The sequence below is a fragment of the Bos indicus genome, chromosome 6 (assembly GCF_029378745.1).
Source record: "Bos indicus isolate NIAB-ARS_2022 breed Sahiwal x Tharparkar chromosome 6, NIAB-ARS_B.indTharparkar_mat_pri_1.0, whole genome shotgun sequence".
Taxonomy (NCBI): Eukaryota; Metazoa; Chordata; class Mammalia; order Artiodactyla; family Bovidae; genus Bos; species Bos indicus.
The window spans coordinates 68,547,481-68,691,659 of record NC_091765.1 but is presented as its reverse complement, the minus strand read 5'-3'; the positions used below and the strand labels follow the sequence as shown (position 1 = coordinate 68,691,659).

Below are 144,179 nucleotides of genomic sequence, written 5' to 3'. Positions count from 1 at the left end.
GCTTGGTGGCTATGAGCTCTATAGCTTGAAGACCTGGCTTCAAATCCTGCCTCTAGCACTTAAATTCTACGCACCCCAGCGGCTCAGAAGGTAAAGAATCTACCTGCAGTACAAGAGACCCAGGTTCAATCCCTGGATCGGGAAGATCCTCTGGTGAAGGGAATGGCACCCATTCCAGTATTCTTGCCTGAGGAATCCCATGGACAGAGGAGCCTGATGGGCTGCAGTCCATGGGGTTGCAAAGAGTTGGACATGACTGAGCAAACTTCCACTTTACTTTTACTACTACTTAAAAGAAAGTGAGATCTTGAGCAAGGTCTTCTTATACGTAAAACAAACACCTACTATGTGCCAAGTGTTGTGCTAGATTCTGGATACATAAAATATAGACGTATTGGGAAAAAAACAACAACATGGAGCCTGCTTTTAAGCCGCCTCTATCTAGAGTGATACTTCTGATAATACAATGATACTACTGATAATAGTAGAATACTACTATTGCACCCTTATACAATGAGTGTAGAAGACAGCGCTTTCCAGCATCACTCGATTTTCCACCTCTCTGAGGACCTGGTTATAACCTTACCAAGGGCCAATAGAATGATTTACACTAGGATATCCATTTCTGAGTCTTCACTTCCAACTACAGATAGAGTGCACTCTCCATTAGCATTTCTCAGGAAAGAAGACTCTGCTTCTTTCCAATATGCTCTGCAAAATATTGACTATAGCTCCATGATGCTGCAACTCAATGTACCTCTAATCTGGCTGTTATTGTGTCTGGGCTCCCTCTTCAGGGAGCAGCTCCGGCATCCTGAAGATGGGAAGGTGCATCCTTTATTGGCGAGAGTCACTTTCCACTGAGTCCAAGCTAAAGACAATGCTGCATTGTGAAAACACGCATCGCTCTTCATCAATGCCTAAAACATCCCCCCCATATATACACACTGTCCCTTAGCAACTGTATATTCTTGTTGTTGTTTAGTTACTAAGTCATGTCCAGCTCTTTTGCAACCCCATGGACTGTAACCCTCCATGGCTCCAGGGGATCTTCTCAACCCAGGGATTCAACTCATGTCTCCTGCATTGGCAGGAGTATTCTTTACCACTGAGCCAACTGGGAAGCCCAGCAATTGTATATATGATACCCAATATTAGGTAGATGCGTTCTCTCCAGAAATTTAAGATACAGCATGAACACATGAAATCTTGGAAAGACATCTCCCTGAAACATCTATTCACTCAAAGATCTGGGAGGGAAACATACATTTGGTATTTTTATATTCTTATGTATATGAATTTGAGTTATCAAAATCTGACATAAGGAGAGTAGAAAAATTAACAGATGTTGGACTTCCCTAGTAGCTCAGCTGGTAAAGAACCTACCTACAATGCAGGAGACACTGGTTTGATTCCTAGGTCAGGAAGATCCCCTGGAGATGGGATAGCTACTCACTCCAGTACTCTTGGGTTTCCCTGGTGGCTCTTATGATAAAGAATCCACCTGCAATGTGGGAGACCTGGGTTTGATTCCTGGGTTGGGAAGATCCCCTGGAGGAGGGAAAGTCTACCCACTCCAGTATTCTTGCCTGGAGAATCCTCATGAACAGAGGAGCCTGAGGAGCTACAGTCCATGAGGTCTCAAGAGTTGGACATGACTGACTGAGCAACCAAGCACAGCACAACCCAGCAACCTGATGGATGAGCTTCCCTGGTGGCTCAGCACCAGGAGAAGGAAATGGCAATTCACTTTAGTATTTTCGCCTGGGAAATCCCATGGATGGAAGAGACTGGCAGGCTACAGTCCACGGGGTCACAAAAGAGTCAGACACAACTTAACGACTAAACAACAACAACACCTTGATGAATAGTATTGGTTCTCCTCTGTTCAATCCAGTTTTCCAAATTTATAGACTTAATATAAGACATCATCCACTGACCATAAGGACAAGTAGGAATTGTTTCGTGGTCCCCAAGGTAAACCTGGAGCTCTCAAAATGTCATACTCTCAGCTACCTTTCCAGACTAGGCAAGCTTGATAGGGTAGGATCTCATGTTAATTATTTCTTATATTATTACATTTCCATGAAAAATGTGAGGAAAATGCTGCTCCAAGTTATCCTATGCACTTTGAGTATTACTGATTCTCATAATACCAAATAAGTTAAAAACTAAATTTTAATCTAAAGGAAACTCCAGGAGTCATCCTATCTTGGGGTCTTCAAGCTCTACTTAGGGGTCACAGCATAGGTTAAGGTGAGACCTTAACCTTGGCCTCCCCCCGTCAGGTCCTCTGCCAAAATCCTTTTCCCTCATCAGTAAGATCCCTTTTGATCCTATTTTTATTTGCCTAGGATTTCCAAATAGGCTGTCAGGGACTTTCCTGGCAGTCCAGTGCATGGGGTGTGGGTTTAAACCCTAGTTGGGAAACTAAGATCCCATATGCTGTGCATTGCAGCCAAAATATTTTTAAAAAATAAATAACTAAAATGTGAGACAGAGATTAAAAAAAAAAAAAAAGAATAATCAGCTCCCAGTAGGATTTCATTTGAATAAAATTTCCTAGAGAAAAAAGGAGCTGAAAGTAGTTATGTGATTCAATGTTCTTATTTTTTTAATACTATCAAATTCATATTATACCTCAACTCAGTCCCACCTACTCCTGCCTGAAGCCATGCATGCTAAGTCACTTCAGTCATGTCTGACTCTTTGTGACCCCATGTAGCCCACCAGGCTCCTCTGTCCATAAGATTCTCCAGGCAAGAATACTGGAGTGGGTTGACATTTCCTTCTTCAAGGAATCTTCCTGACCCAGGGATGGAACCCAAGTCTCTTATATCTCCTGCATTGGCAAGCAGATTCTTTATCATTAGTGCCACCTGGAAAGCCCCAACCTCAAGCCAGTGAGCCTCTAAGCACAGGAACCCAGAGCAAATCCTGATTCACAATGGTAGGCAAGAATTTCTAGTCTCATTTACAGAACTGTCACCAGGATTCTTCAACCAAGCATTATGGCTTACTAGCAAATTGAGTGAATTTAAGAAAATATTGATTCCTGTTCATTTGTTTCCATTCATGTATGATTTTCCAGCATTAGGAAACAGTAGATGTGGGTCTTTTTTCCTATAGGGAGCAGGAAACACCTTCTTACCCTTTCACTTCAGAGCCTAGACTCAGAGGAAATATGATAAATGAATGTTTCCTTAAACTCCAGTCATTCATATACCATTTTTATGATTTTCATTATATCTGCATATAAATTGCTTTTTAATTTACCTAATATTTTTCTTTACATCAGTTCACATATTAACGTTCAGTTCAGTTCAGTTCAGTCACTCAGTTGTATCCGACTCTTTGGGACCCCATGAATCACAGCACACCAGGCCTCCCTGTCCATCACCAACTCCCGGAGTTCACTGAGACTCATATCCATCGAGTCAGTGATGCCATCCAGCCATCTCATCCTCTGTCATCCCCTTCTCCTCCTGCCCCCAATCCCTCCCAGCATCAGAGTATTTTCCAATAAGTCAACTCTTCGCATGAGGTGGCCAAAGTACTGGAGTTTCAGCTTAAGCATCATCCCTTCCAAAGAAATCCCAGGGCTGATCAGAATGGACTCATGCCTTAATCAATGACATCCATTAAATCATGAAAAGTCTTTTTACTAATACACGTTGAAATAAACACAAAATCATTAAAATAAAAAAAATTTGCATCTGGGCCAAATCATCTCATGTTATGGGGGTTTTATTGTTGTTTGGAAAGCACTGATCTAATTCAGCCATTCAGCAGATAGTTACTGAATTCCCAACTCTCATCCATATCCTGTGCTAGGTGTTAGAAAACATACACCTTTGAAGGGAATATGGTTTGTGTCGTTTCTCAAAATTATCTAACCAGGGAACACTTTCTTGAGAATCGGTTCATCTAACTGTCCTATGGAATATGCTTTGGAAAACATTATTCTAGAAATACCCTGCAGTGTCATAGTAGTCAGGATTGAAACTCTTGGGGGTGGGGGAGAGGCAGCAACTTTGGCCCTTCACCTTGGCCTATGGCTGGCAGAAAACCTTCCTACAATTGGCTCCTGAGTACTGGAGAATCAAGACTGCATTGAGAGTTATCACCTCTCGGGCAGAATTTAAGAAGTGAGGTAAGATGAACAGAAAAGTGCAGGAGTATTCAACACAACCAGAGCACCCTGAGAGATGGAAGGAGCTTCTGCTCACTCCGAGGAGTCTCCCCCAATGGGGGTCAAGAAAGGACAGATGGCACAGGGTTGCCAGCTACACAGTGGGGCAGTGGGAGACCCAACACTTAGGCTCAGCAGCTCATGTTAGGCTTCTTCTCTTGGAGCATTTGAAATACTGAGTCCATGAAGATGATGCTAAATATTTTCTTAGGGCCAAGACTATAAATTCAACTGTAAAACTGGAACATTTTCAACCCTATTTCTCCATAATGTGCGTGTTTGGGTTTTTTTTAAGTACTTTTCCAGTAAATTGCACACTGCTTGTCCACAGAAGTAAACAGCAGCCCAAGGGCAGATGATGAACAATATAGCTTTCAGTGCCTAAGTCGTAAGAACATTTCTCCTGCAAATATCACTGAATTTCCACAGCCAAGTTGAGCACCACATGTGTGCCATATTTATTCCCTGGGCAGCTGTTACTCTTATTTCCCCCCACCCCCCGATCCCAACAAATGTTATGAGTCATGTATGGGTGACTCGGGGCTTCATAAATTGTGGTAAATGAAATCAAATTTTCTTTTTTCCTATGTGATTGAGCAACAAAAACCACTGCTCTTGATAACACAAAATGAGAGCTGTTAACATATGTTCACAGGGCCTGCGATAGGTTTATAGGTCCCTTTCAGAACATCTCTCATATTTTAAGGTCTGTGTTTCTCCAATGCAGACTTGGGTACCAGACTTGAGTGATTTTTATATTCCCTTGGTCTCTCTGCATTAAAATTTTAGGCTCTGGTCAAGTTTAACTTTCCAATCCAAACCTCCAGTTAGATAAAAGAAAATTTGACCAAGATATAGCCAACCAAATCTGGGGAAAGGGTCTTAGGAGCATGGGTGAAGGGTGATATCATTGAGATGAGTGAGAAGAAAATTTCCATGGTCATCAATTTGGTGGACTGAATGGAAACAAAATAGCTATGGTTATTCTTCTTCAGGCATCCAGGCCCTTGGCAATGCAATGCTGAAGCCCCTACCATCAAGAGATGCAGGCTGTTTCTCCATCCTTGGATGTAGGCTGGCTTTGTAACTCGCTTTGGCCAACAGAAGTGGAGGAAGTAACAGCGTGCAAGGACTTGCACTCTCCCCGTCTCCTTGACCTTGGCCCCACCATGTGAACAAACTTGGACAAGCCTGCTAGAGAATGAAAGACCACATGGTCCATGTCAGTTGACTGGACTGTATCAGCTGTGATCCCTGCTGGTACCTATAATACACATGGTAGCTGATCCAAGAGCCCCATGTTACAAAGTTTCACCAAGATTAGCTTTTAAAAAAAGAAAAAAATTATTATTTATTTATTTGGCTTCATTGGGTCTTAGTTGCATCACGTAGGATCTTCACTGCAGCACACAGGACCTTTTGTTGTGGCACAAGGACACTCTAGTTATGACACAAGAGCTCAGTTACCCCTCGGAATGTGGGATCTTAGTTCACCAATCAAAGATTGAACCTGCGTCCCTTGCACTGGAGAGCGAAATCTTAACCACTGGACCACCAGGGAAGTCCGGAGGAAGAGTTTGTTGATTTGCAGCTGACTGTAAGGGCATGAGCTACCCTGGTCCAAATCATCAGAACCACAAAGCTGCCCCATTAACTTGTGAGCAATAATATGTGGTTATTGTCTTAAACCATGAAATTTGGGGGTGGCTTGGTATACAGTAGCAACTACCTAGTATAAACATACAGACCATATTTATCTTCATCATCAATAATCATCATTCATTTTGACATTTTTTCCCATATATCTTCTCATCTCATCCCCAGTTTCCCCTTATTGTTAACATCTGACATTAGTGTGGTGCTTGTGTTACAACTGATGTGCTAATATTCAGTTCAGTTCAGTTCAGTCACCCAGTCATGTCCAACTCTTTGTGACCCCATGAACCACAGCACACCAGGCCTCCCTGTCCATCACCAACTCCCGGAGTTCACCCAAACCCATGTCCATTGAGTTGGTGATGCCATCCAACCATCTCATCCTCTGTCATCCCCTTCTCCTCCTGCCCTCAATCTTTCCCAGCATCAGGGTCTTTTCAAATGAGTCAGCTCTTCACATCAGGTAGCCAAAGTATTGGAGTTTCAGCTTCAGCATCAGTCCTTTCAATGAATATTCAGGACTGATTTCCTTTAAGAGCTAATATTAATACATTATTATTAATTAAAATCCATAGTTACATTAAGATTCACTGCATTATACCTTCTACTAGTTTTGACAAATGTATGATGACATGTATTTCCCATTATAGTATCAAACAGAATAGTTTCACTGCCCTAAAAAGTCCCTGTGCTCCAATTCATCCCTCCTTTCCTCCCCCTGGTCTCTGGCAACCACTGACCTTTTTACAGTCTCCATAGTTTTGTCTTTTCCAGAATGTCATGTAGTTAGAATCATACAGTATGTAGCCTTTTCAGAAGGACTCATTGTAGCATTTTCTATTTGTTTGCAATGTGCTACTTTTCCTAAATGATCTCATTTAACCCCATAGGGTGCTGTAATTATGCTTAGCTTACAGAGGAGAGAAGTGAATTCCTAAAAGACGTTAATTGGCCCAAGGACATGCAGCTAATGAGTGCTAAGTCTTGAGAAACTCTGGCCTTTCTAATTTTAGAGTCCAAACTCTTAATTATTACAGGAAAAGTTGCAAAGTGGTGATCCAAAGGTTGCATTCAGCCTGCAGTTTTGTTTCATTTGGCTCACCTGCTATTTTAAATACCAGAAAATTTCAGCTTTTCTTTTAAAAATTGTAGGATATGGCAGTTTAAGTTCTCACACTGCAGTTGTCTTAGTCAACTTGGCTGTTATAACAAAATAGCAGGGACTGGGTGGTTTAAACAATGTTTATTTCTCACTGTTCTGGAGGCTAGAAGTCTCAGATCAAGGTGCTAATAAACTAAGAAGCAAGAGTTTACCTCCTTGAAAGGAGGATGGACTGGCTGAAGGAGTGATACTCTTAATGAAAAACACCATGATGGATTCTGATCCTGAGAAAGTGGGTCTGGAGGCACATTGAGAATAGAGGGTAGAGAGAACAAAGCTAGAGGAGTGTGGAGTCCCTGTAGGCAGCTCAGGACTTATGGGAGTCAAGGAAAAGAGGGGAGATTATGAGAGAAGAGCTAGCAAAGCGGCATGAAGCCTGGACGTTATACAGTGTGGCAGGCTAGTGAGATATGCTGGTGGTGATAGGTGTCTTAAAACATCCAAGTGTTGGCAAGGATGGGGAGAAATTAAAACCTTTGCACACTTTAATGGGAACTCAGAATGTTGACGTTACTATAGAAAGCAATATGGAAGTTCTCAAAAATATATAGAGACAACCCTAATGGCCAGATGAATATATAAAGAAAATGAGAGATACATTTTTGTGTGTGTGTGTGTATATATATATATATATATATATATATATGTGGGGGAGGAGGGTGGTGGCTTCCCAGGCAGCACTAGTGGTAAAGAACCCACCTGCCAAGACAGGAGAATAAGAGATGTGGGTTCAATCCCTGAGTCAGAAAGATTCCCTGGAAGAGGGCATGGCAACCCACTCCAACATCCTTATCTGGAGAATCCCATGGACAGAGGAGCCTGGTGGGCTACATTTCATAGGGTCGCAAAGAGTTGAACATGACTAAAGAGAGAGAGAATACAAAATATCATTCAGTCTTTTAAAAAAGAGGAAATGCCATCATTTGTGACAACATGGATGAAACTAGAGGACATTACATTAAGTAAAACAAGGCAATCATAGGAAAACGTGCACACCACCTAAATGAAAAGTGTTAGTCGCTCAGTCGTGTCGGACTCTTTGTGACCCTGTGGACTGTAGCCCACCTGGCTCCTCCGTCCATAGGATTCTCCAGACAAGAATACTGGAGTGGGTAGCCTATCCCGTCTTCAGGGGATCTTTCCAAGCCAGGAATCGAACACGTCTCCTGCATTGCAGGCGGATTCTCACCAGCTGAGCTACCAGGGAAGTCCCACCTAAATGAGGTATTTAAGAATAGTCAAACTCATAAATCAACTGTACTCCAAGAAAAAAAAAAAAAATAAGAATATAAAATGGTAAAACTCATCGAAATCAAGAATAGGATGGTTGTTGCCAGGGGCTAGGGAAGAGGAAAATGGGGAGTTGTTTTTCAAAAGGTATAAAGTTTCTGTTACACAAGATGAATAAGTTCTAGAGATCTGCTGTATAATACAGTACCTATAGCTAACAACACGGTACCATGTACTTCAAAATATGTTAATAGGATAGATCTCATGAAATGTTCTTACTGGAAAAAGCAAAATGCAAAAAGAACACAGGAAATTTTGGGAGGTAAGGTATATGTTTAGTACCTTGGAATGATATTACAGGTGTATGCATGTGTCCAAAGTCATCAAGATATGGACTTTGCTGCTGCTGCTGCTAAGTCGCTTCAGTTGTGTCCGACTCTGTGCGACCCTAGAGACAGCAGGTAGCCCACCAGGCTCCCCTGTCCCTGGGATTCTCCAGGCAAGAACACAGGAGTGGGTTGCCATTTCCTTCTCCAATGCATGAAAGTGAAAAGTGAAAGTGAAGTCGCTCAGTCGTGTCCGACTGTTAGCGACCCCATGGACTGCAGCCCACCAGGCTCCTCTGTCCATGGATTTTCCAGGCAAGAGTAGTGGATTGAGGTGCCATTGCCTTCTCTGAGATATAGACGTTAAATATATACAATTTTTGTGTATCAATTTATCTCAGTAAAGTTAGAAAAGAATAAAACTATTTGATATGCAATTGTACACTGATTACTGTGTTGTGTGGTGTTGTGAAGCTCTCACATACTAATTCATAGACCTTTAGTAGAAGTTCTACTACAGGACTTCCCTGAAGGGACAATGGATAAGAATCTGCCTGCCAATTCAGGGGACATGGTTCAATCCCTGGTCCAGGAAGATTTCACATGCCTCAGGAAACTAAAGGTTGTGTGCCACAACTCCTGAGCCCCTATACCGCAATTACTGAAGCACGTGCCCCTAGAGCCTGTGTTCCGCCACGAGAGGAGATAGCAGCGAGAAGCCCATGCACTGCGACTAGAGAGTAGCCCCAGTTCACAACTAGAGAAAGCCCTTGCACAGCAATGAAGATTCAGTGCAACCAAAAATAAATTTTTAAAAATTAAAAAAAAAACTTTTACTATAGTTCACAGTTGTGTATTCACAAGTGTTTGGGAGAGCGCAATCAAGATGAAGATTCTAAGTTTGGAGTAGTATGGGGCAGAGAAAATTGAAACACCACCAAGATTCAGAATGTAAAACAAGACCTCAGAGGACACAGGAAATGGCAATGAATTTCAGAATCTTGAGTGGACACTGAACTTAACTTGAGGTCTTTATTTGTAGGTTAGGCCACTCCTGTCTAGATTATAAGGGCTCAGGGGACCTCAGATGATATCTGAGTTACACAACCATTGTGTTTAATCAAGAATTTCCCACTGAAATCTCCCAGCTGGTTCCATTTGCCCTGCCCCAAGCAAACGCAAACCACAGGTATTTGACGCTAGTTGGGGAACAGGGTGTCCAGACAGAATGAATGTGTGGGCCTTGAGAGTGTACTTTCCCAACAACCTCTGCAATTAAAGGAATTTGTCACTCAAGATTTGAGTAAGTAGTTGTATGAGAGAAGATGGAATCTGTTTGAGGTTTCTACATGAAGTATAAATAACATAAATCCTTAAATTGCACTAAACTTTTTACGTTTAAAAGTATGTCTTCAGAGAACAGGGTATTTTGCCATCGTGACCTGGTGGAAATTTTTATCTCAAGCTCTTGATATTAAGAACTATTTCTCTATGTGATTTAATCAGCATGATATAAATATTGATAAATTTCCATAAACCATGTTTCAGAAAACATAATTGAGCCAACATAACAGAAATTATATTCAGCTGTGAGTAAACAGATACCTGGGAAAAAAATAGTATATTAATCACACAAGAATGAATTCTACTGTGTAAAAGAAGTCTAGAGTCAGGCTCTCCAGGTGTCATACTGTGAGGCAGAGTTTATCACTTCCATATAAATACAGGAGCTTGCTTTGCATATCAGATTAGGAAGAGGCCATCTGTGAATTCACTGGAACTGCTGAACACTTGAATAATCTAAGGGTCCAAGTGTTCTGCTTCCTTCCATAGTTGCTGTCTCATGTGAGTCTCACTCGAGGTAGTTCTGGAGACATTACCACCTCCTTTGCACATATCTGGAGAGACGGAAGATGTGGGTCATAAACCAGGAAGTGGCAGTTCTCTTTCCACTGAGCAAATGAATATGAAAAGCTCCAGATTCGCCACCAAAGACTGAAAAAAAAAGCTTTTCTGGGACAATGGTCTCTCTTCATGGGCACTGCTTTCTAGACACACTTGAGGTTTCTCACTTCGACCGAAGAGTAAGTCTCTGGGCAGAGAACCCTACGGTCACCACCACCAAGCAAGATCTGGGACAAACAACCCAGCTGCCCTCTGTTTCAGGGTTCTGTTTCTCCCTAAGCCTCCACAACTCTATTAAAACTCCAGACCCCACTTCTCATTTCATTGTGTGCCAAGAACAATTTATTTGTAGCTTTCTCAACTCCCACAAGGTCTCACTGGAGCTCTGTTCGTCTGATTTAATTAAAAGTCTTGAAAAAACTCATATACAGGACTTAATCTGTAACAATATTCATTATTCTCTCACTAAGTTGCTGGAAAACCCTTCGTAAACCCGGTGAACTCAACAGACTGCAGATCTAACCATATGACCATCCAAAAATTCCTTCTCATTTCCTAAACTAGCTCTATAGCCAGGTTCAGGGTCAAAGGAAACCCCAAAATCTCACGCAACTTTTCCAGGGCCCAAAGATGTGAGCCGTGTCTCCTTTAAGAGGGACTGGAAACCTAGCCTGGAAATGATGTTTCTAAATCAGATTCTCTCAGTCTGTGGGATCCAGCTGCTCGGATTTCAAGAGGATGACTTCTTGGGGCCTTCAGATCTTATTTCACATCAAGCGAAGTCTGGTCTTGATTAACGTTGCAGCGAGGAAAGCATATGGCAGTCAGAGGGGCAGAGGCTGGGTAATCAGCCCCTGCAGGTTCACACTGCAGAGAGTAAGAGGCATAAACTGTCTGCCGCTCACTGAAGCTGGGCTCCAAATGAAACACGAGCTCGCACTTTTCCTGTGTTTATATATTTGAGTTAATTGAGTTTTTAATTAGAAGAGTGAGTCGAGCCAGGAGAGGGATTTAGTGAGCTCAGTATTAAAATAACACATTGCTGAGGCCCATTTTCTCCAACTCCGACAGAATAAGTGTGGGGACGCTTTGCTGTCGTATATCTTAATAGAAAAGATGAGGGGTGGCGGGGGGAGGTGCTGGAGCTGAGACCGTTCACAAGTTACTAAGCGTTTGCATCTGCAGAGTGGAAGGAATGATGCCTTCAGCTCTCAAATTCCGTTAGGACTAGACAAAACACTGCTTCTAGGGAACACTGCAAGAACTAGCCGTACCAAGAGGAAATGGAGCCTCTCTTCCTTTCATCACAGCTCCAGACCAGACCAGAAATTACACTGGTTACTTCTACAGACATGGTACGGGGAGAGCCTTTGCGCAGAGGTCTCATTACAGAAGGAATCAGTTCACAGGTCTTGTCCTAAATGCTCAGACTTCTTTATGCTGCAGGAGAAAACCTTGAGGGGTAAAGTTCCCCAGATTCATAAATTCTTTGCTTTGTATTATAATGGTGTAGAATATGTCTATATAGTACGATAGGATTGCAGTGGGGTGCTCCTGTTATTTAAGATGTCTGCTTTTTTTCCTGCCAAAACAATGTGCTCTTCAGTCCCCTCTCTTATGCGCAATACTGAACTGCTATTTCTCAAAAATATTAAATCTTTCTAAAGAAACAGCAGTGATGTGTTTCCACCAAAGCTGGTAGGAGAACCAGGTCTGACCTGACCATCTATACACCCTACAGTGGGTTTTCCTTGGCTCAGTGTCCTGTCTTCACTGACAGCTTCTCACAAGTAAAGTCCAAGGATTCCTAGGAGTGTCCCTGCCTGATACCTGAAAACTAGAAATTCAGAACCTGGCAATCAGGGGAAAGGGCCACAGCACTGAGGAAGAAGGGACGGGGCTGGAGCAGGGTATAAGGAGACAGGATGCTGAGCATTGTCAGCAAGAGACAGCTTAACTTTTCCAGCTGCTTCTTCAATGTTCTATTGAGACTGGGGTTCTCAACACATTTATCTAGTACCTGTTCTGCTTTGTTTCAAATTTAGTTCTTATAAACCTCCCATTTTATCCATCAAAGTGAGTCTCTGGGAAGTTAAATGAATTGCCCGAGTTCACAAAGGAAACCACAGGCAGAGTAGGAATTCCCAGCCCCAAAGAACTGAAGCCTGGGCAGTAGTTCCACAGATCAAAGAGCCTGCTCAGAGGGTCAAGGGTTGGTTCAGGGCTCAGGCAGTTCTGGGGGACAAGGGGAAGGGGAGGAGACAAGAAGGAATGGACACTTTGGCTGCCGCCTCAGAGGGACCAGCAAACGATGAGACTTCCAGACTCACCCAGTAATCTGCCACTCCTCTGAGCCGTGATTTTTATCCTACCAGTTTCACCCCTGTCCCGTGCCCCCCTTCACACACATCTCTTTTATCCACTCAAAGCGTTCTCTCCCTCGTCCTGGATCCCAAAGGGAACTCCCACCTGCTGGTTGGAAAGCCTTGTTGCAACAAAAGATTCTTCTTAGGCTGAAATCCCAGGAGAGAGAGAAGGGGGAAGATGGGAGAGGAGAGAAGATAAGGAACTCAGACCGATGCCATATTTCTTCAAGAGGGTGCCTCAACAGGGGCTACCATCTGGGGGTAACTCCTTGTCTTCCTTCTGTACCTTCTTGCTCCTGCTAGCTCTCCCTCCAAGGCCCTGCATTCCTCAACAGAAACCCAGCCCTGCAGAGTCCTAGCTAGTGTCTGTCCTGCAGCCCCAACATGAATGGAGGAGCAGCCACCTCGTGGATGAGACCATTCCTCTAACCCAGGGACATGCCCTGTGGGGCAATGGTGGAAGCTCTCACCCACCCAGTGTCTCCAGGGTGGAGACTCACAGCCTTGGGGGAAAGTCTCCCACTTCCCTGAGATATGGGGTTGAAAGCTAGAATACCCTCAAGCACTTCGCTTGACTTCAAGGGAGAAAACTCCTAAGATTTTTTTTTTTTTTCTGTTCCAGGCATCATTGTACCCCACTTTTGAAGTTCTGGACTGAGAATTATTTTAAAACTCGCATCAGCTCAATTCTCATGCTGTTCTACTTGAAGGCAAATATTTTACTTCATAAGGCATTAGTGATTGTTTTTTCAAAGATTCAGCCTGGAAAGAGTCTCCCTGGACCCTTCCTCTCTGAGGCAGGGTCCCAGCAGGCTGACTTTACATATTCAGAATAAAGCTGCCCAAGGCAAGGTCTCCAGCCTTCATCAGTATGTCTTTGCATGTGGTACAGAATGTGTGTCCGTGTGCTTGTGTGCAATACAGTCTCTCACTTGGGCTGGTTCTGGAATGCCCATCTGTTGGTCATATACTCGCAGAGAAAGGAGCCTAGTGCAAAAAAAATCAGTGTCTACATGTCAGTCGTACCTCCCAACCCCCTCGGTAAACTCTAGCCCTGCATTTTGCACAGAGCATCAGGAGTCTGCCTTGCTCAAAGCTGAGCCAGAGGGAAAGTGAGGGAGGAGATAACCCAGCTCTTTTCTCTCGGTAAAACCCAGAGAAGTGTTTTACTAACGGAAACAGTGCCACACGAGTCCCATTTAGTGTCCACATAGGTTGGCGCAGCTTCTTTACAGCTCAGAGACACCCTAAAGGAGCCACCTCTGTGGTTAAAATTCCCTCATTGGACACTGCTGTGGAGTTGGGGCGGGCACTGAAGTTAGGGCTCTGCCGGGAGTCCTGTTAAGCGCGTTTCCACTGGTGGAGGGAATCATCACACCCACAACAAGGAGCAGGAGCAAAGGGAATCCTCCAGACCTCTTTTCTAGTCAGAGTTTCTGGGAATAAAAGCAACCCCCTCATCAGGCGAGCTGGCTGACCGCCTTCTCTAAGAGCCTCAGTTGACAGACTGGCTTTGCATTTTGCACCTGTATGTGTGTGTTACTTTGCCTTCGAAGACCTTAAACTTGAAGAAATTATAATGCCACCCCCCCACCCTCATATAATTCAATATTTTTCACAGTCTAAAAACTTAAGGAACTTTAACAAAATTCTGATTTGTTTTCCCTAAAGCAAGTTATAGTATTTTTTGAAAATGACAGACACTAAATTGTTTTATTTGGGGGGTGACCTTGCTTTGCTGATATACCCTAGTTCATGTTCAGTGTGACTGACAGCAGCCCAGGGTTTGTCCTGGGCCTCTGCTTCAAGTTTAAAAATCATAACAGACTTTTATCTGTTATAAAAGGCCTCAGGGTTATAAGCATACATAGTTCTGCAGGTTCTTGGGAAGAAGGAAAAAATCAGCTTTATTTTGTTTTCAATAACTCTATTATCACAATTAAGAATATTTAGGAATTAACGAGTTCAGTTAAACATATTTCTGGCTCTTAGGAACGAGGTTTCCAAGAGAGAGGCTTAGTGGGGCATCAGTATTATCTGCGAAGTGGATGACTTTCCAGTTTGTTTCTATAGTTCTCATTGTTCTTCAAGGCAGAGATCACTCAAGTGCTGGTGTATACTGAAACATCCTGCAATTGCTGGAGGGCCATCTCTTCTCAAGGCAACTCTCCAGTACACAGAGACTAAAGTCAAATGAAATACATATTTCAGAATGTCCCATCAAAGAGCCGACAATGGAATTGCATCCAGTAACTAACTACACCCCCATCTGTGACTTTCAAAGAAATGTCTCTCTTCTTGACACAAGATGGTGAATATCAGAGATTCTGTTTTGCTCAAATAAAACTGTTCCTGTGTTACTAAATCTCTTTGCATTTTTATTCACAGTGCCCTTGATTAGAAATGCCTTTCAGGTCCACCCGTACAGGAGTCCACACATCAGACTGGTGCTTCCATCTTATTGTCCATGTTGGTCTGAAACAGTCCTAGAAATCAAAAGGAAGTTTATTGATTAGACCTGTGTAACACAGGTCACATGATCAGAAACCGAAGGTGGGCAAATCCTCATTATTTCTTAGATTTAGCATTTTTTTGTTTTTGTGGCTACAGAGGAAAGTTGCTGATAAATGCAGCTTCATGTGATACAAGAAACTTGCTACTTTTGGTCTTGTTTTGTTTCCAATCTGATTCATTGAAAAGAAACAGATTACAATGAGATTTAATCATCAAAGCCCAGAGATACTAGCCATATTGAATTAATTTGCAGACACTTCAGACAATTCAAATCATGGATTCAGAACCCATAAGAATGTATTATCAATATCATCCTGTCTTTATTTAAAAGGCAAACACTTTGCTCATCGTGGATTTTTCCCCTTAACTTTGACTTTTTTTTAATATTGCATTAAAATATTTTATTACTGAGTTTTTGGTACCTATTAATAGTACAACTGCTATCACTTGCCTCTCCCTAGTCCAGACCCTAGTGCATACTTTTCCTAAGAATCTCAGAAGGAAGACAGAAGCCCTGTTTGAAGAATATGGTTATATAAGGTTTATATCCTCCTCAATAGGGAAACAGCAAAAATGGTTCTGAAAATCTCTTAAATGAGACCTTCCAAGACTTTGAAGATGCCACTAAACCAATACTAAAGCCACCTTCTCTTGTGCAAGTTTACTGTAAGTTTCACTTTTGAGCAATGCACAGTTCTAGGGGACACCGTTCTGTTTTTTGTTTTTGTTTTGTCTACACTGGGTCTTCGTTGCTACATTCAGGTTTCTCTAGTTGTGGTGAGCAGGGGCTTCTCATTGCGGTGGCTTCTCTTGCTGCAAAGAACAGCAGCTCTGCAGCAGGTGGGATCTTTCTGGACCAGAAATCAAACCCATGTGCCCTGCACTGGCAGATGGATTCCTAACCACTGGACCACCAAGGAAGACCAGGTGCCACAGCTCTCATCATAGTCTAATCAGTGCTGCTCAGGACTGCTGCCAGTTCACAAGCTACTGATTTCAGGTCCATCATTAAATAACGAGCTTGCATCAAAATTTAAATCCACTGTGTCCCTAAGCATGCTGTTTAGTGCAGCTTTTTGGTTTGTTTTTTCCCTCAGCAGTACTTTCTCAGTGAAGGAAAGTGCATTGATTTATATTCTGATCCCAGCTCCTTGTCAACTTGCACTTTGAATAGCAGTTATCCAAATGAGAGGGGCTCCCTGTGGATGTGAAAAGCCAAATCTGCGCAACTGAACATGGACGCTGTGTTTTCACCTCTCCTTGCCTTTTTATAGTTCTGGTAGCAAAACTAGGAACAAAGAGATGTCTTTGAAAACAGCCCCCTTTCAACCCTTCTTTAATCCTCACCCCTTTTCCCTACATCTTTAACATTCAAAACTTTCCCTTTCCCTTTCTAGGGCAAAGGTTCTATTACACTATTTTGGTTTAAGAGTGATAGGTACCTTTCCCACAAGGACTTCTGTCCTCCTGGGAGCAAGCACAATGTCTATTTATTAAAAATTAAATACGGAGTAGACAGATGCTCTATTGTTAAAACTAAATACAGATAAGCTCTAGGCTCGCTGATGGCTTACAACATTAATTAACAGCATCCTTGTTATTGATAATAAACCCACAGCAAGGAAGAGTTTCTTTTCCCAGCCATCAGTGACAATATCCTAAAACCGCTATATCTCTGAGGATACTGGAAAATAGGGGATTGACCACTTTCCCCAAAAGTCTGACTGAGGTGATACAGAGCCGAAAGAATTGGATTGAAGTCTCGTAAAGGAAGAGGAAGTAGAAAGTCTGTCATCAAATTTTGCTTGGAGACTAGAATTTTAACCTAAACTTAGATGTGTGGCCATTGACAGAAGGGATAGTTCCCATAGTGAGACTTTCACTGACTGTAAAGATGTAAATTTTAAGATCAATGTTCTCTGAAAAATTGTTAAAAAATAAAGTAGAAAAAAAAAAAAAACACAGTAGGTCTAGAGAGGCCAAAATGGAAGTTTACATTTGTTAAATTGAAATATAGTTAATTTACAATGTTGTAGTAGTTTCAAGCATATAGCATAGTGATTCAGTTATACATACATATATATATACACACATATTTTCATATTCTTTTCCATTATAAATTATTACAAAATAATGAGTACAGTTCCCTGTGCTGTACAGTAGGTCTTTGTTGTTTATCTATTTTATATATTAGATCAGATCAGATCAGTTGCTCAGTCATGTCCGACTCTTTGCGACCCCATGAATCACAGCACGCCAGGCCTCCCTGTCCATCACCAACTCCCAGAGTTCACTCAAACTCACGTCCATCGAGTCAGTAATGCCATCCAGCCATCTCATCCTCTGTCGTCCCCTTCTCCTCTTGCCCCCAATCCCTCCCAGCATCAGAGTCTTTTCCAATGAGTCAACTCTTCACATGACGTGGCCAAAGTACTGGAGTTTCAGCTTTAGCATCATTCCTTCCAAAGAAATCCCAGGGCTGATCTCCTTCAGAATGGACTGGTTGGATCTCCTTGCAGTCCAAGGGACTCTCAAGAGTCTTCTCCAAAACCACAGTTCAAAAGCATCAATTCTTCGGCACTCAGCCTTCTTCACAGTCCAACTCTCACATCCATACATGACCACAGGAAAAACCATAGCCTTGACTAGACGGACCTTTGTTGGCAAAGTAATGTCTCTGCTTTTGAACATGCTATCTAGGTTGGTCATAACTTTCCTTCCAAGGAGTAAGCGACTTTTAATTTCATGGCTGCAGTCACCATCTGTAGTGATTTTGGAGCCCAGAAAAATAAAGTCTGACACTGTTTGCACTGTTTCCCCATCTATTTCCCATGAAGTGATGGGACCAGATGCCATGATCTTCGTTTTCTGAATGTTGAGCTTTAAGCCAACTTTTTCACTCTCCACTTTCACTTTCATCAAGAGGCTTTTGAGTTCCTCTTCACTTTCTGCCATAAGGGTGGTGTCATCTGCATATCTGAGGTTATTGATATTTCTCCCAGCAATCTTGATTCCAGCTTGTGTTTCTTCCAGTCCAGCGTTTCTCATGATGTACTCTGCATAAAAGTTAAACAAACAGGGTGACAATATACAGCCTTGATGTACTCCTTTTCCTATTTGGAACCAGTCTGTTGTTCCATGTCCAGTTCTAACTGTTGCTTCCTGACCTGCATACAAATTTCTCAAGAGGCAGATCAGGTGGTCTGGTATTCCCTTCTCTTTCAGAATTTTCCACAGTTTATTGTGATCCACACAGTCAAAGGCTTTGGCATAGTCAATAAAGCAGAAATAGATGTTTTTCTGGAACTCTCTTGCTTTTTCCATGATCCAGCGGATGTTGGCAATTTGATCTCTGGTTCCTCTGCCTTTTCTTTTCTTTCTTTCTTTTTTTTTTTTTTGAATGTTAATTTTTTTTTAATTTTATTTTATTTTTAAACTTTACATATTGTATTAGTTTTGCCAAATATCAAAATGAATCTGCCACAGGTATACATGTGTTCCCCATCCTGAACCCTCTGCCTTTTCTAAAACCAGCTTGAACATCTGGAAGTTCACAGTTCACGTATTGCTAAAGCCTGGCTTGGAGAATTTTGAGCATTACTTTACTAGCGTGTGAGATGAGTGCATTTGTGTGGTAGTTTGAGCATTCTTTGGCATTGCCTTTCTTTGGGATTGCAATGAAAACCGACCTTTTCCAGTCCTGTGGCCACTGCTGAGTTTTCCAAATTTGCTGGCATATTGAGTGCAGCACTTTCACAGCATCATCTTTTACAATTTGAAATAGCTCAACTGGAATTCCATCACCTCCACTAGCTTTGTTCGTAGTGATGCTTTCTAAGGCCCACTTGATTTCACATTCCAGGATGTCTGGTTCTAGGTCAGTGATCACATCATCGTGATTATCTGGGTCGTGAAGATCTTCTTTGTACAGTTCTTCTGTGTATTCTTGCCATCTCTTCTTAATATCTTCTGTTTCTGTTAGGTCCATACCATTTCTGTCCTTTATCGAGCCCATCTTTGCATGAAATGTTCCTTTGGTATCTCTGATTTTCTTGAAGAGATCCCTAGTCTTTCCCATTCTGTTGTTTTCCTCTATTTCTTTGCATTGATCGCTGAAGAAGGCTTATATTTTAATCCCAAACTCCTAATTTATCTCCTTGCCCCTCACTCTGGAACTCTACATTTTTGACAGGAAACATTTCTGCTTCTGCAAAGATTTATTTTTTAATAAAGTTTTAATTAATGCTATAAAATTTTCTTCCTTTCATTGGGGAATTTTTCAAATGCTCACAATATTATTCTGGTGAGTTCCTGTAATTTTGTAGACAGTTTCTCAGCAATATTATTCTATCTTCCAGGTGAAAACTGAATTATTTGTTTGGAATAATCCTAAGGGTTTCTGAAACTGACCTCCCTGCTCAGGATGGACCTGGGGAGTTTGGACCATGGGAAAAGCTAACAGTTTGAGAAACCTTGGAGATCTTAAAGGATCATTAAACCTTCAGTTTCTCCTACTCCATGTTTAAGAGCAAAGAGCTATATGCTATATATAGTATAGCAAAGAGCTGTATTATATAAATATAATAAAAATATTTATTAAGGAATTGAATTGTTTTAGTAAGAACTCCAAATTAACAAGATGATGGTGTTAGGTTGCATAAAGAAATTTTAAAGTCAACACAGAGAAAGCTTTGTTCTAGCACAGGAATTGCTTCTTGAGCCTTGGGGATCAAACGCATAAATCCTTCATTAGGTATAATGATAGCTATATAACACTTCACGTTTTCTATCACACTCTGTATTTTATGCCTGGCCATTCTCCATCAATTTAAGTTGTTCTCCAAATTTATGTACAGCAGTAAAACTAGTAACTAAATTACAGATTTTACCAAAGGAAAAGATTTTACTATTCTCTAGCGAGTCTTAGTACCGAGGACCAATAGCCTCTTATTTCTTAAGCAATGTTGCCATCTGGTGGCTACCTCTATACATATCCCAAACCTAACTGAACTAAGGAGATCTTGAGATTGGAATTGATTTATAGTGCAGAATTTCTTTTAATTGTGAATCAAATTGGTTAAAGAGGAGGCGATTATCTCTCCTCCCCAATTTTACATTGATTATTGTTTTTTTGTCTTTTGGCCACATTTGGCTATTCACTGAACAAAAGCTAAACCAAACAAGGAAAACATTAAGAAGAAAATTAATCATTATTTCCACCAAAGCACCATGTATTTCAAATATTGGCATGTTCAATTTGGCTCCGCTATATCAATTTTTTTCCTGGAGATTTTCAGAACTTTCTTTTCAACACTAAGACACCGAAGTGATGAGAGATGATATTGGGGCCTGAAAACAGAAAAAGTGCTTTAGTCTTTACAAATATAAACTGCTGCTGCTGCTGCTAAGTCGCTTCAGTCGTGTCCGATTCTGTGCGACCCCATAGAGGGCAGCCCACCAGGCTCCCCCGTCCCTGGGATTCTCTAGACAAGAACACTGGAGTGGGTTGCCATTTCCTTCTCCAGAATATAAACTGAGACAGGTTCATTTCTGATTTTCTCTTTGGGACATTTGGTGAGTAAACAGAAAAGGCCAAATTTGCCTCCTCTATTTAACATTTGGGAAAATTCCAGTTGAGGTGGGCCACCTGTGAGGTCTAAATGCTTGGATGTCAGTTTCACTCTCTTTTAGATTTTCTCTAGAGACTCATATGAATAATAATAAAGCTGTTCCTAAGTCTGACTCATCCAGGTGACTAGCTCCATTTGGCAGACAACGATGACTAGGTGAACTGTGGCCAACGGGGACCCGTTATTCTGTGACTCTTTCATAATACGCAGTGAACACGGGGTGGAAGGGAACGACTTATGAAATACACATTCTGACAGCTCAACAAAGAAGCCATCCAAATAAGAAGTGCAAGAGAGGACATTTTTAACCTCTAGGGAAGAAAAGTAAAATTTCTCTTCTCTTTTGTTCTCTTTTATTGAAAATCTAATTATATAGCAACATTTTTATATGTATGTATACAGATGAAGTGGAGAAGGCAATGGCACCCCACTCCAGTACTCTTGCCTGGAAAATCCCATGGACGGAGGAGCCTGGTAGGCTGCAGTCCATGGGGTCCATAAGAGTCGGACACGACTGAGTGGCTTCACTTTCACGTTTCACTTTCATGCATTGGAGAAGGAAATGGCAACCCACTCCAGTGTTCTTACCTGGAGAATCCCAGGGACGGGGAAGCCTGGTGGGCTGTCATCTCTGGGGTCGCGCAGAGTCGGACATGACTGAAGCGACTTAGCAGCAGCAGCATACAGATGAAGAGTGCATATACTAAATTGTCAGTAGGGCTTCCCTGGTGGCTCAGAGGTTAAAGCGTCTGCCTGCATTGTAGGAGACCTGGGTTCGATCCCTGGGTTGGGAAGATCCCCTGGAGAAGGAAATGGCAACCCACTCCAGTATTCTTACCTGGAGAATCCCATGGATGGAGGAGCCTGGTGGGCTACAGTCCACGGGGTCGCAAAGAGTTGGACACAACTGAGCAACCACTCACTCACTCACTACCTATTATTGGAGTACAGTAAATAATTTAATATTCTCAGAGGCTTTTAAATTAATTTATTATTTTCCATTTAGAAAGTAAAGGACAGCATAATACATGCAATAAATTATTTCTGTAATATTCTGCTTGTAAGTCATTAAGCCAGACCTAGACCAGTGTTTTTCAAACTTGTCTGCTGATGTTAAAATACAGATGCCCCTGGAGATTCTGATTCAGTGTGCATGGAGTGGCATCCAAGAATCTCTCCTTGACTAGTTTGCCAAGTGATTTTCATCATCAAACAAATTTGGAAAGTATTAGTCAACATTTTTACTGAAGTGACTAAAGATGTAAGCATAATCACTACTCAGACTTACTGGAAGTTGAGTATAATTTAAGAATTGTCATTTTTAATAACCCAAATATTCAAAACTTTAGAAAATAATTATTTAAAAGTTTTTACAAAATTCATGCTTTATATGAATAAGGATGCAAATTCATCTTTATAAGGAATGCAATTTGGTGTGTTCTAATTTTGAATAATATCCATTTGTCTCTTTCATCGATTCATAATTACATTAAAGTTTAGGTACCTGTTTGTAAGAAGTGTAAATGGATTTTCACTAGAGAGATTAACTTGGAAAACAAAAGCCTGAAAAAGAAAACAGAAGAGAACAAGAGAGAGAAAATAGAAGTGAAGGTTAAGGTATAACATGTAAGGGATTAAAGGAGAAACATGGAATGCTGGAAAAGCAACACTGACATAAACACTGAGTTCAAGGGAATCTTACTTTATGATACAATTTATAGAAGGGTGAAAAAAACAAGAGGAAAGGCTAAGCAAAAGTATAAAGATATAGACATAAATAAATAAGAGATTTCCATTCTGAGCCTTTTATTCCATAGTAAATTTATTGGGTGAAAAGTCTGTTTATCTGTGACAAGAGTCAGAATTCTTCCCTCCCTTGTAAAAGCTGATAAAACCTAACTCCTAGTGGTCACAGCATCTGTGATTCTAGAAAACAGTAGGTCTTAGGAAGCATTTCCTGAAATAGGTCTTTCAGAACAGCACCTCTTCAAGAACTCCATGAAGAAAAAGGCTTCCATGGAAAAATAAATTTGGAGAACCTACACGACATTCTCCTTGAAGTTCCCCACAAACAGTAGAAGAGTCAAGGCTCTGAAGAATCCCAGAGAGACGATTTGTGTGAAGACCAGGGAACACATTGCAGGGCTGGGTTCCCTGGTCTAAGACGATGGAAGCAGCCCCAGCATTCATTGCAGAAGGGTCCACTTCATCCAGTGGCACTCAAGATCTTCTGACAACTACAACCTTTTCAAAAATATACTTCACATCACATTGCAAGACATTATTTTGGTTGTTTCACTAAAATTATAGCTTAAACTATACTGAAATGAAGCTTTAACATACTCATTTATCATATTTTTTGTTGCTCACCTAATAGGAGATGGAGTTAGCTGCCTGGCTGACATACTAATTGCCAGTGATATTATGGAAAGTATGATGTTCATTCTGGCAACATTAAGAGAAAATTTTTGAGGATGAAATTACCCAATCACATTGCATTTGAAAGAAGAAAATTCATTCCTGCCTCATTTTCAAGGCCCCTATTCACTCACTGCGTTAAGGCTTCACCGCTTTGGTATTTAAATGGCATATATTGAATGTCACTTATCCATATGGCCCCTGGACTCATATTTCAATGATCTAATGCAGTTTGGAATACTAGTTTCTTAGAATCTCTATAACACATTACCCTTAATTGTAGGTATGATATTATTTAAAGTCACACTACTAAGAAGTCTTTCATTTGACTCAAAATGTATAGAATGCTATTGGCAGCAATCTGCCTCATGAAGGATCCACAGGGTGCCTAAAAGTGAATTATAATGGTCCGCAACTTGCCTCGTTTTTTAGGAATATAGTAGGTGGAACACAAAGTAGGGGAACAAGAAGTGTTAGACGGATCTCTGAGCCCCTCTCCCCACACTCATTTTATTGTTCATGATGATCTTAGGATTATAGTTTCAGTGTATACCTGTTAAAAGACTAATTCACCTGTGGATGACATAAACTGAGTTACATTCTCTCATGAAGTTCACCATGCTTCTCCTATTGTGGTAGGAGAAGTTCTTGCATAACTTTCTTGTATATAGATATTTGTCCTCAAATTAATTCAATTGATATGTAGCTCTCTTTTAAATTTACTCTACTGACTTATTTTTCTCTTTCTTCCATCATATATGCTATGACAGGAAAAACAAAGGAATGTAATTGAACATGACATTAAGCTCAGAAGAGCCAGAACCTTGTCTATCAGTGTATCCCTAGCAGTGTATACTGTATCTATCACCCAGGAGAAGCTCATTGAACTTGCGAGTGTATGAATGAAAGAACAAACAAACAAAGCAATAAACAAAAGAAATGATGCAGTAGACCATCGAGGAACAAAAGAAAACATGAACTATTATTTTGAAATAAAAAGCCTTGAAGGAAGACTGTATGGTGAACTTGATGAATGGTTTCCTTACCTTTTTTACAGTGTGGATCACAACAAACTGTGCAAAATTCTTAAAGAGATGGGAATACCAGACCACTCGACCTGTCTCCTGAGAAATCTGTATGCAGGTAAAGAAGCAACAGTTAGGACTGGACATGGAACAACAGACTGGTTCCAAATCGGGAAAGGAGTACATCAAGGCTGTATATTGTCACCCTGCTTATTTAACTTATATGCAGAATACATCATGAGAAATGCAGGGCTGGATGAAGCACAAGCTGGAATCAAGATTGCTGGGAGAATTATCAATAACCTCAGATATGCAGATGACAGAAAGTGAAGAGGAACTAAAGAGCCTCTTGATGAAAGTGAAAGAGGAGAGTGAAAAAGTTGGCTTAAAACTCAACTTTCAGAAAACTAAGATCATGGCACCCAGTCTCATCATTTCATGGCAAATAGATGGGGAAACAATGGAAGCAGTGACAGACTTAATTTTTGGGGGCTCCAAAATCACTGCAGATGGTGACTGCGGCCATGAAATTAAAAGATGCTTGCTCCTTGGAAGAAAAGCTATGACCAACCTAGACAGCAAATTAAAAAACAGAACAAAGATCCATCTAGTCAAAGCTATGGTTTTTCCAGTGGTCATGTATGGATGTGAGTTGGACTATAAAGAAAGCTGAGCGCAGAAGAACTGATGCTTTTGAACTATAGTGTTGGAGAAGACTCTTGAGTCCCTTGGGCTGTAAGGAGATCCAACCAGTCAATCCTAAAGGAAATCAGTCCTGAATATTCATTGGAAGGACTGATGCTGAAGCTGAAACTCCAATACTTTGGCCACCTGATGTGAAGAACTGACTGATTGGAAAAGACCCTGATGCTGGGGAAGATTGAAGGTGGGAAGAGAATGGGACGACAGAGGATGAGATAGTTGGATGGCATCACTGACTCGATGGACATGAGTTTAAGTAAGCCCCAGGAGTTGGTGATGGACAGGGAAGCCTGGCGTGCTGCAGTCCATGGGGTTGCAAAGAGACAGACACCACTGAGAGACTGAACTGAACTGACACCTGGATTCCTTGTGGGGAGCAACTGAAATCATGTGCGTGAAAACTATAAAAACAGTATAGAACTACTCAGGAAGTGTGTCTCGAATATGAAGACAATGAATTGTGAATAAACTAAAGCTGACAATTAAGCTATAGCAAGAACTGCAGCATCACAGAGTCAACCCCAGAGCAGAGGTGCTGCTGATATTTTTTGAGGGCATTTGCAGCCATGGTTCAGGCCTCAGAGAAGGGAGGTAGATGAAGGGAATCTGCAAGGGGAGCATATCATTGCAAAGAACTTATAGGTACAGAAGAATTTTTTTCTTGATTTTATTATTAGAGGTTAAACTGATAATACAATAACTAACATTTACCCAGGTTACAATAAAAGTTTATCATTTTTCAAAGTCACCAAGGTTAAGGTGCATGCCTTGATGAAATGAGTATAGGTCAGCCGCCTTCTGTTTTTGGACCCTTTCCACAAATTATTCTAGACTAACTGTCAGGCCCCATGCAGTTACAGTTCAAATCAAAGACTTGGGAAATGGCAAGCGGCCTGACATGATACAGAGCAAATAAACTGAGTACATACAACATTTTTCCCAACCAGGTGCATTCCCACATTTCAGTCCTAAAAAAATTCTGATATGTAGGCATTCTCATTACTTAGTGAGATTTTAGAAAAGACCTTTTAGCCCATAACACAAAGTAATTGATTTATGGTTTTAATATACACCAGCTTTGCCAGGCATGTATTTACTATGCAAATCAAGGCACTGCCGTAAGTTATTATTCAAGACTTCACCAAGAGTTGTTCACCATTTCAGAAAACCCCTGGCATCAGTGTTTCTGACGTCACCAATACAACACACACTGATCTGCATTTGTAGCTGGTAATTCTACATACAGGTGCAAGTGTCTGATGACTTCACTGTATCTTCTAGGATCATTATACCCAAGCCTTTTCGTTGAAATACATTCTTTTATTAAAATACATTATTAAAATACATTTATTGAAATACATTGTTTTATTAAAAATTTCCCTTTTTTCTGTTTATATTACAGCTTGAGTACTGTATCCACTGTTTAAAAGCATATATGCCTATAATCATACTAATTTTGAACTTCATTTCAAAATAGCCAGAATACATATTATGAAAGGAGGCACTGAGTCTGGGAGGGCTGACAGAACTACCGATCCCATCCACCTGCTTCAGTGAAACTGAGGCTCAGAGAGGTGCAGTAACTTGCTTCAGGCCACCAAGCAAGCTGAGGACCAAGTCAAAACTGGATCTGCCTGGACACTGAGCTCTTCTATCAGCACTGGGCCCTGCCTCAAAATGATGACTACACAAATGCAGAGGGGAGAACAATTAAGCTTGCACTTCAGAATAAATTGGTGGCTCAGACTGTAAAGAATCTGCCTGCAACGTGGGAGACCCAGGTTTGATCCCTGGGTCAGGAAGATCCCCTGGAGGAGGGCATGGCAACCCACTCCAGTATTCTTGCCTGGAGAATCCACGGACAGAGGAGCCTGGTGAGCTCCAGTCCATGGGGTCACAAAGAGTCGGACACGACTGAGTGACTAACACTTCCACTTTCACTTTCAGAATAAATTGGTGACCATTAGACCAAGGGGTGGAGGCTAGAGAGGTCTCTCCCTTGCCTGTGTCCCAACACAAGAGACAGATGCTTTAGAGAAGTTTTCCTTTTTGTTATCTGAGGGGGTTTTCATTTTGTTTTTTATTTGTTTTCACCTAAATAGCCCCAGCTGCTGGTTCTGGCTGAACTTATGCGAACTGAGCTGTGACCAATTTGGCGCTTCTCTCTAAAAGGCACAAGGCAAAAGTTGCTGTTTTCGAAGCTTGCATTTAAAGACGGCATTAAAATGGACAAAAAAAAAAGCAAAAACAACATTACTTATCATTCCATCAAGAGCTTGAACTTCTTCAACAGTACTTCACAGTGAAGAAATCAAGGGACAGACGTTCTATTTAAAAGCTACAAATGGTTCCCTTAGCTTTTAGCCTTGAGTTTCAGTTTCAGTCAGATGGAGTTCTTTTTTTCTTTTTAAGATTTAAAAAAAACTTTTTCTTCTTTAGTACATTTTTCTAAATTGAATTTTTCACACAGCAAAAATCAAAAATAGTGCTATTTTATTTTTTAATTGTTTAGCATAGCTAAATGTCATGTATTAATCAGCTATTCAATGAGAACTCTTCTGCATTTCAGGCATGTCCCTTTCTTTATTTTTTTAATGGAAACACATTTCATTTTAGATACAGCAGTGTGTACAAGTCAATCCCAAACTCCTAATCTATCCCTCCCCCTCCCCACCCTTCTCCCAGTGTAACCATAAATCTGTTCTGTAAGTCTGGTGAGTCTGTTTCTGCTTTGTAAATAAGTTCATTTGTATCATTTTTTAGGTTCCATGTGTAAGCAATATCACACAATGTTTATCTTTCTGTCTGACTTACCTCACTTAGCATATGGTAATCTGCAAGTCCACCCGTGTTACTACAAATGGCATTCGTTCATTCTTTTAATGCCTGGGTAGTATTCCATTGAATGTATGTACCAGTCTCCTTTACCCATTCATCTGTTGATGTATACTAAGGTTGCTTCCATGTCTTGGCTGTTGTAAATAGTGCTGCTATGAACACTGGGGTGCATGTGTCCTTTCGAATACATGTTTTTCACTGGTTGGATGCCTAAGAGTGGGATTGCTGGGTTATATCGGTAGCTCTATTTTTACTTTCTTAAGGAACCTCCATACTGTTCTCCATAGTGACTGCATCAGTCTACATTCCCACCATCGGTGTCAGATGGAGTTCTTAGGAGATCTGAGTTTATAACCAACTAAGCAGAATAGGTAAAAGATGTCAGAATGTCAGGTAGCTTTTATATTTAACATGTACATTAAAACTGCATTCAGAAACATTCCCAGGAGATAAACACAAGGTAACTAACATAATCTCCAAGTTAGCTCCTACCCAAATCACCACTCCACATTTATGAAACAAGGGAACTCTCTCAAGTAGGTAGCTTCAACCAACAGTGCTGAACTAAACCAAACGGGGCACTTCACTCCACAGTAGGAAAATAGAAGACAACCAATGAACTATACTTTCCTAAGTCATCATCGTGTACATGTAGCCTGACGTCCCTGTTATGCTATAAGTTCCCCAACTTGAGACTGGGGCTCTCTTCCAAGTCCCCAAAGAAAATAAAAACACCCCAGATTGTTTCCCAGCTAAATCTAAAACCAGCAATTATAATATTTATGATCACTCTGCAAATTGAAACGACTCTTCTTGTCTTTTGGACATAGCACAGTAAAAGTTTTTCACTTAAGTTGTTATAAAAGAGCCTTGTGTTTCAGATTGAGAATCCTGAACCTGTATAATGGACTTTGCTTCAAATGAATATGATCCTAAACACCTAGGCAATAGTTTTTATCAAATTAATGGAATCTGTATCTATAAAAATAAAATAAAATGCAATGTATCTGCAGTTACAAATGCACTAAGCCAAAACATTTAACTCTCTGTGTGAAGTGATACACAGAAGTGCCTTGTCACATTAGCTTAAGTGAGGTCTGAGGCAACACAGCAGACAGGTGGAAGAGCTGGGTAAGCTGGCCATTGGAGTATCCTGGGCAGAGGAAAATGGCTGGTGGTTTTAAAACCCTAGGGAGAAAAAGAAAGGACTCATTATTATGGTTGATTTTTTAGACTTTCTTTTGAGAAGACCTAAACAAAAGATGGGTGGTTAATCCAAGTTTGAAAGTGAAAATGTTAGTCGCTCAGTCGTGTCCAACTCTTTGGGACCCTATGGACCTTATGGACTGTAGCCTGCCAGTCTCCAGGAAGCAAAACATTCATATTGCTGCTCCATGCTGAGTACTAAGAGAAGCATTAAAAAACAGAAACCTTGCTCCACCTAGACAATCCCACTTACTTGGCAATCCACATCTTATTGGAGAAGGACTCCGGCTTCGAGATATCTGGAAAATATAAAAGTGTAATGAGAATTACACAGTAGATGAAGCTCAAACAATGAATCGTTTTGATGTTTTTTCCGTAAATCCAGCTAAACAGTTGCTCTGAAGCAGTTTAGAGCTATGGTGGCTTTGCCCTGAAGTTTTTGCCCTATGATTCCTTTAGCATGTATACTCAACTTAGCTTAAATTATTTATTATTAATTAAAAGCTGGGCTCAATGGCCTGGGTTTTGTTGGCTTTTGTGGTGGTGGTTGTTAACAGTTGCTAAACATTTTTTGAGATTGGATGCTCACTGGCCATACTGAATTCCATGACTTCCAGAAGGTATTATTATAATTATGAAGATTAATTAAGGCTAAAATTATCAAACAGTCTCTGGCACATCCTTTATATGAATTATCTCATGTGTCCAAAATGCTGCCTATTAAAGGGAGTCCCTGGGAAGCCAGAAAATACTCACATGTCAAATCTCACCTTTGCTTTCAATGAGCAAAAGCCAGCTATCCCAGTTACCTACAAGCCTGACACGGCTCAGAAATAATTGACTGCAGGCATCATTCTTACTCTGAGCTTTCACTTTAAATAGACACTAGCAAAGATAGAGGCTGCTCTGCCTATGAAATCTCAAACAAGTCAATCAGATTAACCAAAAATATTTGTACCAGTCTTATTGTAAGGAGATGATGGCAGAAAGGGACAGAATTTTGGCAATAGTTTCACCTTTGAGAATGCATTTATTCTTATAAAAAGTTTTAAGTTTGTTTACCCGGGGGACAAAAGAAAGAGAGAGGAAGGGCTCAAACATGTATAGGTAGTTGTCACAGAGGGACGCTGCCCATTGATAAATCTTCCAGTCAGTGTCCAGAGTTAAAATGTGTCGTGACTATAAGGACAAGTGGCTAATATTGCTCTTGCTTCTGATATAACACTTCCTCTTAGGATGAGGAGAATTTTTATTCTTCCAGTACAAAACTCATAAGATGTCTCTTTATCAGCCCATTAAGTGTACAATCCTTTTGCTTTTACCTATGGTAAATATTTATTCAGCAATAAGGATAATTAAGTTATATTAAAATCTGCAAGCGCAGAAGAACCATATCTGACACGCCTTTGCATTCTCAGGCCATTTTATTCCTATGGATAGTCTTCCCCAACCCATAAAAACTCTGTAAGATCATATACCACCTCCCCCATGAACCAAATCCAGAGGGAATCACTGCCTCCTCTAACAGCTTTAGTACATGGTGCCTCTTTCATGGACTCTATCATATACCACTTTCAGTTACTTTGTTTAAATCATACTGATCTTCCCATACTGATCTTCCTATTGAAACCCATTCAGGAAAGAGAACATGTTTTAATTATTTTTGTGTTGCCCCTCTCCTCCTAGTCTAGCATCCACACGGTACAGAAGAAATGTTTGATAAGAACTTTATTAAACATAATGTTTTGCTGAGAAGGGTTTAGAAGTGTAGGGGGCTAGAGTTGCATCACTAGAGATAATTTCAGAGAAATGGAGCCTTGACAAATGCGATCCTCCTTCTTCACCACTCTCCCCAAAACTAGGTTGAACAAATATTCAAAGAATTTTTATTTGAAGGAAAAGCAAATTGTTAGCCTATCTGGTATCCACATGTCTTAGTCCAGACACGTATTAAAAAGGCATTAACTAAATATTATGACTGAATGAGTGAACAGTGGTGATTCATAATAATGTTAGGTTTGGGGGATGTTATCACCACAGTCTTCAGAAGTGTTTTTGCTTTTTTTTTTTTTCTTTGACAGACTTATTAGTAATCCTAAGAACAAATATGCAAGACTAATCTTAATTCTTCCTACTTTGAAATTTGGAGGAAAATCAATACCTGCAATTCCCTTTATACAGTATTGAAATCCAGATCATTTGAGCAACTTCTCCAAGCTCATACAAGAAGTTCTAGAGGAACCAGGGACTGGTGTGTGCAGAGATCAGTTGACTAAGATGTCCCATTCTCTGTTCAGAAAACTGATAGATAACTAATAGCCCATTTTCATTTAAAGATAAAAATAAAGCAATAAAACGCCTAATAAATAAAAAAAAATAACTACCTCTATTTCCTTCTTTCTAGAATGATAAATTCCTTAGCCCAAGATCAGATAGAAATTAACCTAAGGTGACTACAGCAGGTTCTCTTTCTACCTCCAGACTTACCATCACCTCTTTTATAGGTAACTGTGGATGAAAAAATACATACGATGATTTTGTGTAAAAACAATGAGACAGATACATACCATGCCTAAACCAATACGGGTACGAGGGCAGATAGGGCTTAAACTCCTGCTTCGACATCGACTTACAGATCGCACTGAATTCCACTGGGAAAAAAAAGAAAGAAAGAAAAATAGTCAGTGGTTTGTAAGAGCCCATGTGGCTTAAAACAATACTTATATCCCATAGAATGTACAAGAAATTTTCTGACATGATTACACTTGCCTGGTACTGGTCATCAGCATGAGGTGCACTAATTTCTTATAGCTGCACAATATTTGACAATAATTCTAGGATATTTCTCAATAAAATCTCCTTACAATGAACTTTGGGATATCCAAATTCTTGGTGCTAATGGAACTGTTGCAAGAAGGGAGACCCCTTCCAGGGCCTGAAACTGGGCTCTTGTCTAACACTCGGAAATGAATTGTCCGAGGAGACACATGAGTTGACAAAGCAAGAGATTTTATTGGGAAAGGGCACCCGGGTGGAGGGCAGTAGGGTAAGGGAACCCAGGAGAACAGCTCTGCCATGTGGCTCACAGTCTTGGGTTTTATGGTGATGGGATTAGTTTCCAGGTTGTCTTTAGCCAATCATTCTGACTCAAGAGTCTTTCCTGGTGGTGCAAGCCTTGTTCAGCCAAGATGGATGCCAGAGAGGAGGATTCTGGGAGGTGGTCGGACATGTGGTGTCTCCTTTTGACCTTTCCCGAACTCTTCCATTTGGTGGTGGCTTATTAGTTCCATGTTCCTTACCAGGACCTCCTGTCATAAAACAACGCATGCAAATGGTTACTATGGTGCCTGGTCAGGGTGGGCGGTTTCAGTCAGTGTGCTTCCCCTAACAACTCTCCCCTGAGAGACTTCATACTCAAGGTACTTCTTGGGAATTGGGGCGGAGGTCTTTCTTCTGTAACTTCTTCCTGCTGTGCATGGGCGTAGGCCTGCCTAGCAGAGCAGAAGTCTCTCTCTACCTGATCTAAGTCAAGGTATTTTTTGCCTAAAACCAGCATTCACCCTTGTAATAGCAGCAATTTAGTTCAAAACTGTTGGCTCCTCTCAGAGATGAAATAGAAAGGGGCCAAACAGGAGACCTAACAGGATGGTCATCTCTGGTCCCTAGAAACATTTGGGGTGAGGTCTGCAGGGTTTGTGACTTTTTTATTTTTTATTTTTTAGATTGATTGGTTTTTTAGATTGATTGCATGAGTTGTTTTATGACAGGAGGTCCTGGTAAGGAACATGGAGCTAATAAGCCACCACCAAATGGAAGAGTTTGGGAAAGGTTAAAAGGAGACACCACATGTCTGACCACCTCCCAGAATCCTCCTCTCTGGCATCCATCCTTGTTCTTGGCTGAACAAGGCTTGCACCTCCAGGAAAGACTCTTGAGTCAGAATGATTGGCTAAAGACAACCTGGAAACTAATCCCATCACCATAAAACCCAAGACTGTGAGCCACATGGCAGAGCTGTTCTCCTGGGTTCCCTTACCCTACTGCCCTCCACCCGGGTGCCCTTTCCCAATAAAATCTCTTGCTTTGTCAACTCATGTGTCTCCTCGGACAATTCATTTCCGAGTGTTAGACAAGAGCCCAGTTTCAGGCCCTGGAAGGGGTCCCCCTTCCTACAACAGAACTCTGTTTTGATGCAGAAGCTGTTAGAAATTACGTTCAAGTTTCCAAGTGTTGGAGACTGTAAGCTCCATGTGGGCAGGAATTTGCGGCTGTTTTGTTCATTGCTGGATCCCAAGCACCTAAACAGAGTGCTTGGGTCATAAACAACTACCAAATAAAATGAATTAATGAGTGAGTGCATGAGTGAATCACCACTGTGGACCTTCTACTCTCTAACTAAATCAAGGCTCAAAAAAGAAAACTCTATTTTCTACAATGAGATTTTACTAGTCAAAGTCTTCTTATCAGATCCTTTCATTCAACCCTTTCCTTTTCTGCTTTTGATTTTAGGGTATTTTCTTTAAGTTTGGGAGTTTCAACTTGGGTAAATACTGATGGTGCACTTAAGGAGAGAGACAAAGGAAGTTAAAAGGCAATTGCTATTTGATGTAGAACATAGAAATAGTGGCTCCTCCCCTTCCAAACTATACTGCAGACAGTCTACATTAAGAGTTTCTTAACAAAGGGTGATTGTTTTAAGGGCAAGAAGCAGTTTTATGAGCTTACTTCATGTGAGCATGTGCAATTCTCAAGTCAACACAACCAATTTCTACAGCCTCAGTTTCCATAGCACAGAATAGTTCACTGAGATACTATTTGCTCTAGTGAGATGTTTAAGCTGCAAAAACCCTTTTCTTAAGTTCTTTTAAAATATACTACTCTGCTTCTCACGCTCTGCATGTGAAAAGCTGCCATGAAACACTTCCTGTCTTCTCCAAGTCAAAGAGAACAGGAACTGAGACCACTCAGATGGTGGCTTTGCTCTGGACCCAGGAGCTTCTCTCCAGAATTCACTTACCTCCTTCTAGGAAGGGCAGGGTAAAACTCCATAATGGGAAACGTGCTGAATATCCAAGCATCCACAGCAACCAGTTCCAACACCCATTCCCCACCTTAGCACACACATGTTCACACACTTGCATACCTAATATTCCACTTTGAAGGCTTTCCAATTATTTGACATGTTCAAAGCATTCTACAGCTGATGTATATAGGAAACTGATTGACTACTCTCTCCCCACCTCCTCTGCCCTCTTTTTCTCCATCCCTCCCCTCCTTACACATCATACCAAGGAGAGAAAAACAGGACACGTTCCACACAGGACATATTTCCAAACAGAGAACTGTCGATAAAATTTGACCGTGTTCTGAAAGTTAATCAATCACTTTTAAATGCTTAGAATTATAGAATGCCTCCAACAGGTGAGCTCGAAGGCTTTGCCTTTATAATAGCATACTATTTATAAGATGAAGAAGGCAACTAGAACCAGTTCTATCTTATAAAGAGGCTTTCCAGGTGGCTCAGTGGTAAAGAATGACCTGCCAAGGAAGGAAATGTGGGTTCAATCCCTGGGTCGGGAAGATCCCCTGGAGGAGGAAATGGCAAGCACTCCAGTATTCTTGCCTGGGATGTCCCAGAAGAGCCTGGTGGGCCATGGGGTGGTAAAGAGTCAGACATGACTTAGCAACTAAACCACCTCCATCTTACAAATAAAGCAATAGACAAAGAAAAGACTGCCAGGAAATTCTGAAGACTCATGAGTCAAAGAAAAGAATCTGTTTTTTCACAACCAGTCCCATTCCTCTCCTTTGTATGAAATCTTATCAAACAACCCTTATGAACTTCTCTTATACAATCTTTGGGTTTTTAAACATTCTCGAACTTGTGAATCAAACACTTGGGATGAATTGTCACTACACAAGGCCACCGTACAAAAGCCCCTCTCCTGGTGACAGCTTCTCCCTTCATGATGACACAGTCATTCTCCATGAGAGCGGGCCACACATGATAGAAGACCAAGGGAGCCGTGAAATCAGAGTCATAGCTTCGACGGTACCTGTTATGAACACACAAAAGAACAAGAAAGAGAGGTTAAGCAGTTATGTAACCTAACCGGGAGGGGAGGGTCATCAGTGTAAAATTCTCATCTTTTATTCTGCTCAAACCTGGATAAATATGGATTCCGATTCTATTATTAAAGAGACAGTTGTGGGCTCCTAGAATAGGAACCAGTTATAACAAGGACCCAACATGAGCTCACTAAGAAAAAGTCATGTCATAGAGAACAGACTGGGGTTGCCAAGAGGGAGGAGGTTGGGGGAGGAGTGGAGCGGGAGGCTGCTGTTAGCAGATGCAAAATAGTATATTTAGATGGATAAACAACAGTGTCCTACTGTATAGCACAGGGAACTATATTCAACACCCTATGATAACCATCTGGAAAAGAATATTTTTAAAAAATGTAAATACATATGTATAATTGAATCACTGTGCTGTACAGCAGAAATTAATACAACATTGTGGAAGTCCAATGTGCCATCCATTGCATAATGGAGCAACCCTAACACAACGCTGCAAATCAACTATATTTCAATTAAAAAATTAACATCATGTTGATATGTGGCAAAACCAATACAATATTGTAAAGTTAAAAAAATTTTTTAAAAGTGGGGAAAAAATTAACAATAACAACAACAAAAACTCAAATCATGTCAGACTAATCTTGTTCCTACTCAGGATTACAAGAATTGTAATTCAGGGAAATGCTAGAGATGGAGAGCATCTGAAGTCCCATAAGCCACCTACAAGATTTCTTGTGTTATCTTTGTGGACAAAATAAGAAAAATATAGGTGGATTATTAACTTAAGTAGGTGGATTAGACACTGGTTCAATAATCATGTGCAAAATGGGTAGTTAATGAGTCAACGAGAATGAAGGTGCCCAGGGCTCACTTGCTCGCGCTCTCTCTCTCCCTCTCTCTCAATCCTGGGGTAAGTCAACATGTTCATCAATGACTCCCATGAAATACAGGAAAAATGTTCAAAGGTGGGGAGTGGGTAGGGAAAAAGAAACAGATGAGTGTATCAAGAAAATAGTTCAAGAGGTTGGAACTATAAGCTAAATCTACTAAGATAACAACATAATGTGGACATATATGAGGTCCTACAGTTGAGTCTAAAAAGCATGTAACTGGGTTCAGGAGGGAGGGGACATATGTATACCTATGACTGATTCATGTTGATATATGGCAGAAACCAACACAATATCATAAAGCAATTGTCCTCCAATTAAAAATAAATAAATTTTTAACAAATAAAAAGCATGTGACTGCACAGATGATTGGCTCAATCGCAGTAAAAATAAAAAATTTTTTAAAAACAGGTTTTAGTTGAACTCAAAATGAGCCAACAGTGTTCTATGGCTGGAAAAAAAAGAAAAGAAAAGCTACTATAAATTAGAAGACTTAATGGAGGATAAAAATGGTGATAGCCCCTCTATTCTGGTTAGTTCAAACTTGGGGTTTACGTTCAATGTGGACACTTTTTAAAATTTGTATTTACTTTTAATTGAAGGATAATTGCTTTACTATATTGGTTTGATTTCTTCCATACATCAACATGAACTAGCCATGGGTATACATATGTCCCCTCCCTCTTGAGTCTCCCTCCCACCTCCCACCCTTTCCCACCCCTCTAGGTTGTTACAGAGCCCCAGTTTGAGCCTCATTTACCTTGAGTCATATAGCAAATTTCCACTGGCTCTCTATCTTACATATGGTAGTGTATATGCTTCTATGCTACTCTCTCCATTCATCTCATCCTCTCCTTCCCCCCCCACCCCACCCTTGTCCGTAAGTCTGTTCTTTATGTCTGCATCTCCACTGCTGCCCTGCAAACAGGTTCATCAGTGGCATCTTTCTAGATTCCATATACATGCATTAGTGTATGGTATTTGCTTTTCTTTTTCTGACTTACTTCACTGTATAACATGCTCTAGATTCGTCCACCTCTTTAGAACTGACTCAAATGTGTTCCTTTTTATGACTGAGCAATATTCCATTGTATATATGTAAGTGTGGACACTCTTTTTTTTTAAGGAATACTCAGACAAACATGGAGCACAGACCAAGAGAACCAGTCTAAATGTGAGGTCTCAAAAATCCCTGCAAATGAAAAAAATCTAAAACCATGAGGCTGGAGAAGGATGAGTATTTGATTTCAAATGTGTGAAAGGCTATCAGGGTAAGAATAAAAACAAACAAACAAAAAAAGGTTTAGTCTTGTTCTGTGAAACCCTAGGGTAGAACCAAATAAATTCAGTCATTATTAGGAACTCCAGTCTGAGCTCACAGCCATCCAGGAGGACAGGCCACAGTGCCCCAAGAGACAGCATGTTACAGCAGGTATGTAGACTAAAATGGGTGAATACTTCTCAGTAGTTAGGCAGAAGATCTGAATGGACATTTTTCCGAAGAAGATATACAGATGGCCAACAGATACATGGAAAGATGTTCAACATCATTAATCACAGAGAAATCAAAATCACAATGAGCTATCACCTCACACCTGTTAGAAGAGTTGTTATCAAAAAGATAAGAAGTGCTGGCAAGGATGTGGAGAAAAGGGAACCCTTGTGCCCTATTGATGGGAATGTAAATTGGTATAGCCATTATGAAAAACTGTATGGAGGTTTCTCAAAAAACTAAAAACAGAATTACCATATGATCCAGGAATTCCACTTCTAGATATTTATCCAAAGAAAACTAAACTCTAACTTGAAAAGATACATGCATCCCCATGTTCACTGCAGCATTATTTACAATAGCCAAGATGGACACTTAACTGTTCATTGATGGATTAATGGTTAAAGAAGTTGTAGTATATATACAATGGTATACTATTTAGCTATAAAAAAGAAAACAAAATCTTGCCAATTGAGACAACATGGATGAACCCAAAAGGCATTATGAAATAAGTCAGACAGAGAAAGACAAATATCATACAATCTTACTTATACGTGGAATCTAAAACAAACAAAACCAAGCTCACAGATACAAAGAACAGATTAGTGGTTGTCAGAGGTGCGGGGTGTGCGAAATGGGTTAGAGAGGTCAAAAGGTACAAACTTTCAGTTACAAAATAAGTCATGCAGATGTATAACTGTTAACAATATAGTTAATCATACTGTACTGCAAATTTGAAAGTTGCTTAGAGAATAGATCTTAAAAGTTCTCATTGCAAGAAACAAATTTTTGTAACTATGTATGGTGACAGATGTTAAGTAGACTTTTCACGGTAATCATTTCACAATATATACAAATATAGAATCATGTTGTAGAAGTGAAACTAATATAACACTAAATGTCAATTATACCTCTATAAAAAATTTTAGACAATAAAAAGTAATGCATATTTGTATTTACATAGCACTTTTCTTTTAAAGTGTTCCAGAGTCCAGGTGCTCCTTAGTTCTCCCCAAAACCAATATACTCAATGGAAATCATAAGGTCTCCTCTGAATCACATTTGGCCGAGAAGGAAAATGACCCCAGGAGAGGGCCCCACTCTGTAGTGCAGAGAAGTATATGGCAGGGCTTGGAAATCAGGTAATATCTGTTGACTTCCCCACCCAGAGTTCTTTTCCCTGAATTGTTCCCAGGAAATAAAGACAATATCATTTATTTATAAAGAATCCCTTAGCTTCTGCTTCTATGTCTCTTACTTGCAATCATTAAAAATTTCTCCATCAGCCCCAAATGCAATATCCAGGGGTGGTTCTAAAGTCTGCATTGCAAAGGCAATGCAACATATCTCCTGGATGAAGTTACTGAGGAGGCAAAAGTCAACTTCAGGAGGGAATGAAATCTTGGGATTGACATTCATGGCTCGGATCACATCCTGAAAAACAAAAAGATGGCATCATCTTGTTACGAACCTGTGAAAGATACACTGACAATCCCTAAGGTTGTTATGACTGATGGGACGTGGGAAAAGGGCACATGAGTGAAAATAAGCTAAACTAGAAAAGGAGTGTATGTGCTGAAAGGAGGAAGACTCCTTAACAAAGAGGAGGAGAGATGACAGAGGACAAATGGCATACTAAAGGCCAAGAAAGTCTTCCCAGAAAACTAAAGTAAAAACTCTTAATAGCTTTTATTTATTATTTCCTACTATTTTTCTATTCTGGGCAAGTTATACAACTACCAGCACAAAACTCTGCCTCGTTCATAATCTGTAATAATACCAATTATAATCGTTCAGCCTCAGTCACTCAGTCGTGTCTGACTCTTTGAGACCCATGGACTGTAGCCTGCCATGGGATTTTCAAGCCAAGAGTACTGGAGTAGGTTCCCATTTCCTCCTCCAGGAGAACTTCCTGACCCAGGGATAAAACCCACAACTCCTGCATTGGCAGGCAGAGTCTGCCGCTGAGCCACCTGGGAAGCCCAACAATTATAATCTTGCTCTTACCGAGAGTTTTTTTTTTTTGCTAAGAAAATTACTTGCTTCCTTTCATTTAATCCTCTCACAAACTCTGTGGGCTCATGACCATTTTGCTCCCACTTAAGGATTAGAAAATCTAAGTACAGAAAAGTAAACGAGCAAGGTCACACAGCTAGTAAGTGTCTGCGCAGAGCCAGGATGCAAATCCATAGCTATCTTTCCCAAAATCATTGCTCTTAAGCACTACGATATTCTGTCTTCCAACCTTAAGGGCCTGTCTGAAGAATAGAACTACAAAGCTCAAAATAGTTTCCCCATAAAATGTCTAAGGAAGAAAACAGCCAATAATGACTGGTTCTATAAAGCACATTGGATGCTGCTCATTCCTGCTCTTTCATTATGTAGAAGTGAGAGAGTCAATCCCTAGGCAGGTTGATAAGAAGTCTGGGGCTCCCGAGGAGGGAACAAAGGGTCTGAGGCTCTCAAGGAGGAGAAAAGGACAAACATTTTTTTCTACATTGCTTTGTCTTAGTCAATATAACAATGTATCTTACTCAAGGATATGTTTCTCCTTAACAAGAACCCGCTGACTAATCTTGTTACCTTAAAACCTGTATACTGTGGGAGTGGGTCTAGTTCAATTCATTTCAGTTCAGTCGCTCAGTCGTGTCCGACTCCTGGCAACCCCATCGACTGCAGCACGCCAGGCTTCCCTGTCCATCAACAACTCCAGGAGCTTACTCAAACTCATGTCCATTGAGCCAGTGATGCCATCCAACCATCTCATCCTCTGTCATCCCCTTCTCCTCCTGCCCTCCATCTTTCCCAGCATCAGGGTCTTTTCAAATGGGTCAGTTTTTCTCATCAAGTGGCCAAAGTATTGGAGTTTCAGCTTCAGAATTGGTCCTTCCAATGAATATTCAGGACTGATTTTCTTTACGATGGACTGGTTGGATCTCTTTGCAGTCCAAGGGACTCTCAAGAGTCTTCTCCAACACCACAGTTCAAAAGCGTCAATTCTTCAGCACTCAGTTTTCTTTATAGTCCAACTCTCACATCCATACATGACAATTGGAAAACCCAATTTAAGATGTATGTTGTGGGAGTGGGTCTGATAAAAGTATATAAGGCCTCGCTAAGACTAGTGAGGAGGGCACTCTCCATCCCCCTTCTGACGTCTATGTCAGAAGCTTTCTCTGTCCATTTTCATACTTTAATAAAACTCTGCTACATCAAAGTTCTTGAGTGATCAAGCCTGCTCCCTGGTCCCAAAGTTAAATCTTCTTCAGAGATCACAAATCCGACATCGTTCACCATAAACTATCAGAAGTGATAGTAAGCACTGGATGGACTTCTGAGTTATTAGTATTCAATGCAGCAGCTGTGGCAAACCAGTCCCAATAAAAGACCCAACACTTACATTAACACTGCTTTGGGAATCATATAGATCAAGATGACAGATGATATAATCCAAGACAGCATCCTCAAAGTCATTTGACCCCGCACAAGATGGCGTCAGTGATTTCCTCACACGGATCTTGAAGTGTCTGAACGCCATTTTGGCCACATGGAATGCCTCCTGCACATAAAATACAGCCCGTGTATTTGGTGGGAGGAGGGAGTAAAGAGGTCCAAAGGAACAAAGAAAGAATACCAAAAAAATTCAGCATCATATTGGACTTCTGAAAACTAAACCCTGCAGTCAAAACTATTTTTAATCTGGGGGAAAATACACAACTAAATTTTGGAAAGTGCATAAATACATTTCTATCCATCATCTATTAGATTATCTATATTCACTAATTTTGAGACCATTGACCATTGTTCTGATAACCCTGATTTCAAGAAGCAGGACAATGCAGGCATTCAAGGAAATAAAATCACCTGTGGTTACATAAATACTTGAAGTATGCCAGTTGATGCTTTGTCCCCACAGCATGATCGTATTACTAGTCAAGAAATAAGAGAAAGTGATCAATCTAGTGGTCATGTCATACAAAGATACATATTGAGCATCTGGCATGTTTCCTGGCAGATATTGATTCAAAACATATTTATTTAATATCTGTTATGTAGCGGGCATAGGAAAACCTCAATTATGCATGAAAGATATGGCCTCTACAATTACAGAACGTTTAACAAATCAGTATGTGATTTTTAACTATATAACCCAGGGCTTGGCAAACTTTTTTCTGTAAGAAGCCAAATGGTAAGCATTTTAGGCTTTGTGGGTCCAAATGCTTTTGTCACTATTTTTTTTTTTAAACAGTCCTTTAAAATGTAAGAGTATCCTTGTATAATAGCTCCTGGGTGGTATTTCTCTTAGAATTACAGGCCAGAACCAGATACGGCCCAGGGGTCATAGTTTGCTGACTCCTAATATATAATAAACATAGGATAAAATTCAAAAGATTCTGATAATTCTTCTCTTACATCAATATTTTGTTTTGTTTTGTAATATTTAATTGTCGGGAGCTGCATTAGGCATTACTGACAAAATGGAGGCATGGCCCTAGACCCCCTCTTCATTCCACAGGCACAGACCCGGGATGAAGGAGTTAGGCCTTGTAATTCTGACTTGTCTTTTCCTCTCCTCGGCTGAGTTGACTGAAAAGGAATATTAAGGTGCTTATTGTTCTTGAGAGGAGCATGAGAAGGCACAAAGCTTTCTGCAGCTGTGCTCAGAAAATAATTCATAAAGTTAATCATTGACATTTGTTCAAAGACTTTTACAAAAGAGGGTTCCAGGATGAGCACATAGGCTGTAGCTTGAGGCCATGGGAGGGATTGCTATCTGAAGCCTATTTGTGAGGAAAATGTTTATGGCAAAGGAGTTTACTGAATTTAGGGCTTAGAAATAATTAAAACAGTTAGAAGTTAAAGATTTAAGGAATGTTGTAAAGTTAGCATATTTTACTATAGTTTATAGAAGTTAGGAATTTTTAGAAACACTATAGCTAGAAGCCTTTCTAAGAGATAGTGAGCTCAAGGATGTTAGGGGCAAACAGGATTTAGGAAGATAAGTAGTAAACTGAGGAATGTAGCATGAGTTACAATGTAATCACAAGTTAACTATAGGACACATTAGAGGAGGCAGATAATAGATGATAAGGCTGATTCCAAGGGAATCACTGAAGCAGGAACTCTGTTTGAAGAGCAACAATAATTTATGGAGATAATAAATCTGGAAGAGGGGGAACTGAAAATGTCAAACCTCTGGCCTAATGTTTTTGTAAAAGTATAAAAGAGAATCTTAAACTTGAAATAAACAGGCAGTCCAGAAGAAAACTGAGAGGCTGCCTCATCGCCAACACCGTTCATCTCTTCAGGTTGACTCCCTGGCTGCTGGAGCTGGACTCCAGCATTTAATTGTTCTCATAACAGGCTCTTAGTATCTCAATATGGTACCCATAGAACTGAAGATTATATATAAGCACTCCTTAATTTTCCATATTCAAATAGCTGTTATATTAGCAATTTCAGTAACTGCTCTTCATTAAATAAAAGAATTAACATATTCAGAGCCTTTTGATTTATCTAAGAATGGAAGATAACCAATCAAATGTTTGTTCTTGATTAGCTGCTAAGTTGTGTCCAACTCTTTTGCAACCCCATGGGCTGTAGCCCTCCAGATTCCTCTGTCCATGGGATTTCCCAGGCAAGAATATTGGAGTGGGTTGCCATTTCCTTCTCCAGGGGATCCTCCCCTACCCAGAGATCAAACCTCCATTGGCAGATGGGCTCTTTACCACTGAACCACCAGGTAAGCCCATAAGAAAAGGTTACTTAGTGTGAAAAATAATTCATTGCAAATATTTGTAATAAGTGGATGGAAGGAAAGTAAGAAGGAAGGAGAGAAAAAGAAAAAACAGAAGAAGAGAGCAAAGAGGAAAGAAGGGAGGGAAGAAACGGAAGCCCACCCTCCTTCGGTGATCTCAGGCTCTACGAGTCTTCTTGAGTGTCCTGTTGAGGTTATCCAGGTTTTCCCGCCCGCTTTGCCCAGGAACCACGGAGGCGCAGCGACCTATCGCGAGGCTCACTTACCACAGTCGCGATGTAGATGATCCGCTGCACCGTCTCGGCTTTGTCGATGCAGCGCCGCAGCAGGCACTGTGCATCCAGGCGGCCCTGGGAATAGGCATCGCTGAACCGGGACAGCAGGGCGGCTTTGCGCGCCACGCTGGACAGTTTGGCGCGATTCGGGGACGGGGTCCTGGCCTTGGCAGAGGAGGGGCTGGTGGATCTGCTTCGGCTGTGACTGTGGCTGCGGCTGTGGCTGCGGCTGTGGCTCCGGCTGTGGCTGCGGCTGTGGCTGTGGCTGCGGCTGCAAGGAGCAGGACTAGGAGACCTGCTCCTGGCGGACCTGTTGGTGAGCAGGAATCAGGCAAGGAAGTGCTCCGATTCCCTCCTCCCTTCTGTTCCTACACTCCAGCTGCTTCTCTCCCCATAAACCAGAAGCCACCGGAGGCAGAGGCAAGGAGAGCAGCTCCCGGTGAGAGGCACTGTGTCTCCTCAAAGGAAAAACAGTACTCTATATTTGCCTGATGCATTAGAATTTATAACTCACTTTCACTCACTCAGCACATCAGTTTACCCTTCAAACAGCCAGGTAAGGTCACCATTGATTGCTGGTCATTTTACAGATGAGGAGGTTGAGGCTCATAAACGCTAGGAGGGCTGCCCTAGAGTAACATAGCTAGCAAGAGCCAGAGTTAAAGAAGTCAGATTTCGCACCCTGACCTTGGGCGACTGACACATCACTGAGCTTTCTGGTATAAAATGAGATAAACAGATTGAACAATGAGAAAGAAAATGTGTTTTCCTTCTATAACAATGAAACCATTTGCAGTCATGTCTCCTCTCCAGATCCTCCATTTTCACCTACATAATTTGTGCCCTATTTTAGGATGGTGGTGGGGGTTGGAAGAATATGGGGAGGTACTTGGGGAATCGAAAAGCATTGTGTCAGTGAAAGGTATTATATATTGCTATCAAGTACATAATAAATGATCAGACTAGCTAGTCCTAAGGGAAAGTTTTGTGGAAGGAACTATGGGGCAAAAGGTGGGGCAAAAGGTAGTGCAAAGCAGCCTCTCTGAAGGTGGAAGGTGGAGGTGGGGGGGGGGGGGGCTTCATTTATAGTGTTTGCCAATTTCCACAGTGCAACACTCTCACCGTAGGCAATTTCAAACTATTCATGTGATGTCACTGAACCTGGAGTTAAGTAAAAATGCACAGAATCGGTCCCCAGGAGCTAGTACCAGCTGGCACCTGCACCACACTGATGGAGCGATTCCCCAAAATGAAAGATTAAGGTGACATTTAAGGAAATGGAGAGCTGGGGTAGGCGTGGCTTTGATGTTAGCCTGAATCTGGGCACACTGTGGGGCTGGCCGGGAAGAGGGAAGTGTTAAAGAGCACAAGAAAAGGCAGAGAAACATACTTAACACTGAATGACCTTTCTTAACATATTGTCCATCAGTAGAGGCAATTTCACATTCCCTTACCTACCCACCACACCTGACAAAGTGAGATGTAAAAAGGAAATGCCTGGCAGTAAAGTGATGGTGGGTTATCTCTGGAGAGAGGACTCCTAGGACTCAGAGAACAGGATCCTCCTATCATGAACAGTGTTTCAACACAGCCATCAAGTGTTTCAACAGGAATACTGCCTTTTGCATTATAGGCACTCAAATCTGGTTTCAAGCCACAAACTTTCCTTTGCACATCTCAGTTCCATTCCATAAGCTTCGATGTCAGTCCAAAATTAATTAGTGCCCAAGTATTGTAAATCCAGGAGGTATTTTCTCTGGAAGGGAGCAGTTAGAGAAACCAGCCCTCTACAGTTCAAAATTTTCCATACTGTTGGGGTTTGGGTTCAGGATATCATTTTACTTTTGTTTTTTTCCTTTACTGAGCCAGGCTTTGATCACTAACTTGGCAAAAAGGGGCTTAAGTGAAAAGATCTGTGAAAGTTTGTCAGACCTTCCTTGGAGTACAGATTTTTCAGCAGACAGAACCGCTATCTCGTCCTTCAGTGTTCGGAGCTGTTTCTCATAATCGCACACAGCTTCTGCGTTCCGCTGGTTTGCGCTCCTCCTGTCCAGGTCAGAGACCCGCTGCTCTGAGCCCCGCAGCTCCACTCTCCTACGCTCGGAGCCCCGCTTCTCTGATCTCCTACGATCTGAGTTTCTGTGGCGAGATTCTTCCTGGGCTTGAAGAGATTTAAGCCTAAACAGAAACAAAGGTTTGAAAGAAGAGAGAGGTAGAGATGGAGGAAAGGTGATAAACTGCAATTGGCGTACTTAATGAGGCTACTCTATTTAGTGTGCCGTTACTGCCTTGGAAAACTCATGGAAATAGGAACAAGAACAAATTAACAGAATTGCCAGGGTCAGGGAACCACACCGTGTCTGCAGCTTGCATGGGAAGGCTCCCGAAGAAAAGATAGATGTGCAAATCTTCTAGCCAAAGCTGTGGGCAGAGTCATGAAATCCTTGCAGAGGCAAAGCAGAGTCATCCTACTCTATATTGGATGGCTTCACTGCACTAAACTCTGGAAGCAAGTAACCTCCAAAACCTACTCCTGAAGCTGGTCAAGACATGATCTATTCTTACTAGTGCTTCAGAATGTGGGGGGCTAGGTGTGGGAGAAACTTCACTGGAAATTGAATAACATCCACAGCACTAAGCAGATGTGTGGACCTATAAAAATAATGTACTACAGAAAGGAGCAAAGCTTTAGAAATAAAATGGGCATCCTCATTACATACAAAGAGTGACCATCATACCCAGGGAGAAAAAGTCATAAGAAGAGAACATGGTGTGATGAAAATGACAATGGTGTTAGAAGAAAAGGGAAGGGGCAAGATTAAAGAGGATACAGAAGAATGAAAATGCAGTAGCAGAATTAAACGCTGCCCTAGAAACAGTGAAGAACAGAGTAGGTGCTATAGGAATTGCTGAGTAATAGGACATAAAGAATTTGAGAAGCTTTATCAGCTAGAAAAATAAGAGATTGAAACGATGATGAGAGGGGAGTTAGAAGTGGAAAACAAAGACGTGCTCCAAGCTAAAATTTATGGATGTTCCTTAAGAAATCAGAACAACTGGAACATGTATGAAGACAGTAGAAATGTGTATATATGTATTTTACTACAACTGCTCTTTTGGGGGAAAAAAATCAAAGTTAAGATTTTAAAAAGTATAACTTTAAAGGATCACTGTTTATTTTCCCCTTCTAGAAATTTATCTTTAGAGACTAACAATCTGAAATTTAAACTAAGATTTGCCACAAAAATTATTTCTAATGTTGAAAATTGGCATCAAAGTAAATATTTAATATTAGGGAAATAAATAAGGAAATATGATGGATCTATTTAAAACTAAGCTCTGCTTTATTTTTTCTTGGTAATAGAAAAAAATATTAAATGAAAAAATGGGTCCACAACTGTATACTTATATTTTGTTGTCTTTATTTTTAATGAACTAATTGGAAGAAATAGCCAATGGTGACAGTGAACTGGCTCTGGAATTATGAGAGGTTTTTGGTTCCTTTCTGCTATGCTTTGAAGATTTTCTATAGTAGATAGGCAAGTAGATGGGGAAACAATGGAAAACAGTGACAGATTTTATTTTCCTGGGCTCCAAAATCACTGCAGATGGTGACTACAGCCATGAAATTAAAAGACACTTGCTCCTTGGAAGAAAAGCTATGACCAACCTAGACAGCATATTAAAAAGCAGAGACACTGCCAACAAAGGTCCATCTAGTCAAAGCTACGGTTTTTCCACTGGTCATGTATGGATGTGAGAGTTGGACTATAAAGAAAGCTGACCACCAAAGAACTGATGCTTCTGAACTGTGGTCTTGGAGAAAACTCTTGAGAGTCCCTTGGACTGCAAAGAGATCAAACCAGTCAATCCTAAAGGAAATCAGTCCTGAATAGTCATTGGAAGGACTGATGCTGAAGCTGAAGCTCCAATACTTTGGCCATGTGATGCAAAGAACTAACTCATTTGAAAAGACACTGATGCTGGGAAAGATTTAAGGCGGGAGGAAAAGGGGACAACAGAGGATGAGATAGTTGGATAGCATCACCGACTCAATGGACATGAGTTTGAGTAAGCTCCAGGAGTTGGTGATGGACAGAGAAGCCTGGCATGCTGCAGTCCATGAGGTCACAAAGAGTTGGACATGACTGAGAGACTGAACTGAACTGAACTGACTGCTTTTGTAATAAGAAAAGTATATAAAATATTAATAAAAATATTGCTGCCTCTCCTCTTTGTGGACAGATTCTTTTGTATTGTCATGGAGCACCAAAAAAGCTAAATTCAAAGATTAATTAGCAGCCTGCAATAATCCTGTCATTTTTTTTTTTTTCTTACTGCTTTTTTAGCTGATTTATTTCCTCCTCTGCAGCCAAAAGGGATATGGCAGATCTGTTCTTGGGTTCTTCAAGAGTCTTTTCAGTCTCAGCCATACTGTAAGAGAAATCAGTAACTAAAGACAGACTTTCCAAAACTGGCAGACTTTTTAAATCAAAGCATAGTTTCTCTTGGGAACTTTTGCCATATGCTATAAATTCAACATAAACAAGAACAAATTATAATACATCTGCATTCAATCAGATGATATTAAAAATAATATGTCACACTGGTATGCAAAAACGTGCTAGCATCTTTCCTCAATGTCAAACACAAAGAAATTTCAGTGCTACTACCCCTACAAGACTACATAATAATTACTGATATTAGAATATAAAGTTCAAAGAAACTTGTTCAATCTCTTCATCTCATCCTCCTAATTCATCTTCTCTAATTACAGTAAATCCCCAGGTTGCTTCTCTCTATAAAATCCCCATTTTTCTGTAATACATTAATACCTATTCTTATTATTTTGCACTGTAGCATTGTATTTGACTTAATTTTCCCAGAGTTACTAAATATAAAAATTTATTTGCCTACCTATAAAGAAAGTATTCTACAATTACACTCAACTACCAAGTATCTCATGTGTTCCTCCCTCCTGCCTCTGACTTCCACCACTAATCAAGGACAATTTTCCTGCAGAGGGAAGACTGGATGAGGGGAGCCTGGCATGAGATGAGGGTGGAGCGAGAGGTAGGGTCAGATCACACAGGGCTGGGAGAGCTCCAAGAAGGAATTTAGAATTTTTTTTCTAAGTACAAAAAGGGGTGGCTAAGAGGCTTTAAGCTGGATGTGGGGGAGTTACTTGCTATAATAAAAATATATTTCTATTTCCTGTGTGGAAAATGGATGGTAGTAGAGCAAGAACAGACCCAGGGGAGCCAGTTGGAAGGCAACTGAGGTGAGAGCTTACAGAGGTTTGACTGAGAGCAGCAGTAGTAATATAGAAAGGACCATGTGCAGGACATGTTTAGGAGGTAGATTCCACTGGATCCTCCAACAGATTGGACACAGGAAATGAGAACAGGTGAGGTTTCTAACCAGAGTCCCAGCATAAAATATAGTGGTCTTCTCTTGTCTGCTGCTGCTGCTGCTAAGTTGCTTCAGTTGTGTCCGACTCTGTGCGACCCCATAGACAGCAGCCCACCAGGCTCCCTTGTCCCTGGGATTCTCAAGGCAAGAACACTGGAGTGGATTGCCATTTCCTTCCCTTGTCTACGGCTCATCAAACCTGGACAGACCTGTCCCCATTCTATTGGAATTGGCTCCTTTGGAACTGAGTCACACACAAACTGGACTCCGCAAGGTTAGACCTGGGAACCTCCTTAGATGCGCCCTTCATTCCACAGTAGATAGCATCCTGGATTTAGAGACAATGAAACAGAGTAGTGGAGGAGAGAGCTGGCTACCATTAAACCTGGGTGAACAGCCTCCATCATTTCTGATGCCTTAAGAAATAGAATATGAACCACAAACGGGTTAAACCAAAACAAAAGTAGGAAATTTAGGGGAAAAAACAAGCACTTTACTGTGTGCAACTTTCAAATGGGGGAGGGGAGTGTACACACAGGTAGAGTATAAGTACAAATGATAAAGTAAACAGGGCAAAGGGCCTATGAAAGGGTACATAGGTGTTTTTACTACTATTCTTGTAAATTTTCTGTATTTGACATTATTTCCAGATAAACGCTTTAAAAAAAAAATCCAAGCAGTCATAGCTTTTGGTCCATAATACCTCTTATGGGTAACTACACAGCTATGGTGACAAGAGAAGGAGGTAGGAATTCCTGGTTCCTATGGGTGCTGCCTGAAGTCAAGAACCAGAAAGGTCACAAAGATTTGCCTCATAACCAGAGGCAGCAGCAGAAGCCATCGAATGCCCCAGGAAACCTAACAACAGCATCCATCAGCACAAGACTCTAGCACCCAGGCAGAACCAAGGCAGCAAGAAGCCAGAGGGAAGTACAACACCCAAAGCCCCTCTCCTCCAGCACCAGGAGAATGCAAAAGCATCCCTCCACCCCTAGACAGCCATCTAAGGAAGGAGGAGGACAGTGAGACCCCTTGAAAGGGCAAACACAGCCCCTAACAGAAGTCCGAACTTGGAATTAACTGAAGATTTACACAAAAAGAACTATGATAAACCAGAAAAGAAGTGGCAGGGTTAAGGCTCCTCTTTGCTGCTGCTACTGCTGCTAAGTCGCTTCAGTTGTGTCTGACTCTGTGTGACCCCATAGACGGCAGCCCACCAGGCTCCCCCGTCCCTGGGATTCTCCAGGCAAGAACACTGGAGTGGGTTGCCATTTCCTTCTCCGGTGCATGAAAGTGAAAAGTGAAAGTGAAGTCGCTCAGTCGTACCTGACTCTTAGCAACCCCATGAAATGCAGTCTACCAGGCTCCTCCATCCATGGGACTTTCCAGGCAAGAGTACTGGAGTGGGGCCATTTCCTTCTCGGAAAAATGTTAATAGGCATAAACTAATAGGTGATTTTCACCTTTGTACTTTTATTATATGCATCTTGAGAAGGAAATGTGTATAACTTTTATAATTGGGCAAAACTAAATCAATCGATCAATAGAGATGTTTTCTTAGAAGGAAATCTCAGCAGAGAACAAGGCAGAATACCATATGGTATTCACTGTAAGCGCCCTGTAGTATGGTAGTCGCTCAGTCGGTCAGACTCTTTGCAACCCCATGAACTGTAGCCCGCCCACTCCTCTGTCCATGGGATTCTCCAGGCAAGAATACTGGAGTGGGTTGCCATTTCCTTCTCCAATGCATTAAAGTGAAACGTGAAAGTGAAGTCGCTTAGTCGTGTCCAACTCTTAGCGACCCCACGGACTGCACTCTACCAGGCTCCTGCGTCCAGCCCTAACTAGTGACAAAAGAATCCTTTGCTGCCCTCTGCTGGTCAGCCATGGAGCAATGCTGCCGTGGGAGAAACACCTTATGATGGATTTTTGTTAGACAAGTTGAAGCAGTTGCATCACATTTGTCTGTCTCCCTCAAGTACAAACCCAAAGTCTGCAATTTTCATTGCAGTGATTACTTGAGCTTGCTGCCCTGGCTTTGCACATAGCATACATCTGAGGTCCATTATTGCCTGACAGTACTTAACTTTTTCAAATTACACTTTTGTATCTCAAAAGTATTCCAAAATTTTGAATGCTTCTTAGTCAGGAATACATAGACCTTAAATGACAGACAGATGCAGACTGCTTCATTTTACTTTTTCTCTCTTTCTCTTATTTTTTCTCTTTACCTGATCTTTCACTCTTTTCCTATCTGCATCTTTTCTTATTTTCCTTCCCAAAGGTAGAATTGCATGTTACAATCTTTCTTTTTTATAAATATGGACTGATAGTGGGCCTATGAAGAAGGAGGAACCTCAGGAATGGAGCCAAGGGAACCAGAGTCTTAGGGATCATAACATAGAAATCCCATCCCCAAATTCAAAGACACTGACTCCCAACTCATACACACACACATCATGTTACGTATTTGCAAATATCTACATTTTACATGAGCCAATATTTTCCTTTTAAACTTAAATATTAAGAATAAGCAATTCTTTTTGAAAGAAGATAACTTGCATTCCTCTTACTCGTCTTGAACCTGGTTGAGTTGATTACGAGTTGCACTCAAATCAGCATCTAATTGTTGTATGTCTCGAGTACCAGACTCCTTATGTCTGTCCTTATCGAATGTGTCCTGGAATGATAAAAAAATAAAAAATAAAAACAGAGTCTGAAAACATGAAGCCACATGGACAGCAAAAACATTACGCTGGACAAAAGAAGTCAAGCCAAAAGGGCATGTAATGTATTGTTTCATTTTTGTGAATTTTCCGTGCAGGCATAATGAACCTAGAGTGATAAAAATCCAAAGGGTGATTGCCCTAAGGGCGGAGGGAGGGAACTGGGAAGTGGCACAAGGGAATGAGCTGAAGGAATGGAAATGTTTTGTATCTCAATAGGGATGTGAGTTACAAGGATATATCCATTTGTCAAAATTCATCAACCTATGGTTTTCACTGCAGGTAAGTGATACCTCAGATTTTTTAAAAAGACATCAAAATATCATTCTACATCTTTATGTAGAATAACATCTACAGGGGGTAAAAATCTAAGAGACTTTTTTTTCCCCATATAAAAACTTTCTTTAATGAAAACTGACATCTACAGAGCACTTCCTACATGGAGGTTTTTTCCCATGCTTATCACGTTTAACTAACAATGACCCTATTAGGTAAGCAAAAGCATTGTTCCCATTTAGCAACTGAGGAAACTGAGACCTAATAGGCTGGACAATCTACCTAGGACCTAAGAAGGTGGACAAGGATTCTGTCAAGTGATCTCTAAGCAGGAATCCTTCACCCACTACCTCATAAGGCCCTCTTGCTTAGAACACAGCTATGGTGGTCTTAGAACGCAGCCTGGTCTTAGAACAGGTCATAGAACACAGCTATGGTCTTAGAACACAGCCTGATCTAAGTTGTTCATCTTTTGAAAGAAATTTATACGAATCCAAAAAACATTGAAAATCAAGGTTACCAATGTTTTGCTTATCCAGACATAGTGATACCCGTGCCTTACCAGTGGTCCCCAACCTTTTTGGCTCCAGTGACCAGTTTCATGGAAGACAATTTTCCCACGGACCCTGGGGTGGGGGATGGTTTCAGGATGATTCAAGTGCATTACATTTATCGTGCACTTTATTTCTATTATTATTACATCAATTCCACCTCAGATCATCAGGCATTAGATCCTGGAGGTTGGGGGCCTCTGCTCTGAGCAAAGTATGTGTTCTCTTTTCAGTCTGGTCCTCAACTATTAAAACACTACCACTGCTGCGTGGAAACCACCGATATATCAACCACAATGATGACACTCTCTTGATCAGTCTACCAGGATTGAGTTTTCTTATCTGGGAAGTTTCCAATTAGGTAATTCATTTAATTTTACTTTTTCAGAATACTGAGCTGCCCCCCCCTTTTAATGATCCCTTTCTCTTATGACTCCCCTCCCCTCCCCCATGATACCCTGTCAGGGTGACTAACTTGTCTTTTTTTTTTTTTTTTAATTTATTTATTTTAATTGGAGGCTACTTACTTTACAATATTGTAGTGGTTTTGCCATACATTGACATGAATCAGCCATGGGTGTACATGTGTTCCTCATCCCTCCCCATCCCATCCCTCTGGGTTGTCCCAGTGCACCAGCCCTGAGCACCCTGTCTCATGCAACGAACCTGGACTGGCGGTCTGTTTCACATATGATAATATCCATGTTTCAATGCTATTCTCTCAAATCATCCCACTCTCGCCTTCTCCCACAGAGTCCAAAGGACTGTTCTATACATCTGTGTCTCTTTTGCTGTCTTGCATATAGGGTTATCGTTACCATCTTTCTAAATTCCATATATATGTATTAGTATACCATATTGGTGTTTTTCTTTCTGGCTTACTTCACTCTGTATAATAGGCTCCAGTTTCATCCACCTCATTAGAACTGATTCAAATGTATTCTTTTTAATGGCTGAGTAATATTCCATTGTGTATATGTACCACAGCTTTCTTATCCATTCGTCTGCTGATGGACATCTGGGTTGCTTCCATGTCCTGGCTATTGTAAATAGTGCTGCAATAAACATTGGGGTACATGTGTCTCTTTCAATTCTGGTTTCCTCAATGTGTATGCCCAGCAGTGGGATTGCTGGGTCGTATGGCAGTTCTATTTCCAGTTTTTTAAGGAACCTCCACACTGCTCTCCATAGTGGCTGTACTAGTTTGCATTCCCACCAACAGTGTAAGAGGGTTCCCTTTTCTCCACAACCTCTCCAGCATTTATTGCTTGTAGACTTTTGGATCACAGCCATTCTGATTGGCGTGAAATGGTACCTCATTGTGGTTTTGATTTGCATTTCTCTGATAATGAGTGATGTTGAGCATCTTTTCATGTGTTTGTTAGCCATCTGTATGTCTTCTTTGGAGAAATGTCTGTTTATTTCTTTGGCCCATTTTTTGATTGGGTCGTTTATTTTTCTGGAATTGAGCTGCAGGAGTTGCTTGAATATTTTTGAGATAACTTGTCATTTTAAAGTTACTATTTAATGCCTACAGTGGGTGCATCAATGTCCCAAATACAGACTATCACCAGACCCTTTTCATAGCTGAGGAAGCAGAGGCTCCTTGAGTTGACTGAAGCCATACCACCAGGAAGTAGGCAAGGCTGAGATTTTAATGCTGATCTGTCTTAAGAGAAAACTCAATCCATTATGCTACATACTACGATAATAGAAACTCACCTTTCCAACCCATGTCTCAGTTCCCTAACTAGAACTGAGACCCTCACTAGGTAAAAAGCCTTATCTTATGTATGTTTGAGTTCCCAGAGCCTGATCAGGTGCTGAATACTGAGGATGATCCTTTAGTATCCCTACCTGTAAAGAAGGGACCTTGCTGTCCACAGGTTTTCCCAGGGAAGCAGCTGTAAAGGAGGCCTCCAGCCAAGGCAAAAGGCGTGATTTGATTGTTTCCACACCATCATAATGTCCTCCTGGAAGAATCCACAGACCAGGTGAGCGAGAGAAAGCCAACCACATCCACCCAGGCACAGAGCAAAGGGAAGGGAAAAGGAAAAGAAGGCAAAGAGGGGAGAACCAGAGGGAGACGCACGGGCTGTTCTCACCTTCTTGGGCTGCTATAGTGAGGATCCCAAAGAGTTGTCCCTGTACTTTGGCAACTTGTTCAATGAGTTCAAGGCAGTGATTTAGATTTTGATCACATGAGTTCGCCTGCAAAGCCAGAATGGCAGACATCAGTTCAATTTCATCCTTCTGGGACCCACTGCACGGTGGACATACGTGTCACTTTATGGACATATGTATCCCTTTACACAAGGGCCAGCTGACACTGGTATGCTCCCAGGGCAGAGACTGCTGTGTGCTCACAAAACACACTTGCACCCCACTCCAGTACTCTCCCCTGGAAAATCCCAGGGACGGAGGAGCCTGGTAGGCTGCAGTCCATGGGGTTGCTAAGAGCCGGACACAACTGACTGACTTCACTTTCACTTTTCACTTTCATGCATTGGAGAAGGAAATGGCAACCTGCTCCAGTGTTCTTGCCTGGAGAATCCCAGGGACGGTGGAGCCTGATGGGCTGCCGTCTATGGGGCCGCACAGAGTCGGACACAACTGAAGCGACTTAGCAGCAGCAGCAGCTAAGTGCCAGGCACTGTCCATGCTTTATGTAGGTAAACTCAGAAAATCCACACCATAGGTACTGTAGAAGATTAGGAGGACTATTGTCATCATTGCCATTTTTAGATGAGAAAACTGAGACCCAGAGAGGTTAAGTAATATGCCCAGGGGTACTTAGCTAGTATGATGTCAGAACTGAGACCTGCTTCCAGACTTCATGCTCTTGACTACTAAACTATACTGACATTTGGATCATGATTAGTGCCAGAAGGAGGAGGGGGAGGATTGGATTATGTGACAAAAAGTGAGTTAGGAGGGCAGCCAGGGAAGCCTCTCTGAGGAGGAGTCACTGGAGCTAAGTCTCAGATTCAGAGCACCAGAGAAAGAGCAGGCCAGGCTGTGGGAACGCCAAGGCAGAGGCCCAATGGCAGGAAGGAATCTGGCGACCTTGAACCAGAGGTAAGTGCATGTGGCAGAGGATAAGTGGTCAGAGAGGTTGGCAGGACAGATTCTGCGGGCACTCTGCAGGCCGGGTAAGCAGTCGGGATGGAAGGGACTCGTAACTGAGAGGGAGATGCTGGTTAACTTTCCATGCCTGGTTAACGGTATCTGGGACTAGCTCTATTGTAACACTTATAAGAAGAAATGGACACAATCAAAATATCTCATTCTTCTATCCCCTTCTCCTAAAAAGTCTATGAACTGTTTTGGTTCGATTTTGACTATGAGTTTTCTTTTTTAAAGACTTTGTCTTTCTCATCAATCACTAGTATCCATGGCAAATCAAAGGCCCCAAAGATTTGATGAATGAGTGACTGAGTGACTGTCATAATATGGGCATGATCAGGACATACGGGACCCACAGTCTGATCAGCTTTCTCCATTCCTTCCTTGTTGAACCAGCAACTCCTTGCCCTTGCTATTTCATTCCTGCACTTACCACAGTGAACTTCATTTCCCCAGTTACAGCCTTTTGCCCTCTGACTGGATCATGCCATGTGCTAAGTGGACAGAGAATAGGCTTGGGAGTCAAGCAGACCTGAGTATCTCAGCTCTGCTACCTGCCACTGTTCTGTGTAATTCTGCACAGGTTGCTTAGCCTCTATGAGCCCATATCCCAACCTGGAAAATGAAGATTATGGCTTGCAGAGTGTTAAGAGAATCAAATCAAAATAATGCACTTTCTGCACCTTCAAGATGTAGCCCCTGTAAGATGTAGCACCTGTAAGATGCTGCACAGAACTGAAGGGAGCAACGGACTGAGTAATAGGGCAGACCCTAGTTCAGATCCAGTTCTCCACTTATTAGCTTATTCCCTTAGAGAAGACATTTTTAAAATGCTCTTCCGTTCACTGGAATTTAGAAGGTGGATGATCTCACCAGCTAGCATAGGTGCAGAGTAGAGAAGGTATATAATAATTAGTATTATTATAGTATTATTACTATAGGTTTCTGTGCCTTGACCAGTGCCCGGCACACTGTAGGGGTCCAATGTTTATCGAATGAGTTTGCACACACCACTAACATAGAGAATATACCGTGTCAGACTGCTTCTGATCCCAAGACGTGTCACAACACGTTGCCCGTTTCTAACACAATGCATTGCACAAGACACTCAACCTGCCATTGTCACAGTACTCTACCAAACAGTTACTCCCCACAAGATAAACAGAGCAAAGATATGAACTAATTACGTGCTTGCGTGCGTGCTCAGTCACTTCAGTCGTGTTTGACTCTTTGCGACCCTATGGACTATAGCCCATCGGCTCCTCTGTCCATGAGATTCTTAAGGCAAGAACACTGGAGTGGGTTGCCAAGCCCTCCTCCAGGGCATCTTCCCAACCCAGGGATCAAACTCTAGTCTCTTTCATCTCCTGCATTAGTAGGTAGATTCTTTACTACTAGTGCCATCTGAGAAGTCCATGAACTAAATTGTACTGTCTCCTAATTCCAAATCTCATTCACTTATAAATCCTTGAATTCTTTTAATTCCTAAGCCTTGGGCTGGCAGCTCAGGGAACAAAACTACATTAAAAAATAAAAAGTTGCCTGCTGTCAATGAACTCAACAGCTGGGGAAGCAGGATAGAGAGTAGGAAACACACAGGGGATAAATAATTCCCTTAGAGTTTACTAAGTGCTCTAAGAAGATAGTGAGGTGTAAAAGAAGTAAAATATACTCTGGTACCGGGTGATGGGTGGGAGGTTAAGACACTTTGAGCAGAGGAAGAGCAAATATTATTATCAAGGCAAGAAGCCACAAGGCATATTGTATGGGAGAGGAGAATACAAGGTCCAGAGACTAAGTAAAACAGGACTTTGTCACATGAAGAGCTCTGGGCTCTATCCAATCACTGAAAAGTTTAATGAGGCAAGTGGAGGGTTCACTTTGATTTCACAAAAATGACTGGCAGAAGCAGACCAGATAATTGGATTAGAGAGTGCATCTGGGAAGGAAGTAGGCAGTTGTAAGCATCTAGCTGAGAGATTCTGAGAGCTGTGGAGGTGACAATACTCCTTCCCAGCTCTGGAATCACATCTGTGTTGGCCACGGTCCCACTGATCCTAGCATTACCTGAGGAGGAAGTCAGGTGGTTTGGGAAGAGGTAAGAGGTATGTGAGGGAGAATGCTCTTTCCAGACGGTTTAAGGAGTCTGGGCTTTCCTGGTGGCTCAGATGGTCAAGAAACTGCCTGCAATGCAAGAGACCCGGGTTCAATCCCTGGATCAGGAAGATCTACTGGGGAACGGAATGGCTACCCACTCCAGTATTCTTGCCTGGAGAATTCTATGGACAGAGGAGTCTGGCGTGCTGCAGTCCATGCAAAGAGTTGGACATGACTTAGTGACTGAACAACAACAATAGCTCCTTCTAAAAAAATTTAATGAAAGAGAAAACAGTTACATCACAATTATAAATAAGAATTATTTATGAAAACTTTACTTCATTTATATAAAGTATAAGGGGGTATATGGTGTTGAGGGTATGGTGTTGGAGAAGACTTGAGAGTCCGCGGACTACAAGGAGATCAAACCAGTCCATCCTAAAGGAAATCAACCCTGAATATTCATTGGAAGGACTGATGCTGAAGCTGAAGCTCCAATACTTTCGCCACCTGACTCAAAGAGCCAACTCATTGGAAAAGATCCTGATGCTGGGGAAGATTGAAGGCAGGAGGAGAAGAGGATGACAGAGAATGAGATGGCTGGGTGGCATCACTGACTCAATGGACAAGAGTTAAGCAAGTTCAGGAGATGGTGAAGGACAGGGAAGCCCAGCATGCTGCAGTCTATGGGGATGCAAAGAGTCAGACACAAATGAGTGACTGAACAACAACAAAGGGGGTACGTGTGCTATGTTGTAAAGTAAAATGCATTAACTTTGTGCGTAAGTTTTAACAATACTATCCCAGGGAATAGGGTTTTGGCTGTGTTGAAAATCACTGATTTGGGCAATGAGGAGCCCCAAAACAATCCCATGAAGAGTTGTATAAAAATTGGATTGGAGGGAGGCATGGAGAAAGGTAGGAAATCAATAAGAATATGCCATGCTGCTGGTGTGGAACTTTGCTGGGGGCCAGCGTGAGGCACTCCACCCATGGCAAAGGTCATGAGGAAGGAGGCTCAACATACGCAAAGGCGGGATTGAGCCTCAGGAGTCCCCCTGGAAATCCTCGAGCATCTACCCCCATAACCAAAGTCTGCCTACTTTACTACTTTGTGCTCTCACCTACACCTCTGACTTTACGGGGGGCTGTCCCCCACCACCTCTTTCGGAGAAGGAGCTAACTTAGAGCTCCAGTTAATAATAATTCCTGGGCATGACAAGAGTGTTTTAACCTACAAACTCCTCTGAAGGTTCTCTAGCCTGCCTGACAGGCTTGTCCAGCCACATGTGATTGCTCACAGCCTCCCAACTGTGAGAGGCACAAGATGCTTTAAACCTTCTAAAAACAGGTTCCTTAGAAAAATTAGAAAACCATTAGTATAAATATAATGGGCTGATTAGAAATTGTATTGGTGAAGGGTTTTTCATTTGTTGAGCCAATGTTTGTTGCTAAGTCTCCACATCTCCTGCCCTTACACACATTAATGAATATATAGAAGAAATAAGTATTAACCTTTGATATAAATCACGTTAGACCTTAGGCTAAGTAAATTCTTTCCTTAATTAAAACCCACTACACCCTCACCCTATAGGAATGTAACTTTATCTGGTACCTTCGGAAGGTGGAGTCTTTTTTAAGAATAATCACCCCTGGAGAAATAAGTGTCCTGGTTGACTGACCGCTGTCACAAGGAGAGGGTCATAAATTGTCAGCAGGCCCCCTGGCCAGAAGATGATGTAACACCCCTAAGACCTCTGTATACATTTGTATGAAGCACCTGACTTTGATAAAAGTCAGGACTGCTGAACCCACGTGACTTTTGCATAACATCTCAGTGTATAAAAGTAGACCATGGAAAATAAAGAATTGGGATCAGATCCTCGAAAGACTGGTCTTCCCATGTCTCTCTCTCTCTCAAACTCTGGCTGAGTCTCCATCTGGAGCGCGGAACCCGCCATGCTTACTAATTATGCCTGGGCTTCTAAGATCCGACCGGGGAGGCCTCAGTGTCTCCTCTCCTTCGGGAGAACGGAAGGACGCCTGCGGCCTACATAAGTGGTGCAAGCTTCTTGTCTTGAAGTTTTATTGGTTTCTCGCGTAAACCAAGCTACTCAGCCTCTTTTCTCCACTGAATTTTCCTGCTGAGCTATCCTCATTCTATTACTCTTTATATCTCTAATTAATATCTAATTGAAGCTATTGTATCCTGATCCTTGCCGATGCTGTCCCCGCTTCGAACTCCCTGGATCAGCCGGGGCTGGGCCCCAGCAGAACTTACACAAGGAAACTTCAGATTTATTCTAGTGGCTTTGTGAAGATAGGAAAGCTAGAAGTAACAGAAAGGAGTGTCATATTCCAGAATATAACCACCAGCATTACTAACATTTTTTTTTAAATGTTCTTTTGAAGGGAAAAAAAACCCTGTGTATTGGAGATAGGCTACTAGCCTCCTTTTGTAAGCATGATGGCTGCAAAAATACTGTGAGTTGTGAGGGAAAGAATTCTCTGCACAGCAAGCAGCTGCTTTGTCAGTATGTCTCCTCCCTTACTCTCCTGCAGCTGTAGGCATTATTGCTACAAAGCTCATGTGAGATCTGCCTTAACCATAGGCCAGAAGTTAGTTTCCCCACATATGTAAGATATGATTGGAGTTTGAATAAGAGCAACTGCAGCTAAAGGGGAAAGGTGGGAGATATTTGAGACTTTTAAAAGGTGAACTCCTCAGGGCTTGATGAACCCATTTACAAGGTGTGATGGAGACAGAGGAGATCGGGTTTCTGACTTGGGCCACAGGGGAGATTGTGATGCTGTTGCCTAATCAGAGGCCACAAGTAGAGAAGCAACAAGACCGGAGGGAGGGAAACTCATCCTGTTTGCTTCATGTTGACTCAGAGGATCTGGCCATCCACATGGAGCTGTCTGGAAGGCAGGTGGCCAGCCATTCAGGTCGGGAGCTCTGGAGAAAGGTCAAGGCTGGAGATAAATCTTGGAGTCATCAACATCTGGGAAGTAGCTAAAGCCATAAAATTGGATGAAAGTGTCAGTATGTTTGACTCTTTGCGACCCCATGTACTATAACCCACCAGGCTCCTCGTCCATGAAATTCTCCAGGCAAGAATACTGCTGGAGTGGGTTGCCTTTCCCTTCTCCAGGGAATCTTCCTGACCCAGGGGTCAAATCCAGGTCTCCTGCATTGCAGGCAGATTCTTTACTATCTGAGCTACAGGAGAAGTCCAATAAAAGTGGATAAGATGTGTCAACTGCTGCAGAGAAATCAAGGAGATAAGGACTATGGAAAAAAAAAAAGAGAGAGAGATTAGACTTGACCTGACCATTAGGTGGAGCAGTTACAGCAGAATGTTTTGGGGAAAGGATACTTGATGTTGTTCCAGATCATTCCAGGTTGAGGAACAAATGGGAGTTAAAGAAGCAAAGACAGTGAAGACAGATTAGTCTTTCAAGAAGTTTTGCAGTGTGGGGAAGGAGAGATACAGAACAGAGGCTTTGTTCCCACCCCTTTAGTGTTATCACTCTCTAGCCCAGACCAAACCTTCTGACCAACTGAGCTTAAATGTTGCCTTATTTCCAAGGTTCTTCATAAGGTGCCTCTGCATGACTTCTGCTGCCTCACTTCCTCCAGCAGCTCTCTCCACTCCCACACAAACCTATTTCGCTAGTGTACGTGTGCCGTGGGCACAAGATCAACAATCCTTTGATCCCTTTCAATTCCTATACTTCTGAACAGCCTTGACCTTATTAACATTTCTCACGAGACCCCAGTCATCGCAGCCTGTGTTGAAATGGCTCTCTCATCATACTATTCTATTCTTAACTTGAATCACCTACACAATATTGGAAAGAGAGAAAATTTTCACCCCAGTTCAGTTCAGTTCACTCGCTCAGTCGTGTCCGACTCTTTTCGACCCCATGAACCACAGCACGCCAGGCCTCCCTGTCCATCACCAACTCCTGGAGTCTACCCAAACCCATGTCCATTGAATCGGTGATGCCATCTAACCATCTCATTCTCCACAAATATTAATAATAAAACATACCATTAAATATTTTTAATCAACTTGCAAATTTCAATTTGAAAAGCTATTCAAATCTATCAATTTTAGTACAAAATATAGTTATTTCCACTTAGAGAAACTTTACATTCATATACACAAAATATGCTTCATCTGTATTAGATAAGAAACTGTGCAAAAGGATTTATCATAGTATCCTTTAAAATATGAAAGTTACAATCATTTAATAATGATCTGCCTGATATTTTTGGAGAAGGCGATGGCACCCCACTCCAGTACTCTCGCCTGGAAAATCCCATGGACGGAGGACCTTGGTAGCCTGCAGTCCATGGGGTCGCAAAGAGTCGGACACGACTGAGTGACTTCACTTTCACTTTTCACTTTCATGCACTGGAGAAGGAAATTGCAACTCACTCCAGTGTTCTTGCAGCCTGATATTTTTATTTTTTAATACTCTTCTTTTTTTTTAATTTTATTTTATTTTTAAACTTTACATAATTGTATTAGTTTCGCCAAATATCAAAATGAATCCGCCACAGGTATACATGTGTTCCCCATCCTGAACCCTCCTCCCTCCTCCCTCCCCATACCATCCCTCTGGGTTGTCCCAATGCACTAGCCCCAAGCATCCAGTATCGTGCATCGAACCTGGACTGGCATCTCGTTTCATACATGATATTTTACATGTTTCAATGCCATTCTCCCAAATCTTCCCACCCTCTCCCTCTCCCACAGAGTCCATAAGACTGTTCTATACATCAGTGTCTCTTTTGCTGTCTCGTACACAGGGTTATTGTTACCATCTTTCTAAATTCCATATATATGCATTATAGAAAAAGAATGCCATTTCCAAACACGCCAATTAGCGAATATGTACAGGAGCAAAGAAAAAAGATGATCATATTAGGAAGGATGTGGAGTCTAGTCTGAGGGGTGGCATTTCTCAGGTCTTTGCAGCTGACCCTGGAAATTCACATATGGAAAGCAAAGCCCTAATTTCTATCTTCCTTCCCCATTCCAATCTCCCCACTGCCACCACTGACTGGGGTATGTATTTTTAGAGGGTGGATGGGGGAAGGATGGCAGGAAACAGACACTGCAAGTCAGTGGAATGTCCTTCCCTCCTTCTGTAGGAGATAACAGAATGGACTTGACAAGCAAAAGAGCTAGGTTCAAAACCAAGTTCTAAAGTGGAGTGGCCTTGGGCAAGCAAGCTGCCCTCTTGGGATTTGGAGGGCAAATCCACGGATTAGACTCCACATCCTTCCTAATGATTATCTCTTTTCCTTGTTCCTGTACGTATTCGCTAATTGGCGTGTTTGGAAATGGCATTCTTGTTCTATGTAAAATGACTTTTTTTTAAAGAAGAGTATTAAAAAATAAAAATATCAGGCAAATCATTATTAAATGATTGTAACTTTCATATTTTAAAGGATACTGTGATAAATCCTTTTGCACAGTTTCTTATCTAATACAGATGAATAAAATACAGATGTGTAAAATACAGAAAATAAAGCCTGCTATTTCATAGGTTCTTATAAAGCTTAAAGGCAATAATGCACAAAGAGTGGTTTAAGGGCTTTCAATAACTGTTTAAACACTCGTTTTAAGGGATTAAGAGGTACTACTATGAGTAAACTACTATGAATAAAATAGACATTGTACTGCAACAAGCATTGGGGTACATGCATCTGTTTCAATTATGGTTTTCTCAGGGTATATGCCCAGTGGTGGGATTGTTGGGTCATATGGCAGTTCTATTCCTAGTTTTTAAAGGAATCTCCATATTGTTCTCCATGGTGCCTGTATCAATTTACATTCCCACCAACAGTGCCAGATGGGGACAGAGATGGGAAAGGGGACATATGTATACCTGTGACTGACTCATGTTGATGTATGGCAGAAACCAACACAATATTGTAAAGCAATTATCCTCCAATTAAAAAAAATCAAAAATAAATAAATAAGCTACAAAGATATTATGTACAGCATGGGGAATATAGCCAATATTCAATAATTATAAATAGAGCATAGCCTTCAAAAATTGTGAATCACTATATTATATACCTGAAACTTATGTAACACTATACATCAACTATACCTTAAAAAAGTCTTTTAAATGAAGTCCTCTGCAAAGTAAAAGTAAAAATGCTGGTTATAACAGGCTATAACTGCTTCTAGAAAGGTGCCCATTTGTGGGCAGCCTTTCAAGCAGCTCTATTTTGAAATCAACCCTCTGTTCTACATCATTGAGGCTGACCCTGCCACACACTCACTGCCTCCACAACAAAGTTTTTAAACTGCGATCCTGAATTTTATTTTTTCCTTAATATATATATTTTATTGAAGTACAGTTGACTTACAGTGTTTCAGGTGCACAGCAAGGTAACTCAGTTATACATATACATTGTTTATATTATTTTTCAGATTACTTTCCATTATAGGTTATTACAAAATATTGACTATAGTTTCCCGTGCTATACAGTTAACCTTTGTTGCTTGTGTTGAATATCTATTTTTTCCTGAATTTTAGATATAAGAAAGAGGAGGATTATATCTCAACGATTTAGGAACAGCTTCTATTTAGGCTTTCCCAATGGATTTTGGAGGCAAGCATGGCAACCCATTCCAGTATTCTTGCCAGGAAAATACTATGGACAGAGGAGTCTGGCAGGCTATAGTCCATGGGGTCTCAAAGAGTCAGACATGACTGAAGCAACTGAGCATGCACACACTGGATTTTAGTGTCTTGATCCATAATTAATATTCCTACTGGACTTATTTTGTTACTTCTTCTCCTTTAATATTAAACAATGGTGATGTTTACATTAACCAGTTTGTCCAAGATGAAAAATAAGGAGAATCAAATTTAAAAGTTGGTAGACTCTTTGTTAAAAAGAAAATAGTCTTCCTTAACTATTTGTCAATTATTTTGTAGCCATGAATTTATCATTAGTAACTGTGGCAGAAGGAGTGGTACCCATTAAGTATTCCACGTGCTTTTCCACATTTCTCAGGCTCCCTTATAGTTAGACAGCAGCCACACAACTAAGTCTGCCCAAGGGACAATGAGTGCAAGGGCTGTGTATGATGTAGGAGCAGGGCAAGTTCTCCATTCCCTCTATTCCCCTTACAGAACCTTCAGGGTCCGGTAATGAGGCAGCTGCTCCATCTGATGGAGGGCACCTGAAACTGAGCCAGTGACAGACAAGAGCTACCATCAGACTTTGCATGAATGGGAAAGAAATCTCTATTCTGTCAAGACACTAAGGTTTGGCATTTATTCATTACTGGCCAGTAATGCACCCGTCCCCTGGCCCCCACCACCCCATCTCCTTGGCCTTATCTCATGTCCACTCCCTGCCTGGAAGTATTCCCAGTCCCCCGAGATATGCTAGCTTTTTCATGCTTCCCAGCTTCTTGCACACATCCTTTCCTCTCTCCCTTGTCCTCTTCTCCAGCTAGAATTTCATTACCAAGATGCAGCTGACATTTCTATTCCCAGAACCTAGCATAGACAAGACATATTGTAAAAAAAAATTGTCTGAGGAATAAACGTACACTGCAGAAAAAGTGTGAATATAGAGTATCTCACCCAAACCTTTATACATACCAGGAGCTAAGTAACCATTTGTTCAATTAATTCTTAAACTCTTAATACTTGGCTCAGTTATTGGTTGAACAAGAAGGAATTCTCTTTGGCTGTTCCACTAACATTCTCAATAACCACAAAGGAGGAAAACTAACTCTGCAATTCATGTGTTTACCACAACCCGTCCCTGAGTCTCCAATGGAGTCCAGGTTTTAAAGACCAAGTAATGCACCATCACTGCAGATGGTGGCTGCAGCCATGAAATTAAGAGACACTTGCTCCTTGGAAGAAAAGCTATGATCAACCTAGACAGCATACTAAAAAACAGAGACATCACTTTGCCAACAAAGGTCTGTCTAGTCAGAGCTATCGTTTTTCCAGTAGTCATGCACAGATGTGAGAGTTGGACTATAAAGCTGAGCACCAAAGAATTAATGCTTTTGAACTGTGGTGTTGGAGAAAACTCTTGAGAGTCCCCTGGACTGCAAGATCAAACCAGTCCGTCCTAAAGGAAATCAGTCCTGAATATTCATTGGAAGGACCGATGTTGAAGCTGAAACTCCAATACTTTGGCCACCTGATGCGAAGATATGACTCATTTGAAAAGACCCTGATGCTGGGAAAGACTAAAGGCGGGCGGAGAAGGGGACAACAGAAGATGAGATGGTTGGATGACATCACCGACTCAATGAGTTTGAGCAAGCTCTGGGAGTTGGTGATGGACAGGGAAGCCTGACGTGCTGTGGTCCATGGGGTCGCAAAAAGTCAGACACAACTGAGCGACTGAACTGAAGGAGATAAAGGTCCTGAAGGGAAGAAAAGTGTTCTCTATAAATTTAATAACTAGTTGAACCCTCAAGAATGTAGAAGGGGAGGAGTGAAGGGGGGTCAGGGAATCTGTTTGAAGACACCATAGCAATGACAACCACCTTTTGAGAGGGTAACAGGTAGGGAGGGTAGAGGTGCCCCCAGGCGGCAGGAGGAAGTAAACTGCAAGTGGCAGACTTTTGTTTCCTTCTGTGTTGAGGAAACAGGTTCTGCCTAAGACCAACCTTTTTTATCTTTTCTCAAACCTTGGGCTGATAATGGCTCAGCAAACCAGTACTCATACTAATTGTTTTATGGCTGGGGATGACACACCTTGGCCATCCTATCTCAAAAATGCTTATTGTGGGAGAGGGGCCTGATGAAACTCCCTCAGCCTTGAGGTGTTTCTTTATCTGATTAGAAGCTAGCTAACAGACATAAAATGCCTTGGCACTCTTTCTGTTCCCTTCTGATGTCTATGTTAGAAGCTTTCCCTATCTCTGCTATACTTCATTAAAACTGCTACACAAAAGGCTCCAAGTAATCAAGTCTCGTCTCTGACCCTGGATCAAAATCCTCTCTTCCAGAGGTCACGAATCCTGGCGTAACACACAGCTCGCAGTAGCAACCTTTCACTTTTGTATTTAGAATCAGGCATGTTTTGGCATAAAAACAGGCTCTATTTCAATCACAGAGATTATTCTAAAACAAACAGAGGACACTTCTTTAAGAGCTCGTTTTTATGTGCTGATATTTAATATGTTGTTTACACTTGTTAGTACAGAATTCTATAGCACAAGGGAAGGGTAATGCAAGAGAAGCATTACCTCCCTATATAATACTTTTAGTTTCTCCCCACTGCCCTCAGGATAAAGTCCGAACTCCATAACACACCACCAAGGCACCCGTCCCCTGGCCCCCACCACCCCATCTCCTTGGCCTTATCTCATGTCCACTCCCTGCCTGGAAGTATTCCCAGTCCCCCGAAATATGCTAGCTTTTTCATGCTTCCCAGCTTCTTGCACACATCCTTTCCTCTCTCCCTTGTCCTCTTCTCCAGCTAGAATTTCATTACCAAGATGCAGCTGACATTTCTATTCCCAGAACCTAGCATAGACAAGACATATTGTAAAAAAAAATTGTCTGAGGAATAAACGTACACTGCAGAAAAAGTGTGAATATAGAGTATCTCACCCAAACCTTTATACATACCAGGAGCTAAGTAACCATTTGTTCAATTAATTCTTAAACTCTTAATACTTGGCTCAGTTATTGGTTGAACAAGAAGGAATTCTCTTTGGCTGTTCCACTAACATTCTCAATAACCACAAAGGAGGAAAACTAACTCTGCAATTCATGTGTTTACCACAACCCGTCCCTGAGTCTCCAATGGAGTCCAGGTTTTAAAGACCAAGTAATGCAATAATTCAGCATCTCTTTAATAACGAAAAGAAAATGAGGTGGTGCTGTTTGCTGTTGTTTTTAGGATTTGCTTCTCTGGGAGGGGAGTGGGTTGGAAAATATTTCTTCCTGAAGTTAGGATAAATATAACTTAAAAAAATAAAATCAAGCAAGAAACAGTTTTGCCAAAGGCCCAGAAGATTGGTAGATGTTGTAAGGTTAAAAACAAGCCAAAAGATAAAAAACAAAGGCTTCAGGGCAGAAAATTATATTTTAAAAGAACTTACTGTTTCTGACAACGTAGGAATCAAGGAAACAGACTGTGTATGAGACGGTGGTGATGGCCGGATAAAGGCAGAGGGGATAGGAATGGATAAAGAAGGAAATTATATTAGAGAAATTAAGAAGAAAAACTAAATAGCATCTAATTGTTAATCCAAATGATGGCTAGTTTGGAAAACAATCAAAATTCTGCATTGTGTTTTAGAATTAATCTGTTCAAGTTATTTATCTATTTCACTTGAAAATAACTTTTCCCAAAGGAATAACTTTAACCATGTTCCTAATTCTAGAGGAATATACACGGTCTTTTCTTTTGCTTGAGTTTATCAGAAATCAACTAATGTGGTCACAGTCAGAAAAGTCAACCTTCCATAGCACACATAATTTGAAGCTTTTAAGGAAAAAACATAGTTCTCTACAACCAATATTTTAATAAATATAATTTGCTACAATGAGTACTCTTCATCTTAAGGATTCAAGGCCAAAGTCTTTGGAACTAATAAAATAACATTGCAGTATCACAGGAAAACCCTTAGCAATTGACTGAAACTCAAACTGTAGATGACAAGATGTTGAATAAGTCTCAATGTAACCTAAATGTTGGTAGGTGCTGTAAAGAGATTTTCTCATCATCTTTCTTTAAGCGCCACACCCCCACCACCCACCACACACACACACTGTTCAGAACGCTTGCACCCTCTCACTTGTGCTCCTGATCGTTAATCCTGGCTTCTGGTTTCAATTTTAAGAAAAGTTGAATTAAAGATGTTTGGGGATCATTTCTGGGCTTCCCTGCTGGCTCAGGGGTAAAGAATCTGTCAGCAATGCAGGAGATGCAGGAGATTCCCGTTTGGTCCCTGCGTCAGGAAGATCCCCTGGAGGAGGGCATGGCAATCCACTTCAATAGTCTTGCCTGGAGAACCCCATGGACAGAGGAGCCTAGTGGGCTATGGTCCATAGGGTCACAAAGAGTTGAACACGACTGAAGCATCTGAACACACAAGGCACACACAGGGATCATTTCTAATTTTACACTGAATATGAGGTTTGTCAGAAATGAGTCCAAGGAACTGGGTGTCTGGGAGAAAGGTGGTGGCATTCAGCCAGTCATGATTTATTGAGCAACTACTAGGGGCCAAACGGAGAAGGCAATGGCACCCCACTCCAGTACTCTTGCCTGGAAAATCCCATGGACCGAGGAGCCTGGAAGGCCGCAGTCCATGGGGTCGCTAAGAGTCAGACACAACTGAGCGACTTCCCTTTCACTTTTCACTTTCATGCATTGGAGAGGAAATGGCAAGCCACTCCAGTGTTCTTGCCTGGAGAATCCCAGGGACTCGGGAGCCTGATGAGCTTCTGTCTATGGGGTCACACAGAGTTGGACACAACTGAAGTGACTTAGCAGGGGCCAAAAGTGGAATGAAACAGAAATCTCTGCCGTCTGAAGCTTACCTTTTAGGGTGTGTTGGGGGAGGGGAGGGAAGGAAGACTAATCAACAAAATAAAAGAGTAAATCAGTAAAAATTAGAAGGGGTAGATATTATGGAAGAAATAAAGCAGAGAAGGGGCACAGTGGTTCCAGGGGTGAGGGTGGCTGCTCAGTCCAATACAGTCGCCACTGGTCATATGTAACTAGTTGAATTCAAACTAGATTTCAATGAAGTTAAAACTTCAGTTCCTCAGTTTGCACTCATTGAATTTCAAATGCTTATTGGCCACCATGTTGGACAGTGATGATATAAAGATATATATAGAATGCATCCATCATCATGGAAAGTTCTTTCAGACAGTTCTACTCTACAAAGAGCAAGGAGTCTAGTATTGCTGGAGTGGTTGAGCAAGGGACAGGGTAAGAGATAACATCACAGAGTTTAAAGGAGCACAGTTGTACAGGAGTTTGATGGCCATTGCAGGAACTTTTTTTCTGAAATATGAAGTTTGGAGAGTTTTGCCATAGGAGTAACTTAATCTGACTTGGTATTTAGAAGAATTACTTTGGGTTATTTTTTTTTAAGTCACCCAAATAAAAGATGACCAAAGGTGTACAAGTGTGGCAGCAGAGGCAGGGACGGTGTGGAACATGCTCAGGTTCTGCACAAGCTTAGAAGCTAGTACCAACAGATTCTGCTGGTGAGAAAGTAGTGGAGTATGTCATGATAAAGACTGTAACTAAAGGAAAGAAGTCAGTGTTTGTGGCATGGGAGAAGCTATGGTCAGTCACACACTGATTTGACTTTGCAATGACAAAAGCACAACTGAAAATGTCCAATGGACATTTGGAGAAGTGAGAGCTCAGATGAGAAAAGGACCTGAGTATAGATATGATATTCATCAGCATAGGGGTAAGAGATGAAACAGGAATGGAGGTGGAAGAGAAGGTTTCTAAAGTCTGCCCTTGAAGAACAACTATAAGAGAGGTGTGGGTAAGACAAGGAGACAAATAGAGTCTTAGAAAAATGCAGGTGTCGACAGCCAAATGCAAGAGAGATGCCAGAAAGTTGAAGAGAAATGATGATGCCCAAGGAATGGCCACAAAATGTGGAAAGGCACTGATCTCTAAGAGTGCAGTCTCTACTAATTATATGTGTGTATTGGAGATGGGGAGAGCCACAATCTAAATATAAATGGTTTCGGTGAGAACAGAAGAATGGGGTGCACCACTGTTAGTGAGAAGAGAAAGTACAATAAACTGTGGCATTTCTCAGAACTTACAGGTCGTTTCTAAAACAATCATTTGATTTGGTCCAGCCACTACCAGTGTCATTTGTGTTCAACATTGTCTAGTGACAAACTGAATACACTTTTTAATGGTTCAAGTTAATTTAGGCCACAGGGCAAGAAAAATTGTATAAGAAGTAGCTTTAAGAAGGGAAAATGCATGTATTAGGATTTGTTATTCTCATCCTTCTGAGATTAAGTAACAAGTAGCCACTTTTAAAGGTAGGTGGTGGGGGGAACCCAAGGCTTTGTGCTAATGGTGAATTTCAATTTTCCTGCAATTCTGATGGAGAAGGAATAATCAATATTGGTACTTTAAATGTGGGCAAATGGGGTAAACACTAGAAAAGAAGGCTAAGGAGAAAGCCATAGTTCTTTGAGCTCCCCTCCTCCCAGGAGCCTGGTTACAAGGTGGATAGGAAAGTCCAGGGACTCATGATGGCAGGCAGTTGCATTTTCCTGGTAGGATTTCAGAAACAAGCTAATCTAGACTCAAAAAATTGAGATCCAAAAAGCACCTTCACCCATGATCAATTCCAGTCTCCCAGTTAGCTGAGGAGGTACTGAGACCTAGAGGTTAAATAATTTGCCCCAAATGATTCAGTTTTTGTTGTTGTTGGTTGTTGTTGTTTAGTCACTAAGCCACCAGGCTTCTCTGTCCATGGGATTTTCCGGGCAAGAAAGAATACTGGTGTGGGTTGCCATTTCCTTCTCCAGGGGATCTTGCAGACCCAGGGAATGAACCAGCATCTCCTACACTGGCAGGTGGATTCTTTACCGCTGAGCCACCAGGGAAGCCCCAATGATTCAGCCAGCCAGTTCTCTGCAAAGTCAGACCTAAAAGCTGGCGGGGTGGAGCTGATTCTGGGTCCCCAGCTCTTTTTCCTGCATTGTTCTACTTGCTATGTGAGAATAGGACTCTCCTTTTTTTTGTTATTGTTCAGTCGCTAAGTCATGTCTGACTCTTTGAGACCCGATGGATTGTAGCCCTCCAGGCTCCTCTGTCCATGGGGATTCTCCAGACAAGAATACTAGAGTGGGTTGCCATGCCCTTCTCCAGGGGATCTTCCTGATCCAGGAATCAAACCGGAGTCTCTTGCATTGCAGATGGATTTTTTTTACCAGCTGAGCTACAGCATAGAACTCTTCTTTTTAAGACAGACCAACCGAAGCAAATTCTGCATTGGAGTTCTACTATCTGGACTCGGAGATGAACGGGAGCTGGAGTAGGGTGGGGGATGGAAGGAATTAATGAGATTTGAAGAACCCTATTGGGTTTGACGACAGAATATTGGCTTACAAATGCCTTGACAACAGGCTTTCTGAAATCTGCCCTGGTGTTGAAACTGCCTTACTTGCCATGCTCATCAGCGCACAAGTGAAACTCGCAAGGTTGACTAGTGTCCGTTTCATTGACTTCTGGGTACTAACTCCTGGGTATATTTCTATAAAAATCTTATCTCCAGAGTGGGAGACTTGCGGAAAGGCAAGAAGAGGGATGTAATAAATAATAATAATTCGAGTCGGGGTATGGGGGTGGACTGCAGGCAGAGGAGACTGGAGGAAGAGTGACAAGCCAGACCGGACCTGGGTTGCTCGCAGGGCTTTCCCGTTGCTAGGACCGCCAGCGTCCTTGGCTACCGCTCGCTAAAATAGGAGCTCTCCTCTGCTACGACCAGTCCAGCGCTTCGCGGACCGCGCCACCTCGCGTCAGAAGGAGAAAAAGGAATCGCATTTCCCCGCTTCCCTCGGTGCGGGTCCCACAGAGGAATCAAAACTGCGGGACTTGGCAAAGCAGTCACCCGGAGGCCAGTCCTAAGAACCTCCCGCTGAGGGTTGTGCGAGGAACTAGAGAGAGGGCGAACCCCGGGGGTCTTCCCCTCTGACTCACGTTGTACTCCCTCAGCCAGGACTCTAGCTTGTCCTGCAACGATCGTAAAGCTTCGTTGGAGACCAGTCTCCTCAGGTTATCTGCCATCGCTCGCTCTTCCGCTCGGCCCGCTCTGGGAGATGGACTCGTGGACCGCGGGGTGGTGTGGCGGGAAAGGTGTTCTCTTCCTGAGGAGCTCAGAGCGCGGCTGGTGTTTCCATCCTCCCCGCTCGGGTCGGACGGGGCAGGGTTCGAGAAGCCGGGGGGAGGTGCCCTGGGCCACAGCCGCCGCGCCTCATTCGCTGCCCCGTGCGCGGTCTCCCGGCTCCCGCGCGGCCGCCGGGAGCCAGGACAATAAAATACCCAGGCGATTATTAAACAAACCTTGACGTGAGCGCGCGGCAGCTGGGGACGCGCGCGGCCCGTTTCCTTGGCAACGCCTGCGCCGCCGCCCAGCCCTAGCCCAGCGCACTACCCGCCTGCAGCCCCGCCGCCCGCATCCCTCCTGCCTCCCCACCTCGACCCGCCCGCGGGTCCGGGGCACCGCCAGGACGCGCCATGCCGCTCTTCCTCATGCTACTGATGCTCAGCCTCATGCTGCTGCTGCTAGTGCTGCTGGTGGCCGAAAGCGAGAGCCCCCAAAGTCTGTGAGACTCTGGGTTGGGCCGGCGGCTGGAAGACGTTAAGACTTCAGATGGCAGCAGCCCGACCCTGATGGAGAGAGAGGCGCCCGCAGTGTGGCGATGCTGGGCAGCCGGAGGCCTCTTGTCTAGGAAAGCAAAGGTTCTTTCTTTCTAGACGTTTTTGGTTAGGCGGTGAAGAAAGCAGTTGTTTGGCTCCTTCCTATATTCTTTCACTTCTCAAGACTTTATTTCTTCCTTTGTAACATCTAGGATTTGGTGGGTGCCCAGCTAAATAGATTTTAGCTCCAGGATGTTCACAAATTAAAGTCAATCAGGTTTAAATAATATTTGGTTTGTTTTTAGAATCATTAAGCACTCTAAAGTTATTTAATTATGAATTCTCTACTTGAGACTTTGTGCAAGTTTAGAGCCGGTTTTGGCACTATTTCAAAAGGTGTATTAAGCCACAGTGGTAGTTTGGACTACTTAAGAAATGAAACCATTTCAACCATCATTAAGCACTTTAGTACCCGTATTTTCAATGTCGTCAAATAATGTGCAGATTGCAAATCATCCTAATCTATCTTTTTTAAAACGGAGCGGGTGGAAGCAGGACCTCAGCTAGCTAGTCGATTAGCTAGTTTAATTCAGTTTCTTCTTCTTTTTTTTTTTCAGGTATTTAAGAGTTATGAACATTGAACATGTCCACTGATGGTAAACTTAAGACTTTTTGCCCCCACCCGCTTTTTTCCTCTTAATTAGTGGTTTTACTGTCCTCTGATAAAAATGAAAGGCTCATTCTGGAGTCTGTGTTCTTACTATCTTCTGTAGACCACAAAATAAGGACTATAAAAGTTCTCACCACAAGAAAAAAAACTTGTAACTATGTCTGGTGATAGATATTAATTAGACTGATTGTAGTGATTATTTCACGTTATATACAAATATTGAATCACTATGTTGTACGTAATGTATTATTTTAATTATATGTCAACAAAAAGAAGAAAGAATATAAAGAGAACACACATTTTATCATAGTGCAATAACAATTGCTAAACTACAAAAAATAAATGTTCATTACTGACTTTCTTTAAAAAATATAAAGAATGAGGAAGGCAACGAAGAAGCTTATAGATTTCTTAACTTAATGCACATTTTTATAGATGATTGGAATCTTTGAACAGTCTGATTTACTTATTAATAAAAACCAAGTTGTAATATTTGCTTAGGTCAGACTCAGGGTTAAATCCTCCTCCTTACTGTTACACTTTAATTAACCTCTAGTCCTTGTTTATATCATCTTGCATGCCTGTGTGCTCAGTTGCTTCAGTCGTTTGGGACTCTTTTATGACTGTAGCCTGCCAGGCTCTTCTGTCCATGGGATTGTCCTGGCAAGAATACTGAATAGGTTACCATTTCCTCCTCCAGGGGATCTTCTCAACCTAGGGATCAAACAGCGTCTCCTGAGATGGATTCTGAGCCATCTAGGAAGCCCTTATATCATCTTACTATAGTTCCTACTTCACAGTGTTATTAAATAAGATCATTCATGTGAAGTGCAACACAGTGCTTGACATGTTATAGCAAATGTTATAAATTTGCTTCCTAAATGCTATGATTACTATTACTACACATGTACAATAGGTCACAGTACTAATATTAAACAGCGAAGGGTAGGTTGGAAACATATAAAGCAACAATAGGGCTGCTGATTGAGTAAATTATTCAATGGAATGTTTCACTATAGAAATCTCATTTTTGAACAGCTAGTATCTAGGAATTACTACTATATAATGTTAAATGAAAAAAAGCATGTCTCTAAATTATATATTGGAGAAGGCAATGACACCCCCACTCCAGTACTGTTGCCCAGAAAATCCCATGGATGGAGGAACCTGGTAGGCTGCAGTCCATGGGGTCGCTAAGAGTCGGACACGACTGAGCGACTTCCCTTTCACTTTCCACTTTCATGCATTGGAGAAGGAAATGGCAACCCACCCCAGTGTTCTTGCCTGGAGAATCCCATGGACGGAGAAGCCTGGTAGGCTGCAGTCCATGGGGTCGCATAGAGTCGGACACGACTGAAGTGACTTAGTAGTAGTAGTAGTAGTAAATTATATATATTGTCTTACATTATACAACATGAACCCAAGGCATGATTATGGATGATTTTAATTGGTTCCTTTATACTTTCCCAATTTTTCAAATTTCCACCATGAACACAAACTGCTTTTATGAAAACTTACTCAGAAACAGCTATCCAAAAACTTGATCACCTTCAAAAAAATGTTACTCAAAATATCAATATTTAAGCCAACTCAAAATAGAATATGCTTTGACCAAATGTTCATATTACTCATTTAATAGACGTATGGAGTCTTAGGATAGAATGAGCCTGAAATCACTTAGAATATGCTACCTGACCTTATCTCTACAATACTTGACCACCACAAGTAGATTCAAGACCCTTCAGGTTTCCCAGTCATTTCATACACCTCTTAGTTTCCATAGAGCTCTGGAGCATGGTTGTCCTTAGCAAGAACTTGATGCTTACTAATAACAAGCATAACTCTCAAGTACTCAAAACAAAGGAAATGTTTTACGTACTTATTCATTATTTATCCTCCTAAAATTTCCAAAAGAGGATCTCAGATCACTTACAGTAAAAGGTTTGTAGAAAACATCTTTGTTAGATTTAGAAAAAAATTAATGAAAAAAACACAAATGTGCCCCCAGTTTAAGTCTGTGTACTAATATTTAGCCTTATTTTACATTTATTTTGGGGCTATGTGGCAGTCAAGAAAAAAAGGAAACTGGGTGGTATGATTACCATTTGATTTTTAAAGTACACATACCAATTTTTTGAATGAAAGCACATTTTTTGGTACCAGTCCTTAAATATGTTTATTCCTTTCCAAAGAGTATAGAATAACAGATGAATGTGTCCTTAATAACCTCTCCTTTGTAAAGAAAATACAGAAACAATCTTCATGTGACTTTCTTGCAGTCACCTTTGATCAATGCCAATGGGGGTAACACTAGAACACATGCCATCAAAGAGAGGGCCAAGCAATTGACACCCCATTTCTTAGCTCTCTGGTGATGTTACTTGATACAAGCTTAGAACTTCCATACCTGTAGGAATAAGTAGATGCCCTCATAAGTGCCCTTAATGATGATCCCAACATGGAACAACAGACTGGTTCCAAATAGGAAAAGGAGTACGTCAAGGTTGTATATTGTCACCGTGCTTATTTAACTTATATGCAGAGTATATCATGAGAAACGCTGGACTGGAAGAAGCACAAGCTGGAATCAAGATTGCTGGGAGAAATATCAATAACCTTAGATATGCAGATGCCACCACCCATATGGCAGAAAGTGAAGAGGAACTAAAAAGCCTCTTGATGTAAGTGAAAGTGGAGAGTGAAAAAGTTGGCTTAAAGCTCAACATTCAGAAAACGAAGATCATGGCATCCGGTCCCATCACTTCATGGGAAATAGATGGGGAAACAATGTCAGACTTTATTTTTTGGGGCTCCAAAATCACTGCAGATGGTGACTGCAGCCATGAAATTAAAAGATGCTTGCTCCTTGGAAGGAAAGTTATGACCAACCTAGATAGCATATTCAAAAGCAGAGACATTACTTTTCAAACAAAGGTCCGTCTAGTCAAGGCTATGGTTTTTCCAGTGGTGATGTATGGATGTGAGAGTTGGACTGTGAAGAAGGCTGAGTGCCGAAGAATTGATGCTCTTGAACTGTGGTGCTGGAGAAGACTCTTTCGAGTCCCTTGGACTGCAAGGAGATCCAACCAGTCCATTCTGAAGGAGATCAGCCCTAGGATTTGTTTGGAAGGAATGATGCTAAAGCTGAAACTCCAGTACTTTAGCCACCTCATGTGAAGAGTTGACTCATTGGAAAAGACTCTGATGCTGGGAGGGATTGGGGGCAGGAGGAGAAGGGGACGACAGAAGATGAGATGGCTGGATGGCATCACTGACTCGATGGACGTGAGTCTGAGTGAACTCCAGGAGTTGGTGATGGACAGGGAGGCCTGGCGTGCTGTGATTCGTGGGGTTGCAAAGAGTCGGACACGACTGAGCGGCTGAACTGAACTGAACTGAACTGAACTTCCTTAGCACTTTTGATGGGTGCAGGATGGCAATCAATTTAAGAGAGAGTTAGACCCTGGAATGCAAACAGTAGACATTGCTGATTAAAGAAGAATCCACATGCTTCAAACTATAAGCATGCACTCAACAAGGTTGAGATTCTGTTTTTAAAGTCTATATGTATATGTGTATATATATATATATATATATATATATATATAGCTTCCTGGCATCTCAGAGGTTAAAGCATCTGCCTGCAATGCGGGAGACCCAGGTTCGATCCCTGAGTCTGGAAGATCCCCTGGAGAAGGAAATGGCAACCCACTCCAGTATTCTTGCCTGGAGAACCCCATGGACAGAGGAGCCTGGTAGGCTACAGTCCACGGGGTTGCAAAGAGTCAGACACGACTGAGCGACTTCACTTTCACTTTCTTTCACTTTTTTATATATATATACATATGATAAAGGAAGTGTTTTATATATATATATATATATATGATAAAGGAAGGGTTAGAGTCCCTCCATATATATATATATATATATATGGAAATAGATAAGTAAAGGTTCTATTTGAAGAATCTTTTGATGCTCTAATTTTGTTCCTATTTATTTCAGGATATTATCAAGCAGGCATTTATTTGGAAATAAAAGAAAAATCAAATCTTTCTTTCTGGTACACTATCAGATTATCTTAGAGAAGTTCAAAGGACAATAAATTTGAAACATGGATACTCTTGTTTTATCTCACACTCTTCCAGTTAGTGGTTTCTCATGACTTTACATAAGTCTTTAATCATTCTGAGCCTCACTTTTCTTCCATCTACATAATGAAAAACATGGACTTGATGAGCTCTAAGATCTCTTGCAGTTCTGACATTCTTTAATGTTGTTTCCCACCCCCCCCCCTTTTTTTGTAACATATTGGTTATGGTTGAGATTGAGCAAATGTCGCTTGTTGTCTCAATTTCTGGTTCACAGTTCAGTTGAGGTCAGGCCTTGATTCTGAGAGCGTTAGCCAATATTAAAAGTTGAACCTCTTTTTGGCATACAATTTATTTTGCAGGCTTGCTGAAATAACTAATAGAGCTAATCTCCAAGAAATAAACACGGGGTTCCTCCAAAGTTACACTTTTAATAAATTTAAACTCAGCTCAAACTGACAAAATCTTCCTAACTCCCCCACCCCCACAAAGCTCATCACTCTCTTCTTTATGCTTTGTCTCTCTAACTTTAGAAATGTTGATACTGTTATCCTACTATATTAAACTTATTTGTCTGCATCCTATATAAGCTTGTGAGTTTCTTAAAGAAAAGGGCAAAGGTCTATTTAGTTTAATATCCTCAGCACAGCAAGTGGCACATTCTAAGCCCTCTATAAATGTTTGTTAAACTATTAACAAAAAGAGAAAGAAGTAAAAGAAAGAAGAAAGGAAAACAAAGAAGGAAAGAAGGCAGGAAGGAGATGATAGGCTGCTTTATATCTGAGGTCATAACCCCATAGAGGTAGAAGAGCAAATTTAATAGCTATTGGTTGTTCTTAAAGCATCATAATTCTACCACCCAGCCAGGAGCCTTTTTTTCTAGAGAAGTGTAATGAGTCAAACATCTGGATGGAATAGGCTTTCTGAAAGTTCTTACTTTTGTCCACTTTGAATTTTACCTGTATCAGTTAGCTGGAGAGATTTTTAATTAGGGATTTTATGAAGCCAACAAAAGAGCAACCAAACTCCTCAGTATAGCAAGAGCTGTGTGTGTTTTCTGATGCTTGTATGTAAGAAGCTTGTATGCAAGGAGCTCCAAGGATATTCAGTGGGATCCTCATCATAATTTCCACTGGGGACAGTTGCAAACCCTCAGCATATGTGGCTAAAGGCATAATCTGTTCTGCTCTAGTCAGGCTTCTACCCAGTCCTCTTCTGTGTGTGTCATGCTATTCTTATCCTACAGCTGTCAGTGTTAGTCCTTTGGGTTGGGGCCTATATTACTATTTGAAGAAAATCTTTTAGCTTTTGCTGACCCAATTGTATGTGATTTCCTTTAAATTTAGTGGTGGTATTAAATTTTTACTGGTGGTATTGCCAAGGCACTTTGTCTCTATGTATGAGACAGGTTGGCAAAACCAAGGCAGAGCTGCTAGTCTTAGAAACTGGGGTATTACAGATTTCTAAGATACTTATCTGGGGAGGCCTTACAAATAGCTGTGAAAAGAAGAGACGTGAAAAGCAAAGGAGAAAAGGAAAGATATAAGCATCTGAATGCAGAGTTCCAAAGAATAGCAAGGAGAGATAAGAAAGCCTTCTTCAGCGATCAATGCAAAGAAATAGAGGAAAACAACAGAATAGGAAAGACTAGAGATCTTTTCAAGAAAATTAGAGATACCAAGGGAACATTTCATGCAAAGATGGGCTCGATAAAGGACAGAAATGGTATGGACCTAACAGAAGCAGAAGATATTAAGAAGAGGTAGCAAGAATACCCAGAAGAACTATACAAAAAAGATCTTCACGACCCAGATAATCACGATGGTGTGATCACTGACCTAGAGCCAGACATCCTGGAATGTAAAGTCAAGTGGGCCTTAGAAAGCATCACTACGAACAAAGCTAGTGGAGGTGATGGAATTCCAGTTGAGCCATTTCAAATCCTGAAAGATGATGCTGTGAAAGTGCTGCACTCAATATGCCAGCAAATTTGGAAAACTCAGCAGTGGCCACAGGACTGGAAAAGGTCAGTTTTCATTCCAATCCCAAAGAAAGGCAATGCCAAAGAATGCTCAAACTACCGCACAATGGCACTCATCTCACACGCTAGTAAAGTAATGCTCAAAATTCTCCAAGCCAGGCGTCAGCAATATGTGAACCGTGAACTTCCAGATGTTCAAGCTGGTTTTAGAAAAGGCAGAGGAACCAGAGATCAAATTCACAACATCCGCTGGATCATGGAAAAAGCAAGAGAGTTCCAGAAAGACATCTATTTCTGCTTTATTGACTCTGCCAAAGCCTTTGACTGTGTGGATCACAATAAATGTGGAAAATTCTTCAAGAGATGGGAATACCAGACCATCTGACCTGCCTCTTGAGAAACGTGTATGCAGGTCAGAAAGCAACAATTAGAACTGGACATGGAACAACAGACTGGTTCCAAATAGGAAAAGGAGTACGTCAGTCAAGGCTGTATATTGTTACCCTGCTTATTTAACTTATATGCAGAGTATATCATGAGAAACACTGGGCTGGAAGAAGCACAAGCTGGAATCAAGATTGCCAGGAGAAATATCAATAACCTCAGATATGCAGATGATACCACCCTTATGGCAGAAAGTGAAGAGGAACTAAAAAGCCTCTTGATGAAAGTGAAAGAGGAGAGTGAAAAAGTTGGCTTAAAGCTCAACATTCAGAAAACGAAGATCATGGCATCTGGCCCCATCACTTCATGGGAATTAGATGGGGAAACAATGGAAACAGTGTCAGACTTTATTTTGGGGGGCTCCAAAATCACTACAGATGGTGACTGCAGCCATGAAATTAAAAGATGCTTGCTCCTTGGAAGGAAAGTTATGACCAACCTAGACAGCATATTAAAAAGCAGAGACATTACTTTTCAAACAAAGGTCCGTCTAGTCAAGGCTATGGTTTTTCCAGTGGTCATGTATGGATGTGAGAGTTGGACTGTGAAGAAAGCTGAGGGCCAAAGAATTGATGCTTTTGAACCGTGGTGTTGGAGAAGACTCTTGAGAGTCCCTTGGACTGCAAAGAGATCCAACCAGTCCATTCTAAAGGAGATCAGTCCTGGGTGTTCATTGGAAGGACTGATGCTAAAGCTGAAACTGCAATACTTTGGCCACCTCATTCGAAGAGTTGACTCACTGGAAAGACTCTGATGCTGGGAGGGATTGGGGGCAAGAGGAGAAGGGGATGACAGAGGATGAGATAGCTGGATGGCATTACGGACTCAATGGACAGGAGTTTGAGTGAACTCTGGGAGATGGTGATGGACAGGGAGGCCTGCTGCTTCTACTGCTGCTGCTAAGTCACTTCAGTCGTGTCCGACTCTGTGCGACCCCATAGATGGCAGCCCACCAGGCTCCCCCGTCCCTGGGATTCTCCAGGGAAGAACACTGGAGTGGGTTGCCATGTCCTTCTCCAATGCATGAAAGTGAAAAGTGAAAGTGAAGTTGCTCAGTCATGTCCGACTCCTAGCGACCTCATGGACTGCAACCTACCAGGCTCCTCCATCCATGGGATTTTCCAGGCAAGAGTACTGGAGTGGGCTGCCATTGCCTTCTTCAGACAGGGAGTCCTAGCGTGCATCAATTCATGGGGTCGCAAAGTTCAGACACGACTGAGTGACTGAACTGAAATGAACTGAACCGAACTGAAGATACTTATTAAGCTTCATTACTGTCTTAAGCATTGGAGATAGAAGGATGAGTAAGATACGGATCTTCCAGATATAGCTCCCCATTTTTTTGATGAACTTAGGACAGGTAAACAAAATAGAATACAATGCACTCTGAAATACATGTAGAAGACAAGGAGCAGAATTAAGGGACAGACTGCCCAGGCATGTAGGAAGGCTCAAAGAGAACATGACATTTGAATGGATTTTTGAATGATGAATAAGAGTGTGCTTGACAGAGAAAAAGAGAAGGACTTTTCAAGCAGAAGGAAAAGAAGCAAAACATAGGAAGTAAGGACTAGAGGACTAGAATTAGAGATAGGAATTAAGGATCAGTCAAAAGCCCAGTTATCTGAGTGGATTATTGGGACCACAGCCAGACTATTATCAGAGGCTTACTGCTGATTCCCCAAAGCATTGAGCTGTAAGCAGAAACCGTCTTTCTGCTTAAGATGAAGCTTGTCCTAGAGATCCAGGAAGGAGTCAGCCTAGAGATGCAAGTCAATTGGTTCCAGCATTTGGAAAGGATTTGCAGAACTTGATGACCAGCTAGGTACTGATCTTAGCCAAAACTAGAGGAGAGACGGGAAAGATTATAAAGGATTTACCAGGTGAGAGAGCTGAATCTTCTAACTACAATTTCTTGGCAATCCTCTGATGTAAAGTACGCAGAGAGAGAAACATCAGCTCCGGTCATCAAAAAGCAAAACTGATTTAGTTCCTAGAGAAAGAAAAATTTGGCCAGCAGGTCTCTCTGGTGTTCCTGTTGAGTTAGGCAGGCCTGGGGTCCCAAGATGCTTAGAAGAAGTTTCAGCTACTTGAGGAATAGTTAACGCACCTTGCTCACCACTGCCCTCTCTTTCTTTTTTTTTTTTTTAAACTAAGAGGATTATTGGATTATATTGACTCGACAGGGAACAAGGAATGTGTACTCGAGCTACTTGTATATCTGAGTGCCTTCCTGGTGTGCAGTAAACATCTGTTAAATTGGATTCCCCAGGAGATACATCACACTATCTTCAACCCACCTCCAAAACCACAGAAAAAAAGCATCAGCCTTCACCGGCCCGCCAAAACTAAGCAGCATCCCTGAAGTGACTGTCCTCTTTAAGGACATTCGGTTTTCAAGATTTTAGCTGCCTGTCAGCAACTTGTTAACTTCTGTCCACGTTGTCACCACCTCCTCCCTCGTCCACATGTACTCTGCAAATGCGCCCTCCCCACCCAGCCAAGGAGACCCCCGACTCGTGAAGCAAGGAGCCCTCCTGATGGCACCAGCACCGCCCCCCACCCCTTGCTGGGAAATGGAGGGGAAGGGAGAGGGGTCCTCTGTATTTTGAGGGCGCCCTTTTGGAAGAATCCAGAGGCGGCCCGAGGTCGAACGGAATCCCGGTGTGCGAGAAAACGCTCCCGGAGGCCACTGCCTGGGCGCCGGGGGCAGCGGAGCTGGCACCAGCGGCCTGGGCGGGGCGGGGTTGGAGATGGGGGGCGGGGGCGAGGAGCGGCGGGCCCCTCCCGCCCCTCCAGCGCGCAAGCGCAGGCGCGCGAGGTGCGGAGGCGGCCGGGAGGGCGGCGGAGCCGGCGGGCGCGGGAAGATGGCGGCGGCGGCGGCGGCCACGGAGCAGGTCTGTGAGCCCCGCCGCAGCCGGGGGCTGGAGGGCCGGGGGAGGATGGGGTCCTGCCAGTGAGGTCCTCCGTAGGACCGGCAGGCGGGGGCTGGGGCGCGAGGGCGGGCTCCGCGGGGCGGGGCTGGGCGGGAGCTGTCCGCAGCCCGGGATGCTGGCGAAGGCCGGGCGGGACCCCGGGCAAGGGTCTCCGGGGCGGATAAGGGGGAGCCAGCCGCGGGCTCCCGGCCTGGCCTGGCTGTCCCTTGGCGAGGTCAGGAGGGGCGCTGTCTTGGAGGCCTGGGATGGGGTCGAGGCAGCCCGGAGCCTCCGCCAGGACGTACCGGGGACATGTCCTGCTCCATGGCCAGCGAAGATGCGGATAAAAATAACCCCAGCCAACGAGCCGCCAGCCTCCCCTGATACCAGCCAAAAAACAGTCAGCTGTTATTGGATATCAGCTTGCGGCCACTTCTTGTGTGCCATCCCCCTAGGCTGACAGCCACGTTTCTCCTCCCGCTTTGGTTCTGGAGACTAAGTCGCCAATCAGTACAAGACTGTCTCCTATCCAGTTGGTTTAAAATCATTTTTTTAAAATCCTTTATCAAGTATTCCCTAATCTGCATTGTGAACTTGTAACTTAGAATAGCTTAAAAGGCTATTTTCTTCCCCAAAAGCAGGCTATACATTATGCACACACTTACACACACATGCACACATTTACACACACACACACACACACACACACACACCTGTAGTTACTAGGGTGGTTTGTTATAATAAAAATAATTTTGATAGTCTCTTCCTCCCTTCTTAACTGTTATTTTCCTTTAACAATAAACTGTGGTAGGATAGTTTCTTTGGAAACGTCTCATTCTTCAGCATTGTTGAAAAAAATAAATGAGCCAGGTAGCCAACATTCTGTTTCCAGAAAAATCTTGTCTGGAAAGATTTTCTTAAGTAATTAACTGCTTTTAGAGACATAGTAGGTAGATATCACTGGAACAGTGATGCTGAGCGCCATGAAAAATAAAAGACATGACATCTGCCTTCAAAGTTAAAGTCGAACTGCCAGATAAATGCAGAAAAATCAGCTAAAGATGGTAGGCAAGCTACAGCACCTAAACAATAAAATGTAAAGGAATGAGTGAAATTGAGACAAAGCTTCTTGGAGTTGTTGAGATTGAAATTGTCCCTTGCTTTTGTGATTTCCCTCCTGAATTATCAGCGCCTGTTTTAGACGGTTCTTTTTTCATCTGCATCACTTGTTGATACTCTTGGGAGTTCCACCTAGTTTCTATTCTTGCTTTACACAAAGACTGGGCAATCTGATCCATCCCTTATTCTCCACTTCAGAGTTAGGTATTTATGTCTCCAGTCGGAATTTAACTGAATTTTCCACGGGCACCCCAAAGTCAGAAATTTTTAATGGTGAATGGTGCATCACACTCACCATTAAAAGGGCTACAACCATCCATTCACTTGGTTCACCTTGCCACAAGCAGGACTGGCTCAAGGGAGCTCAGGATGGACCCACCTTTGGGTTAATGCTCTGCTCTCCCAGGCTTGGTACTTGAGCAGAGAACCTCACGTTTTCTTTTTGCTCTAGACCCCACAAATTATGTATCAGGCCCTACTTGGGGGTCATCTTAGATGCCCCTAAGCAACACTCACATCCAGTCAATCACCGGATCCTTTCAGTTCTACCTCTTGAGGACTCTCCCAAATCTTGATGTGCAGTGTCAAAATTCAGTCAAGCCTTCCTTTGGACTGTTAGGGAAACCTGCTGTTGATGTCTCCATCTCTAAACTCATCTATTCCAGTTCAACTCTTCTTGGTTTAATTTTGCTGTAATGCAAATCTATCACTAACCTATTTTAAATCCCCATTGCCTTCAGAATAGAGTCTGTCATTCTTGATGTGGTACTTATATCTACTCATTTATTGATCCCTAACCACATCTTGGGGCTTCCCAGTGGCTCAGCGGTCAGGAATCCACCTCCAAAGCAGGAGACCCAAGTTTAATCCCTGAGTGGGGAAGATCCCCTGGAGGAGGAGGGCATGGTAACCCACTCCAGTATTCTTGCCTGGAGAATCCCATGAACAGAGGAGCCTGGAGGAGTTCAGTCCATAGGGTTGCAAAGAGTCGGACATGACTAAAGTGACTTAGCATGCAAGCACAACCACATTGCACTTCTTATTTTGTCCCATTCGTATACTCATCTTCTTCACCATCCATATAAAATTACCAGCATTAGTTTGCACAAGATGACCTCTACTCAGTTTCATGATGTTTCCTCTGCCTGGAAGGCCTTTCTTGGTACTTTACTTGGCTAACTTCTGTTTGTCCTTCAATGTTCAACTGAGGCCCCAGCTTTTTTGAAGAATCGTCAACTCATGACCTTGATAAGTCAAAGGGTATTCCTCTTATGCACTCTTTTCAGTTTCATTGCTCTACCACTGCACTTGCCATGTTGAGCTGTAATTGCTAATGACTCCATCTATCTACTCTGCTGGCCTGTAAGTAAGTTTGTTGAAAGTAGGTGCTATGCCTTGCACGTCTTTGTAGTCTGGAACATCTGGCATATAGTAACTCATCAGTAAATGGTAAGTACAAAGAATGAAATATACTGATGTACATGAATTGACAGAGAAAAGTAAAGAATTCATCCCAAGAAGGTAAGATGTGCCCTGTCTCTCTCTTATGTAGACCTGTATTCAGAGTCTGGCTAAGAGTTCTAAATTGCCCATCTGACATCACTGTCATAATCCTATACTGGATCTGTGAAAATTAGAAGCAAACTCACTTTCCCTAAGATATTCTACTTTCTCTGGCCGAAAAACTACCAAAATACAAATTCAGCTCTAAAATGTTTGCAGTGTCGACAGGCCCTCATAGCTTCTGCACCTCATGTGGATACACAACCTACACGACTGTATTCAGCAACTTGTTTTGTGTTAAACCTGTTAAGTAGATTGAAAGCTCTTCTACAAAGCCTTTCTTACCGCTTCAGTTCAGTTCACTTACTCAGTTGTGTCCGCTCTTTGCGACTCCATGAACCACAGCACGCCAGGCCTCCCTATCCATCACCAACTCCCAGAGTTCACGCAAACCCATGTCCACTGAGTCGGTGATGCCATCCAACCATCTCATCCTCTGTCGTCCCCTCCTCCTCCTGCCCTCAAACTTTCCCAGCATCAGGGTCTGTTCAAATGAGTCAGTTCTTCGCATCAGGTGGCCAAAGTATTGGAGTTTCAGCTTCAGCATCAGTCCTACCAATGAACACCCAGGACTGATCTCCTTTAGGATGGACTGGTTGGATCTCCTTGCAGTCCAAGGGACTCTCAAGAGCCTTCTCCAACACCACAGTTCAAAAGCATCAATTCTTCAGTGCTCAGCTTTCTTTATAGTCCAACTGTCATATCCATACATGACCACTGGAAAAACCATAACCTCAACTAGACGGACCTTTGTTGACAGAGTAATGTCTTTGTTTTTTAATATGCTATCTAGGTTGGTCATAATTTTCCTTCCAAGGAGCAAGCGTCTTTTAATTTCATGGCTGCAATCACCATTTGCAGTGATTTTGGAGCATCTATTTCTGCTTTATTGACTATGCCAAAGCCTTTGACTGTGTGGATCATAATAAACTGTGGAAAATTCTGAAAGAGATGGGAATACCAGACCACCTGACCTGCCTCTTGAGAAACCTGTTTGCAGGTCAGGAAGCAACAGTTAGAACTGGACATGGAACAACAGACTGGTTCCAAATAGGAAAAAGAGTACGTGAAGGCTGTATTTTGTCACCCTGCTTATTTAACTTTTATGCAGAGTACATAATGAGAAACGCTGGGCTGGAGGAAGCACAAGCTGGAATCAAGATTGCCAGGAGAAATATCAATAACCTCATATATGCAGATGACACCACCTTTATGGCAGAAAGTGAAGAAGAACTAAAGAGCCTCTTGATGAAAGTGAAAGAGGAGAGTGAAAAAGTTGGCTTAAAGCTCAACATTGAGAAAACTAAGATCATGGCATCCAGTCCCATCACTTCATGGGAAATAGATGGGGCAACAGTGGAAACTGTGGCTGACTTTATTTTTCTGGGCTCCAAAATCACTGCAGATGGTGATTGCAGCCATGAAATTAAAAGATGTTTATGCTTGCTGCTTGGTGGAGTTTAAAAAATTTTGTCTGCCACATTACCCACAATGATTATTCTTGCCTTTTTCTGTTTTCCATAAGCCCTCAACCAGCCTGCTACCCCTGCAACCACAGTAAGATTCCAGATGCCCTCTCCGCTCTTTATTGAGAGCTGACCTTGCCTTTTACATCCCGAGGAAAAATAGAAATGGTTTCTCTTCCTGGTGTGAACCATTTGAATGAAATGGGAGCCCACCTTTTAAGACTCTTCTGTACATTCACTTTCTTTCCTGTCTCCTGGAGGATCTTATTTCCCTCATTACTCTGCCCTACTCTGAGGTATCTGGTCTTTGTCCTTCTTGGCATGTTTCCCTCTGCCATCAAACATGTGAGTCTTCCTACAAATTGTTGGAAAGGGACAGAAAGATCCTAACAACAAGAACAAGCACAGTTTTCCTCTGACAGTACATAATTCTTTAGTTATTGTCTTCTCTCTCAATGAAAATAAATGTACACTTGCTGGCATCTTTTCAGGACTATTTCTACTTACCAGTTTGCTACTCAGAGTTTGAAAATCACAGAGGCAATTCTTACCATATTAAGTTCAGCAATGCTGCACATCCTTAGTTTTCTTGTATTTCTCATTTTCCATTGCTCCTGCACAAAGTTTTCCAAGAGTACTTCCTTGGCTCTTTGTTCTTTTGCTCTATACAAGGGGTCCCTGACTTCCAGGACCCAATGCCTGATGATCTGAGGTGTAGCTGATGGAATAATAATAGAAATAAAGTGTGTAATAAATGTAATGCCCTTGAATCATCCCCAGACCATCCCCCTACACCCCAGTCTGTGGAAAAATTGTCTTCCATGATACTGATCCCTGGTGCCACAAAAAGAGTTGGGGACCACTGCTTCATGTTTTTTTTTTTTTTTTTTTTTACAGTAGACTGATATTAGTCTCATAGATTTAATTTACTTTGAAGCTGAAGACTCAAATTCGTCAAGTCCTGACTGACCTAATATCTCATACCATCCTTCTCATTGCCTCTGAGGCATGTGGTCGTTTCTCATTCAGTTCAAATGCAGCATATGTAAAATCTCCCTGCTTCATTCCCCATGTTTAACTAGTCACCATTCAGTAAACTGAGGGGCTTTTTTTTTTTTAAACCTGGCTACAAATTCACTCAGTTATTCTCTTGAAGTGTATTTTTAATCTCTCCTTTTTCATCCCACCCGTTTTAGGCCGTCAATACCTTGAGTTTCCCTTACGACAACATCCCAGCAGCCTACTTGCTAATATTCTCCTCTTTCCTGTGTCTCCTGCAAATACTCACACATTTAGCATCCTGAAATATATATTGTTCATATTCAGAGACCTTTAGTGACTCACAAATAAACAGATGTCAAGACTAGAATTTGTTCACAGGTGTCCCAAAACTTCTACAACCTGTCCTCCTTTTCCGCCTTGATCCTGCCTGCATTGCCAGATCTGACTCACCTGCTCCTTCTGGTTTCCCGGACAACTCTAAGCCCTGCTGTCTCTTCTCCCATGAACTCCACAGCATGTATTGTCTGTACTATTGATTTTGGCATCGGAGCATACAGAATATGTTATTGTGCAATTCACATTTGTAATATCTGGAGGATGAGGATCTTGTCCTGTATTTCTTGTGTATTCCTATGTATGGGATTAATGTTAAAGCCTAAAGAGCTTAAAAAATGCTTATTCAATAAATTAATTTTCTCAAAGCTCTCAAAAATATGAAAGTTGGGCAGTAAGCATTTCTACTCCTTCCTTTTATGTTCATGATACACCAAATAATCACCTACAATGTCATTCAACCTTAGTCAGAGGTTCTCAAATTTTTTGGTCTCTGGTTTTCTTTTTACTCTTCAAAATGACTGAGAATCCCAAAGAGAAAAAGCTGTGGATTTGTAGGGGGAAATCAAGAGAAATTAAGTCTGAAGGAATCTCTGGTATCTGAAATTATTAGACATACTCATTTCAGTAAAATATCACTGAGTGCCTTGTTGTTCAGTTGCCAAGGTGTGTCTGACTCTGCAACCCCATGGACTGCAGCACGCCAGGCCTCCCTGTCCTTCACCAACTCCTGGAGTTTACTCAAACTCCTGTCCATCGAGTCGATGATGCCATCCAACCATCTCATCCTCTGTCATCCCCTTCTCCTCCCGCCTTCAATCTTTCCCAGCATCAGGTTCTTTTCCAGTGAGTCAGCTCTTCACATCAGGTGGCCAAAGTATTGGAGTTTCAGCTTCAACATCAGTCCTTCCAATGAACACCTAGGACTGATCTCATTTAGGATGGACTGGTTGGATCTCCTTGCAGTCCAAGGGGCTCTGAAGAGTTTTCTCTAACACCACAGTTCAAAAGCATCAATTCTTCGGCACTCAGCTTTCTTCACAGTCCAACTCACGTCCATACATGACCACTGGAAAAACCATAGCCTTGACTAGACGGACCTTTGTTGGCAAAGTAATGTCTCTGCTTTTTAACATGCTGTCTAGGTTGGTCATAACTTTCCTTCCAAGGAGCAAGCGTCTTTTAATTTAATGGCTGCAGTCACCATCTGCAGTGATTTTAGAGCCCCCCAAAATAAAGTCTGTCACTGTTTCCACTGTTTACCCAACCTTTTGAGCTGAAGTGATGGGACCAGATGCCATGATCTTAGTTTTCTGAATGTTGAGCTTTAAGCCAACTTTTTCACTCTCCTCTTTCACTTTCAACAAGAGGCTCTTTAGTTCTTTGCTTTCTGCCATAAGGGTTGTGTCATCTGCACATCTGAGGTTATTGATATTTCTCCCGGCAATCTTGATTCCAGCTTGTGCTTCATCCAACCCAGCATTTCTTATGATGTACTCTGCATATAAGTTAAATAAGCAGGGTGACAATATACAGCCTTGACGTACTCCTTTCCCTATTTGGAACCAGTCTGTTGTCCCATGTCCAGTTCTAACTATGCCAGAATACTGGAGTGGGTAGCCTTTCCCTTCTCCAGGGGATCTTCCCAACCCAGGAATCGAACCCAGGTCTCCCGCGTTGCAGGCGGATTCTTTACCAGCTGAGCCAGATGGAAAGACAGAAAAACCATACCTTTGACTATATGGACCTTTGTCGGTGAAGTGATGTCTCTGCTTTTTCTCTGCTGTCTAGGTTTGTCATAGCTTTTCTTCCAAGGAGCAAGCATCTTTTACTTTCCTGGCTACTGTCACCACAGTGACTTTGAAACCCAAGAAAATAAAATCTGTTACTGTTTCCACTTTTTCCCCATCTATTTGCCATGAAGTGATGGGAGCAGATTCCTTGATCTTAGTTTTTTGAATGCTGAATTTTAAGCCAGCTTTTTCCCTCTTCTCTTTAACCCTCATCAAGAGACTCTTTATTTCCTCTTTGCTTTCTGCCATTAGAGTGGCATCATCTGCATCTCTGAGGTTGTTGATATTTTCCCCGGCAATATCAGCAGCACAATGGTTGCTTTATGGTAACTTAATGTAGCCAGTGGGCTTCCCTGGTGGTTCCGCCTGTCAATGGAAGAGACTCAGGTTTGATCCCTGGGTCGGGAAGATCCCCTGGAGAAATGGCAATTTTTTGGAAATGGCAATCCACTCTAGTATTCTTGCCTGGGCAGTCTCATGAACAGAGGAGCCTCATGGGCTATAGTTCACAGGATCTCAAAAGAGCTGGACACAACTCAGCAACTAAACAACAAATGTTAATCAGTACAGTTCTTTCATGGTAGCCTAACCTATACACTTGTGAATGAATTGTAAAAATAAAAACTTTTTATGGCATAAAGTATCACAATCATATTCATATCCTTTTTAAAAAGCCAGTGATATGGGATGATCAGCTGATAACCAGTTTCTCCAGTTATGAGACAGAGAGACTGTACATAATATAATTCTTTAAAAACAAGGTTATAAAACAGTAAGGAAATTGTTATTACTTTTATATTAACTATTACTCATCTTATGTATCTACATGTTTTATACATTCACAGCAAATCTTTTAATTTTTTCAGTATTTCATCTGCAAGTTTTTTTAAATTGTTGAAAATCTCCAAAATTTTTTCCAATACATTTATTGAAAAAAATCCATATATAAGTGGATCCATGCTGTTCAAACCCATTTTGTTCAAGGGTCATCTGCACATTCATGAGAGAAGAAGAGTAAAAAAAGAAAACAGCATCATAGAGGGTTTCTTTTGAAAATGATTTTCACCCTCCAGACACTTAAAGGATTTCAAGAAACCTCTCCATGGTTTCTCAGCCCATACTTTGAAAACTGCTGGTCTAGGATAATACTAACTTTAGCCAACTGGAGTGATAAGTAAAGTGTATTAGCCTTTCTAAATTCTTTTCATGTAAATGAAGTATGTATATGATTAAGCAGATCTTTATAAATTATTAATAAAAACAGTTCCACTATAGAGTATATCTATCAGCTCTCCCCCAAAATGAGCTGGCTGTTCACTTGACTGATGGTAGGACTATTCAAAGCAGATAGTAGAAGTCTGTTATCAGACTGTTACCTACAACCCTTCTCAGTACAGTCGTGTCCCCGCTTGGAGCCTGCAACTCAACATGTGTGTGCATGCATGCTAAGTCACTTCAGTTGTGTCCAGAGCTTTGCAACCCTTTGGACTGTAGCCTGCCAGGCTCTGTCCATGGGGATTCTTCAGACAAGAATACTAGATAGAGTGGATTGCCATGCCCTCCTCCAGAGGATCTTTCCAACCCAGGGATCAAACCATGTCTCCTGCATTGGCAGATGGGTTCTTTACCACTAGCGTCACCTAGGAAGCTCCAGTGCAACATGACTTGAGGTTTATTAGTAGAAAATGTATCACTAACCAATTCAGCTTTCTTTCCTTATGAATTTGCACCTAACAAATAATGCATCCAAAATAGAGGGTATAGCTGCTCCATTGTGTTTTATTTTGCTTTTAGCAAAGTTCCAATGGTCCTGTGAAGAAGTCCATGCGTGAGAAGGCTGTTGAAAGAAGGAATGTCAATAAAGAGCACAACAGTAACTTTAAAGCCGGCTATATTCCAATCGATGAAGATCGCCTCCATAAAACGGGACTGAGAGGGAGAAAGGGCAATTTAGCCATCTGTGTGATTGTCCTCCTGTTTATCCTGGCTGTCATCAATTTAATTGTGAGTATTTAGCACAGAGTATTCTTTTCTTAATTAGCATGAGGAATTTTTCTTCTGTTTTTAGTGAAATCATGGTAAAGAATCTGCCTGCAGTGTGGGAGACCCAGTCAGTCCCTCAGTTGGGAAGATCCCCTGGAGAAGGAAATGGCAACCCACTCCAGTATTCTTGCCTGGAGAGTTCCATGGACAGAGGAGCCTGGCAGTCTACAGCCCATGGGGTTGCCAAGAGTCAGACACGACTGAGCAACTAACACTTTCTTACCTTGTTTTTTTGGCATTTAGCTTTACTGTACTTTGCCTATACTGCATTTTTTACAGATTGAAGATTTGAGGCAGCCTTGTCCCAGGCATGCCTGTTAGTGCCAGGCATGGCAGCATGCTCACTTTTTCCAGCAGTGTCTGCTCACTTCAGTCCCCTTGTCACAGTTCAGAAATTTTCACTATATCTCAAGAGTTTTTCTCATTATTATATTTCTTATGGTGATCTCTGACCAGTGATCTTTAATATTACCATTGTAATTGTGTGGGGTTCCCACTATCCACATCCATAAAAGATGGTGAATTTAATTGATAAATGTTGTATGCATTCTGATTGCTCCATCCACTAGCCCTTCCCCCCTTTCACTCTTTCTCTCTCTCTACTTGAAGTGAAGTGAGGTGAAGTCACTCGGTCATGTCTGACTCCCATCATGCTCCTCTGTCCATGGGATTTTCCAGGCAAGAATACTGGAGTGGGTTGCCATTTCCTTCTCCAGGGAATCTTCCCAACCCAGGGATCTAACCTGGGCCTCCTGCATTGTAGACAGACTCCTTACTGGATGAGCCATTCCCTAAGAGGCCGTTCCCATGGCCTCTTAAGTGTTCAAGTGAAAGGAGGAGTTGCAAGTATCTCTCAGTTTAAATCAAAAGTTAGATATGATTCAGCTTAGTGAGGAAGGTACATGACAAGCTGAAATCAGCTGAAAGCTAGGTCTTTTATGCCAAACACTTAGACAAGTTGTGAATGCAAAGAAAAGCTTCTTAAAGGAAATTGAAGGTCCTACTCTAGGGAATTCCTTGGTGGTTCAGTGGTTAGGATTTGACACTTTGACTGCCAAAGTGCCCATTTAAATTCCTGGTCGAGAAATTAAGATCTCACAAGCTTTGCAGCACAACAACAACAAAAACTTAATTCCTATTCTAGAGAACACATGAATGGTAAGAAAACAAAATAGTTTTATTGCTGATACAGAAGAAGTTTTACTTGTCTGAATGGAAGATCAAACCAGCCACAAAACTCTCTTAAGTCAAAGCCAAATCCAGAGTAACTAACACCCTTCAATTCTATGAAGGCTGAGAGAGGTAAGGAAGCTGCAGAAGTTTGAAGCTAATGGAGGTTGGTTCATGGCGTTTAAGAAAAAAGGCTCTCCATAACATAAAAGTACAAGGTGAAATAACCTGTGCTGATATAGAAGCTGCAACAAGTTAACCAGAAGACCTAGCTAAGATCATTACTGAAGGTGACTTCACTAAATGACAGATTATCAATGCAGACAAAACAGCCTTATGTTGGAAGAAGATGCCATCTAAGACTTTCGTAGCTAGAGAGAAGCCAGTGCCTGGCTTCAGAGAACACGCTGATTCTCTTGTTGGGGGCTGAGACAGCCAGTGACTTTAAGTTGCATCCAGCGCTTATTTGCCATTTGGAGAATCCTAGGGCCCTAAGAATTATGCTAAATCTTCTGTGTCTGGGCTCTGTAAGTGGAACAACCAAGTCTGGATAACTGCACACTTGTTTACAACATAATTTACTGAATATTTTAAGCCCACTGTTGAGATTTGCTGCTCAGGAAAAAAAAAAAGTTTCTTTCAAAATGTTACTGCTCGTTGATGATGCATCAGTCACCTAAGAGCTCTGATAGAGATGCACAACGTTGTTTGTGGTGTAGATGTAGTGTTGTTTTCATGCCTGGTAATACAGCATCCAGTCTGCAGCTCACCCATCAAGCAATAATTTTGACTTCCAGGTCTTATTAAGAAATATATTTTTTATTAAAAAAAAAAGAAATACATTTTTTAAGGATAATAGCTACCGTAGATAGTGACTCCTCTGATGGATCTGAGCAAAGTAAGTTGAAAAGCCTTTGGAAAGAATTCATTATTCCAGATACCATCAAGAACAATGGGGGTTTATGGGAAGAGGTCAAAATATCAATGTACACTGCAGTTTGAAAGAAGTTGATTGCAGTCCTTATGGTTGACTTTGAGCGGTTCAAGACTTCAGTGGATCAAGTAACTATAGATGTGGTAGAAATATCAAGATAATTAGAAAGAGCCTGAAGATGTGATAAATTGCCACCATCCCCCTGATAAAGGATAAGGAGTTGCTTCTTATGGATGAGCAAAGAAAGTGGTTTCTTGAGATGAAATCTCCTCCTGAGGGAGATGCTATGAAGATTATGGACATGACAATAAAGGATTTGGACTGTTACATAAATTTAGTTGATAAAGCAGTGGCAGGTCCTGCACAGAGATGCCTCAAAGCCTTGTTAAGACTGTTTGGATCTCCGTGAAGCCCTGCTATACCCACGTTTACCTGGAGATTTGGGTAGGCATGGCTTCATGATTTATAAAATCAGGAGTGCTGATAAAAGAGGTAAAGCCTTGTAAGTTTCCAGTCCTGCACCTGCTCGTGGTCATCATTAACCAGCTTTACTTGAGTGGGATGTAGGTCTGACTGTGTTGTGGGAACACAGGACGTTGTGTATGCTTGTAGCAGTGCTGCTGCTCTCGGGCATGAATAAATGTGCCTGTGAGGACCTCTCACCCGCCACACACACACACACACACACACATAAATAATAAAAGCAGTAGCAGGATTTGAGAGGATTGGCTCCAATTTTGAAAGAAGTCATACTGTAGGTAAAATGCTATCAGCTATGTGTACTACAGAAAAGTCATGAAGAGTCAGTGCAGCAAAATTCATTATCATCTTATTTTTAAAAATTGCCACAACCACCCCAGCCCTTCAGCAACCACCACCCCGATCTGTCAGCAGCCATGAATGTCAAGGCAAGACCCTCCACCAGCAAAGAGTTTATACTCACTAAGGGCTCAGGTGATAGCATTTTTTAGAAAATAAGCATTTTTTAATTAAGGTATGTACATTTTTTTTTTTGGCCTAACCTCATGGCTTGCATGGAGAAGGCAGTGGCACCCCACTCCAGTACTTTTGCTTGGAAAATCCCATGGACGGAGGAGCCTGGTGGGCTGCAGTCCATGGGGTCGCTAAGAGTTGGATACGACTGAGCGACTTCACTTCACTTTTCACTTTCATGCATTGGAGAAGGAAATGGCAACCCACTCCAGTGTTATTGCCTGGAGAATCCCGGGGACAGGGAAGCCTGGTGAACTGCCATCTCTAGGGTCGCACAGAGTCGGACACGACTGAAGGGACTTAGCAGTAGCAGCAGCATGGCTTGCAGGATCTTAGTTCCCTGACTAGAGATCAAACTCAGATCCTCAGCAGTGAGAGTGCTGGGTCCTAACCACTGGACCACCAGGTGTACCAACAGGATTCCCTGAAAGTTGTTTTTTTAGACGTAATGTTATTGCATGCTTAATAGACTACAGTATACTGCTGCTGCTGCTGCTAAGTCGCTTCAGTCATGTCCGACTCTGTGGGACCCCATAGACAGAAGCCCACCAGGCTCCCCCGTGCCTGGGATTCTCCAGGCAAGAACACTGGAGTGGGTTGCCATTTCCTTCTCCAACGCATGAAAGGGAAAAGTGAAAGTGAAGTCGCTCAGTCGTGTCCGACTCTTCAAGACCCCATGGTCTGCAGCCTACCAGGCTCCTCCGTCCATGGGATTTTCCAGGCAAGAGTACTGGAGTGTGGTGCCATCGCTTTCTCCTAAGTGTCCTTAGGGCTCATCAACTCACATTGAAGGGCTGCAATTGCTGATGACTGTGACATCCTTGTATACTGATACAGCAGGAAATACTTCATTTCTCACCATGTATTAATTTTACTTAGAAAAAAATGTTTATAGACTGTTTCCTTTAAACAACTTAACTTTTAAAAGATTAGCATCAACTCAACAGAAGAGACCTTTCCCAAGATGATTTTATTGCCTTCATCTCTCGTAAAAATACACTCCTTCATGTTTTCTTTCAACTTTTACCAAATTTACTTTGCCTCCTCAGCTTAAAAATAGTGAACCTTGGATGCAGTAAAAGGTTACCTTTTGCAGTCCTAAATCTTTATAGTTGAAGAACGAAAGGACCTGAGGTAGACTAGTTTACACCAAGGTATGAGGAGTTGGTGTATTACCTTTTCCAAAGATAATTGCTTTCTTAAAGAAGGAGACTTTTTAATAAATATTTATTCATTTATTTGGCTGTGTCAGGTCTCAGTTGTGGCACATGGGTTTAGTTGCCCCACGACATGTGGGATCTTAGTTCCTTGACCACGGATCGAACTCATGTCCCCTGCATTGCAAGGCACATTCTTAACCACTGGACCACCAGGAAGGTCTCTTAAAGAAGAAGACTCTTAACCCAAGGTTGAAACTATCTGAGAGTTAAATGTGAAACCCTCTGGCATGTGTGTGGACAGACATTTTCAGAGACTGATTATTGGTATCCCTAACACCGATCATGAACATGGATGCAGCAGTTCTACAGGGATTCTGTTTACTGTATTCTTTACTTCTAATACTCTTAAGTCAGTCCTTGTATTTTATGTACATCTAAAACATTTGTGTCTAATTGTTCACTTAAATTGAAAAGAGCTGAAACTATAGCTTTACTAGGAGCACATGTTCTGAATTTATTTTATTGAAAAGTTATGGTTAAGATAGCAAAAAAAAGAGACATTTTTCATCCACTTCTGCTCTAAAAAGTTCAACCTAAGGTTACAATGTCAAGAAGCAGAAATATCTTGGAAGAAAGCGGGAGGCAATCAGAATTCTAAATCATAATATTTGAAGACAAAAAGGAGGATAAGGAATGGCAACTTACCAGAGAAGAGAAACTGCATGTTGGGGAGGGGTTGCAGAGGGCATTGGTGGAAGTGCCTTGCAGAATCCTGAAAAACCTCAGGAAGTGGAAGTACAAGTTCCTTGAAAAGCAGGAGTGAGAGGGGAACCGAAAACAGAAAGCTGCTTTGAAAAATCCGTAGAAGGACCCATGCGATCCCCAGCCCTGCTCCCCTTCCAGCCAGCAGTCACGGAGCTGCCCCTCCTCACCCTGCGCTGAACCAGACAGGATTCTTTCTGCTGAGGGTAGGCATGGGTTTCCACAGGAAAGCAGGGGAGTGCTGCACCCTGAGTCTTGAGGCTCCCTTATCCTCATCCCCCACCTCCAGCTCCCTGCACCAGGCTTACATTCTCTGGGCAGGATCTGAAGATGCTGACACTTGGCAGGTCCCCGTGAAAAAGCTACCTAAATCCCCCTACTGTGAAGCCTGTCAGTTACTAGCCCCACCCCACACAGAGACCTTTCCATGAACTTTTTATAACCACTGTGTTAAATATGAACACAGAGTCACAGGGATCAGTAAATTTTTATGGAAAGCTCCCAGAATTGAGAAATCATTGAGACCAAAAGCACCCAAACCACGGAGAAAGTAGGAATTCAGGGAAATAGAGAAAATGTAGCAAATGACAGTAAACTTAGATGTCCGTCAGCAGACGAATGGATAAGGAGGTTGTGTACATATACACAATATCAGGGCTTCCCTGATAGCTCTGTTGGTAAAGAATCCACCTGTAATGCAGGAGACCCCAGTTTGATTCCTGGATTGGGAAGATCCACTGGAGAAGGGATAGGCTGCCCACTCCAGTATTCTTGGGCTTCCCTTGTGGCTCAGCTGGTAAAGAATCCACCTGCAATGTGGGAGACCCCAGTTTGATTCCTGGGTTGGGAAGATCCCCTGGAGAAGGGAAAGGCTACCCACTCCTGTATTCTGGCCTGGAGAATTCCATGGGCTCTATAGTCCATGGGGTCACAAAGAGTCGGACACAACTGAGTGACTTTCATTTACTTACTTATACACAATGGAATATTACTCAGCTATAAAAAGGAACACATTTGAGTCAGTTCTAATGAGGTGGATGAAACTGGAGCCTATTATACAGAGCAAAGTACTTCAGAAAGAGAAATATCAATACTGTATATTAACACATACGTATGGAATTTAGAAAGACAGTAATGATGATCCTATATGCAAGGCAGCAAAAGAGACACAGAAGTAAAGAACAGGCTTTTGGACTCTGTGGGAGAAGGTGAGGGTGGGATGATTTGAGAGAGTAGCATTGAAACATGTATATTACCATATGTGAAATAGATGACCAGTGCAGGTTCGCTGCATGAAACAGGGCACTCAAAACCAGAGAGATGGGGTCGGGAGGGAGGTGAGTGGGGGATTCAGGATGGGGGGACATGTGCACCCATGGCTGATTCATGTCGATGTATGGCACAAACCATCATAATATTGCAAACTAATTTTTTAAAAAGATAAAACACTAAAATCATTATCTTCAGAGAAGTAAGAGGATATTGTGTCCATTAAACAAGGATACCATGCCATTAAAAAGCAATTAAAGAATATGGAAAAACTCATAGAAATATACACACATGGGTGGGTAGATGAATGGATAGATAGGTAGGTAGATAGATAACATAGATATTGGAAGAAAAAAGAAACCTGCACGAAATTCAACAAAATTAATCCATGAACATGCTGTTAATAGGAGTTTTAGAAAGAGAAAAGAACACACTAGGGAGAATGTTACCAAATAAATCAAGAAAATTTGAAAGCTACCATTCCGGGTCCATGTGTGTGTGTGAAGTCGCTTCAGTCGTATCTGACTCTGCAACCCTAGGGACCGTAGCCTGCCAGGCTCCTCTGTCCATGGGATTCTCCAGACAACAATACTGGAATGGGTTGCTATTTCCTACTCCAGGGGATTTTCCCCCCCAGAGATGGAACCAGCATCTCTTAAGTCTCCTGCATTGGTAGGCAGGCACTTTACCACTAGACCACCTGGGAAGCCCATTCTGGTCCAGCAGATGCCTAAAAAGGACTCACACCAAAGCTATCACTGTTAAATTTAAGCAGACCAGGAATAAAGCGAAGATCTTAAAATCTTCCAGAGAATTTTTTTTAAAAAGACTACGTATAAAGAACACAAAATCAGAGTGGCATCAGACCTTTCAAAAGCAGTGCTGGAAACTAGCAGGCAGGAGAGCAAGGGCTTTCAAAATTCAGACAGAAAATAATTTCGAATCTAGGAATGTGTGTCAAGCTAAACTATCAATCAAATGTGAAAGATTATAGAGACGTTTTCTTAGCTGTGCTCAAAAAATATTTACTTTCCATACATTCTTCCTAAGGAAGCCACGGGAGACTGCTTTACTGAAAGAAGGTACTAAACCAAGAAGGTTGAAGACAAGGATACAGGAAACTGCGTACCCCACACTGGAGAAAGAACAAGGAAGCTGCAGCATGAAAGTGAAGGGAGGGCTCAGGGTAACAGCTGTGAGGCAGACCCAGAGGGCAAGAACAGACTAGAGGCAGAAGATGAGGGTTCCAGAAAGAGTTCTGGGCGAGGAAAACAGAACTAACACATTTTCTGGGAGGTTTGGACTTTTAGAACATTTTATTGAGAGACATTTTATAGAAATGTTGGAGAGTTTGAAAAGACTTAGTCTGATATTCAGAGAAATTAAGCAAATAAGGGAAAGACAAAAAGACACTGAAAGACACAAAGCCCAAGAAAAGAACTGCCATCATAGTACAGTGTTTGGCTTAGTATGAATAATATTTATTTTGTCATAATGGCTGAGAATACTGAACATGGATGTAACGTGCACTGGAGTTAGGGGAGAAGAAGTATAAATGAGCTAAAATTCTCATCTGCTAAAATAGATTAATAGATAACAATCTAAAATTGATCAGTAAAGACATAACACACACCTTATTTAGAAATATGGAGAGAAGTTCTAGACAAAAATAGCTAAAATTGCTTAAAGTGGACAAGATACAGAGGGGGTAAAAAAAAAACTGCTTCCTTTTTTTTAACTTTTAGATTTGTATATAATACCTTGATTAAAATAAAATTGGTTTTGTTTGTAAGTGGAAACCCAGTTTATGTGTTTATGTCACTGATGAAACCATTTAGGAAGTTTAATCCTTTGGCAGCCGCCTTTTCTGTTTGCTTTCAAGTTGTGTTAAGAATGTATGCTGCCTATCAACAGTGGGTTTGATTGCTGTTTTAGATAACACTTGTTATCTGGGCTGTGATTCGCATTGGACCAAATGGCTGTGACAGCATGGAGTTTCATGAAAGTGGTCTGCTTCGATTTAAACAAGTATCTGACATGGGAGTTATACATCCTCTTTATAAGAGCACAGTAGGAGGAAGGCGAAATGAAAATTTAGTCATCACTGGCAACAATCAGCCTGTAAGTAACCATATTATTTGAAAAACATTAGTGAAAAATTCTTTGTAAAAACCTCAAGTTGATTGTTTGAAATGGATATTTTCCTTTAGAGAAAATTCATAATTATATTTGATAATACTGGTCTTGTAATCTATTAATATTCAGTACTTTCTTAATATTCTAGGTTTTGTTTATGGTAACATTTTCTGGGATAGATACAATTACTATGAGAATGCATACTCTTTTCTCCTCCATATGAAGAAACCATTTTATAAAGCACCTTCGGCCCACCCTCGCCTTCCCCCACTGTGTCCAATACGACATTGTAAAGCAGTTATCCTCCAGTTAAAAATAAATTTTAAAAATCATCACCTTCCCAGGTTAGAATAACCTCTACTCCCTGGTTGTCTGGTAGGGAATACGTCCATCTAGTCAGTGGCAACCCCGTCTGGTAGGGAATACATCCATCTAGTCAGTGGCAACCCCTGCCGAATGGCTAATATAACTGACCAGAACCTGAAGGAAGCCTCCTTACTGGCCCTGCCCATCTTAGCTCTGGGTCCCTGTGCTCGGCAACCATCTGTTTTTTGCCAAGCATTACAGCACATAAGCCTGTAAGCCCTCATTTGAAAGAACTCTTCTCCCAAGTGGGTGGAGGGAGTCAGAGAGAGGCAGTGAAAATTACTTGAAGTTAAAAGTCTGTTATTGTAGAGTTTTTGATAATGCTCTTGATGAATTTTGGATGCAGCCTTTTTCAAAAACATATTCATGATGAAGTGTTTTTCTGAAGATTGTTTTTCAGCAAGGGACAACAAAGCTCAGTGTGGGAAAGAACAAAACTTCTATTACAAGTGACACTGGCATGCAGTTTTTCGACCCAAGGACTCAAAATATCTTATTCAGCACAGACTATGAAACTCATGAGTTTCATTTGCCAAGTGGAGTGAAAAGTCTGAATGTTCAAAAAGCATCTACTGAAAGGGTATGGTTTATTTACTTTGCTTTATTCATGGAAGAGAATTACTGTCTAGAGTTACAAAGTGTGTATGCGGAGGAGGCAGTTTTACTGATACAGTGCTGTGAAAGAATTAACTCCAAAATAGTGGAAAAGATTGGTTCTACATTTGCCATCAACTGGTTTGTGTGATCATTATCAAATCATCTCTCTTTACATCTATAAAATATGAATGAAAACACTTGCCTTTCATATTTTTTCATTGAAACTTCTACTCTTCTATCTCTAATAACAATTCTCACTTTAATTTAGAAATTCTTCATCACTAGTTTGTTTTTTTTAATTTTCAGATTACTAGCAATGCTACTAGTGACCTAAATATAAAAGTCGGTGGGCGTGCTATTGTCCGTGGAAATGAAGGCGTGTTCATTATGGGCAAAACCATTCAATTCCACATGGGTGGTAATATGGAGTTAAAGGCTGTGAGTATTTTTTGAATTTAAGTGAATTGCTAGATTCTTGGGTATATAAACCCATGTTTGGAAAGTATAGTTATGAAAAATGATAGTGTATTTGTATTTTTTTGACATGGAAAGATGTTCACAATAGATTATGAAGTGGAAGTAAGTTGTAAAACAATGTGTGAAATACCTTGTTTTTATTTTTCAGATTATATGTATGTTTATAAAAACCTGGAAGGTTATGCCAAAATGTCAACAGTGGTTAGTTATGGGCAGCAGGGTAACAGATGATTTTTATTTTATTTCTGCTTGCCTGTTACTTTCTAAAAAAAAGTTTTTTTGCATAATGATGCCTGTATTATTTTAAAAGGCAAGCAAACAAACAAAAAAAAACTTCTTAAAGAATATCAAAATAACTATCCATGCCCTGAAGTTGATGGGCTTTTTTCAGTTAAAGATATTTCATATCCCTTCCTGGGTTTTGTATCTAGTGATGTAAAAATCAATTCAGTTCAGTTCAGTTGCTCAGTCGTGTCCGACTCTTTGCAGCCCCATGAATTGCAGCACGCCAGGCCTCCCTGTCCATCACCATCTCCCGGAGTTCACTCAAACTCACATCCATCAAGTCGGTGATGCCATCCAGCCATCTCATCCTCTGTCGTCCCCTTTTTCTCCTGCCCCCAATCCCTCCCAGCATCAGAGTCTTTTCCAGTGAGTCAACTCTGCGCATGAGGTGGCCAAAGTACTGGAGTTTCAGCTTTAGCATCATTCCTTCCAAAGAACACGCAGGGCTAATCTCCTTTAGAATGGACTGGTTGGATCTCCTTGCAGTCAAAGGGACTCTCAAGAGTCTTCTCCACACCACAGTTCAAAAGCATCAATTCTTCGGCGCTCAGCTTTCTTCACAGTCCAACTCTCACATCCATACATGACCAGTGGAAAAACCATAGCCTTGACTAAACGGACCTTTGTTGGCAAAGTAATGTGTCTGCTTTTCAATATGCTATCTAGGTTGGTCATAACTTTTCTTCCAAGAAGTAAGCGTCTTTTAAATTCATGGCTGCAGTCACCATCTGCAGTGATTTTGGAGCCCAAAAAGATAAAGTCTGACATTGTTTCCACTGTTTCCCCATCTATTTGCCATGAAGTGATGGGACCAGATGTCACGATCTTTGTTTTCTGAATGTTGAGCTTTAAGCCAACTTTTTCACTCTCCTCTTTCACTTTCATCAAGAGGCTTTTTAGTTCCTCTTCACTTTCTGCCATAAGAGTGGTGTCATCTGCATATTTGGGGTTATTGATATTTCTCCCAGCAATCTTGACTCCAGCTTGTGCTATACTTCCATTAAAAAAACTGCTTTACAAATTTAAAGAAAGTAAAATTACATGACCACAAGATGGCAGCATTGGAACAAAATTTGAAAATTCCATGTACTATCTCAATTTCATGTACTATTTCTGAAAGAAAATGGAATACCAGACCACCTGACCTGCCTCCTGAGAAATTTGTGTGCAGGTCAGGAAGCAACATTTAGAACTGGACATGGAACAACAGACTGGTTCCAAATAGGAAAAGGAGTACGTCAAGGCTGTATATTGTCCCCCTGCTTATTTAACTTATACACAGAATACATCATGAGAAACGCTGGGCTGGATAAAGCACAAGCTGGAATCAAGATTGCCGGGAGAAATAATAATAACCTCAGATATGCAGACAACACTACCCTATGGAAGAAAGCAAAGAAGAACTAAATCTTGATGAAAGCGAAAGAAGAGAGTGAAAAAGTCGGCTTAAAACTCAACATTCAGAAAACTAAGATCATGGCATCCGGTCCTATCACTTCATAGCAAGTAGATGGTGAAACAGTGGCAGACTTTATTTTGGGGGGCTTCAAAATCACTGCAGATGGTGACTGCAGCCATGAAATTAAAAGACATTTGCTCCTTGGAAGGAAAGTTATGACCAGCCTAGACAGCATATTAAAAAGCAGAGACATTACTTTACCGACAAAGGTCCGTCTAGTCAAGGCTATGGTTTTCCCATAGTCATGTATAGATGTGAGAGTTGGACTGTGAAGAAAGCTGAGCACCGAAGAATTGATGCCTTTGAACTGTGGTGTTGGAGAAGACTCTTGAGGGTCCCTTGGACTTCAAGGAGATCCAACCAGTCCATCCTAAAGGAAATCAGCCCTGAGTATTCATTGGAAGGACTGATGTTGAAGCTGAAACTCTAATACTTTGGTCACCTGATGTGAAGAACTGACTCATGTGAAAAGACCCTGATGCTGGGAAATATTGAGGGCAGGAGGAGGAGGGGACGACAGAGGATGAGATGGTTGGAGGGCATTACCGACTCGATGGACATGAGTTTGAGTAAGCTCCGGGAGTTGGTGATGGACAGGGAGGCCTGACGTGCTGCAGTCCATGGGGTCACAAAGAGTTGGACACGATTGAGCAGCTGAACAACAACAACATCACTAATAGTCAATTAACGATTTCCATCACTTCATAATCAACTTTCTCTCATTGATTTAAGCACCCTCTATAAGCTGATGACTCACCTTTGGAACTTCTTCTTTCTCCCCTGAACTAAGATTCATATATCCAACTGCCTTCCCACCTCTCCACTTCAGTGTCTAATAGGCATCTCAAACGCAGCACATCTAAAAGTCTGCATATCCTGCCTCCCTCTCCAAACATGTATTTCTCTCAGTGTTCCCATCTTGTTAAATGGTGCCCATTGGTTCATCAGCAGAGCCTTCGGGCTCTACCTTCAGAAGATGTACAGAGCCTGGCTGATGCTCGCCACCTCCTCCACCTCCACCACCATGGTGCAGACCACCATCATTTCCTGCCTGCACTGGCAAAACAGCCTCCTCTTTCACTCCTGTATGCAGTTCTCTATAAAAACAGCCAGAGAAATCCTTTTTAAAAGATCATGTCACTTCTCTATTCAGAACCCTCCAAATGTCTTCCCGTCTGATTGGGAATAAAATCCAAAGTCCATTCCCTGGCCCCATGTGTCTTGCCCCTGGTTATTTCTGTGACTCACCTCCTTCAGCCACACCGGCCTCCTGTCTGTTCCTGGAACACAAGTCCCACGTGCATATTGTTCTTTCCTTTGCCCGGTCACCCACATGCCCTGCTCCCTCATGTCACCCAGTTTCCACCAGACTGTGACCTCATCAGAGAGGCCTTCCCTGACCTTCCTCAGTAACGTAGAACCCCACCTGGTCACTCTCTCTCTACTTATCCTGACTTGCTCTTCTCAGATGATGTTCGTTTTACCTCTTAAGATGTTTATTGTCTGCCCCTCCCCAGTAAAACATCAATGTATGAGGACTTGAACTTTGCTGGTCTGTTGACTGCTATGTACTCAACACCAAGAATAGTGTCTGACACGTAGGAGACATTTAAAAATAATCATTGAATGAAGGAAAAGAAGAAAAGGGAAGAAGGGAGAGAGAGGAGTTCCAAAAAAGAAAGAGTCTGCAATACAGTAGTGCTCCTGGGACAGTGGGCTGGAAGAAGAGAACTTCCAGGCAGTCTTCTTTGAGTATCTGGTCTTCAAAATTATATGGCTTGAATCTTCATTTATGGTGTTTCCAAAAATAATTGGAAAGTAAGATTACTTTTCTCTAAGAGAAAAACATTTTCTAGTTTTTCTTTTTCTGTTCATTGTCAGAAACGTATCAATCAGAAACTTAGTTAAAATTCTCTTTCTGCTGCTGCTGCTGCTAAGTCGCTTCAGTCGTGTCCGACTCTGTGCGACCCCATAGATGGCAGCCCACCAGGCTCCCCTGTCCCTGGGATTCTCCAGGCAAGAACACTGGAGTGGGTTGCCATTTCCTTCTCCAATGCATGAAAGTGAAAAGTGAAAGTGAAGTCGCTCAGTCGTGTCCGACTCCTAGCGACCCCATGGACTGCAGCCTACCAGGCTCCTCCATCCATGGGATTTTCCAGGCAAGAGTACTGGAGTGGGGTGCCATTGCCTTCTCCAAAACTCTCCTAAGTAGTAGCAAATGAAAATGATCTGAGACTTGATCAGTGTAAGTCTTATGTGCACTTAGGAATTTTGATATAATTTTTAGCTAACTGAGAAATAAATTGTGTTAAGTGTATAAATACACCTTATGAACAGTTACTAAGAGGTCACTAGTCGAATTTCGATTGGTTTGGGAATTTTTTTTTTGTTATTTTGGTCCTGACTTTATCTTACCACCTTCTATTCTTGCTCATATTCCAGTGAGTTTATTGTTTTTGTTCTGTCCCTTCTTGTGGGTGTAAATAAACCGTATGATTTTTCTCCTGATAGGAAAACAGCATCATCCTGAACGGAACTGTGATGGTCAGCACGAATCGCCTCCCAAGTTCTTCCAGCGGAGACCAGTTTGGTGGTGATGACTGGGTGCGTTACAAACTCTGTATGTGCGCTGACGGAACGCTCTTCAGAGTGCAGGTGACGGGTCAGAACATGGGCTGCCAGACCTCAGACAACCCCTGTGGAGACCTGTACTAGAAGAACCCAAGAGCACATCAATAGATTCATATTGTGACTTGACTTTTTATTTTTTTAAGACTAGGCATGCATATCATGTTTTTACAGAGTTTGTGATAACTCATAATTATTTTATCTGCAGTGCACTGCTGCATCTATTATGTAGTCTCCATGTTTAAAATAGTCTCAGAGAGCCTAAATTCTAATACATTTCATTGAGTTGCACTGATCTTCAATTTACAGTTCTCTAAAATTATTGAGAGAAATGAATATAATCAAAATTAATCTTTAAAGAAGTATTCTTAAAATGCCACTGTTCCTGTCTAAAGGATAAAGGGATGAAGCAACTGTTTAGACTCACTATAAGTAACTTTTGGTAACTAATGGGGATAGACCCACTTACAATACTTAAAGGTACACCATCAATAAATACTACATGTTCTGTCTTTTGGCTTCTAAGAGGAAAGACAGATTTTTAGTGCATTACTTTCAACTATATCCTCACATACAAGTGAGGTCACTAAAGAGCTTCACATATGGGAGATAGTAAGGAACTAAAGGTCCGTCTCGTCACAGCTATGGTTTTTCCAGTAGTCATGTATGGATGTGAGAGTTGGGCTATAAAGTTGAGTGCTGAAGAATTGATGCTTTTGAACTGTGGTGTTGGAGAAGACTCTTGAGAGTCCCTTGGACTGCAAGGAGATCCAATCAGTCCATCCTAAAGGAGATCAGTCCTGGGTGTACATTGGAAGGACTGATGTTAAAGCTGAAACTCCAATACTTTGGCCACCTGATGCGAAGAGCTAACTCATTTGAAAAGACCTTGATGCTGGGAAAGATTGAAGGCGGGAGGAGAAGGGGACGACAGAGGATGAGATGGATGGAGGGCATCACCGACTCAATGGACATGAGTTTGAGTAAACTCTGGGAATTGGTGATGGACAGGGAGGCCTGGCATGCTGCAGTCCATGGGGTCACAAAGAGTTGGACACAACTGAGTGACTGAACTGAACTGAACTGCTGGTTCCTTAGATTTGCACTAGGATAAAAATACTCTAAGAGAATGTTCACTCATTAAATATTGATTTACTCGTTAAATACTGTGTTCGCAATGTGGTAGAAATGAAAGGAAAGCACCATCTCAGCTTTAACTAGTAAATGATGACAGCTGTCACTTACGGAGCATCTTACACTGCTAGGCGTTGTCCTAAGCATTGCACGTGTAACGTCTAGTTCTCACTACAGACTGTAAGCAGACGGTATCCCAGTTGACCCATTTAGGAAACTGAGGATTAGAGAAGTTAAGAAACTTGCCTGAGGAAAGAGCAGAGTTGGGATTGGAATTCAGATGTGATTCAAACCTAGATAGACCTGTTTCTAAATACCACATTCTTTTTATCACTATCTGTACTGAATTTTTAGGTATTTAAAACTCTAGAAAAGATGAACAGAGGCTAATTCAGACTTACCTATGCAGATAAGAATCAAAACAGTTGTGCTACTCTAGATAAAAGAAAATCAATCTCATGTCAAATAACTGGCCAGTCAATATCAGATTTCAAAGTTTCTTAAGCCAGTTCCAAAATATTATACTATAGAGAGGTCATAGTTGTGGGTTACCCCCATTCCCCAACTGGGGTGCCTGACTGGGTAAAGGGGTTGCCAAGATATGTATACCTCAGCCTTCCAGGTGGCACATTGGGAGACGGGAAGGTCATGTCCCAGGCGAGCCCTGCTGGCCAGAGATGGCTGGTGAGTTTACCCCAGCGAGCCAGACACATATTAACCTTTTTAATATGTGCCAAACCTTGAGAAGAGTCAGGAAGCACTGGACTAAAGGGCACTAATGCAGGAAGTAATACAAGTAATTTTTATGTCAGATGAGAATTGATCTTTGCTTCTAACATCAGCACCCATTGTAATGATTTACAACCCTCAAGGCTGTTGATTTTTAATGTGTTTCATACTTAACTTAAAAGGAATTCTGGTATTATTAACACACATGCAACATCAGGAAGAGAGACTTCAAAGTAGTGTGCCGTAAAGTAGGCAGCAGAGATAAACCATAATCCCCATTTTGCATTTAAATATAACAATACTCTGTCCTTGACACTTTGAACTATATAGATGAGAAAATCAATACAAAAAATAATTTGCATTCAGTATTGTCACAGTCTGTCTGATAGAAAAACCAAACCACAAAACAGTAGAGACTGACTTGCCTGTTACTGAGTACAGTTTTTAAGTGAAGAAAAAAAGAGAGGAAGTGAAATTTATGACCTGTGGGTATTGTTAGTTGTAGTGATATTCAAAACCCATATGAATGATACTCAGAAAAAATCCATTGGAATTTTCATTCAGCTGCTCAGTATATTTGTAAATTTTACATTCATTACATGTCTGCTTTATTTAGATTTGCTTTGCAGTTTTGTTTAGATAAATATTTTTACGAAAACCGCAAAACACTGTTACAAAGTATTATTCATTGAATGTAATTCATGAAACAATCTATTTTTACTTCTCTGAGAAATAACTTGTTTTTGATACATTTCCATAAAGTGCTTTGGACATGAGAGAATATTTTGATGTTTTTATAGAACTGATTGTTAAGGTAACAGGTATAGTATTTTAGGACACTTTACAGGTAGCTTTTGCTTCTTCATCGAAACATAGTCCTGGAAAATTCCCTGGGAAGCAGAACAAGAACAAACCATCCATTTTGTGTAACAGTAAAGCCTCAGCTACTCATTCTCACCATCAGATGGTATTTTTCTATAAGCTGAATTCTTAACTTTGCCTCTTCTGCTGATTCCTCCCCTCCGTCAAGCACTGATACGACAGGCAACAGACTTAGGGTGAGTAGAGGACAAAGACAGGATCCCAGGAAAATGGGGCAGACCCAGGCTTGTTTAAATAACTACTCTCCTTTAGAGGTAGATGACAGTGACAAGGGGGACAAATGAAAGCAAGGTACTTTAGAGGCTGTGTAATGGGCAGGTAGGAAGAGTGCAAACAGCACACAGTAGGGACTGTCTATGTGTTGTCTGTAATATCTAAAAATATACTTGTGTTCTTTTTGCATTATGAAAAAAACAAATGGTGTTTGATAGTTTTGAATGAACAGTGAAAGTTCTACCTAGTTTTGAGTGAGTTCTTTAAAAGAATGAGGATGTTACGGTGCTAAACTTGACAAAAAAAGAGACCACTGAAATGCTGATAATTTTAGTAACCTTTTTTCAAAGCATTGAGGGGGCAAAGATTACAAATTATGCCATATAAAAATAAACATACATCTGTTTTGAGTTACTAATTTGACTTTCAGTTGATTCAGTTTGTAATAACTGTTAATGACCTCTGTTTACAATAAAGATTCTATAAAATTGTTTGCTGCTGATTGTTTAATTGTTAAAATATTGGCAGGTTTCTACTCACTCCTATAAACATGAAATAGCTTGAGAATTGGGCACCCCCAGTATTTATGTCATCTCTCTGGAATCCTAGAGCTCAGAGTGAGAAGTTGTACAGTCCCAGTCTGGAAAGTCCTGCCCTCTGCACTGCAGAAGGCCTCTCTCTCTGGTGGCTTTTCCCAACATCCCAGGGGAATGTGCATTACAAGAGGCCAGAGCTTAGATAAGAAGGGGTTAAAGGTTTGCCAGAGGGCAGGCTCCAGGGCCGATGGGTGGAGCCTCAGAGGCTCGGGTCTAAAATCCTCACCTGGCATGATTCAGAGAGACCCACTGGAAAGAATCCCTGAGGACCGGAGGTATGCCCAAGAAACAGTGTTCCTGGTGTGTGCTTTCTACGTCTTGGCAAAACTAGCCTCTTTCGCTTTTTCCTTCTAATTGTGGTAACTTCTCTTTCATGTAGGAATGGACTCGTTTCCTTTCTACTTTCTGATTTTTCTACTGCTTTCTCCCTACCTCTCTCACTGACACACCCAATATTTCTGTTTCCTCATTACTTCAGCTTGAATGTGTCCATTTATAGATTTACATTTCACCTAATTGTCTCCAGTAGCCTCAGAAAATTTTTCTGGAGTTCTCAGATGTTCCTTACCTAACATAGAAGTTTGTTTTAGTGTGTATAATCTTTTGAATTTATTTTTAATTGGAGGATAATTGCTTTAAAATATGTTGGTTTCTGCCATACGACAATGCAGAGGGGATATATGTATATTATGGCTAGTTTGCATTGTTGTATAATATTTTTTAATTTATGAATTAATACCTTTCACTTTAAGATATAAAGTTATCCTTATCAGCTGTTTTGAAGTCAAATCTACTAGTTACAGATAAATCTCTTCAACTTAGAAAGAATCAGGTAAGTGGGGGGAAAAAAGTGATTTTTAAGTCCCCTTAAGAAAAAACTTTTCAACCGCATGTTTCTCTTTAATATTATAGTATGCCTCTGAATGATGACTTTTTTCTGTTACTGCTGATATTGTGACATTAGCTTGCTATATAATTGCATACTGATGATTTCAGCTTTGAAATGTAGTAACAAATACCTTTCTGACTATACAAATTAATTCAATTGCTGGTATTACAAAAGAGGTATGCTTTAAAAATCAGTCACTCCTCCATGCTGTAGGGCACCTTTGCAGTTCATGGCCATGTGTACCTGAATTTAGATACCCTTCAATTATGGGAGATTTGACCTTATATGAAACCAAAGTTTAAAAAGTTACATGGTAAGTTTCATTCACTCCATCTATTCATTTATCCAAGCAGAGTATAACCCTATGACAAACTGCAGACTTAAAAATATAGAACATGGGGGGAAATATATAAATTTAGATGATAAATAGGTTGATGATACAGATATATCCCTATTTATAGATAGCATAGTCCTATGACAGACTGAAGACTATTAAAAATATTTTTTAAATAGGGGAACTTTATGTATATAAATTTTAGATGATAAATAGGTTGATGATATAGATACAGCCCTATTTATATATAGCATAGTCTTATGACTGAAGAGTATTAAAAATATTAAAAAGTGGAGGAACTTTTATCTTTATATATGTGTATGTGTATATATATAAAAACATGGCCCTTACCATCTGGGAGCTGTTGTTTTTTGGGGTGTTTAAAACAGATACAAAGCAAAGCAATGCAGGATAGTATTGATATCCTGTCAAATTGAATGTTGTTAACATATATTCATTCATTCAATAAATATTTATTGAAAGGTTTCTGGATAAAATAGAGGCCAAAGCAGGAAAAAGGGTCTTAAGGTCATAGGATCTGTGATAGATCTAGAAGGACATACGTAGGTTTTGAACTGAGAAGAGGAAAGGGCTTTGGGCTTGGAATTAGAGTGAACCAAAAGCTGATTGTTGCATGAGCTCTGCATATATATTGAGGTGCACAAGCCTCACCTCATAGGTACTTCCCATGTGCTTTCAAAACTAGTTCATAAAGTTATGTAAATAATACAAAGCCTAGGATGCTGACCCGAGGGATTTGGACTATAGGCACTGAGGATCCCTTTAAGGATTTTGAATGAGGGAATGAAATGAGGAAAACAATACTGTGGGGAAATAACCCTTCAGAATTTCACTGGATAAACCAAGAAGGAAAATCAAGAGGCAGTAAAAATGGCAGGAAAACTAGTTAGCCCATTCTAGTACTCAGATGAGTGACGAGAACGAGAGTGGTGCCATTAGAGCAGAAAGGGTGATTTGTCGTAAACCTACCTGCTGAATCATGTGGTTATCTGTACACACGCTGATTTTTAACAGAATTTAGTAATTAAATCACAAAAGTATTCATTTACTTTTCTTTTAAAATTGTTTTTGGGTATACCTTCAGGCATTATGATTTGTAGATACTTGTTTTAAAGCTTTTGATTGCTTTCAAGAATCTCTGATGAAGATACTTGAGTTTCTGTATCTTACATCTTCATGGATCCTAGGCAAACCATCCTTTTTATAACCCACCCCTCCTTTTTTTTAGTGTTGTATATGTCTCATTTCCGGAGGATTTGAAAGGTCACCAAAGCCACAAAGACAAAGCTTGTAGTTCCTCCAGTCGTTTAAAAAAAATCATGAGTCTCTTTCACATGAGTTGAACTTTTCACCAATACAGTTCTGTGGTTTAGTGTAACTGGATGACTTGTCACTCACATGGTAAAGCACAAGGCTGATTACAGTGCTGTAAGATAAACATAATAGACTTTACTCAGTGCTAATGACCAGCAAGGAACAGGGAAGTGTTTAATCTTGGTAGGTTTCCCTCATTCTAAAGTAGACTGTAGGGCGAATGGTCCTGGAAAAGCAGACACAGAGGTGAGACCCAAGCGAATATGTATTTTTTGACAGATTGGGGTGGAGGGCAGTGGGGGGAGAGGGTCTTTCTTTTAAAATGTGACATAAATGTAATTTTACACTATGGCTGTATACCATTTTGGCAATTTGTAAGAAATCAAACATCCACTTAAATTGACAATCAAGGCAAGATAACTTTGCTAAGTCTTAAATTGAATATTAAATTTTCTGCTTATTTGCTGTTTGTACACAAGTCATTTTGAATAAGTCAATTTTTCTTTCTCCAGGCATTATGAAAAACCTGTGTTTCAGAGTGATTACCATGGTTATAGGTCTTTATTTTACTGGCACAATGACAAACCCATCAAGAAAAAGCAGTATTTTATTCAATTCCAAGTACCAATGGAATGGATATCTTACAACAAATTGCTCTTTTGCTGGAAAGCATGAAATACCCATGGACATACCACAGATGGCACCCACAGTGGATGACAGTTCCAATTTCTTGAGGGTTCTCTTACAAACTCACATGAAAAAAGAAGAATGGAACATAAAACACCTGGACCTTAGTAACAATCTCATATCAAAAATAACCTTAAGCTCTCTTGAACATTTTCATGCTTTGGAAACATTAAACCTCAGCAACAATGCCATTCACTCAGTATTATTGGATCTACCCAGTTTTAAGTCCTCATGGGTGAAACGCCACAGAGGCAGCTTGAGAAATCGGCTTCCATTTCTCAAGTTGCTTACTCTTCAACGAAATAAACTCAGCAACATTCCCAAGGGTAAGTACAATTTTAAAAGATGGACCAAGAAACCACGAGTATTTGGAGAGGTAATATGCTTGCTTAGTTGCTCAGTCACATCTGACCCTAGTGACACTTTTGACTGTACCCAACCAGGTTCCTCTGTCCATGGGATTTTTCAGGCAAGAATACTGGAGTGGATTACCATTTACTTCTCCAGAGAATCTTCCTGACCGAGGGATCAAACCTGTGTCTCCTATGTCTCCTGCATTATAGGCAGATTCTTTACCCACTGAGTCATAATGTTTTGTGTCAATAAGAATTCCAGGTTTGTTTTCAGTTTCAGGAAAACAGCTGCAAGTACAGCAATTTGATCAGAGTAAATAAAATAAAAGGATTTCCCTGGTGGCTCATACGATGGACTCTGCCTGCAATGCAGGAGACCCCGCTTCGATCCCTGAGTCAGGAAGATGCCCTGGAGAAGGAAATGGCAACCCACTACAGAATTTTTGCCTGGAAAATCCCATGGATGGAGAAGTCTGGAGGGCTACCGTCCATGGGATCACAAAGAGTCAGACACAACTGAGTGACTAACTTCACTTTCACTTTTCAAATATAATAAAAGGAGTTTCTTATGAAAATTTTAAGTTTATAATATGTGGAATTTAAAATCAATGTAATTTAATCTCCTGTTGCCATAACTTATATTGATATTATATGAATTTGTCAAGAGGTACTAATAATAGGAAGTATTTAAGTACTAAATAATAATGCATTATTTTAAATTACCTAATTTGATTTATGTATATTTGTTACTAATTATAGAAAAGCATTGAGAAATAACTAGTTCAGATACTTTTAATATGTAACAATTCAAATTAAATGTTGCCATATTTATAATTTTTGTTTCTACAGAATACATTTTACATCTACTTATCTAGTTCTCTCCAAATGTAGACTATACATATGCTAATATTATATGTAAACTCTTATTAAATCAAAATTAGAACTCATCAGAACACATATTATATTATTTTATAATAAATACCCATCCATTCTGATACTCAGTAATCTACATGTTGGAGTTCCTTAACTCCAATGTCTTTATTTAGAAAATATATAATAATACTAATAATAATGTTTTATATTTTTATATTTTATAATGATGTTTTATTTAGAAAATAAATCAGATTTGTAAGCCACAGCTTCCTTTTTATATTCAGGAAAGCTACAGAGTTTCCTTTCCCTATTTGTTTTCAGTCTCAATCACCATTGTAAGTACTTACTTTATGTTAGACCCTAAGGTGGCGCTAGTGGCAAAGAACCTGCCTGCCAGTGCAGGAGATGTGGGAGACGTGGGTTCAATCCCTGGATCAGGAAGATCCCTGGAGGAGGGCAGGGCAATCCACTCCAGTATTCTTGCCTGGAGAATCCCATAAACAGAGGAGCTTGGCAGGCTACAGTTCATAGGGTTGCACAGAGTCAGACATGCCCGAGACAACTTAGCACACAGGCATGCACATGCTAAAAAGGAAAATGTAAGAATATTTTCATTTCTCTCCATCTCAAATTATATTTAGTTTTTCTCATTTTCAGTTCTTTAATTTCATGTTTTTATTTTTTTATTTATTCATTTATCACCAGTTTCTGGTCTTGTTGTAAGCGTAAATGTGGCAGTAATAGCCTGGCAGGTGAAGGGACAACTGTTCCAGTCACCATATCAGCAGAATTGTGTGAGGACAGGAGTCTTCTCTCCCTGACCTTTTCCATAAAAGCAGGGTGTAGTATTTTCAGTGCAAAGTATAAACTAATTGCATTTTATGATTTTTATTATATTGTTCTTATTGTAAAAGAAATGCCTGTTATTTGTAGAATATTAGGAATTAAAGAAAAATTTAAAGGGAAACATTAAAGTCCCTCATGTAATATATATTCTTCAAGTTTATTCTTTATGCCTACTCATATATTTTTCTTTCAAAATTGTATCCTACTGCCCATATGTCATAACATAATTTTATATCACAGAATATTTGGAACATCATTATGTAATTAAGCAATCTCATAAATATTTTAAATAGTCAAATAATTTTCATATATGTTAGTTACTCAGTTGTGTCCAATTCTTTGCGACCCCATGGACTGTAGCCCACCAGGCTCCTCTGTCCATGAGATTCTCCAGGCAAGAATATTGGAGTGGGTAGCCATTCCCTTCTCCAGGAGATCTTCCCAACTCAGGGATAGAACCTGTGTCTCCTGCATTGGAAGGCAGATTCTTTACATCTGAGCCACCAGGGAAGCCTCAATTTTCACGTATACATATATTATAATAAGTTTAGTTAAATAGCATTTAGATTATTTCCTTTTTGTTTGCTATAACTCTTTGATGAACATCATTAAAGCTACACATATTCACATGATATAGCAGTGTTTCCTAACTAGTGTGTTTAAATGTAAATCTCAACCCACAAATTCAGGTGAGCTGGATACGTAACTATTGTTTATAATTCAGCAGAATTTCTAATTTTGAGCCCCCATCCTGCTAGCATCAGTTAGAGTGGGATGGAGAGATAGTGACAGTTACCATCAGTCTTTCATGGACTTTCATTTGTCTTTTCCTAGATTTGTACCATAGCTCTAGAATCTTATACCCCGACAAGGCATCAAAGTGTGTGTGTGTGTGTGCACGTGCACACATGCTCATATATGTATCCTTTACCCCTTCTAGCCAGAGAACATTTCTTTTCAGTCCTTCACTTTGGAGGAAATTCTTACCTGCTTTTGTTTCTTCAAAATCCTCTATCTAGATCTAGAAATTCCTTTCCTCTAAAGATTTAGGCCTTTAGTAAATAAAAGCCAAAAAGACATGATTCACCTCTGCTTTCTGCCTTATCATGTGCATTCGGGGGCTACTGTCCAGTTGCTGCCTGCGGGCTTCTCATTGCGGTGACTTCGCTTGCTGCGGAGCACAGGCTCTAGGCATGTGGGCTTCAGCGGTTGCAGCACAGAGGCTCAGTAATTGAGACTTGCAGGCCTTGGCGCTCGGGCTCAGTAGTTGTGGTGCATGGGCTTAGCTGCTCCGCGGCATGTGGAATCTTCCCCAACCAGAGATCCAACCTGTGTCCCCTGCATTAGCAGGTGGATTCTTTCCACTGTGCCACCAGGGAGGGCCTCCCCTGGAACAATTAACACAGATCTTTTACTTTCTGCTTGAATGGAGAGAAAGGAAATAAGGAAAAGAGATAGGCAAAAGATTAATATGTCAAAATATTAGCCCACAACAGTAAATAGAGAAATGCTGACTCTGTCTCCTTAAGGCAGATGAATTCCCCAGAGCTCACTGGAAGTTAGGATGCATACATTTCATTTAAGGACCAAATATCCCTATAAAATGCAGATACAGTCCCATCTTCTTTTCTCAAGTTAAACTTTTGCTTCCCAAAATATCAGGAAATATGTTAAACTTCCAAAGGAGGGGGGGAAATATATGAAATGAGCAAATCTTGTATCTGAAATTCTATTCAATAATAGAATTCTAGCATATAGAACTATGGAGAGATGAATAAAACAGATCAATGATGGAAGTCCAATGTAAGCCCTAAATCTAATTGGATATACTTGAGTTCTTTTATCCATAGCATTTTGTGATTTGAAGTATTTTTCTGTAGTCATCATATACTTTCAGTTTTTACTAGGTTGAGTCCCCTCTAGCGTACCTTCCCATTCATTATTCTGTGACTATGGCTAGGTAACAATAAATTTGTTTTTGGCTAAATCTCAAGTTATCTTTTAAAATATTAAATAGTTATTGCAGTAGACGTGATCTTAGCCCACTCTAATTCATAATTATAATCCATAAGCAGAGAATCATTTGTATCTATTTATATAGGTAAATAGATTTACAATGATCAATGCAAAGAAATAGAGGAAAACAATAGAATGGGAAATACTAGAGATCTTGTCAAGAAAATCAGTGAAACCAAGGGAACATTTCATGCAAAGATGGGCACAATAAAGGACAAAAATGGTATGGACCTAACAGAAGCAGAAGATATTAAGAAGTGACAGGAATACACAGAACTATACAAAAAAGATCTTCATGACCAAGATAACCACAATGGTGTGATCACTCACCTAGAGCCAGACATCCTGGAATGCGAAGTCAGGTGGGCCTTAGAAAGCATCCCTATGAATAAAGCTAGTGGAGGTGATGGAATTCCAGTTGAGCTATTTCAAATTCTAAAAGATGATTCTGTGAAAGTGCTGCACTCAATATGCCACCAAATTTGGAAAACTCAGCAGTGGCCACAGGACTGGAAAAGGTCAGTTTTCATTCCAATCCCAAAGAAAGGCAATGCCAAAGAATGCTCAAACTACCACACAATTGTACTCATCTCACACACTAGCAAAGTAATACTCAAAATTCTCCAAGCCTGGCTTCAACAGTACATGAACCGTGAACTTCCAGATGTTCAAGCTGAATTTAGAAAAGGCAGAGGAACCAGAGATCAAATTGCCAACATCTGTAGTATCATCAAAAAAGCAAAAGAGTTCGAGAAAAACATCAGCTTCTGCTTTATTGACTATACAAAGCCTTTGACTGTGTGGATCACAATAAACTGTGGAAAATTCTTGAAGAGATGGGAATACCAGACCACCTGACTTGCCTCCTGAGAAATCTGTATGCAGGTCAAGAAGCAACAGTTACAACTGGACATGGACTAATAGACTACTTTCAAATCGGGAAAGAAGTACATCAAGGCTGTATACTGTCACCCTGCTTATTTAACTTCTACACAGAGTACATCATGAGAAATGCCGGGCTGGATGAAGCACAAGCTGGAATCAAGATTGTTGGGAGAAGTATCAATAACCTCAGATACACAGATGACACAACCCTTATGGCAGAAAGTGAAGAAGAACTAAAGAGCCTCTTGATGAAAGTGAAAGACGAGAGTGAAAAAGTTGGCGTAAAACTCAACATTCAGAAAACTAAGATCATAGCATCCGGTCCCATCACTTCATGGCGAATAGATGGGGTAACAGTGGAAACAATGACAGACTTCATGTTTGGGGGCTCCAAAATCACTGCAGATGGTTCCTGCAGCCATGAAATTAAAAGATGCTTGCTCCTTGGAAGAAAAGCTATGACCAACCTAGACAGCATATTAAAAAGCAGAGACATTACTTTGCTAACAAAGGTCCTTCTAGTCAAAGCTATGGTTTTTCCAGTAGTCATGTACGATGTGAGAGTTGGACTATAAAGAAAGCTAGCACCAAAGAATTGATGCTTTTGAACTGTGGTGTTGGAGAAGGTGCCTAAGAGTCCCTTGGACTGCAAGGAGATCCAACCAGTCCATCCTAAAGGAAATCAGTCCTGAATATTCATTAGAAGGACTGATGTTGAAGCTGAAACTCCAATACTTTGGCCACCTGATGCGAAGAACTGACTCATTTGAAAAGACCCTGATGCTGGGAAAGATTGAAAGCAGGAGAAGAAGGGGATTACAGAGGATGAGATGGTTGGATGACATCACCATCGAAATGGACATGAGTTTGAGCAAGCTTTGGGAGTTGGTGATGGACAGGGAAGCCTGGCGTGCAGCAGTCCATGAGGTCACAAAGAGTTGGACTTGACTGAGCGACTGAACTGAACTGATTTACATAGGTGTTTGCTCTCATCTCAGTTAACAATTAATTAGAGATAATCTCAGCACCAATCAAACAATTGGCCTGTGGCACATGTGTACCTTTATAAATCATGTTTGACATGTCTTAAAATAGTGACAGTTCATAGAGCCAGTGAAACGTTGCTTTGACTCCAGAAAGCCCACTTTTTGAAAGGTAAAAGATCATATTGACTAACCCAATGTCAGCTGACTTCCTGTCTTGATACTGACCATCTGTGATGTTACCAAAAATCTTCATGTTGGAAAAACACCCAGAGGAGGTACTGGCCTATATAATTTACAAAACAGAAGCCAACCATGAATTTAACCTTAATGATCACTTCACCTTCTTCCCATATTTTGGGAGTATAGCCTTAATAATGGAAAAATCAGTTTAAAAAAAAATAGAAATCCTAGGGACTGGTCTACAGTTACACTATCCCACTTACATCAAGCAGTATTTTGGGAGTGCCCAAAAGTGCCTGAAAATATATCAGGACAAACATCTTACTGTGTTTCCAGTTATGCTGAAAGACCAGAGGTGACAACCTCACATTAACACACTAAATTCCAGAATCCAAGCGATAAGTATGTTATCAATGAGGCAAAATATTACCTGATTTTTGAAACTGGTAGAGAAGGAAAAAAAATGTAACCAGTGTATTGTTGAAAAAAAGAAGCATGTTGTATTCTTTTCATTTGTAGGATATTAAACCTTTCATCCTGATTGCTCCTTGGATTATGGAAATACCAATAACCAATGTTCTCAAAACCAATACAGGTTCTAAAGTAACAAAATGAATATATGTCATTAAGCTAAGAGGGCAAGGTCTATGGCTCACCTATGTAAATTTGACCATATTAAGGGCTGATTTTATGAATCAAATATGTTATCCAGGACCATTCCAGACTCTATTCTAATTCTTAATACTTTTTGAACTTGAAGCCATAAACTTTATGTTATCAGATTATCACATTTGGAAGAGCATTTAGGAAGTTCAGAGTCCCAAGGAATGTTTCTAAGATAGTGTAATGTCTGGGCATACCCTCTGTAGCATTTTTTTCTAATAGACACTGAGATAATTTCTTGGAAGTAATAAAACTGTCTGGCCATTTAAATGCAAAGGCTAATCAAATTCCTGCCCCTTGTGGCCTAAGTGATCATCAGAAGACAGTTTAATAAATAATCCCATCTCCACAAAATTGCCTCCATATTTTTCTCCCAACATTTAACTCTCTTTAAACATGAAATGTGCTCTCTGATAACCAAGCCCCACCCAGTAATGCACCTCACAACCTCTTTCACTCACCTGAATGTCCCTCAACACTGATTCACCATGCAGTTTGTAAAAGAACATGCTTCCCCTTATTGAGAAACACAGTCAAGGGTCTTGGAAGAGTTTACCCAAATTCCCCAACTCCATCTTGAGAGACCCCCAAACGAAAAGATCATTTGTAGAACTTCACCAGTTCTCTTAGTAGCATTGAAGCTTGATTCTCTAAAAGTAGAAGTAAAGAGAAAATCTTCATGTAGAAGGAATAACTGATCATCACAGTCTTAATTCCCATGTGCAAAAGTTTTCTTCTTCTTGTGGATCTTTGCTGGATATTATGAAGGAAGTCAAATAAAAAGGTATTTTTTATAACTGTCAATGTTCAAAAGCCTCCCCGCCCCCCATCCCCAAACATGCCTGGGCATGTTCTGGTTCCACTCTTCCAGTTTGTATTTATCAACCCCAAACTCCCAGTCCATCCCTCTCCCTTGCCAACCACAAGTCTGCTATCTTTATCTATGAGCCTGTTTTGGTTTTGTAGGTAAGTTCATATGTGCCTGTCATATGCGCATTTACTCTCTGCTTTATCTTTTGTATTCCTTGCTGGTGGTTTTGTCACTATAGTGTCCAACTCTTGTGACCCCATGGACTGTAGCCTGCTAGGTTCCTCTGTCCATGGGATTTCCCAGGCAAGAATTCTGGAGTGTGTTGCCATTTCCTTCTCCAGGGAATTTTCCCGACCCAAGGGTCAAACCCCAGTGTCCTGCATTGCAGGCAGATTCTTTACCAACTGGCCTACCAGGGAAGTCCCTTGTATTACTCTACTCATTTATTGACCTTAAGCAAGTCACTTAACCTAGAAAAGACTCCTGGTTCTTATCTTTACCTAGAGATAGTGGCACCCCACTCCAGTACTTTTGCCTGGAAAATCCCGTGGACGGAGAAGCCTGGTGGGCTGCAGTCCATGGGGTCGCTAGAGTCGGACACGACTGAGCGACTTCACTTTCACTTTTCACTTTCATGCATTGGAGAAGGAAATGGCAACCCATTCCAGTGTTCTTGTCTGGAGAATCCCAGGGACAGGGAGCCTGGTGGGCTGCCCTCTATGAGGTCGCACAGAGTCGGACACGACTGAAGCGACTTAGCAGCAGCAGCAGCAGCAATATATATAAAGGTTGATGTGAGGCTTAGAGAGAACATTTGTAAAAACTGTAACAGAGCGATGTATGTAAAACATCTCTCCTTCAACCTCATACAAAACAGATGTGCAAAAATGTTCTCTCTTAGGGCCATTTTGATCATCCTGAGTATCTAATTCTCTTTCCCATCCCAGTTCTTGCTACTGTACCTTAAAGGTACCTTAGTGGTAGCAGCTAAAATGCCCCTTAGTTGCTAACTGCCCCACCCCCCAATTTTATTTCAAAACTCAAACAGCTGAAGTGTTTGTTTGGTCTGGAGTTATTCCTGCTACAGACAGCTTCCACCGAGCTGGCAGAGGACGTTTGCTGAGAGCAGCCTCCCTGCCTCCTGCCAGCCTCATGTGGCAGCTACACCCATATGGCCTTGCTCTGCAGTGGGACACACTGGGCATGCCATAGGACACCTTGATACCAAGACCAAAGCACCTCTGGTTTACAGAGGGGGCACATCAGCCTGCAGAGCTGGCTGAGATGAGACTGTGGTTTTTTTTTTGGGGGGGGGTCGTTTTTTTAAATGAAGTGTAGTTGACTTACAATGTACTAATTTCCGCCAAGTGATTCAGTCATACACACACACACATATATATGTATATTCTTTTTTTATATTATTTTCCAATATGGTTTGCCGTAGGATATTGAATATAGTTCCCTGTGCTATATACAGTACAACCTCGTTGTCTATCCATCCTAAAGCTAATAGTTTGCACCTACCAACCCCACAGTCCCAGCCCCTCCCTCTCCTCTCCCCACTCCCAGCTTAGCAACCACAGTCTGTTCTCTGTCCATGAGTCCGTTTCTGTTGTGTAGACAGGTTCATTTGTGCCATATTTTAGATTCCACATGTGCTGCTGCTGCTGCTCAGTCGCTTCAGTCGTGTCTGACTCTGTGCGACCCCATAGATGGCAGCCCACCAGGCTCCCCTGTCCCTGGGATTCTCCAGGCAAGAGTACTGGAGTGCGGTGCCATTGCCTTCTCCAAGATTCCACATGTAAGTGATATCATATGGTACTTGTCTTTCTCTGTCTGACTGACTTCACTTATCTCTAGATCCATCCATGTTGCTGCAAATGCAATTATTTCGTTCTTTTTTATGGTTGTGTAGTATTCCGTTGTATACACGTGCCACATCTTCTCTATCTTCATCTGTTGGTGGATCATTTAGGTTATTTCCATGCTTTTGCTCTCTCTTTTGACAGTGCTGCTATGAGCAGAACTGTGCATGTATTTTTTTGAACTAAATAGTTCTGTCTGAGTATGTTCCCAGAAGTAGGATTGCTGGATCGTATGATCATTCTGTTTTTATAAACTATTATTATTTTATCTTACTTGACTGTTTTCCTTGGTTTCTACGTTTTCTCACTTCTCTGATTAAATTTGCTCTTTGAAACTTGGGGAAGGCCTAGGAGGTTAAAGCTTTTCTACAGACGAGAGGTAGGGAACACAGGGCCCTGTCTCTGAGAAGGCCCCACAAGGTCCAGCTTCATTTCAAACCCATGGCTAGAGGTGGAGGTTTCAACACCCGCTGTCAATTGATAGATGCGGTCTCCTTTATCCCTGAACTCCTGGGGTACTTATTCAATTCAATTAAGCACTAGATATAGTAGCAACCATGAGCTTACATCCCTAAACAGGCCAGGAAATCTCATGAAAATGTTAAGAAACTCCTTCATATCAGTTTCTGGGTGGCATTTTTTTCTCAAGACCCATATGTCTGCATATTAAAACACATAGGGATATTCTTCATTCCACAAAGAAACAGATTTTCTCCAGAGGTTACATTTAAAACATTTAACAAGTGACCTTTAGCCTGGGTTCCCAAGCTGGAAGCCTCCTGGCTGTATTGATGGAGTGGAATCTTTCTGGGGGAGGAAGGGGGAGGGAGAACGCAGTCAGTCAAGTGCCCAGGGCCGTGGAGCAGCACACAAGGGCTCAGCGATGGCTGTTCATGAGCCAATATGGAAGAATTTCTCATATTGTATTCATGAGTATTCAGCATATGCCAGCTGAATATTAACCTTGGCTGACTCTCATTGTTCTAAACATGAGGGCTTCTTGGCCTATTCTTTGTCTTCCTGTTTTTGATAGAGACATCATATTCATCTATAAGTACATGTCCCATCCAAAGCAGGCAGCCTTCATTCAGCTCCAGCCAAATGTTTCATGCCATTTGAGACTTCCAATTTTTCAAGAAAAGTTAGAAATGTATATATTTGTATTGAATCTTTAATGTTGGCCCCACGACTTGTAAATTTCTGTGCAGGTCAACCACTGTGACCTCTAGCCTACGGAATGTATATCATACAACAGGCCTTACAAGTGTTCACAAAGATGTGAATTCTGCCCTGAAGGGACCAATCATCTGATGGAGAGACTGACAACCAAAGACTGTTTTATTGGTGGGGGCATAACTGCTTTGTGTAACTAATAGCTTTTTCTTGTGTGTGTGCTTTATCATGAACCCGACACAAGGTTTCTCTATTGTCTTCATCCCCAGCACCAAGTGCCTTGCTCATAATATTTTGACTGAGTTGTCATCCTTGTGATCTCTTGCTTAGTCTATACAGCTGAAATGAACATATGAGGGCATAGATGTGAAGCCATTTCAATTAAGTCATCATCTCTCAGCATAAACAGTCTTATAGTAAGTACTCTGCAGATAGTAGACAAGAAATAAACCCTTGCGGAATTGAACCACATGATCTGTATGTAGTAGTTTGTTAAAGACGCAGGCTACATGTGAGAACAGAGCAGAAGGAAATGTACAAATGCAGGGCTTCCTTGGGAGACTCATATGGGAGATCAAATTTTGAAGACTGCTATGGCTAGCACCTCATTCTTAATGTTTATCTTCAGTGCCAAACGGTTACTTATGGAATCAAGTGAAATACGAAGGCAGAGGCCAACCCTCAATTAAATGATTTTGCCAGAAAGTAAAATATCTAGCTGTAACACATTACCTAATATAAGAATTTCTAGAAAACACTTATCAACAATAAGTAGTTAAAAGATAGAACTACAAAATAGAATAATAATCTCTGAAAAGGGGAAGAATTCATCCATGTAAATGAAGCATCAAAACAACTTTTTTCTCTATAACCATAGCAAGATCATCCAGTTTTACCCACAGGTCAATCAAATAAGCAAGTATTATAATTCTCTCATTCAATCCAGGTTAGATTTATTTTACTGGTGCTCTTATAAAATTAGCATGTGCGTGCGTGCTAAGTAGCTTCAGTGGTGTTTGACTCTTTGTGACCCTGAAGACAATACCCTGCCAGGCTCCTCTGTCCGTTGGATTCTCCAGGCAAGACTATTGGAGTGGGTTGCCATCGCCTCTTCCAGGGGATCTTCCCCACCCAGGGACTGAACCCACATCTCTTATGTCTCCTGCATTGGCAAGCAGGTTCTTTACCACTAGCGCCACCTGGCAAGCCCCCAAATTAGCACATGTTCTTATAAAGAAAGAATTGAAAGTGTATAAAATAAAAGCATAGTCTCACCTTTCTTCACCATCCTGCTCCAAAGTGTAAATACCACTGGTACCTTAGTTCATCTCCTTCCAGGCCTTCTTCTCTGCTCTCTCAAAACATATGTATCTGGTTCTTCTTTTGCAAAAACATTAGAATTATACTCCGTACTTTTCTGAAAATTAACGTTTACCTTCCTGTTCAGTCAGTTCATATTGGTCTATCCCATTCTCTTTTAAGGCTACACAGTATTTATAGTATTGATAGACTACCCTTTGTTTGCCTCTTTCTCTGTTGTGAACCATTTAAGTTGTATGCAGTTTCCTCCCATTATAAACAATGCTGCAGTAAATGTCAGATTTATATTTCAAACTGCTTTTTAATTTTAACAGGACTATGGAAACTGAAGTCATTGCAGAGTTTGGATCTGTCATTCAACAGGATATCGCAAATTGGTTTGTCTGATTTTCATAACTGCCTGCAACTGGAAAACCTCCATTTAAAGAGCAACAGGATATTCAGAATTCATCCAGAAGCCTTCAAGGACCTAAAAAAATTACAGGTTAGAAAATAAAGTTTATAACATCTCAAATATGTGGACCTACAGGCAATTACATTAGAACTCTTCATTGAACAGTTTGTACATGCCCAATAGTACTGGCTACTAATCAAAAAATATAAGTCTATTTTAAGATTCCCCTGAAAAAGTTGAAGTCTCTCTCTCGCCTCAAAACTCCAAGGCCTCAGTAGTGGACATGAATTTTATTTGAACGTTAATACTCAGCAGCAAGAATAGGCACATTATTTTTCCTAAGTCAAATTAAACCCAGCTCTGAGCTTTCACTTACCAATTGGCAAGAAAATGAATCTTAGTTATTAGGAACGCTCCCTCCCCAAACTACAAGATCAGTCAAATATCCCTGGTGTTTGATGCAGTTTGGGATGCTATGGGCCTATATGGACTCTACACCCATAAGGCCCAGGACCCCATGAATCTCAGAAGGCTAGTGACCCTGGTGCCTCCACACCAAAATTGGACACAGAATAATACAAATAATAATGATATCAACATATACTTGCATCGCACATACCACATGTCACATATGGTTATAAACATCAGACCAATGATGGGGGGACCGATGTCACATTTTAGAGCCCTGCTGCCTGGCTCTTGGGCACCCTGCAGTGAATCTAACCAAGGTCCTGACATCCTGACAGCTGTGTGAGGAGCTCCCAGAGCCCTGCTCTAGTTCTGACAGCCCTAGCCCCTTCTCCTCCAAGCCCCTTTCTCCCACCTCCCCGTCTTTGAGGAGATACTGTAAAATCTCTCCTCAGTGCTCCTTTAGAAATACCAAAGTGGCCAGCAGTGTGGCACCTAGAGATGCCTTGTGCTGTGTTTGGTTGCTCAGTCGTGTCCAACTCTTTGTGACCCCATGGGCTGTAGCCCGCCAGGCTCCTTTGTCCATGGGGATTCTCCAGGCAAGAATACTGGAGTAGGTTGTCATGCCCTCCTCCAGGGGACCTTCCCCACCCAGGGATTGAACCCAGGTCTCCCACATTGCAGGCAGATTCTTTACCACTGAGCCACCAGGGAAGCCCCTTTGAGGACATACATTATGTCTATTTTGTTTTCTAGTGCTTAACGTCTGTCCAGTACGTACCATGCATTTACAAACTCTTGGTGAACAAACAAAGGAATGAATGGATAGATGATGATCATGCATAGGTGTATACGTTATCTATTGCTGTGTAACAAATTACTGCAAACCTGGCAGTCTAAAACTACACACATGTATTTATCTGATGCCTTCTGTGGATCAGCAATCCAGGCAAGGCTTGGCTGGGGCCTCTGCTGAAAGTGTCTCAAGAGACTGCAGTCAAGATGTTGGCCAGGGCTGGAGTCTTACCTGAAGGCCCAACTGAGGAAGGATTCACTTCCAAGGCCACGTGGTTATCGGCAGGACTCAGTTCCACATGGGCTATTGGGCTGAAGGCTCAGTTCCTTGCTGGCTGTCAGCGTAAGCCTGCACTTGTTTCTGTGCCATGTGGGCTTCCACACAGCAGTACACAGCATGGCAGCTGGCTTCAGAGCCCAAAGGAGAAAGCCTGCTAGCAAGAACATTATAGGCTCATGGAATGTAATCACGGGAGAGATGTCTCATTGCTTTCAGCATAGTCTATTTGTTAGAAGCAAAGCAGAGGTCTCACCTCTCCCCCTCCAAGGGGAGGCAATGACTCAAAGGATGTGAATGTGGGGAAGGTTTTCTGGGGACCTGTCTGCCATAGTAGTTATCAGAGCAGATGAAAAAGTCTACTTAACTTGGCAGCACTCCACAATTTGCCACAGAAATATTGTCAGATTGCCTAGAACCTCATTTAGTATGTTGTATTCTGATTATGTGTGTGTGTGAGTGCTGAGTCGTTTCAGTCATGTTTGACTCTTTGTGACCTCATGAACTATAGCCCGCCAGGCTCCTCTGTCCATGGAGATTCTCCAGGCAAGAATACTGAAGTTAGTTGCCATGCCCTCCTCCAGGGGATTTTCCCAACCCAGGGACTGAACTCACATCTCTTGCATCTCCTGCATTGGAGGCAGATTCTTTTAATGCTGACCCACCAAGGAAGCCCATACTGATTATATTTATATATATAATTTCCCTATGCCTGTTTTATTTCCTATGCATTTTTATTGTACTTATAAATAAAAGTCTTCTGCAGCTCACAGGTAATAGATGCTACAGGCAGACTAAAAAATAAACCCAAGAATGTTTAAATCATCTGTAATTCTAAATTACCTGAGTTGCCCAGAATAATACAATTTCTCCTCTCTTATCCCTTCTGCATGTTCAGCAATAACTCTAAAACCTGGTTTGGGGACATGATGAGAATCTTTGGTACCAGAAAGCTGAATATTAAAATGGGTGCTGTTTTTTTTTCCCCCCAGATGATATATTTAATGCTTGCACTATGTGTCTTCTTATGTGGGAATCTTTTCAGAAGCCAGATAGATTTTTTAAAGCATAAATCCATCCTCGTGTTTAGATGGAATGAAAATGTTTCATTGGCATTTCAAATTAGCCTTCCTTTTTGCATGCCATTCTTCCTAGCATAGTGATTTGTTACCAACATTATATGCTTCTCCCAATCTCTACAATATAAAGTACATTCCTTTCAAATGATGGTGAATGGTCACTTCTTTAGCCAAATTGGTCTATTCTGTTTTCATCTTTTCTCAGAAATTACCCCTCCTGAATCATTTTATTAGCTTTCTGTCCTCTATTCTGTTTTGATTTCAGTTTCATGATTTGTAACATAATAGCTAACTAGGATGAAAAAGCAGATGTGCACGAAGAAGAAAATACCCATCAAAACATTAGAATATCTCACCTGTTGATGAGAATGGTGTATGTCAGGGGACATTCAACTTTAAGGGATCCAATATGTTGCATTTTCCTTTGTGTGCCGTTTCTCAAGGACTCTCTGTTCCTTATCAGTTCCTGGAATACAGGAACGAGTAGAGCTGCATGCAGGTCTCAGGACTGAGATCATGGGAAAGGGAACCTGCTTGGATTCCTTTCAGTGACTCCCTTCAGTGACTCACTTCAGCGACCTTGTATGTATTAGACTATCCATTTAGTTGCAACTGGTGGAATTTCATTCTTTGTAATGGCTGAGTAATCATTTTACTGAAGATATATAAGCATGCAGTTCTGCTAATAAAATACCCTTGCTCCACTAGAGACCTTGGTCCCCTGCACCCTTCTTTCTGTCTTCATTCTCATCAGAATGTGGAAGCCTGCCAAGCTCACTTTCTCACCCAGGCTTTCAAGACCTCCTTGAGAGAGACTTGTGCCTTCATGAGCGGTACAAGTCCTGTGCATGGGCTTTATTGGTTTTCCATGTAACCCAAGAGATACTGCTCTCTCTCTCTTTTTCTCTCTTTCTTTTCGTCGACTCCAGTCCCCAGGTCCTGGTCTGTAAAAGACCGCAACAGGTATACACAGAAAGCTCTTGATCCTAGACAAGGCCAGGCCAAAGCAAAGTTGTTTTGTGTATGTCTTCCAAATCTCATTTCCTATTTTTGACCACCTTCCTTTAAGAGTTAAGAGTGCTTGGTTACTCAACAATGCAAAGATCACTACTTCACTATTGAGTATTGGTTATGGTGTTGTTTGAGTGTTTAAATCAGCTTTTCTTAAGAATTTATATGACCTAAGATGCTAATACTGCTTTTTCCCTGAGTTTCTTAAGCAATTAACCTGAATTACATTCAGACTTTCTGGTTTTTATCCATGGCTCTCTTTTTACTTTTCAGCAAAGTTTGCATTTATGATTTGCTTTCAAACCCCATGATCCCACTCTGGTGCCTCACACTCCAGGTCTCCTCTGCCCAGCCGTTCACTTCAGGGCAGTGAGCGCTTAGGCTCCAAGAGGCTGTATTCTGGAATAGAAGGCACCCAGCTGCAGAGGCAGATCAGACTTTAACTCTGCCATTCATTCATTCATTTGTTCATTCCTCCATTATTTCCTGAACATGTGGGTACCAAGTTCTAGGACTAGGGACTATGTGGGATATACTGTGACCCCATCCAGTTTCCTCCTTTGTAAAAAAGGGGAAATGACAAAGCTGTTGTGAGGATCAGAGATAAGGCATGTAAAGCACCCAGGAGAATGCCTGGTACACAGCAGCAGTGCTCTGTAGACAGCAGCGAGAGCTACACCTAACTCTGTTTCCCCTACCCCATAACACCCCTGCAAGATCCAACTTCAGCAGATCCTGCTCTGTGTTTCTAGAGTCACTGAGTCCTTTTTGTTCCTCACATTCCCTTTTGTTTCATATAAGACTAGGAAAAGTAGTCATTTTGTGTATACTGAGTAGCCATGGATGCAGAGAAAGCCACTACCTTTAAGATAAGGTAGTATCTTATCTTCACACCTGATGTGAAGAGCAGATTCATTGGAAAAGACCCTGATGCTGGGAAACATAGAAGGCAAAAGGAGAAGTGGGCAGCAGAGGACAAGATGGTTAAATAGCATCATCAATTCAGGGCATGAATTTGAGCAAACTCTGGGAGATAGCGGAAGACCGAGGAACCTGGAGTGCTGCAGTTCATGGGGTCACAAAGAACCAGAAACAACTAAGCCACTGAACGACAACATTTAAAATAATACTTGCAAAAGAAGCCTCTTGGCTCCTTCTGTTCAATCACAGTTGTTCTTCTGGACTCTATCCTCATCATCCAATATTTTCTGCCACTTTCAAGATTACAGGGCTTCTAGACTTTCTAAACCTGGTGCCTAATTCCAAATCTTGATAAAAATTGGGAGTCTAGGTTATATCTAGCAGTAAAAATCACAACTCTTAGGAAAAAAGGAAGGGAAAGTGGTTGGGCTTTTAATAAAGGCTCCAGACTTAAAGATTTCCCATACATTTAATCTTCAGAACAACCCTGGGAGGTAGGCTCATTGAGAGTCAACAATTTGCTGAGTCTGACAGAGTTCTTAGGGGCAGAGCAGAGATTTAAACCCAGTAGTCTCTGACTCTGAAATCAGTGGGAAATTCATATCACTTCCATAGAGATATAGACTGTATCTGTAACTCATTTGTCTCCAAATGTCTTTATTCACAGACTGTCCTAATTTTTTTTTTCTTGAGCAGATGGTAGACCTCAGCAACAATGGGCTGACAGCCATCCTGCCAGTGGTAATCATGGCCCTAGAACTTCCCCACCTGGAGGCTGACCTGGCTGATAACCCATGGCAGTGTGACTACAGCCTGGCAGTCTTCCAAAATGTTATTTCTGAGTCCTGGAGGAAAAGGTGGAATGCTATTTGCAATGAGTCCATAGGTAAGTCAGTAGTACCTCTCCTCTCAGAAGTGGTTCCATTTAAACAGAAAAAAAAATGTACACAAAACATTTAGTGTCATTTGAAACAATGACAGCTGCCTCAGGAGCAAGAGTGCATTAGTCATCCTTGGGCTGTATCACAGAACAATTGTTGGTATCCGTTTTCCTCAATTCATGAACAATTTTCTTCACATGGTTAGGAACCACTGGATTTGGTCAAAACCAGAAATTTCACAAAGAATGTTTCTCTACAACCCCCAAATGTCATATTTTGTTACCCAAAAGAGTAACAAAATAATCAAAGAACTTCTAAAACTTGAACCATAATTATTTAAGATACTTGCTACCCCTCTGAAAATATAACATACACAAAACACACAAATTTAAAAAGTATATTTTTCTTTGATTTTTTTATCTGTCACTTTCCCAAACTGCTAAAATATGTGACTGAAATTGAATATTCTGGATTTTTTTTTACACTATTAACTATCAGGCTTTTCTAGTGGCTCAGCGGTAAAGAATCCGCCTGCCAATGCTGGAGATGTGGGTTCAATCCCTGGGTTGGGAAGATCCTTTGGAGAAGGAAATGGCAGCCCACTTCAGTAGTCTTGCCTGGGAAATCCCATGGACAGAGGAGCCTGGCAACTACAGTCCATGAGGTTGCAAAGAGTCAGACACAACTGAGCAGTGAGCACTGTTGTTAGTAACTGTCTTGGCTAAATCTAAAATCAAACTCCTAACTGGGAAAAAAGAGAGAAATAGACTTTTCTTTTCTTTTTTTTTTTTTAATGAGTTCTGGCCTCTGCTGTACTCAGGACTGCTATTGAGTAGAGACATGGCCATGTTTAACAGGTTTAGGAGAAATCCATAACGATGAGAGAAGTCTTAATAGTGTCAGCCACACTTGTTTCATCACTCTGTAAAAGCCACACCAGCCTTCTGAGTGTGGAAGGCAGAATGTCAGGAACCAGTAGAAAAACCTGAATATTTTTGCTGTTTACCAGCACTGAGGAATGGTGAGGAGATGATATAACAAACACAGGTGGGGCCAAGGCAGATTTTGCAGGGGGCTGATAGAATGTCCTCACAGATGTGCAGTAAGTAGGTAAGGATGTAGAGAGAGGAGGGGCAATGTGACTGTACCCACAGCCTGGCTTCCTTCCTCCTGTGGGCAGGAGTCAGTCAGGAAGCCTAAGAAACACAGCCTCTGGGCCTTGGAGCCTCAGACCCAAGCCTGAGAGCCTCGTGTAAATGTGCACAGAGCCTTACACACACCGTTGGTATCGGACAACCAACCAATCAATCAGCCAGTAAAATTGCTAATCATGTAAAACAGACTTTAAATCTAGCTAGATAAGGACTGAGGCTTCCCTGGTGGCTCAGTGGTAAAGAATCTGCCTGCAAGTTAGGAGATGTGGGTTTGATCCCTGGGTCAGGAAGATCCTCTGGAGGAGGGCATGGCAATCCCCTCCAATATTCTTGCCTGGTGAATCCCATGGACAGAGGAGCCTAGCAGGCTACAGTCCATGGGGTTGCAAAGAGTAAACACGACTGAGCGACTGAGGACTCACAGATGCTTTTAAATCACTGGACTCTCATTCCCATTCTTAGGGAAGGAGGATGCACACTGGTGGACCCCTACAAGCAGAATGTCGAGAGAGACTCACCTTCCTCACGCTGATTTGAAACATATGAAAACCCTCATACGGAGCAAAGCTGAGAGGGCCCAGGAAGTGCACTTTTCCATGCTGGAGAAGGACACTGCAGGCTCTGATGCGGGTGACAGGCCGAGAGAGCTGCCAAAACGGGTTAGGAGGGCCGAGGATGTGCGTGCTGCTGGCAGAAAGGCAGACTCTTCCCAGGACCTGGTCCTGGCCGTCTGCCTGTCGGTGTTCATCACGTTCTTCGTGGCTTTCTGCCTGGGGGCTTTTGCGAGGCCTTATGTGGACAGACTGTGGCAACAGAGATGCCGGAAAAAAAGTCCAGGTTCAGCGTCAGGGAACGAGTATTCAAACCAGGCCTTCTACGATGAAATCGAAGGTGCGGTAAACCTACAGCAGCCGAGGATGGATCTGCCCCAAACTTTCCACCATCTAAACCTCTATGAGAACCAAGCCCCACGCACCGCTGTGGTTCCAGCAAGAATGGTGGCACCGAGCAGAAGGGAGGCTGGCGGCCGGCAGGACAGGGAACAACGCGGGGTCTCCACTGGGGCAGGAAGTGGGAAGGATACGGTTCCCCCAAATCACAGTGCAGCCCGGCGCGTTCTCTACGGACCGCCAAACGCCCATGACAGCCAACTCACATCGGCGGGATGGGACCACATCTACAGGAATGATCCTGGAGAAGGCGACTATGACACTGTGGCCAGGCAAGTTTCCCTCAGTGAGCGTTCAGTGGGCATCCCTGCAGTGGCTGCCGGAATACAGACCAGCCCTAGCTCAGTCCGTAAGGATTCCGATGAACTAGGACCACCCTGCCCCAGAGAAACGACAATGCCTCTCTCCCAAAGACCAGCACGCACACACACGCCCAGCACTGGGGAAGAGAGAGGAGGGGTCCCTCCACACTTCCCTTCGGAGTTTTCTAAGGAGAATGGGCAGAGCGCACAGCAGCAGAGGCTCCAGGGCGCCAGTGCTGAGGGACAGCCTCCCACCCACTACGAAGCGGCCACGCTCAGTGACCTGGGAGACCCGTCCCCACCCGGCGGCCCTCCAGGATGCTGCGGGGACCTGCCAGTGACTCCAGCTTACCAGGAGCCTGCGCAAAAGCACACTCCTGACGCTCAGTACGAGGTGGACTCTGACTCTGATTCTGAGGAAGGGTCTTTATTTACTCTGAGTTCAACAAGTTCAGAAGACTGGAGAAATGTGGCCGAAGAAGAGGCAGGTGGGGAGCAGAGCTGGAGAGCCGGGGAGCCCCCTGGGGACCAGGTCTCCTGTGAGAGGAGGGACAGTGTCAGGCCGTTAGAGAGTCCTAAGGACAACATCGCCTTCCAGAAGACTCTGAGGAAATGTGAAAACCAGGAAGATCATTTTGGAAAAACTGTCACTTCTGACCCAGACTCTCATTTGTGCCAGACTCATCTGGAAAGTGCCTCTAACACCAACAATTATGAGGATCCCTTGCCCCGGTCATCAGGCAGCAGTTCTAGCAGTGAGGAGGTCCCAAGCATGTCCATTTACAATTACATCTCTGCTCTTCAACCCAGCGCAGTGGAGTGGCAGTACTCACTTAGAGACTTGGAATTTGCAAATGTGGATGCTTTACCACAAACACCACCGTGTTCTGCCAAAGTTCCCTCGGATCCTGACAAGTGTCTGTCGTGAAGGAAACACAGATGTTTGTAAAGAACTTTATGTTAAAGGAATAGACACAGCTCAAAACAGTATTCCTTCCAAGGTCACTGTAGGGCAGAACTTGAGAACCTCACAACAAGATTCTGAAGAGGACAAGAAGAATGGACACTGATGCAAATGAGGGGTGTGTATGTCCTCTTGGGGGCAATGATTCCAGAAAGGTTATAAGTGCAACACCATTTGTGAAGGGGTAGGGGGCAGGAGGGGTTATTTGGAGTCAGGTACCACTATTACAAGTGCTTTCAGATAAGGCCAGCTCCCTGAGCACATAGGAGCACTTCAGTGATAAAGACTGGGGTCAGCACTCAAAGCTGAGTCAATGAACTGGAGTCTCTAAATTCTTCTCTATGTTTAGTTAATTCTAATATAAAACTGCCATTCACAAGACATGGGTCATTTAGGTAGAGAAGCATTGAGATACCTAAACATCGAAGGTTCCAATTAATACATTTTACACTAAAATTTAACACTTATGGTATTGCAGTTAGAAAAAAAGGTGATTCCAGGTTTTATACTCAAATGCAGACCCAGAGAAACCTGATGGGAGTTAGCTGTCCATGTGAGGACCAGATCTGCTATAACAAACACAAGGATGTTCAACCTGAAAATCAAAGGGGATTCAAGTAACATTTTTAGTGCATATTGAAGCACTTAGATGGAGCTGCTGAGGAGATTTTAATGAATTTTGCACAAAGAACAGCGCAGCTTTTTGGAGTTTGATTAGAAAACTACAAAACTGGAGGGATTCAGACCAATTCTAAATATTTGTTTAAAAAATGTTAATGGCGACTCCATTTTGTAGAACAAAGTATAAATTAAAAATTAATTTTCAGGAAGAGCATTTATGTTTCTTGTAAAAGAAAATGGTACTCCACTATTCTATGTTTGCCTGGTAAATGTCTATGTTGTTGTCATTTTTAGCCATGTCTGGCTTGGTCCCAGACCCTCTTGTCTTCTGACTCAGTTTCTTCTCCCTGAGTGAGCTATTACTTGTCATGGCTTTTAATTGTTATTTTCTGCTTCTGTAACTTCAGCTCTGAAATCTTTCTGGAACTTTAAACTCACATGCAGCTGCCTGTTGGATATCCCCATAGGCAGTTCAGTCTAAGCATGTCCAAAGTGAAACGCAGTAGCAGCCCCTAATCCTCTCCACCACCACCTCCCCCCCACCCCCCAGTCTGAGCCTCCATTTCACTATCTGCCCTGTTGCTCCATCCAGGAACCTGGGGGTCTTCCTCTCCTTGCTGCCCACATCTAATTATTTTCATTGAGTACGATCACTTCTAGCCCCTCAGTATCTGTCAAGTCTGTTCTATCCTCTCTGTCCACACAGCTCCAGCTTCAGTTCTCACCTTGACACTCCCACTAGATCTGTGACGACAGCACACCAACTGGTTTCTTTAGCACTGGCCCTACGTGCCTTTATCATTCCCACGCTACAGCCAGGGAGTGGTTCCTAAAACCCAAGTATGATCACATGGCTCCCATTTTTTGTGGATGCAGTCTTTTCTGTTTTGTTTTTTTTTCTTTTCTTTTATAATAGCACCACATAACTCCCTGTCTCCAGACCTTTGTCCACATCACATCTGCCTGCAATGTTCTTTCCAACCCCACCCAACAACCTCACCACCAAACAAGCCCCACTTTAAGCTCAACAGACCCTACCTGAGTCTCAGCCTTAACTGTCACTTCCTCATGGAAGCCTTCCTGGACCCCTAGATTCAGTTGGATTTTCCTGTTGCAAAGTTTCTCATTACACAAGCATTGTCCTTCACCAGGAGAACTTATCGCAAATAAAGTTGAATAATTATTTGTGTGATGGTTGGTTTACTGTCTGTCTGCCTCTTCTATACTCTTATCTCCACAAGAACAACAACAAAGTGTCTTGTCTCCTAAAGGTCTGGCATTTAATAGGTTCTCGATATATGGATTTATGAAATAAATGAATGAAAACGAACTCTTTAGTATTGATCTGGCCCCGCTTTCCATCCAACTTTTCCTGTGGTATTTATCTCTCTGTGCAGTACCTCACTCTGAAATCCACAGTTACAGACACACCAGCCTATGTCACCCTTGTCCACTCTGCTCCCCACATTTAGGGGCACATCTAGCCTTTCCACTAAGTCCATCTCCTCTACCTGGAAGATGTCTCTGCTGTTTTTGAGACACTGTTTAAGGTCACCTCCCCCAAGAGCCTTTCTCGGCTCATTCCACCCAAGTAGAATGGACCACTTCTTTCCTCCCTCCAGCCCCTGCTATACTGCTGTGTGCTATGGTGAAAACAAGGCTTCACATGGCTTGACTGAGATCTGCTGGAGACTCTTCTATGGGCTGGATGAAGTTCATTACCAGCATAGGGTCTATAAAGCTGAAAATCATCTCAGAGTTTGCAGTTACTTTATAAAGTGAAAAATTACTTTCTATTTCAGCAGCATTGAAGAAAAAAAGTATATATGGCTTTGACTGTTTTTGTTTGTTTTTGTTCACACCTCCAAAAAAAAAAAGCTTCTGGTAATGTGGCATAAACATCACAGGTATTGCAGTTAAGTAGGTCTGTATCTCAGCAAGCGCTCATAAAAATAATTTTTTTAACCCCTCTCAATATGCCTGCTTGGACAGAGGACCCTGGAAGGCTACAGTCCCATGGGGTCACAAAGAGTCAGACACGAATGAACTACTAACACACACACACAAGCTTGGCTAACACTGCTTGATGTGACTGAGATTTGAGGCCTGCTACTTCCAGGTTTCCAAAATGTCTCACCTTTGGGGTCTGCCCCCAAACTGACTCAAACTTTAAAATTCCTAAGTTCCTTAGATACCCTTTACCCCAGTTTCACTTATTCCAATTATGCCTCTAGTTCTATTACGACACAAAATGACCTTTCAAACATCTCACTTTTCATTAAGTAACATTTTTGAATTTCTTTAGCAGAGTAACTCAAATTTTTATCAGCCCAACAATTCCATAATAGAGTATTTTCATCTAAGAAAACATTGGGAAAACCCTTGGCATAATTAACCTTTACATGTTTCTAAGACTATTAAACACATCTTGGACACATGGCTGTACAAACAACATGAAACATTAAAATACTTTTCTTAAAAAAGCAACTAGTGCCACATTTACTTGTCTTTTTGATGTTATTTCAGGTTCAGTAAAGTCATTTTGGTTCAGGTTGACAAAAATTTCCCCTACCCCTCTAGAATGGTTCAAGATGTAAGTCGTCAGGCCTCTCTCCCCTTCTCTCCTCGGGAAAGATTCATCTTGCTCTTTCAGTGGCCATGCAGGGTGAAGGAGAAAACAAAGGAATAACTGCTGGAACCACCAAACAGCAAATAGATACAAGCTAAGAGACACTGCCATATTTCCAGTTCATTTGAAAGACAAAATCCATTCGACTCAAGACTACGTGTTTTTCAGACCCCAGGGAGATGGCAGTGAGAGGAGGAGGAGTTCCTTTAGCCTATGAATTCCACTAGAACTAGATTACTATGTCACCAAATAAAAAGTGGCCGGCCACAGACTTACAACAGGAGGTCTTACTAGCAAGTAGAGGGAAAGAGTGCCGTCTTTCTGTTGCCTGAAAGTCTCATATTCATGAGAAATTGAGGGCCAAAACTGATTGTCTAAACATTGTTTCTGCACAAACCAGCCAGTTTATATTTTTCAAATCCCCATGTTAATGTTCTACTACTACTGAAAAGTCTAGGTGTCGTGGGCAGTGAAAGTGTTACTGAATTTTAAGGTTCTGCAGACTCTATATAATTTCACATACTCAATATAACAAACATACTTCAGTCACCATAATGAACAAGGACATCCCAAACCCGGGCACGAAATCTTTTCAGTCTTTTGTTGATAGGCATTTTGTCTGCCTTTGTGTGTATACGTATCTGCAGTCCTAAAGCAATGTGTGTGCTTACACATAACATCTTGGCTCATTTGAATAGATGCAACCCAAATATAACACTTGTTATTGGAAAAGAAAATTCTTATTTTTCTTTGAATGTTATTATTGACTGTGGCTTTTCATGACAATATATTTTAATTAGCCATATTTTTTTGTTTTATTTTTAGTTTTTGATACTTAGATTGTTGTGATCAATCCTCCTTTAGGATAGTTTCTCCATCTTTCTCCAGAATTTCTAAAGCATCATTACTTTCTGGCAATAAATGTTCCAAGTCCATCTAGAATGTTACCCCAAGAATGGAATCAGCTTCTCTCCAAAGAGACCTGCTTAAATAGACCTGATTAAATAAATAGTTCTGGTTTGTCTGCTATAATGTGAAATGTGCATTAATGAAAAACCTCATGTTTTACAAAAATACACATTAAAAGTCATGGGGCTTATGGGATAAATAAAGCTGGGGAGACCGCTCAAAAGATAGGCCACCTTGTGACTAAAGTGCTAAGAAAAACAATCATTGGCACCTTGGCAGTCACCTTGGACCACACATGCAGGCAGCTAGACATGGCTAGAGGCTACCAGAGTAGACATTAAACATCCACATAAACATTGAATGGCAATACTGGCCACTGTTCAGTTAGAGCAGAACCAGGAGGTTGCTGGGACAATCCAGCCGGAACCAGCTCTGAGCCAGGAACTTCCCAGGCACAGGAGCCAAAAGTGACACAAAGCTGGGGTCCACCTCTCTGGGCTCCCACAGAGTCTGGTGCAGGTGCTCATTTTCAATGTCCACAAAACACAATGCGAGGAATCCTACTCCCAGAACAGCACTGAGCGGCGGGAGTGCTTTCCTTTCTGCTGAAGATTTCAATTCTGCTCCTGCTCTTCTGGCGCTCCTCACCTAGAAAAATCTGATATGACCAGGCTTGACTTTTAGGTTAGACTGACATCATTCTCTAATCACCCACGAACTAATTCCTATGGCAGAAACATGCTTTGCAAAGCCATCAATTTCTTCTCTCTCTGTACATGCAGATCTCCTCCCACTTCCCTGAATCTGAGCTGACCTGCAGCTGCTTTAACTACCAGAGCACAGCAGAAGTGACTGTAGGGCTTCCAAGATTGTCATAAGAACTTTTACAGCTTCTGCCTAGGTGCCTTGGAATGCTCACTCTGGATGATGCCAGCCCCCACCTAAGAAATTCAGTTACCCTAAGCCCACCATACTGTAAGGAAGCCCAAGCTAGCCACGTGGAGAGAGAGATCCCCAACTAGCTCCCCATTGTTCCAGACATCCCATCCCAGATGTCAGACATTTAAAGATGATGACTTCAGGGAGTTCCTTGGTGGTCTAGCGGTTAGGACTCAGCACTTCATTGCTGTGGCTGGGTTCAATCCCTGGTTAAGGAACAGAGATCCTACAAGCTGTGAGGCACAGCCCCCCCCCCCCCAAAAAAAAGATATACAATAAAGATGATGACTTCAACCATAGCCACACCTGACTGTAACCCTAAAAAGACCCAAAGCAAGAACAACTCAATCAAACCTGTTAAACTCCAGAACTGTGAGAGATAATAGTGATTGTTATTTTAAGCCATTAAGTTTTAGGGTTATTTTATCACTTTAAAGACAGAAACTGAAGAGGAACTAAAGAGCCTCTTGATGAAGGTGAAAGAGGAGAGTGAAAAAGCTGGCTTAAAACTCAGCATTCAAAAACTAAGATCATGGCATCTGGTCCTATCACTTAATAGTAAAGAGATGGGGAAAATGTGGAAACAGTGTCAGATTTCATTTTCTTGGGCTCCAAAATCAATGCAGATGGTGACTGCAGCCGTGAAATTGAAAGACACTTGCTCCTTGGAAGAATAGTTATGTCAAACCTAGACAGTGTTTTAAAAAACAGAGACATCACTTTGCTGACAAGGTCTATATAGTAAAACTATGGCTTTTCCAGTAGTCATGTATGGATGTGAAAATTTGACTATAAAGAAGGCTGAGCACCGAAGAATTGTCGCTTTCAAACTGTGGTGCTGGAGAAAACTCTTAGAGTCCCTTGGACTGCAAGGAGATAAAACCAGTAAATCCTAAAGGAAATCAACCCTGAATATTCATTGGAAGAACTTATGCTGAAGATCCAATACTTCAGCCACCTGATGCAAAGAGCTGACTCATTGGAAAAGACCCTGATGCTAGGAAAAATTGAGGACAAGAGGAGAAGGGAATGACAGAGGATGAGATGGTTGGGTGGCATCACTGACTCAATGGACATGAGTTTGAGGAAACTCAGGGAGATAGTGATGGACAGAGAAGCCTTGTGTGCTGAAGTTCATGGGGTCTTAAAGAGTCGGACATGACTTAGTGACTGAACAACCACAAAGTTTTAGGGTGATATATTATGTAGTTGACCAGAACATAGAGAAATATACTATACTAGTGTATGAAAATTAAGCATAGGTATGGAGGATAGATTATCTGTCTTGAGTGTAGTGTTGGGATAACTGTAGCTGGGCTATTTAGAGGCAGAGTTAGAAAAAATCTCCTTTGTATACATGAGCTCACATGAACACTTTCAAGGTTTAGTTTTACATTTCCTCTGTGCTATACCTGCTAAAAATTTTAGCTTCTATTGGGGCTTCCCTGGTAGCTCAGCTGATAAAGAATCCACCTGCAATGCGGAATGCAGGAGACCCCGGTTTGATTCCTGGGTTAGGAAGATGCGCTGGAGAAGGGACATGCTACCCACTCCAGGATTCTTGGGTTTCCTTGGTGGCTCAGATGGTAAAGAATCCACATGCAGTGTGGGAGACCTGGGTTCAGTCCCTGGGTTGAGAAGATCCCCTGGAGGAGGGAATGGCAACCCACTCCAGTATTCTTGCCTGGAGAATTCCATGGACAGAGAAGCCTGGTGGGCTACAATCCATGGGGTTGCAGAATCTACCAAACTTTGATTTTAAGTTCTTTTCTTTCATAACTTGCTGAGTCATAGATTTATTTATGAAAGTGAAAGGGTGAGTCGCTCATCATGTCTGACTATTTACAACCCTATGGACTCCGTAGCCTACTAGGTTCCTCTGTCCATGAGATTCTCCAGGCAAGAATACTGGAGTGGGTTGCCATTTCCTTTTCCAGGGCATCTTCCTGATCCAGGTATCAAACCCGGGTCTCCTGCATTGCAGGCAGATTCTTTACCATCTAAGCCACCAGGGAAGCCGGATTTAGTTATAACTTAAATGATATAACTACTTATTTTTTATCCTTCCACACAAATCAAGTCTAAAGTGAAAATGTTAATATTAACACAGATAATAAGACTACTGGATGATTAATAAGGTTTAATATTGCAGTGTTTGGCAGCTATATTTGTAAATAACCCATTACTGATTGCTACTCAAATTCTTTTGCTTTGATTTATTGCGGTTGAAACATAAACAAAGCTTCCTGTTGTGTTTTGGTTTTAAGATTTTTGAAAGTCCTATTTTTACCATGCTACTGTTTCAAATACCAGAAATTATAATGTACTTTCTAAAGCATTAGCAGAACCAGACATAGCTTTTCATAGGAAAGGAGAAAACACAACTTGTTTTAAGTTTATTTATATTTGCAGTCATTAACAAGTACCATTGTCATCTATTACTGTTTCTTACCTGGCATTTTGTGACTTTTCATCTGTTTCATGATTACTGACATCCAAACAAATAAAAGAGGTTTACATTTCACGTGGTAAAAAAACTTTCATCATAAAGCAATTTGATAACGAGAGTTCTGATGGCTTTACACTGGATGGCTGAGAAACACAGCCAAAAAGAATTACCACCAGAGATACAGACAGTCTCTCTTACCTGAGACTTTGTCTTAACCGTATTATTTAGCAAATATGCACTGGTAGCAGCAGCACCTTCTCTTTTCAACAAAGAGGTATTATTTGCATATAATGCCCAATTAAACAAATGTACCTTTAGGTGCTAGAGTTGGTTTACAGTTCCTTTTTTTTTTTTTAGAAAGACTACTGTTTTATTATTATTATTATATTTTTGACTGTGCTGGGTCTTCCTTGCCATGCATGGACTTTCTCTAGTTGTGGCAAGTGGGGGCTACTTTTTGTTGTGGTGCTTGGGCTTCTTAGTGCAGTGATTTCTCTTGTTTTGGATCAGCAGCTCTAGGGTGCGAGAGCTTCAGTAGTTGCTGCTGTGTGGGCGTAGTTGCCCTGTGGCATGTGGAATCTTTCCAGACCAGGGATTGAACCGGTGTCCCCTGCATTGGCAGGCGGATTCTTAACCACAGGCCCACCAGGAAGTCCTACAGTTCTTTTTCATTAAAATACTTTCCTTTCTTAAAGAGACTTAAACTTTTTTTGCCCCTATCTTTCTCAAAAGATTAAACACTGTCCTCCAAATGGACTTCCCTGGTGGCTCAGATGGCAAAGCATCTGCTTTCAATGCAGGAGACCTGGGTTCAATCCCTGAGTTGGGAAGATCTCCTGGAGAAGGAAATGGCAACCCACTCCAGTATTCTTGCCTGGAAAATCCTCCAAATGTATTGAGACAAACAGCTGGCTGATGAAACTTGATTGCTCAATAGCAGCTTAAATTTAGGCCCCAATATTATATTTGAAATATAAGTGTGGGACTTTCTGCCATATATTTTTACAAGATAGTGGGCTATTGTGGTACTGCAGCCCAGGCTGAAAGTTAATCTCTCTTGATATGGTCAGGACTACGTCACTGACCTCAATAAACAGAGGGCCCGCTGACTTCCTCTGCAGGGTAGCCCAAAAGCAATAGGATGTGCCCTGGGTGGTATACTGGGTAGCACTCAGTGACTCCAGGCTGTCAGAACAGGTCCTTCTTCTTTCTCTGACAACAAGCTTTGCTCTACTCAGAAGGGCTGGAGATAGCTTTGATGCTTACTGTGGTTTTACCCATACCTTTTGTGGCTGTATGAAGATCCATTCCTTTAGGAAAAAAAAGACCCTGCTTTCAATTCCATCACCAGAACTAGAACAGCAGTCTTCATGCAACCTGTGTCCTATAGCATCTGGAACCCCAAGCTTACTGAGACTAAGGTCATGCTTTATACATAAGTCCCACCCCTACATTCCAGCAATCAAATATTGATCTGAACTTAAGGGAAAAATGCAGATGCAGGTGACATCACTCTTATGGCAGAAAGTGAAGAGGAACTCAAAAGCTTCTTGATGAAGGTGAAAGTGGAGAGTGAAAAACTTGGCTTAAAGCTCAACATTCAGAAAACGAAGATCATGGCATCTGGTCCCATCACTTCATGGGAAATAGATGGGGAAACAGTGTCAGACTTTATTTTTTTGGGCTCCCAAATCACTGCAGATGGTGATTGCAGCCATGAAATTAAAAGATGCTTACTCCTTGGAAGAAAAGTTATGACCAACTAGATAGCATATTCAAAAGCAGAGACATTACGTTGCCAACAAAGGTCCATCTAGTCAAGGCTATGGTTTTT

The 144,179-nt window shown here is 41.5% G+C and overlaps 3 protein-coding genes, 1 long non-coding RNA gene and 1 pseudogene across 7 annotated transcripts; 4 read left to right on the top strand and 1 right to left on the bottom strand.

Moving 5' to 3' along the window:
• Positions 1-26,425: 26,425 nt before the first annotated feature.
• On the bottom strand, positions 26,426-72,865 carry SPATA18 (spermatogenesis associated 18). Of its 3 annotated transcripts, none has more exons than XR_011567192.1 (13): positions 72,580-72,865; positions 54,737-54,842; positions 54,489-54,604; positions 51,652-51,758; positions 48,005-48,100; positions 45,599-45,844; positions 43,658-43,976; positions 41,034-41,192; positions 38,892-39,067; positions 35,053-35,226; positions 31,738-31,821; positions 29,424-29,469; positions 26,426-29,152 (listed from the first exon to the last, which is right to left on the bottom strand). XR_011567192.1 is itself a non-coding variant. In XM_019962735.2 (13 exons), exons 1-13 carry the CDS (start codon positions 72,664-72,666, stop codon positions 29,145-29,147), a joined length of 1,674 nt encoding a protein of 557 aa, XP_019818294.2. In that variant the 5' UTR covers positions 72,667-72,863; the 3' UTR covers positions 26,426-29,144. The 3 variants fall into 3 exon arrangements, 2 of the variants coding, with proteins under 2 accessions (XP_019818294.2, XP_019818295.2); XM_019962735.2 differs by having other exon boundaries at positions 35,103-35,226; positions 72,580-72,863; XM_019962736.2 differs by lacking the exon at positions 48,005-48,100 and having other exon boundaries at positions 35,103-35,226; positions 72,580-72,863.
• Positions 72,866-73,007: 142 nt separating this feature from the next.
• LOC109560464 (uncharacterized) lies at positions 73,008-73,979 on the top strand. The gene is made up of 2 exons (XR_002180928.2): positions 73,008-73,341; positions 73,857-73,979. It is a non-coding gene; the product is annotated as an uncharacterized lncRNA (long non-coding RNA).
• Positions 73,980-83,234: 9,255 nt separating this feature from the next.
• SGCB (sarcoglycan beta) lies at positions 83,235-110,341 on the top strand. Its single transcript, XM_019962734.2, has 6 exons — positions 83,235-83,319; positions 92,408-92,617; positions 100,880-101,065; positions 101,835-102,026; positions 102,350-102,481; positions 106,776-110,341. The coding sequence occupies exons 1-6, from the start codon at positions 83,290-83,292 to the stop codon at positions 106,977-106,979; spliced, it is 954 nt and encodes a 317-aa protein (XP_019818293.1). The 5' UTR covers positions 83,235-83,289; the 3' UTR covers positions 106,980-110,341.
• LOC139183634 (ATP synthase subunit ATP5MJ, mitochondrial pseudogene) lies at positions 92,634-96,364 on the top strand (annotated as a pseudogene).
• Positions 110,342-110,476: 135 nt separating the features above from the next.
• Positions 110,477-136,604, top strand: LRRC66 (leucine rich repeat containing 66). 2 transcript variants are annotated; one of them, XM_070791426.1, is made up of 5 exons: positions 110,477-110,721; positions 113,517-114,017; positions 125,977-126,146; positions 131,244-131,433; positions 133,045-136,604. In XM_070791426.1, the coding sequence occupies exons 2-5, from the start codon at positions 113,522-113,524 to the stop codon at positions 134,760-134,762; spliced, it is 2,574 nt and encodes an 857-aa protein (XP_070647527.1). In that variant the 5' UTR covers positions 110,477-110,721; positions 113,517-113,521; the 3' UTR covers positions 134,763-136,604. The 2 variants fall into 2 exon arrangements, with proteins under 2 accessions (XP_070647527.1, XP_019818292.2); XM_019962733.2 differs by lacking the exon at positions 110,477-110,721 and adding an exon at positions 110,728-113,250.
• The last annotated feature ends 7,575 nt before the right edge of the window (positions 136,605-144,179 follow it).

Excerpts from the sequence above, each read along its gene's own strand:
- SGCB (XM_019962734.2), top strand. The coding sequence starts at position 83,290 with ATGGCGGCGGCGGCGGCGGCCACGGAGCAG. Across the intron at positions 92,618-100,879 it reads TGGCTGTCATCAATTTAATT|ATAACACTTGTTATCTGGGC; the intron begins GTGAGTATTTAG and ends TTGCTGTTTTAG. Across the intron at positions 101,066-101,834 it reads TCACTGGCAACAATCAGCCT|ATTGTTTTTCAGCAAGGGAC; the intron begins GTAAGTAACCAT and ends GTTTTTCTGAAG.
- LRRC66 (XM_070791426.1), top strand. The coding sequence starts at position 113,522 with ATGAAAAACCTGTGTTTCAGAGTGATTACCATGGTTATAGGTCTTTAT. Across the intron at positions 114,018-125,976 it reads ACTCAGCAACATTCCCAAGG|GACTATGGAAACTGAAGTCA; the intron begins GTAAGTACAATT and ends TAATTTTAACAG. Across the intron at positions 131,434-133,044 it reads TATTTGCAATGAGTCCATAG|GGAAGGAGGATGCACACTGG; the intron begins GTAAGTCAGTAG and ends TCCCATTCTTAG.
- SPATA18 (XM_019962735.2), bottom strand. The coding sequence starts at position 72,666 with ATGGCAGATAACCTGAGGAGACTGGTCTCCAACGAAGCTTTACGATCG. Across the intron at positions 48,101-51,651 it reads CTCAACCAGGTTCAAGACGA|TATGGCTGAGACTGAAAAGA; the intron begins GTAAGAGGAATG and ends TTTCTCTTACAG. Across the intron at positions 43,977-45,598 it reads AAATCTGTACTCCAAGGAAG|GTCCGCCAGGAGCAGGTCTC; the intron begins GTCTGACAAACT and ends GCTCACCAACAG.